This window comes from Sinohyriopsis cumingii, chromosome 4, assembly GCF_028554795.1.
Source record: "Sinohyriopsis cumingii isolate HCF-2022 chromosome 4, ASM2855479v2, whole genome shotgun sequence".
Taxonomy (NCBI): domain Eukaryota; kingdom Metazoa; phylum Mollusca; class Bivalvia; order Unionida; family Unionidae; genus Sinohyriopsis; species Sinohyriopsis cumingii.
Window position 1 is genome coordinate 36,172,231 of NC_142964.1, and position 144,179 is coordinate 36,316,409.

Consider the following 144,179-nt stretch of genomic DNA (forward strand, 5'->3'; position numbering starts at 1 on the left):
ATACTCAAATCGTTGTTCAAAAATTCAAATCAACATACAATTTCATTTGCTGTACGATACTGCCAGAAAGTCATGGTTTATAACTTTCAAGTTAAAGAATTAAAATTCCATATATATATATATATATATATATATATATATATATATATATATATATATATATATATATATATATATATATATATATATATATATATATATATATATATATATATATATATATATATATATATATATATATAATAATCGGTTGCACTATATATATTTAAATCTCAGAAATATAAAATTCAAACTACGGAAACAAGGTTTCAGACACATTTTATTAGTATGCTTAAAGCGGACCAGAAAGGAACTAAAAATCAACAAAGGTCAAAGAGGAAACATCTATAATTTACAAACGATTAAGATACCTTTATACTTGTAACCAAGCGAAAATAAGTTTTAGCACCACAGACACAGCTTTGCGTGGGTCTGCCTCCCAAGAGTTGGTTATAACGAGTTCCTTTCTCAGGAATATGCCGAGCTTTGCTGAAAATGTACGGACAAGATGCTATTAGTACGTAGTACATCCCAGAGTCTAGGAAAAGAGCACTTTATCCCCAGATAGAATTCATATTTCAGATTACGTCACATATGTATGTTATCCGTATTTGACTGTCATAACGTAAAAGGAAGAAATATCGGATCACTGAGAAACAATTGGTATCTGTCCATAACTTACAAAGAGAGAGGGAGGAGGAGAATCAGTTGACTTATATTTATGTTAACAGGTGTTCTTTGTTAACAGGTGTTCTTTGTCTTTAACTTACAAAGAGAAAGGGAAAATAAGCTCAGTTTTACATATTTTTTCACTGAAAGAAGTAATACTTTACAGCAAATCAGTATTCGACTATACGAAAACTTGTTGCAGATTTAATCGTGACACTTGCAGTCTAGTCTAGTTTACTGAAAATGACAAATAAGCCTCCTAAACAAGAATATATATATATATATATATATATATATATATATATATATATATATATATATATATATAGAGAGAGAGAGAGAGAGAGAGAGAGAGAGACAGACAGACAGACAGACAGACAGACAGACAGAGCTATGTTTATGGATCTCATGAACGCACAACGTGATAAAAAGACACAGAATAAGCTGATAGGAAATATCTTTTTTATGCTAAAGCAGGGGTGGAGTGATGCTTTTCATTACAGCCAATGAAGAATCTTTTCTTAAGCAAAATAAATGAAAATAAAACAAAACAATGCAAAACAAAACAAAGCAAGCAAACGACAACAGCAATGACAACAATAAATCAAAGCTTTTGTTATTTACATCGTTAAAAAAAAGATAAAGTGCTTGTCTTCACGACAAATGCCAATGAAGTGCCCGCATACAATTTAGACAAATGTGACCTAACTTGCATGAAGTGCGGTTATTCGATATTTTTCGTTTACTGATACAGTATTGTAGATCAGTTACACTCAGCGAGTAGAGTGGAAACTTTTTATTGTCACGAACGGGCTCTTTTATTAATATATGCAATCAAAAGTTTTTCTTAAAAATGTGTGCTATTTATCTTTGAGTTTAACAGGTATGCGATATCGTGACAAAAAAAAATATCGAATGGCAACAGGTCAGACAAAAGTTGAGGTTCTAAAGAAAAAATATTGTCGAGTTGTAAGTTGACTGAGTCAAAGTTTGATGTATATGTTTCTTAAGGGTTTCTTACATTATTGTTCCATGCATATCGAATTACATTTTGTACTCAGTATCAATTTCTGGCATTTTGAAAAATTCCTGATAGTTTATTGCGGCACTATTTATGTGAAATACAAGGTTTTTTGTATTAGTCAAATGTCATTTTATCAACAGCCAGTACAAAATACCTTTTCAAGGTGGGCTTGAATTCTCTTCATTGTGAACCAGTCTGTTAGAATATTATACTTTTTAAAGTGCCTTGGAGTGACCAGGCATGGGTAGGAAAAGAATAAAGTGACCCAGTCTATCTGAATATTGAACTTCTTATAGTGCATTGAGTGCCAAGGCATGGCAGGAAAAGAACAATGTGAACCAGTCTGTCAGAATACTGGACATCAAGTGTATTGGTGTCGAGGTACTAGCACGAAAAGAACAAATTATTTATAATCAGCACAGCTATACCGAGAACAATATTTAATAAAACAAACATGTCTTGGATGAAAACAATAGAAGTAAGATCAGAGGACTGTTCCCTGTGGAACCAACTCGTTCAATTTATAACCATCTACGTAAGATGATACCATGCATTTGTATGTGCTGCATACGATTTGATCGATAGTTCTATATGGGACCTACCTAACCATCTGACAAACCATGAAGTCCGTACAGACAGCTCGATATGGGACTTATCTAACCATCTGAAATCCAAGAAGTCCGTATAGATGGCTAGGTATGGGACTTACCTAACCATCTGACAAACCACACCGCTCGTATTGATAGCTCGAGATGGGACTTAATCACTTAACAAACCATAAAGTCCGTAACTTGCAAATAAACATATCACAAAGGAGGTAGTTAAAAGCTTTCTAAAACTGTGTCAAAAGCATACTCCAGTTTCACGTAAAGGTTTAACGATGGTCTTGCATCTAAAGTTCTTCAAATTCGAAATTCTTTTCAAGTTCTCTTTCGATAAATATGAAAACCTCATTTTGTATTCTCAAGCAGAACCTGAATGCTACCAATGTACAAGAGAAAAGTACTAAGACCATTTCTTTGGGTCTCTTGACTTACTGTAACTTTGCTGACGACTTCTCCATCAGTTGTAGCACTATGTTCCCTTTCCGAGTGGCTAAGCCATGTCATAATACATTGTATTATGTTTTGGTGTATTTCAACTTGTATATTGTAACCTTTGGAGAACTTTGTCGATGGGCTTCGAGAAGTAGTGAAATAAAAGGACAGTTTACTGCAGTTTGCTCTCAAGGTTTTCTGCCATGTCAGTAGTGAATGGGGATCTTATAGGGTCTATGGGACTTATCATTAAAAATACCCTTGGGAACATATAGGGTCTATGTAAATTTAACATGGAGAAAAATCGTGGGAACATATAGGGTCTATGGGAATTAACATGGCCAAAAACCCTGGGACAATATAGGGTCTATGTAAATTTAACATGGCCAAAAAAAACCCTGGGACTGTATAGGGTCTATGTAAAATTGAAATAGGGAGGGTCTCTATTTTTTTTTTTTAAAAAAAATAAAAAATAAAATAAAAAAAGGGGTAGGCAATTCAAAGGCTATCTCTTTTCGAGAAATATGGGGGCCCTGAAAAGGGCCTTTGGGTTTTCTTCTTCTTCTTCTAATTTCTTCTTTTTCTCCACCAAGTTCTTATTTTATCTCCTACACTCTTCTTCCCTTTCTTTTTTTTCTTCTCCTCCTCTTCTTTCTTCTTCTCTTCCTCCTCTTCTTTCTTCCTCTTTTCATTTTCTTCTTCTTTTTCAATTTTTTCGTTCCATTTGCGTATTCTTATTCTTTCCTCTTCATCCTCCTTCTCCTCCTTTATCTCTTTCATGACACCACTAATCTTGTCCTTTGCTTTTCTTAAGTTATTAATTTCCATCTTTACACGATGGGGACTATAGGAATAATGATCTTCAACGAGTCTTATTAGCATCTGTTCCATTATTCCTAAGTTGTCTAAAACGTCTTGCAAGGTTTGTATTTTGTCCATTTGGTTTGACGCCATCTTCTTTTTATTCTTTGCAGAATGGTTTGAACAACGAACACTGTGGGTTCTTATAGTGAAAGCGCGGACGTGAAGGAAAACATCCCCCTAATAACATAAAATTGATCTTACCTAGATCATGACCTAACATCGCGCGTACGTGAAGGAAAACATCCCCCTACTTTCTCATTTCATATAACCACAACTATACTCTCTACATACGCTAAGAATCAATAAATAAACCCATAATCTACTATTCACACAAACTTACTTCACCATTTACAAACACAAACTTACTTCAACATTTACAAACACAAACACACACACAATCACATACACTTTCACTATTAAAAAAGAGTTAGTGTTTATTTTCACACTACTCTACCTACACACATTGGCAAATCGATCGTTATTTCTTTTCTAGAGTATTGGGTAGCCCTGAAAAGGGCTGTTGGTTTTTTTTAAACTTCAGATGCACCTATCTAATGGTTGCACCTTCCTGGCCTTGCGCCACACACGCATCTTCTTCCCCAGTCTTCTTTCACCTTTCTTCTGGGGAGCGCAGAGGGAGGATGATTCGCTTCAACACCCCAATCCTCTGTCTCGGGAATATTGAACGACATCCTCTCTTCTCTTTTCTTTTCCTCTTCTTCCCTCTCTCTTCTCTCCTCCTCTTCTTTCTTCATTCTTGCTTCTTCTACGATAGCCTCCGCTGATAGTTCGTTTACTATGCGCCTGGCATATTCCAGGTGCATCTGGAGTTCTAACAGTTTCACTATTCTGCTATTCATTCTTGTGTTGATCAATCAACAAGGGTAGCTGGACTGCCGAGCGAGTTTCAATTTATACTGAAAGCGCGGACGTGATGGAAAACATCCCCCTAAAAACATAAAATTCATCTTACCTAGATCATGACCAAAAAAAAAAACAACAACGCGCGGACCTAAAAGAAACACTCACTCACTTTTTATGCTACCCATCACTATTTTAAAATTTTGTATAAATCACTTCAATAGACTATTTACATACGCAAAGCAATCCAATTTAACCCCAAATATACACCTCAAACACCAAAAAAGACATTATTTTAATCTATTATCCATACCAACTTACTTAATCACTTACAAACACAAACACACAAACACATACCCTGACATTTTTTTTATAAAAGAGTTAGTGTTTATTTTCACACTACTCTACCTACACACATTGGCAAATGGATCGTTATTTCTTTTCTAGAGTATTGGGTAGCCCTGAAAAGGGCTGTTTTTTTTGTTTTGCTATGGCATTCTTTTTTAGTTTCTAAGAATGCGATGTCCTCTGAGGATAGACTTTCTGGCGATAGGTCTGCTTCTTCGGAAAGAGAAGAAGAACTCTTTGGTGTCGATACGGCAATCGACAAAGCCTCTGTCAGCTTCAGGTTGCTGCTGTTGTTGCTGCTGTTGCTGCTGTCTCTGAAGTCTGTACTTCTCTGTCCATTCTTCTTTCTCCCTGTTCATTTCTTCTCTGAAGAGCTCTTCTATCAGGTCTTCAGTGATTTTTAACATTCTCACATTCTCTATTTCTTCTGGCTTCGGTATCAGACTGTGTCTGACCCTATGCAAATTCACGTAGGCTTCGTTGAGCTTAGCTAGTTTGGAGCACATCTTCGTAGGAGGATGAGTCGACAATGGATGGTTAGACTGGGAACAAACCGGTTCTTAAAGTCAAAGCGCGGACGTGAAGGAAAACATCCCCCACACGGTTTTTCGAGCCGCAACGTTCATGAGAGGGATAGTAAGAAATGAAAGAGCATCAATCCAACATTCTTATAGCTAAACAAAAGACAAAAGCATTTTTTCAAAACACAAGATTTTTTATTCAAAAATCACTTAACACTAAACAACAACTCTAACATTTTTAACAATAATCCAACACTATAACATCAAACAATTTTTTCAAATCACAAACATTTTTTTCTCATTTTACAACCTACTTTAAACAGGGCTGACAACGTTGTGAATGAAATTGTGATTTCCACTGTTGGAAATCATTAGGCCATTGATGGACACTACGTTTCCTAGCTTGAGACAAAAGATAAGCATAATGGTCACAAAACCATCGATCTACTTTCACATCGTTTCTAGCAGAAGAACGAGGATCGAAATGAGTCACTAAATGTTCTAAGGAATAGCCCAGGCTGCGATGATGCAGAAAATACACACAGTACTGTCCACACACCAAGGAATCTGTGCCTTGTAATTTCACATTATTGAATCGGGTGGTTTGAGCATTTCTTCTCATAAAGTCGATGATATCGTCTTCCAAAGGGGGCAATCCATACGAATCGAAATATTCCACACATCCTTCTTGAGGAAAGTAGACGGCTACCCAGTGGGTTCCTGGGAGATGACTGTCGTCCGTGTTGATCACGTAAGCTTGATGGTCTTTAGGTTTGCGATGAGGGAGTTCATCTTTAGCACAGACGACAGGATTCCAAGAAGCCGTATACGAACTGTGGTTCAAAAGGTAATAAAGTTCCCAGGTATCCATTGTTTTGTGTTTTCCTCTTCACAGGTAATAATAAGTCGTCAATTCGATCCTGACTTTTTGCTTGAAAATGTCTGACGAATAAACGGTTATTCGTTCTGTTTCCTCACTCTGATTCAGGAGAGCTTCGATACGATGGATCTCTTGAGTGGTTAATGGTGGACAAGAATGTTCACGCAAGTCTTTATACCACTGGTGCAACACGTCTTTGTTCGAGATGAGACTCCAAGCTTCGTCCAGATACTCGTCCAATTTTTCTTCTTGACTTAACATTAGGCATTTATCGTGTTGAATTTGACCGGGATGATCGTTTTGACATCCATAGCAATTTTTCTTGATCAATTCCGTCATTTTATCGACCAAGTGTTTGGCAAAACAGGAGACTAAATGGGCTTCTTGTTCTGGCCATCTCGACTTCATTATGATTACTTCTTCTTCTTCCACAGTCTCCTCACATTTCATGTCCAAAGTTTCTCCACTAGGTAAAGAGGGATAACAGTCTTCCATGACTTCTAGTAATCTAGAATGACTTCTCTCAAACTGTTGATTTCTATGGTATTGTCAAATTCTGCATACAGGATGACGTTCACTGTGTGATCTGGAGGTGGATTTGCAAACTGAAGTTCCACACGAATCTGGCCTGATTTTATAGGGTGGAAATGTCCCTCGTCGCTGCCTTGGTCTGGAGTGAAATCAAAACCCCACAAAGCATAGCCTCCTGCATAATCGTCGTACGAAATACCGTGACTGGTGTTGGTTCCTAACTGTCCCGTGGCTTCGTACAGGGACATGTACGATCTCAAATAATTCTTTGCGACACCAAAGTTGGGCTCAAAGGGTCGGGTACACAAGGTCTTGCCGTCGCGACTGACTTCGATCTTGGACACATTGTAATGTTGAAACTCAAAAGGATTTTGATCGTGGGTTCCGTTGAAGGCTGAATTCCTGACGATACCAACAATCAAACGTTTGGGTAACTGTCCTTGGAACAGATGATCTTCGATCATAGATCGCTGTCCAGCAGGAATGGTGAACGTTTTCACTTCTACGCGTCGTATCGGATACTTGGCAGTCGTTCTGCTCAACGTCTGACTGACGTCGTTTCCCACTTTAGGTAAGACTTCCACACGACGCACGTAAAGTCGGGCTTCTTGAATGATAGTTTTGTATTCGTTGGCATGGGCCATCAAATGGAAAGTGGCACTGCTACGATTCAGTCTCAGACGGATATCCACCCCGCTGAGCAAATACTTTTCTTGTAACCACATGTCCAAATGCAAACGATCCATCAGTTCTAAACTTCGCCCTTGCAGAATTTTCTTACGACGGTCGTTAAACCCCACATTGTGAGGATTGTCATCTTCTGTCAGGACTGTGTCGCTAAACGTGCCTACACCTGCTGTGTCAGGTTTCCATACCACGCAAGCATCCAGATGAGTATTCTTGGCTTCTTTTCCGTACGTCAAGAGATTTTCCAAGTAGGCACGATATGGGTAAGTATCCATGCTGCTGCTGACCAGTTTGTTATTCAAGTACAAGTCCACTTCGCTAAATAAGGAATGCATGAAATTGTTGACAGGAGCTACTCTAGCATCGCCTCCTGGATTGGTGTTGTCCGTTTTGATCACTTTCACTTTCAAATACAGGTAACTGCTATTCAGATCGATGTAATCTTCGGGTTGTCCTTTGATTTCAAACTCGATGGGAGCTGATTCCGTCAAAGAGGAGACGGGATGAAATTCCACCCACTGGGATTCTTGCATGGTCATCATGGTGGGGGGCATGGCAAACAGGTCCAGTTCCGTCTTGGAACAAGCGCAAGACTCTCGGTGCATCATTTTTTTCTCTTTCTCAATAATCGAAAACGTCTAAGTCTCGAACGGTTCTTCTTTTCTTGGCCTTTCTCGCTTGAAGTCTGGTGAAAGGGTGTTTTCTTCGTCGTCTCTTTCTGCCTTGTCCTTGCTGAATGCCTGACTCGGTAGCGTGCAGGGCATTTATAGGTGTGTCTCGTCGGCCCAAAATGTCTTTACCCGTTTGCAGCAAGACATTTTTGCCTGCCCTCATGAAGGCTTCTTTAGGGTTTTGTTTGTCGATGATGACATTTTGGAGAAATTCTTTGCCTTGCGTCAGTGCCGCATCTTTCAAGGCGTGCAATCCGCGTGTCACCATCGGTTTCAACACCGGGGCCACCGAACGAAAGGCCGATTTCAGCATGTCTCCTAAACCGTGTCCTCGCTGTCGAGCAACCCCTCGGTACACTGGATACATGACTTACTTACGAATCGTGAGAGAACCGTTTTCGAAAATGGAGTTTCACCGTGACTTTTCCTTTGGTGAATGGAATATTTTGTCCCAAATCTCCTTTTATAGTAATGTTGACCGTGTCCAAATACGACTTGCTGACAGGCAAATAGTGAGGATGGACAAATTCGCGGTGGACGTGGTAAGTGTTTCCACCTTCCTCGTCAGCGTTCGTGGCAGAATCCACTTTGAAAGGAATGACACGCAGTAACGGTACAGAGGTGTGTCCCACCACGTTATACTCCACCACATCGGAGTACACAAACATCAAATTCAGTCCTTGGTTCAGTTCTACCGGGGCACGAAATAACTTGCTAAAAGACTCGTTGTCGTAAACGATGGGTGATTCGTTTTTCTTCATCATGGCCATTCTCATGTCCATGTCTCCGCCCAACATGTCAAACAATTCAGGACAAAATAAAATGGACAGGATTTTACTCCCGTCAAATTTCATCAAGAAGCGACGAGCTGTTTTGTGGTATTCCATGGTGACACTTTTTTTGACACTTTCCAAAGCTTTCAGAAACACGACATTAAACCTGGAGGTAATGGTGCTCACCAAATGTTGACCACTAAAATAATACCCTGGGGGAATGAACAAGTGATAGGTGGTGTACTTTTGATTTTTTGTGCCAGGGGTTTTCTTGTCATATTTGCCATAGGTATCCAAGTACTGTTGCAATTGTTCGTCATGAACTTCCACATCAAAAACATTTTGATTGGGAAGGACATTGAGGACTTGGGTCGGGTGAATCATTTCTACTAAAGCCACTTCCCAATGGGCTTCGTGATCTAACTGGATGGCCTGAGGTAATTTGGCCGTGTAACAGCACAACGTGTTGTGGGGAAACACCTCCATGGAACTGTCACTGGGTAAGGTTAAGTAAAATTGGTTTTGGTGACTCATAATTCCAGAGTTCTGTGGCTGTCCGAGGGGTTATTAATGGACGTCAGAGGCGTGTCTCCGCCCAAAATGGGGTTCTGATTGTGGTTGGAGTGGTGACTGGCACTGGCACTGGACACAACGTTCCCGTTCGAGGAGAATTTCAGGGAGGGATTGGGAAGCAGGTAACCGATGCAACTGCTCAATAAAATGGTCCACAATTGTTTGTCTCCTTGTTGCAAACTCAAATTGGCAATGGCTGCCCCGATGACACAATACACCACGAAGATTTGGCAGAAAAAGACGATTTGCGTTTTAGGCACACGTTCTCCACACCATACCCACAGAAGAACTGGGTGAAGAAGGACTGGTCGACGTAGCTGCGTCTGCTGTGTGAAAGGGCATGATGGTCACTTCTTCTTTTTATAGTCGATGACTTGCGAAGCGTCGATCCAAGAATCGAAACTGGGTGGATATCCTTTCCAACGTACTTTGACTTCTTTGACACGTCGTTTGCCCACTTTACGGGTTCTGCGTTCGAGAATGCTTTCGATGTCGTACACGTCGTCTTCTTTTTTGGTGACACGTTGTAACTCGGGCAAATAAAACGTTCCTTTGAGCACTTCTCCGTTCATGTCTTCCAATTTATAGACGGCAGGATGACGGCCATGTACTCGTCCAGTGACGCGAAACAATTCGGTCGTCCAGTTAGGTAAGTAACCTTTGTCGAAAGTGCGTTTGGTTTTGCCAATGCGCACCCAATCTCCTACGGCCAACACTCCACTTTTCTTGGGGACAGCCCTCGTCGGGGACGTACCAAACAGACGCTCAAACACCAGCACTTCGTTGTCGGGAGTCACGTCTTGCGGGGCACGTCCGATGCTTCGATGGTAAGATTGGTTGTACGCTTGCACCAGGTGCGGTAAGATGTCGATGTACTTCAGAGTGTGGTGATGCGTAAAATATTTCCACATGCGTTCTTTCAAAGTGAGTTGAAAACGTTTCACGATGCTGGCTTTGGTTTCGGGATTCTCGGTGGTAAAAAAATGAATGTCACGTTTCTTTAATTCTTTTTGGAAAGCTTGGTTCAGAAATTCGGTGCCTTTGTCCGTTTGCCATCGAAAAGGGTGACGACCGCTTTGTTTCAACACCCGTTGCAGGGCTCGCACTAACTCGCTGCTCGATTTGGAAGTCAAGGGTACGACCCAGGCAAATTTGGAAAAGACGTCGATGACACAAAACAAATATTTGTAACCACGATTGTAGCTGGCCAAGTGAGAGACATCGGCTAAATCGGCTTGCCATTGATGATCGATGCCTTCCACTCGGGTGCGACTTCTGGCAAACTTGCGTCGAATGGGTTTGTGTAAAGTGTAGGTAGCTTGTTCTTGTAACCATCGTTGTACTTGAGGTAAACGGAGACTTTTCAGTCGAGTTTTGGCAGCACGATACAATTTTTGAACTCCTGCGTAACCTGCAGGATGGGAGGGATCGTAGTAAATGCTGGCTAAGACTTTTTCCATTTTTTGTGTTGGTTGGTGTGTTAATAAGACACCCACTCTTGGAGGATGCTACTTTTTTTCTCTTGGGGTACTTTCTTGGATTGCAATGCTTTGCGTGTGCGGCCAGCAATAGGTGTCGAAGAGGAGAAGGATGTCTGAGCGGGGGATATCGGTTCTTGTTTCACTTCTGTCTTCACTTCTGTCTTCACTTTCTTTTTCTCTTGTGAGGAAGAAGGGGTGGCCATTATCTTTTTAATCCATCCAATTCTGGAGGTAGGTGGTGTTGTTAACTTGCGTACTTTTTCTGGTGGAGTTTGAAACCCTTCCTCTTCTTCTCCTTTTTCTGTCTTGGTCACGGGTACTGGTGGTACTGGTGCTGGTACTGGTGATGGTGCTGGACTTTTCATCAAGGTCTTAAAATCTTTCAAAGTGGGTAGAGCTGTTTCGTCTAAACCTTTCTGGTGAAAGAGTTGCAGTCGTTGCAAGAGTTGACCGTACTTTTGCGATTTTTCTGTTTCGGACAAATCTTGGCGATCCATCAAGGACTGCAATTCGTGTTGTAACTGGGACATCTCGCTCAAATTGGGATTGGGAGGTAAATGCGGGGTGCGTTGTTCTTGCCACCGATGGTATTCCATCCATCGTTTGTAAGGCACTAAAGCTAGTTTTCGTCCTTCCATGGGGTTGTCAGGGGTCGATTCTGAGATCTTGGGACTTTCGAAGGCCTTTTTATCTTGCTCCCACCAGTCCTCCCAACATGGTTCCCAAGACTCCTTTCAGTATGGGGCCTAGCAAGAGAGGCAAAATGCCTCCACGTTGCACTAACATCTTCTTTTTTTGACGAATGGGAATTTTCTTTCGAACCATTTGGCGAAGAACGTGACGATGTTTGCTTAAGCATTGTTTCTGGTGTTTGGACAAAGGGATCGTGCCTTTCAAAACGTTCAAACAACATTCGCACACGGTATCGATGACCTCTTTGGAGGCCGTTTGAATGAGTTTTTTTCGTAGGGGTGGAGAAGCTTTGGACAGGACAGATAACAGGTCCCCATGTTTGGCTAAACGTGGTGGCAGTCCTTTCCTTTTCTTTCCTTGGGGTTTTCTGGAGGGTGACATCTTTGAGTCTTTAGGAGCACCTAAAAAACACTGATACCCTACTCGGTCACAGGCCTTTTTTATACTGGAACGCGTCGCCACTGATTGTCTTTACGGCGTATCAGTTTGAGGACAGGCATGACACGTCGTGCAGGGATACGTAACGGACTAAATCGAGCCAGTTCTTGCTTGGACAAATCCAGTAAACTTTGTAACATGCCCGATCTTTCATGGACTTTGATTTTGGGAGAAGGTACTTTGTGAGCAGCAGCCACTGCCACTAAATTGGAGGGTCCTGCCACTGGGGAAGTTCTTTTGGGGGTCATCAACGGAGAAGTTCTTGGTGTGATCAACGTCTCCAAGTACTCTTCAGTTCCTGGTGACATCAACGGAGAAGTGGATAAACGTGAGGCTGCCGGAGACGCAGTCACCGCTGTGGCAGGTCGTGGTTTGCAAGTGTAAGGTTGCGTCCTGGCCGAAGTGCCTCTCTTGCGACTAGTTTTCTTCTGTGGACTTTTCTTTTTCTGGGGACTTTTTCTCTGTTTCTTCTTCTGGGGGCTTCTTTTCTTTTTCCGGGGTGGTGGTGTCTGGTAAGAGGAGGGTCCTGCCACTGGAGAAGTTATTCTTCTTGGGGACCTGGTCTTTTTCTTTTTCTTCTTGGGGCTTCGTTGGACTTTTGTCTTGGGGATAACTTTGGGGGCATTAGGATCCCATCTTAAGAGTGAGCGAATGATGACCCCTCCTAGAGTACCACTCCCTCCAGGTTTCAAAATGATTTGTTTTTTGGTTTGAGTGTCGATGCGGGGATCAGCCAGTTGGACCAAAGCGACTTTGTTTCGATCGAAAAAGCGTTTGGTTTGATGAGGAATCTGAATGATTCCTTGGAGTAATTGACGTGCCGTCACCGTGAACCATCGTAAGACTTCTTTGAGTCTAGCTTCTAAGACACGAGCTCGTGTTTGTGGATCTTTTTCTCGACTGATGCCATACGAGGCACGAATCAATTTGACGGGAAGATGCGACTGAAGGGACGTCATGTTCACACTGTGTGAGACAGACGAAAAAGGGTCTGAGGTTTTTATAGATTTTTTCATGGGGAGTGAAATGAAGTCGAGGACGGAGACGTGTACAGGACAGGCCCTCCGTCTTGGCACCAGTGGTGAAACAAGTGGGTACGAAATCGCAAATCCTCGGGGGTCGTAGGTTTCAAATCGACGAGTAAATAGGCGTGTGGAGTTTGAGTGGCATCGTCGTACGCCTGAGTCAGCCAAGGCGTTCCTAACTGTTTGGCTAAGACTTGCACTTGCGATTTATCTCGAGGGCTTTTAAACAAGACCACGTAATGAGCATTGAGACTGATGGTGCGATGGGCTTTACTTTGTTGAAACAAATTTTGGGTGATGTAAACGACACTGGCATTACGGTGATGCCCTTTGCGCGTGAACCACAATTTAATTTCTTCTTCGTCTTCTCCTAACATGTCGTCGAAAATGACCAAATGGGTTTGACGGGAGTCAGAGACGATGCCGTCGTCTTCTTTAGGAATGCCTTCCACAAACACGATGGAATCGCCTTGACTTTCTCGCAAGAGGTTGTACGCCGATTGCCACTCTTTGTAACACCACACGATCCGTTGAGGTGGCCGATCGATCAAATGATGTTTATGTTCGATCAAACGTTTGACGAATTCGGTTTTGCCTGAACCGCTAGGTCCAGCAATGAGCATGTTAAAGGGATGGCGAAGATACAAAGCCTCCCAACTGGCACGATCTAAGTGTTCGTCGATGACTTTGACAGTAGAGGAAGAGGGAGCAGAGACAGCAGAGGTTGCCATGGTGTGAGAAATGTCACTTGTGACACAAAAACAAACAAGACAAGAGTTTATATACTTTTTCAGAACACGTTTATTGAATGTTTTTTCAAACATGAATACGAAAGACAAAAATACATAAAAGCCAAAGGCTTAAGTACAAGGATAAAAGGCACATGATAACTATGAACGTGGAATAAACACAAGTGTCTGTACAACATGTTTTGGGTAATGTTCTAACCAGTTCTATAGTAGGGGGTAAGGTCACACAAGTGTCCTCCCGAAAGGGTCTTTCAGGTCTGTCCACGACAGTCCTGTCCTGAGTGACGGGTTCTTCTGGCACCGTCACTAACACGGGTTGAAAAGTAACTTTTTTCCTCGAACAACTCTCGTGCATACTGGGCCACTTCTTGGGTCCAAGCCTCAAAACCCCATTCTTTCCAGGCACGGACATCTGTCCAATGGGGATGTAAGTCACAAGCTACACACACATCGTCATACACGTCTTGGGTAGCTAAAAGTTGACGAATCTTTTTTTCCTGTTGAGGTTGAGAAGTATCCAGATGAAAACGCAAGGCTTTGAGCAAAAGGAGTTTTTCGTGACCATTTAAGGCCATGGAGGTGGTAAGTACTGATCGTAAAGAGTCCACAAAGAATCGGCTGGTAAACAAAATCCCAGAAAACAAGTCACTAAGACACACACCACTTGTCGTCCCAAATTGAATGGATACAGTTCTTGTAATAATTGATGGTAATGATCCACGGTTTGAATATGGTCATTGAGTTCCTTCCACGGAATCTGTTGGATGACATGTGACATAAACCGTGGCATGGCAGCCTGTTTTTATATTCTCTTTTTTTTGGATGCAATACACGTACTTTCTAGCCAGAGATCTTCGTTCTCCAGTAGGGAATCTAAATCTTGCATACTGTAACCGAAACGTCAGAGTTCGTTTAGGTGTTTCCTCTTCCGCTAAGCAGATTCCACGTAAAATATGTTTGTAATCCTTTAACTTGTCTTCCTCAATGCGTTGCACTAGGTGAATCTCGAAGTAACCATAATCATGAACATGTCGATCATTAGCGACCTCAAAGTTTTGAACAATGTCTGACCATTGAAAGAATTTCTGACGAATCAGTTCTCTTATACCATTCAGGTACCAGTGGTTAAAGATCTGGTGACGTATCGGATGCAATTGTTCTTTACGTTTGACTTGTATTTTGACCAGCTCTCGGTAAATGCATTCTCTCAATTCCACAGGCAAGGCACGAATGTTCTCTAGCAAAGTATCCATGAATAGGTCATACTAAATCCTCCTTGGTCTGACACAAGAAATGTACTGTTTGCACAAACATGGTTTTAATTCATTGTCGAATCTAAATCGTTTCACCACTAATTTACACATTACAATTCGTTCAGAAGTTTCCTCTTTCACCAAGTTGACATTGCGTGAAAGATGTTGGTAATTCGTTAACTCTTCCTCTGGAATTCGATGCAGTACGTTTACAATGTAGTAGATAGAATCGTCAATACCAAACCATTCCTTTTTATAACCAGGAGGTCGTTGATCAATGTCTGTCCAATGGAACACTTTCAACTCAATCAGTCCTTGTATAGCCTGAAGGTACCAGTGGTTCAAACACCGGTGACGTAACGGATGCAATTGTTCTTTACGTTTCACTTGTATTTTGACCAGCTCTCGGTAAATGCATTCTCTCAATTCCACAGGCAAGGCACGAATGTTCTCTAGCAAAGTATCCATGAACAGATTATTATGGTAAGAAGTTACTTCAATGTCTCGGTCCCACTAAGGGTAAGTAATGACAATTCGGTGACCATCGAGCATGTTCTACGTAGGCCGAATCTTGCGGTTCCCAGTGGTGAAGTGACACACCGCAACTGAAGCACTTGACTTTATCTCCTTCGCCCAAGTAGAAAAATCCGGCTCTGGCTAATTCTTCGGGGGTCGGTCCTCCCAGATATTTAGGCCATTTTCCTTTGAACGATTGAAGACGATTTTCAAAGTCGCAGTATTCCGACAAACGCACAGGAAACGAATATTCGTTTTTCACAGGTTCGTTTCGATGAGGGTTGGGTGACAGGAACAGGAGTTTGCTCAGGGCTGGATGACATCCGTAGGGGGGTAGACGTGAAGGTGAACATTCCCCTTTAAACCCGGTAAAATGTCTAAGAGGACGAGCGGCATCGCTTTCGCATCCCTCAGGTTTGACACGCACAGCATCACTTTCCATGACAGGGGTAGTGAGAACAAAGTTCCCATGATGCTTTCCGGCATCGCTCAGGTCACAACGTACAGCATTGTACCCATCGCAAGGCTCACAATCGCACTCGTCTGCAAACTCCGTTACGCAATTACAATGGTAACCACATGGACAATCGCAGTTTCCTTCCGGACATTTTCCGTCACAATGCATGGGTCTTATCCATCCAATATTAGTCACACTAGAGGAAGATACAACTTTTTTACAATCCCCAAACTGGAACGATGCCTCTTTCAAAGTATTCATCTTGTTCGCTCGGTCTTGGTAGTCACAATGAACTATCGATCTTGCCTAGGGTTCCTTTTTTATATACAGACCAATACCGACGTGACCGTACGGTAAGGTGAAATGATTGGGAAGTCGCACTCGCTTCTGGTATACAATTTGATAGACTTTTTCCAAGGGTCGACTGACGATGTGGTGAGTGGGTAAACGTACAATCTTGTTCGGTTGATAGGTGGTCACTTTAAAGTTTCCATCCTCTCCCGATTGCAAGGCTTCTTTCAATACCCCAAAGTTGACCACACGACTGGTACGATAATTCAGAGTCAGTCCTTTCACTTTGCACGTCGTGTGCACTTCTCCTTGTTTGTCACGGTATTCGTAGCCGTAATTTTTGGGACCGCGACTGACGAAACTTAGAATCTTGTCGTCGGGATGCTCGTCTGTCCAGGCTCCTAAACGGTCTCCTTCGATGTTAGGGTGATGTTGAATCGGGTGATGGATGTAAATGCAACTGTCCGTGTCAAAGTAGAGGACGCGTTCCCCTAACAGTTCTAAAGCTTCGTACAATTTTAAGCGAGCATGGGCTGTCACGTAAGCCGCAATGATGACATTTCCAAAAGGGTCGTCTTGTACAAAGTCCAGATCTTCTTCGTAATTGACCAAGATCAAATTCTCTCGAACGACGTCCACGTGTTTCATGTATTTGGTTTTGTCGTGAATCATCTGGAAGTAGCGGGAAGGTTCTGTCAAATATTCCGTCTTGGGTAAACACGGTCGTTGTGCCATTTTACCCCACAAGCAATTTAACATCACTTTGGCAAACGATCGCCTGCCTTCGTTTTTCTCGATGTGGTCTAAAGTGATGCCTTCTTGTTCGTAGTATTTCTCTTTGAATTTTATTTGGTCTTCGGGAGTGTGACACCAGGAAGGATAGCCGCTGGCTTCTTGCTTCAGTTTCAAAAAGGCATCCACGTAGTCGGCGAAAATGCCTTTCTGCGTGGGGTCACCCTTGTGGTATTGTTGTGTCTTGGGAAAGTGGCAAATTTCGTACACTTCTAACAGTTGGTATCCCATGTCCAGAGCTTTGACCAATTCTACGCTGACCCAGGTTCCCGTCAAGGCCCGTTCTTCCTGGCTGTGATGGCAAGGTTGGTCTTGGTTGCACGTTTCGGCACAAGTAAGGCACAAGGGAAACATGAGTTTGCCTTGACAATGGTGAGGTAAGACGGGATGGTATAGGTTCGTGGGAGGCAAAACTTTACACTTGATCAAGCCTTCGTATTGTCGAATGTTTTTCAGGTCGATGTGTTCCGTCAGCAATTGCGGGTGCCCTACGGGAAAGCGACAATGTTTGCACACGTAGGGATACAGCGAACACACGTCCAAGTATTTGATTTCTTCTCCTTTCTCTTCGTCGGCTTGGTACAGCAAACAGGTGGCATTGGTCCTTCCTCCATACAAACTATCCCTCGGGTTCAGCGGGTCCATGAACTGGTAACTTTCCACGAGGCGTTTAAACTCGGGATCGGTTTTCATACGGTGATCGTACTCGTGTTCCCACATTTCCACCACTTGGTATCCTTCCTGTTCTAACTTTAGGCGCCGCTGACAAGTGTCCTGGTACAAGTCTTCCATGGTTCGTTGTAAAAACTGATTTTTAGTGCCACGGTCAGGGTAACAGACGGGACATCCGTGAAATAAGCAACCGTTAAACTCGTACACGATCTTGGGGTTTTCTAAGTCCCAGCCATCGACCGAATACGTTCCGATGGTCTTTTCGCCCCCTCCGTTGCGGGCATGCTGAATCCACTTGTCTTCCTTGTCGCACAAGTAATGTAACCAGCGTAGGGCTTTGACCGAGTATTGACGTTTGACAAAGTGGGTCGTTTGAGGACTGATGACAGCCACGGTGTTTTCAGGCATGAATCGTTGTCGATACACTAAGGAACACGCTTTGGCAATGGTGCAAGCTTCTTTCAAAGGATCGACCCCTCCGTGTTCCATGAACAGTTCTCGAAATTTTCCACAGCAACGTCGTAAAATGTCCACGTCGGAACGACAATACTTTAACATTTCTTCCTGAAAGTCGAAAGGGTCCGAGTCGTGAGCCTGGTACCAAGCGTAGAAAGCTTCTCGTTGTTCGGTACGCATGTTGTCGGGGTCGTAATAGTGAGCCTCGGGTAAATGGGGTAGAACGGCGTGTTGATTGGCTTCCGTATTGAAAAAGTGTGGAAAGTACCCTTTAGCCATTTCTGTCATTCCAAACGTTTTAGGCATTCGACTCAAAGGCATGGCCAAATAGCTCATCGAATCTTTAAACTGTACTTGTCCCACTTGCATGAAAATGATTTTGGCTCCGTTCGAAGTCACTTTAGGACGTTCGGTGCCTTGTTCCGTATAGTACCTCAAAAGAAACTGTCCATCGTATCCGGAGAAATTGTGAGCCATCACCGTGGCATGACGATGACAATCTCCGTAACGTTCGATGTCCTCTTGGCTCCACGTCTTGTCGACGGGGTCTAAGACCCATTGGGCAAAATCGGCTAACGTGTTCGGTCCCCGAAAGATTTTTTCACGCCCTCCAGGAATCTTGCTGCAGTGAGGGCAATGACTGAAGATAGGTTCTTGAATGCACTTCTCGCACGCTCGATGAGCCACGCAGAAATTAGGAATGTGAATGCCGGTTTCTTGCATGCATTCGAAATCGAAAAAGATGAAATTGCCTTTCTTCTTGTGACCGTCCTCTTTCTCTGGTGGGGGTTGGTATTTTTGCACGTAACATTGGTGTTCCAAGTCCACGATGTGGTGACAAATGTGACATTTTTTCTTTCCTCGACATACGTGTGCCTTGGTACTATTGGTACGTATGACTTGTTCACACGTAGGGCACAATCTCAGGAGTTGACAAGCGCATTTCTTCTGTGAACCTTGCGTTTTCAGATGTTGTTGGTAACAGGTAGGGCTGACAAACGTGCGCAGACAAGTTGAACAAGGCACTGGTTCTTCGCTCAGACAGGGTGGAGAGGCTAAACATCCTGAGCATTTCAATCCACAATGCTTGTGTTGCTCTCGATTATTATAACCATGGTCACATTTCTCACAGTAATAACCGTATCCCAGGAATCCGGTGATACTGGTAATGGTATCGAAATGGTCATCGTGATGATAAACATGAATGTATTTTCCGTCCTTAAAGTCTTGCCCTCGAAACAACAAAGACCCGCGCACTTCTTGAGGGTGCACTTTCAAGGTGTATCGTGGAGCTAGGGCATCTTGCAATTTTTGCATCTCAGGAATGCCACAGGGTGTGTCTTTGGACAGTCCGGCTTGTCGTAACAGGAGTTCTGCTTCACTTCGTTGTTTGGCTCGGTCCGATTGTCGAATGTTCTCCCAGTCTCTTTTCCATTCTACCGTGTCGTTCTTGTTGGCATAGGTTCGTCCCACCACGATGGCACGGGCTAAGCACATCTGGTCATGAGGATTGTGAATTCGGACAAGGCTACGCTTAATGCTGCGAAGGTCGTTCACCAATAACATCTTTTTGCGTCCGGTCCCTTGAGGAGGAGAGACGTGGGTCATGTCCAATGTGGCTTTTCCATCGGTGATGTCAAACTGGTCATTAGATTGTTGCACGTGTTGAATCTTGTCCATGACTTTGGAAGCGGTCAATTCTGCAGGGGTGCTAAACTCGATCCAAACAGGGGATTTCAAACCGTCGTGTTGTATGGAAAGTCTCAAGCGATCGTCTTCTTTGGGTTGACATTGTCGCTTGAGTGCAGTGAGCAGAGAATCCCACACTCCGGTGATGAACCCTTCTGCTTTCTCTAACGGTACTTCGGACTTGAAATCTTTAAACTTCACCGTGTATTTGTAAGCCGTGGTTCTAAATTTTCTAGAGGAGCGCTTTTCCGTCTCTCGAATGGAATAGTATTTTTCAGGGTTGACTAAGGGTGGTGAACTTGGTTTAGAGGTTTCAAATTCTGGTTCACTCATGTCCTCTTCAAAATCACTGGCATGAATTTGTGCCAAGATTTCAGCCCTGGTTCGAGGCGATAGATCACGTTTCTGCCTCTTACTTTCTTCTTCTTCTTTCTTCTCGAATGAATGGGATCGTTTCATCTTGAAAGCAAAAAGTCAAATGACTCAAGTTCAAACACCATGAGCTACTTTATAGTCATAGCAGACCAGCGTATATAAAAGGGTGTGTGTCTTATCCTTTCACTATTCATTTCACTCTCAACCCGAGTACAACGATGGAAGAGACTAACCAGATGGAACGTTTCGTCAGAGCTTTGCGAGGGGTCATTAGAAAATTCTCTTCAGACCAGCCTACGGACTACTCTCCTTCCTTTCGAGATAAAAGTCAAGATACTTGCTATATCTGTCAGAAGAAAGGGCATTGGTCTTCAGAGTGTCCAGACCGTCAAAAAAGAACAAAAACAGGGGCTAAAAAAGACAAAAGTCAAGATACCTGTTATTATTGTAAAGAAAAAGGACATTGGTCTCCAGATTGTCCAAAAAAGAAACAAGAGGAGTCAGAAGAAAAGAAGGATTCTTCAGAAGAAGAGAGGGATTCTTCGGAAGAAGAGAGGGATTCTTCAGAGGAAGAAGAGGAAGAAAAAAGACAATTCTATTTACAAGAGGCAAAGAAACAGGAGAAGAAGAAAAGAAGAAGGGAAGAAAATGAGGAAAAGACGGTGAAGAAATTCAAAAAACAGAGAGACTAAACAAGGAGAAAGAAGAAGTCAATGAACTTTTTATTAAAGTGTTGTGTTGTGAATTGTGAATTGGATTGTAAAAAATGGATAAAAGAATAAATTAATGATATAAGGTAAGTGTCTTTGAGTTTTGATTTTAAAATAAGAACGTACACTCACGCACTCATACACAGACACGTACTATAAGGGTAAAATGGGTGGGGTTTATTTTTGAGTTATTGGCAAATTGAAATTGTATTTCTTTTCGAGAAATGTGGGTGGCCCTGAAAAGGGCCTTTTTCTCTTTATGATGTAGGGGTGAGTTTAAGCAATCAACTTTAACTGCCTTATGCCTTTGCCACGGCCAAGGCCTACTTCTGGACTGCGTAATGTTGATGATGATGATGATAATGATTGGGTTGAAATCACTAAGGGTGGTACGGTAGGCTTAGTCACAGGGTTGACGTGTTTAGCTCGGGAAGGTCGTATTCTCTTCGGTCGTGATAAAGAAGTCTGATACATTTGTTTCAGACTTCTTAACTCCGCTAAAATATCCAACAGTACCGTGACCGTTTGATTTTCACCCTCTTGTTTCTTTGCTGCTACTTCTTCTTGCTGTTGTTGCTGTTGTTTTTTTCTTACCTCTTCTTCTTGTTGCTGTTGCTGTAGGAGAAAAGCCTGTTCCGCTTCCTTTTGTCGTTGTATAAATTTCTCCAATTCTTCTTTCTGTCTCTGTCTAAAATTCTCCACTTGCGGTAATGAAGAAGGTAACGAAGGTTCCGGAACAAATTCTTGCGAGGAGAGAAAATCCACAAAATCCCAATTCACCTCTTCTGAAAGTAAGTCCGAGTTCCCTTGGGCAGTCTCCCCTGCTGGTGCACCCCAATGGATCGTTTTCTGAGTTTCCGTCATGTTGAATCACTGTCGCATAGATTGACTGCACACAGGCGCTAGCGAATCTATATAGACTACGTGACGTCACAGACTGCTATCTTCGGATTGGATGCGAGCTGACTGAATTCTGTAACGCGTGTTCGGATTGGTAAATGAACTCAATCCGTTTCAATCCTTCCTGTACCTATAAATAAGCGCCGTTCAATGCATTGATTCACCTGTTCTCGTCGCTTCAAGATGTGGACTACAGTTGAGTCATCCACCCTTGTGTCTTCCATGATGTTTCGGACAGAATTGCTCATGTATGTCCGATCCAAGTGGACCGTTGTCCACAGGACAAACACCAGCCTGTGGATACGTAGGATCTACGTCGAAAGACAAGGATGCCTGAAAAGAGTGCTGATGTACGGACCAACAGTAAGACGCAGCCTAAGGACAAGAAGAAGACCAATGCGGTGCCCTTTATGTTTATGAATACATTGACATAAACCCAAAGGCCCTTTTCAGGGCCCCCATATTTCTCGAAAAGAGATAGCCTTTGAATTGCTTACCCCTTTTTTTATTTTATTTTTTTTTTTTTTAAAAAAAAAAATAGAGACCCTCCCTATTTCAATTTTACATAGACCCTATACAGTCCCAGGGGTTTTTTGGCCATGTTAAATTTACATAGACCCTATATTGTCCCAGGGTTTTTGGCCATGTTAATTCCCATAGACCCTATATGTTCCCACGATTTTTCTCCATGTTAAATTTACATAGACCCTATATGTTCCCAAGGGTATTTTTAATGATAAGTCCCATAGACCCTATAAGATCCCCATTCACTACTCATGTCTTTAGTGTGGTTGCTAATACGTGTCTCGCAAGATCTTTCTTTTTACACGGAAGCCAGGTTGTTAATCTACCAGTTCTCGATGTTGCTCCATGTATTTCATGGCATGCAGAAAGATGACATGATCAAAAACTTTCCAATGTCCAAAAACATGGACGATATTTGACTGTTGTGCAACTGTCTCCCTTTTTGTAAATGACAGTTGATATTGGTTGGCAATTTCATCTGGGTTTTTTTTTAAGTATCATGAAATAAACCTTCTTAGGTCCTCTTGCCTTTTCAACATTCCGATTTTTTCAGCAGTCGGCCATGCCAGATGTGGTGATGCTGGGGATCCACATTTGGTGGGATAAGCGAGTTCTCAATGTAAGGCTTCTTACTCGAGTCCTTGTGTGTATATACAGACTTACCTTACACATTTCGAGTTGATACCTCACATGTGTCTCTTCTCTTTGACTTAATATACTGTCAAGACTTTTTGATTATCTTGGGTTTCCTTTCCTCTTTCGAATAGTCTCTACGTATCCTTCTTGACTGGTAAGGCACAACCCCAACAACCCCGACCCCCCCCAAAAAACAACCCCACCCCCACAAAAAACAACACAGAGCAAAAAACGAATGAACAAAAATAACCAGACAAACAAACAAAACACAAAACAATAAAAACCCAAACAAAACTATCAAAACAAACACAACGCAACAACAGCAACAAAATAACTGGAACCATTAAACTAGGAGAGCAAAGGAAATTTGGTGGATTCGCCGTCTCAGAACTCTAACACCAGACGATCTGAATCAGGTAGAATAGAAACCTATATAAATTTTAAAACTTGATTGTTTTCTTTAATCTCATCCATAATTTTAGCAACACTATATCTGCTATACGGGCTCTAACGAAGGATAAGTACCCGATAAAGGTTGGGGTGCTCCGATAAAGTACTAGAAATATAACCAACAACAACAACAACAATGGCAGCGCCCATAAATATCACTCGTGAAATGCATGGATTTTACCGTTGTTCTTATTCGTGCTGAAACCATTATAGCTTTTGGTTTCTTGGGCCAGATTCGACCCCATAAAATAATAAATGCAGTCATCTCTGAGATCAAGGTAATGATTAGGGAAGAGCTGATTTCCAGTATGTTGATCTGATAGTTCAACTTCCATGGTCATTTAGTTTTCATAAAAATAAAACGAAAAGTAGATTGTTCCTCGTATACCAAATTTTATAATTTTTTTAAAAAGCGTTTTGCTTTCACACCATGTGTTAGCTGCTAGTATAAGATTTTGTGTCGTACAGCAATTAAAGAAATTTCATTTTTTTGGTGGTAATTTGTGAGAAATCACCTATATATGTTGCTTAACAAACGGCATTCACACATGACTATTATATTTAATTACTGGATAACAGTAATGGAATAAGAGGGAAAGAAAAATATAAAAAAGGAAGATTTAAATAACTCAGTCTCGACTATCAGGCTAATTTCAAGCTATCAAATTCTAGACTTCATTTGAATCATAAATACTTGCAATTTGACTCAGTGCTGTTAAAAAAAAAACAAAAAACTTCAAAATGGAGAGTTCTGTCTTGAAAGATACCAAACTGAGAGACTTTGCTGCTATAGTTGATGAGGAGTTTCAAAGTGGTGTTGACTTTGGGCATAAAGCTATTATTTAAAGACATGGTAGAGACCTTATAGTGACTAAATTGTAGAGAATGATTTGATCTTGTTATGGAAGATTCAAGGGTGAGGAATTCAGGTACTGGGATGTTGACAAGGTTGTACATGTTTTTGTATGACATTGTAAGCTGTTTGCTTGATTATTCTTGTTTCTGCTGACTCCAGCCAAAGTTTCAATCATCTGTTGCATTATCTGTTGGTCCTGTTTAATGCTACATGACATTGTACCATCGCAACTTTGTACTTATACTGGTTAAAGTATGTACTCTAAACAGTAGCACCAGCTGGTTCTGTGCGGCATCTCAAGCAGATCTCAGTGCTTTCAATAGCAATTCATAGCAGGGGCTCACAAACCCCTTGGTCAAAATGCAGGAAGTCAAATTCTAAATTTGAAGGCTCAATCTTACAATGTTAGAAGTCAAAGACTCTAAGTTTAATAATGACATAGTAGTTTCTTTATCAGTATACAAGAACAAAAGCTGTCACAAAAAGTTTCACTGATTTTGATGTGTGTGATATGGGCATCTTTATACATGTTATTGTATGTGAGAAGTGTGTGTGTGTGTGTGCGTGCGTGTGTATAAAAGTGTAAAAGAAACAGAATGAATCATCTGTAAATAAATGCAGGGTTCTCTGTAAATTTTAAAACTAAGAAGTCAATATGACCCTTGACCCTATAATACTGTAAGTCAAAATGAAAATCTCGTGAGTTAAAACTGAAATTTCATTGGTCATTAGTTTTTGACAGCCATGTTTTCATAGCTGGGATTGTTTGTTGCTTGTTTAGGAACCTGATGTTTAAGATTTCTTGTCTATGGTTGAATAAAGAGAAACTCTTTTACAATATTTTGCAAGAAACAGATGAGCAGAAAGTGAGACAGACATGGCCATTATTGATCTTTGTATACGTGTTTCTCATTCTAATTATGTATACACTAACTGTGTGTATATTTGTACATTAAATAGAAAAAGTGATTATTTTATTCTTTATATTTGAAGATTGGATAATAGCAGTCAGGTTTCATTTTCCAGTGTCCTTACACCAGTCATCATCTCTTTACATCTTTTTTACCCATAGAGAATCATTTTGCCACTCTTCCTTAAATTTTCTTGCAACTTAAGAGACTTATTTTCTTCTCAGAATAGTTACTTTCTGTTTATTTGGAATCAGAGTTTTGTATGATCATCATTGGCAGGTAGTTTCTAATATGCTTTACATATATTATGATTAACCAGTTCAAAATATTTAGTTTTGTATGATAATCATTGGCAGGTAGTTTCTGAGATTGTGACAAAAAAGAAAATGTACTTTATATGTATTATGTCTTCTTGGTCCCTGGAAAGGATTGACAGTATTTTCAGATGGAGAAATACATGTTGATATTAATGTCATCTATATTTTACTGCAGGTTCCTTTACAGACAGCTGCATCTTAATGTGCTCATGTCTGCAGATATCTGTCATTCTCCATCTTAGTAAAATGTATACATCTATGTACTTTTGTCCCATGATGCACTGTTCTGCTGTGAAGTAACCAATTGTTGAAGTTCCATGGAAAGTCTTCAAACTAGCCATTATGGGAATGGCATCACTGTTGTGCAAATGATATCATTAACTAACTAATCAAGAGACACATATTTCACAAGTTGCCTGATATTGGCTTGCCAATTTAGGTAGGATACAGTGTTGCAGATAACTTGTTAACTAGCTTTTTCTGACATCATTTGTTATTTTAATTTTATATTTGTTTTTATCAAAGTTTTTTTCTCCCTTCAGATTGGTATAGATTCTTTTGTGTAGAAAGACTTTACTGTTCCCAGCCACATAAATGTCAGTCATGACCATGATTTTCATACCAATACTGCGGCTATAATATTTTGTTGACTCTTTGATTTTAGAACAAAGAGTAATCTTGATTGTCTTTGTTCATGTGTATTACTTGGTGCATGTTTGTCATTGTTTGCGTGTATTACTTGGTGCATGTTGTCATTGTTCATGTGTATTACATGGTGCATGTTCTTCATTTTTCATGTATATTTCTTTGTGCATGTTCGTCATTCTTCATGTGTATTACTTGGTGCATATTTGTAATTGTTCATGTGTATTACTTGGTGCATGTGTGTCATTGTTAACATGTATTACTTTGTGGATGTTTGTCATTGTTCATGTGTATTACTTTTTTCACGTTTGTCATTGTTCATGTGTATTACTTGGTCAATGTTTGTCACTGTTCATGTGTATTACTTTGTGCATGTTTGTCATTGTTGATGTGTATTACTTGGTGCATGTGTGTCATTGTTAACATGTATTATTTTGTGCATGTTTGCCATTGTTCATGTGTATTACTTGATGCATGTTTGTCATTGTTCATGTGTATTACTTTGTGGATATTTGTAATTGTTCATGTGTATTACTTTGTGCATATGTGTCATTGTTGATGTGTATTACTTGGTGCATGTTTGTCATCGTTGATGTGTATTACTTGGTGCATGTTTGTCATTGTTTTTGTGTATTACTTTGTGGATGTTTGTCATTGTTCATGTATATTTTTGCATGTTTGTCATTGTTCATGTGTATTACTTTGTGGATGTTTGTATTTGTTCATGTGTATTACTTTGTGCATGTATGTCATTGTTCATGTGTATTACTTGGTGCATGTTTGTTATTGTTGATGTGTATTACTTGGAGCATGTTTGTCGTTGTTGATGTGTATTACTTGGTGCATGTTTGTCATTGTTGATGTGTATTACTTGGTGCATGTTTGTCATTGTTTATGTGTTTTACTTTGTGGATGTTTGTCATTGTTCATGTATATTTTTGCATGTTTGTCATTGTTCATGTGTATTACTTTATGGATGTTTGTATTTGTTCATGTGTATTACTTTGTGCATGTATGTCATTGTTGATGTGTATTACTTGGTGCATGTTTGTTATTGTTGATGTGTATTACTTGGAGCATGTTTGTCGTTGTTGATGTGTATTACTTGGTGCATGTTTGTCATTGTTTATGTGTATTACTTGGTGCATGTTTGTCGCTGTTCATGTGTATTACTTTATGCATGTTTGTCATTGTTCATGTGCATTACTCTGTGCATGGCTGTGTGCACTTTGCTTGCATTGTTTAGGATTCAGTTCCAGTTTGATTGGATGGGTTTGTGGGGTTTGAGGAAAGAAAAGTTTTATATAGACTACAAATAAACTTCTAAATTAGGATGAGGGGAGGTATTTTATATTTTGCTAGAAAAAATCTTGTACATTTGGTGTTTTACCACAGTTTTCTGGAGCTTCCTTAAGCAGGATGTATCTTTGAATTAGGATTAATCAGACAGAAGAGTTGTACTTTTTCTTAATTTTTGTTTGTTTTATTTACTACCTTCACATTACTGTTTAAACTTTATTAATATTAACTAATTATTAATAATCATAGGTCTCACTGTAAGTCTCTCCTCCCAACTTTTGGTCCTCAACTTCTTATTTTGAAGGGTGTGTCTGAAGTTTTTATGTCTAGGATTGCAATTTTTTTAAGAATCCTAACTGCTGTACTTATTTCGTGAAATGTTTTTGTTACTTGATTATTAATTTGCATTTTCACTTCATTGCAGCATAATAGCTCTGATTCTATTAAAATGCTCCAGTAAAATACAAACATAGAATCCATAATGGCAGACATTCTTCAGAAATCTAACCGTTTCCTGAGATTTAAGAGCAGTAAGGGAGGTGGAGTGTGTGTTGTCAGGGAGATATATCGCCGAGAAACAGTGCCATGCCAGAGTTCTCTGTGCCTCAATAACTGTCAGGAAAACACAGGTTGGTATTTGTTTTGATCACATGACTATCCTTGTCAAATTACACATGTACAGGGTCTTTGTCACATGGCAAATCAAGCAGAATACTTGCCCTGAAGTCTGTCATTTCACCAAAACATGTCACACATATAAAGTTCACTTTGCCTTGCCTTGATTTCACAACATACTCTCATCCCCATTTTTTCATAAATTGCATTAATAATAAAACTAAAAATGACTTTATGTATGTGTGTGTGTGTGATCTGGACTTTTAACGTAGCTTTTACAGTTTTTCCGTCATATCACTACGATGTCTGCCGTGTGACAGTTTATAGTGATGTCTAGCACTGGGGCATCATGCCGCAGACATGTAGCATGATGTCCCACCCAGTCACATTATCCTGACACCAGGCCGACCAGTCCTAATACTAACCTCATAAAGCTGAGTGCCAAGCGAGGCAGCTGTTTGTACCATTTTTGTAACACTTTGGTATGACTCGGCCGGGAATCGAACCCACAACCTACTGCATCTGAGGCAGACACTCTAACCACTTGGCCACCGGTGCAGTCGACTTTATGTAAATTTTGCCGTTAGTTAGGAAGGTGGAAAGTTAAAAAAGAACTCTTATTTACTATTGCTAGTATGATGCTAATTTGATTATCATAAATGCTAAATAAATTTTATTGCTTTCTGCGGAATTCCTGCTGAACCTTCACACAGGATCCTTGAAGTATTAGGTGAAAAAGTGAAATTATGTTGCCTAAACATAGTGAATTATGATCAGCTAACCTTACATGCTCCTAATAAAATGATTTTTTTAAATGAAATCTTGTATTCCATATACATATGAAAAGATTTCTGCCATGGAAAAGTTGTACATTATTTTACAGTGACCTGTTTTTGAGACTTTTTTAAATACATTCCATGTTATACAAACTGGTGAAGTAAAATAATAAATTTTCAAACATTTTTATACTTTTAATAGTATTTCACTGGTATTTTAATCAAATAGCATGAACATGTTGAAAAAACATAAGTTTAAAGTTTCACCTTTTGTTGACTTTAGCAGTTTCTTTGACAGGATTGTTTTTACCATTATTAAAATTGAATGTAGTGTTTTGAGCAATCAGACTCTACTGTATTTCAAACCATTAGCTCCAAAAATGGTACTTACCATTCATAAATGTTCAATCACAAATGAACCAAATGAAATAAAACATTTCTTTTTGGCATGTAATAAATATTATCACGTCTTGGGAGATTGTTATGACTCTTTGGTCTTAAAGTAAGTAACAGAAATAATTTATTTCCCTAAAATGCAAAGTGAAAATTTAAAAAGAACTTATAGTATTGTGAGTTAAATCCCAAATAGTCCTAAAAGTTCTATCACAGGTCAAAATGTATAGAGTTCTAAATGAATTCCAGTGGTGATCCAAATAAATTCCAATATTGAATGTGCTGATTTACACGTAGTTTCACAAATGCAAATGTGCCAATTGCCCGAAATATGGTGACTTGTTAATGGTCTTGGTATAACACAGTAATATAATCCAAAATGTCCTTAAATGAATTCACAATAATTTCAAAATAACAATTTAGTCCAAGAAGTATTAATGAGCACTTTGTAATTCCAATGAATAATTTAAATAAATTAATCCTTCCAAATTAAAAACTGTACAAAACAATAAGACTTATTCCACTTTGAATTTTAAGGTAGGAATAAATAATTTTGGAGTAAATAACATTAATATAAAAATCTAAGACACAATAATAGAGCCATTCAGAGTTTTCCAAGTGAAAAATTAATGTCATACACTCAGATACAAGTACATGTAGCATGGTTGCCTCTGATTATTTAATTTGTAATCATCGAGAAATATTAGCTGTATATTATGTTTACAAAATAAATGTCACTAATCAGATAGACCCTTAAGTTGATAATGGATAAAGGTCATTTACAAAATATAGATATGCACAACATATAATCATTGAGAAAATCCAGCAAACAATACAAATTGTACATAACAAAATGTGTTAGGGATTTTTTTGCCTCTTACCTTTGATCTTCATTGCAGGTAATTATTATTATTATTATTATTATGGCTATTGTAGATTATTATATACTCTTAGCCTTATTTGAATCTAAGTAATCTTACAAGCAATATATTTCTGTTCATTTTACAGATGAATTGCATCTCCTCCCAAACGAGGCAACCCATTACTTAATGCCAGATCCTGCGGTGGCCAGAGACTATCTTGAGATACTGGAGGAATCCAGTATTACAGGAATAATCTTCACACAAACCACAGTACACAGTGTAAGCCTGGCTGAAATACTGTTTCATAACTGTTGGTGAAATTTTCAAAATAGGACAGTGGAATGGGGCACCATGTTTCTAAGGGTACTCTCAGCAGTAAAGGGGATTTTTTCAAAAAAGGTCACTGATTTGAAGATTACAGTGATTTTTAATATTTCCTTTTTCATTGTAAAATAGAAAGAAAAAAAGAACAAAACAAAATTAAAAATCAAGTTAGTGTCAGATAAATATTCCCACTTTTTCCTGTAATTTGTTCATGGTTTCAATGCTCAGGCAATAGATGTCAGATGTCATCAGTGAAATATATTGCTGCCATAGGCTGTTTGACCCCTGGGTTATAGAAACTTTAGTCCATTGTCTCTGCACATTAGTGTACCAGCACAGTGACTGGAACCAATCTGCCTTTCAAATCACAGATTCATACTCTGTCATAAATGAGGTTTAAATAACCAAAATGTGTAAGCTGTTTGACATTTGCTTTATTGTGATGTTATTGGTATATGATGTCTGCTGCATGCTATTGTATAATGTCATCACCCGTCTGCAAGGAATGAATTTTTGGTGTTTTCTTCCTACACATTTGGCAACATTTTAACATTCTGACCTATAGCCATTGTAGAAAACAGATTGAAAGAAATGAAGTCTAAATTAAGGGTGATGCACACCTTATGTTTTTTGCCAGGTGGCACTTTACACTTTACAACCAAATTAACATCATCATGGCAGTGGTGTTATCCTTCCAAAGGGAGGTAACCCAGTGTGAAGAGTATGGGTCTAACCCTGGGCAGTCGAAGAATGATAGCTTTAAGAAAAGAATGCTGTTGTTTTGGAAGAAAATTGGTTCCAGGCACCTCCTTTTTGAATAATTGCTGTTTTGCATTGCTCCTTACTCAGAGTAAATAAGTACATTAAGCTGATCATCTGGCATAAACCTCTGAGCGATGGCAGGGAGGTAGGTTATTGATAAATTATTCATGACTGACTCTGCAAAGTATGTATCACATTTTTATTGAAGATTCAGTTAACAACTGGCATGAATAACAACTACTGGTAACAGACCTATAGGTTGCCCATAAAAATTGATTTTTTTATGGTAGTAATTAAAGTCATCCAGCTACCTGACAGAGCTGTGACTATGAGAAACTTTCTTTCCTGGAGTGTAAGTTTAGTTGTCCTGAGCTACCAAGGCAGTGGATTTTTCTGCCACTGAGCCACGATCCCAAAAGCGAGGGATTTTATTGGTGTAATAAGTAGTGATGCATTAGAGTCTTTTTTCAAGAACATCTTTCTTTAGTTTTCAAACTAATGATATGTTTCGTTCTTTACATTGATGGCAAAAGGTTATCAACCTGAAACTCCAATATAAAATCAAATACTGGTGAAAGTATGTCTTGTATTTTTGCTGCTATTTTTCCAAGTGAGAGTTTACACTGATGTCTTATCTATTTTTTCAAGGTTCAGCATGAAGGGAGTAGAAAACTTCTCAGCAGATTGAAAAACATTGTGAAGGATAAGAGACGTAGGTCTGTCATTTTCCATAATGAGTTTCAGACATATGCCTATTGTGAGAGGGAACAAGGGGAAAGTCTGGCTGTGTGGCAGAGAAGGTAATTCTCAGATATTGGGTTTACTGACTTGGAGCAGTTAGCTTGTATCTGCAGTTAATATTGTATCACAAAATATTTAGATCTGAAAGGAAAATAATGAACTGAAAGTTGTTTATGCCACTCAGTGGCATAACTCTTGCAACATTACAGTAATATTGTTGAATAACATCAAGTCCTTGCAGCTGTGTAATAAATACAAGTCAAACTTTTGTTCATTTAACTTAAAATTTATCAAACTTATTGAAATAATGCAATATATATCAGGCTTTAAGCAGCTTGTATGACTGGCTTCAAGCAGCTTGTGGTATATACCATATTTATCAAACATTTGGAAGAGTACCATAAATATGACACTAGCTTCAAGCAGCTTGTGGTTTATACCATATTTATCAAACTTATTGAGTAATGCAAAATAGATATACCACAGACTTCAGACAATTTGTGGCATATACCAACAGGGCCACAGACAGGATCTGTGGGCTCATTGGAAAAATTCTCCACTAGGTCTCTACGAATTGCAAATTGTGATGGCAGTGGACCCCCCCATCTGACTAATGTGGGCTCCTGGAATTTTGTTCTCTTTGTTCTATTATGTCCGTGGCTCAGTTACCATATTTATCAAACTTGCTGAATAATACAATAGATGTTAGAACTTGGTACCACAACAAATTTTGTACCATGTGAACATAGCATACCATGAACATGTTAGGAATAAAAAATATAATGTTCTAGCACAGGGATCTGACATTTCTTTTTAAAAAATGTCCACCTTGTCAAGAGCTGGAAAAATATCTTGCTCTGATTTATTGGAAAATAACACTACATTGTTTAAAAAAAGAATTATCTTGAGATAAAATAAAATAGCTCTGCTCAAATGAAAATTGTTGCCCCTCCCCCTGCAAAAATTAAACTGGTAGTACCTTATAGTAAATGATATTGTTATGTGTATTTTGATTATTATGAAAATTGTCATCTAAAAACTGACTTAAGTGGGTTGATATTTTGCTGACATTAGAGAGCATGTTGATAAGAAAAGGAAGTGTTTTGACACTAAAACTTATAATTTACTTTCTTCTTTAAATGTTACCCAATCATAATACCTTAGGAGAACTACTTCTATCTCGCATATCTAGTCCTCCCAGATAACACTTTTAGCTGAAAGAAGCTAACAGTTATCTGCCCACCTATGTGGCAGTCAGGCAATAATGATCTCCCCTTGGTACATGGATTGGCACAAAATCCTGTACATATCTCTGTTATAACTTCCACTTGTGCCAAGCAGAATGCTCTCTAAATCCTTTGCCTAGTTTCTAGGAGTTCTATACTTGCAAGTTGGTGGAGTCTTTACTTAAGAAGGGAAGTACATTGGTCCCCCTCATGACCTGTGGCCACCCACTCTTTATGGCCAGATACCCTTGGCACCAATGAGTTTGTGTTCAAAAGTACCCCTCAAGAAGGGCCACCCTTCTAACGCGACCAGCAGACAACACATTAATGTAGAGGTGTAAAATTTACCCCTCACAAGCAACCATATTTTATTTTAATATGTGTCCAGAACCAGTATTTAATTATGGTAAGGTAAGTAATCCGGTTATCTTTCCCAGTGTCTGTTTCCGGATGTCAGGTTTTCGTTACTGAAAGAATTGTAGCCTAAAGTTCATGTACCACTATGGTTATTACTATGGTTATTACTATACCATTATTGCTGACGTTTACAGGAAGGGGTCAGCAATGTTTTGATAGAGCTTTGAACTTCACACTGTGGATTTTTAAAAAATATTGACGATTATGACCAGACATAATTGTCAAGACCATAACATTGTCAGATAGAAATGGATTCAGCAATGTTTCAAATGTAATTATCAAGATGATAACATGGTCAGGTAAGCTAAATATAGATTTTGTGGATTAACACACACACACACACACACACACGCACACAAGTTAACCTTGAACAAGACAGGGTACCAGACATAGACCCAAAAAATCACACATGACAGTATATGTATCACTTCCTTTAGAACAAGGCATTTTGTTTACAAAAACTTTGTCTGCAAAATTAAATTGCAGTAATGTACAATTAGCAACATAGAAATAAATCGTTGCAAAACTTGAACATGTCATTGCGCAAATGAAGAAATAATACTTCAGAAGAAATAGTATAAGTAATCCACTTCACAACAATGGGTAGAGTTCACTTGCCGAAACATTTTATTAGGAGACTCAAATAAACAAGATTGTTGTTGCTGTTGTAGGGTTTGACACCATTTTTCAGCACATGATAGGCTATACATGGCAGCCAGTATTAATGGTGGAGGAAGAACCCGGGAAAAGCCCGGAATGAACCACCGACCCACGAGAAGACCCTTGCTAAAGTGAAAGTTATCATAGATATTACGGCAGAACAAGACACAATTTGAACTGCTCTCAGAGCTTACTTAGATCATTTATCTTATAAGTTCTGCTTCCTCACTACTTTGGCAATTGTCAGGCAATCAGCAATACATTCCTTACAGGTGGACCCATCTACTTGCAGTTCTGCCATGATGGATCAATATCACTCATGTAACCTCCTGCATTCATTACCAAGATTAGTCTCCTGTTCATGGGTAATTATTCTGAATGCTTCATCTTAAGGTCATCTTAAGGACCCAGTACAGACTCTGAAGTGGTATTTTAGAAATATCGAGCCTTTGCATTGAGCGAAATCATGCCTCATTTTACCTTCAAAGAGGTGAAGGATAATATATCAACATAGGCACTTTCATCCTGAATAAAGTGGGCTATCTGCTAAACCCATGCCAATGAATTTGCTTCACATATTGGCTCCCAAAGTTAAGAATGTCAGCACAATCGTTGCATGTAAAAGAAACTGCTCTCTATCATTATGCATGCAGTGGGATCTCAATACACTGCTCCAGTTCTTATCAGAGATCTCTTCACCTAAAAGGCAGAAGTTGATCTGGAAAAACCTTTACATGTGGCACAAAGGTTGCCATTCCAGATCATTGGACAGCTTCATACAAACACAGCTTCACATCTTTTGCTGGATTTGTGGGAGGGAACATTTTCTCATTTTCCCTTTCAAAGCCACTCTTCGGCAGATGGAGTCTTTTCCAGGAGCCAGAAGCTGTCTCACAAACCTTACCCACAAACAATTCTACCTGCATCAGATTTTGTTGCCCAACAATTAATTCTACTTGCTTCAGTTGTATTTTTCTATTTCATCTTTTTCATACTGGGTACAGTTATCCCAGATAATATCCCCATGCTGCAAAAGAGGTTTTATGAAGGTGAAATAAAAAAGTTCAAATGTTTTTCTGTCAAATTTAAATTTCAGACTATGTAGTATGTCAAACCTTTTCCATACTTTTGTAGTTAATTCTTGTGTATGCCAGGATAAGAATTCATTGTATGTTAGACCCAAGTTTTTATCAGAAGTGACATTCCTAAAAAGTCATTCATTCAAAGTTATGGGTCATACTTATGCTTACTGATTCAGTTTTGATTAAAATAAACTAACCATTGATTAGTCCACAACCAGGGTTGGTTGATTAAAATAAACTAACCATTGATTAGTCCACAACCAGGGTTGGGTCCTCAAAAATAATTGACAATGATGTATCAAACACTCTTATACTGGACTGAATGTCAGTGATGACATAGCTTATGCAAATTAAAATGAATGGGTTTCTCTTTTTCTTCAATGTTAGGGCTACATAACAGTGTGCCCAATGGTTTTTACTTTTTACTCAGTGATAGGATTGTATATAACAGTGCGCTGAATGGTTTTCCCTTTTTATTATGTTAGGACTAAATAACAATGTGCTGAATGATTTTTCTATTTTACTCACTGTTAGGGCCACGTTCCATTGTGCTGAATGGTTTTTCAATCATCTTGCTGGACAAATGCCAATTGTCATGTTGACAGATAATCAGCAGGTAATTAGATTTTTAAAAAATTTTAGCAAGGGATATAACGATCCCCTCAATCCATCCATCTCTTTGTAATTTTGTCTTTTCCAAAACAGTTGATGTAGACTTGGTGCAGAGGTTGCCCTTGTGATGGCAATAATTGAGGCCAGTGGGGTGGGGTAGGGAGGTGTCAAAGGTCAAATGTATAAAAGTTGCAATAACAGTGACATTTTGTTATGTTTTCTGATCAAACTTAATATATGTAGCCATAGATGGAAGACTTGCCATGAATGTGACAAATATATAAAGGATGTGTGTTTTTGTGCGTGTGTGTGTATGTGTGTGCATGCATGTGTTTGTGTGCATGTGTGAGTGTGTGTGTGTTCTGGGAATGGGGTTGTATGTGGAAGTTGCATTAAACAAGCACAGGAATTCTAATGGCAAGCCATTGAATTGTTCTACTGTCTTTGATGTTATGGAAACGTTAAAACTATGTTCCCATCTAGTTCTTGGAAATTGTAAATAAGTCAGTCATATAGCTCCTTAAAATATGTGTTTTCATAAGTATTTTCACATTAAAGATGGTGACCACACATACCTAATATAGAGCATTCATTTTTAGATTATTCTTCCCTGCATCTAATGTCTGCTTATTCAGGGTTGAGTTGGTATATCCTTTCAGATTGCTGAAAAAAATACCTCACTCAGTTAAAATTTATAATTCTTGACATCAAGAAAAGCTCATTTATTTTAAAGTGCATCTTATTGCTCAAAACTGTATATGTTGATTGCTACTTTCTTTGATGTTACAGTTATTAAACCCATACCAAGCCATCATCTTTTCACTATATTGCGGCTGGTTACACCCTTATTTTATCAAGTTAATTTTTTTATGTCATCCCTGAGTTAAGCCTTTGATTTTTATGTCTCAATAAATTTAATTTATTTCTTGATGGGTTTGTTCCATTTTTTTTATTTCATTTATTTGTATATATTTGTTACATAGTTACTGAAAATTGGATCAAAACTGTTAATTCGTACACAGGACAAGAACATATCTTCATAGCGAATTGTGAAATACTTATGCTACATTTGAATTAACTGTGTCATTTATAGATACAGTGTACATAAATTACAGAGTTCTACAGAATAAATAAATACTACCTAAGTTAATTTTGTAATTCATATTCTAATACATATTTAATCTTCAAATTTAAATGTAAATGATTTATAATAAATGTAAATCTTTATTGCTATGTAAATTATTTTGAGACGAAAAATAGATGCATTAATTTAACAAGAACTATGAATAAAGAATAAACTGCATGTGCAGTATTTGTAGGTGTTTTTTTCTTCTTAAGCCCAGTTGAATTTTAAACCTAAAAACTGATCATCTTGCACGAACTGAATTTAGAGACGGTTGTTTGTTGGCAGAAGGTTTTTTCTCTCAAGACATGTTTTTACTGTGCTGTGTTGTACCGTAACTTGCCCATTCCTTATATAAGTGAAAAATATGTTAAATGATAACCTACTATTAGTCATGCTTATTTTACCTTGCACAGATTTACCAACAATAACATGGTGCAACTTGTGTCATTGTCTGCAGCAAGTTACAATTGTAATCTGAATCAAAATCCATTTACAGTAGTCCCCCTCTTGAATGGCCCCCCTGACCAGCAGCCACTTGCTTCTTATGGCCAGAATCCCTTGGCACTGATGAGTTTGTATTTTAAAGTACCCTTCAAGAACGGCTACCCCTCTAACGCGACCAGTGGCCAGCATATTAGTCCAAAAATGGAAAATGTTCCCCTCATGAGCGGCCACTTTTTTCTTCAAATGTATCCAGAACCAATAACTATTTCATATCATGACATAAGTAATCAGATTATCTCTATCGTCGATATGTGTCTCTCAATGTCAAGTTTCCGTTGCTGAAAGAAGTGTTGACTAAAGTACATGTAACACTAAGATTAATATTATATCATTGTCTATAAAAGCCAACATTTACAGGAAATGGGCTCAACAATGTTATGATAGAGTTTTGGGCTTCACACATCTGTCAAGTTCTTCTCTTTGATGATTACAACCAGACGTAATTGTCAAGATCATAACAGGGTCAGCATAGGCTAAAAATAGATTTTGTGCATTAACACACACACACACACACACACACACACACAACTTAACCTTGAACAAAACAGGGTACCAGACAAAGACTGAAAAATCATGTGAAAACACATTTATCGCTTTGTTTTACGAAGAAGGCATTTTTTCCACTGAACAAAAGTTTCGTCTGCATAATTAAATCACATACAGTTAGCAACATCTGAATAAATCATTACCAAACATTAACATGTCATCACATAAATGGAGACATATTATTTTAGAAGAAAGTTGGTTATTCTACTCGATGACATCAGGTGAGGTGGGGAAGGGGGACTTGCTGAACAATTTTATGTAGAAAAGACTCAAATAAAACAATTTTATGTTAAAAGACTAGAATAAACAATGTCGTAACTGATAAGGAGGCTATTCATCAGCAGTGGGAAAATAAAGCAAATGGAAAAAGAATTATGTATGTACCAAGATTTAAATGACGTTTTTGAATGGCTTTGCTATGTGCATGACAACATTACCTGCTTGCATATCATGCTTATGCCAAGACTAAGAACTATTAATGTATATTGAGTTGAAATAAGTCTATTATTATAACAAGAAGAACCTTTTAATATATACTGTTACTTTTAAACAAAGATGTTAAATGAAGATATTAAATGCTTTGAAGTATATAGCTTTCTTACTATGTACATTACATATACTTCTCACAAAAAATTTAGTTACCCTCCGGAAAGGCCACCCATCTTGTAAGGCCACTTTCCTGGTACAGAAGGGGTGTCCTTATAAGAAGGGGACCACTGTACTTGAAATCATTGAGGTATCAAGACATCAAAGTTTGTAATTATCATTTTTAAATTGATTTGGTATTTTTTAAATAAAAATCTTTAAAGATATACCCATTTGACACTGTTGAACTTAGTTGAATATCATTCCTTCACTATAAGACCCTTCATTTTAAGACAGTTCTTGTTTTATGGCTTGTATGGTAATGGATCCCAATTCATTATGTGGTAGTCAAATTTTATGTATAATTTACTTCAGTATACGGTGGTATACTCTGGGCTTCATGGATGGTGTTATAATAAGAAGTCAGTATGTTAATGAATATATGAGTATCAACTGATACTTGCTGGCCATGGTTCATGATTTAAAGGGCAGATACACATGTAAGAAAATAATCAAATTAAAAGAACAGATTAAAATTATGGTATACAGTAATTATAAAATTGCAAACCATACAAAAAAAATATAATTCAGTGACAATCAAAGAAAACAAAACATACAATTTGGCCAGATGGAATTAACTATAAGGTGGATTTTTGTTGTTGTGGGGTTTAACGCCATTTTTCAGCACGATAGGCTATACATGGCGGCCAGTATTAATGGTGGAGGAAGAACCCGGAAAACCCCGGAAAGAACCACCGACCCACGAGAAGCTACTGGCAAGCTTTCTCACATGCCCACATTGGCTGAATCTTAGACTCGAACCGCCGCAGACAGAGGTGAGATGGCAGTGATCCGTAACGAAGAGCGCTTTAGACCACTCGGCCACTCGGGGCCCAACTATAAGGTGGAAGATAAAGGATTGTAAGATAATTACATCTTATTTCATTTTATTTCTCCTACTCCTGAGTTATTTATTAGTGTGGTACCATGGGGTCAAGAAATTCGTGTAGGTTACTTATAAAACTATCATATTTGAAAGCCCCAGCTCCGTCAGAAGATCCTGAAGAAAACAATGTCTTTACAGGTGTCAAGAAAAGAGTTAACCTATCTGTGAAAATGTATAGCAGAAATTATCACAATATATAACATTATCTTATCTCTCCATGTTACATGTATCATCTAAAGTTGGGTTGTCTTTAAAGTGTTGCCTCCCCTGACTAAGTTGTCTTATTATTTTCAGACCTGTGAGGAATATGGTAAGAAGACAGTCAATGTATTTGTCATGACAGTTGAAGATTACCTGAATCGATTTTGGAAGGATATCAGACCAGGATTGATGGATCTCTACTACTCCTTGAAGGCATCAGTAGGCAGCAAATCAAAAGGTTATAATTGACCATCATGTGCCAGCCAATACTTATCCATTGATTAACATACTGACTTCTGAAAGGTTATAATTGATAAGCAAGTATCAGTTGATACTCATCCATTCATTAACATACTGACTTCTAAAAGGTTATAATTGATAAGCAGGTATCAGTCGATACTCACTGTTTCGTTAACATACTGACTTCTAAAAGGTTATAATTGATAAGCAGGTATCAGTCGATACTCACTGTTTCGTTAACATACTGACTTCTAAAAGGTTATAATTGATAAGCAGGTATCAGTCGATACTCACTGTTTCGTTAACATACTGACTTCTAAAAGGTTATAATTGATAAGCAGGTATCAGTTGATACTCATATATTCATTAACATACTGACTTCTAAAAGGTTATAATTGATAAGCAGGTATCAGTTGATACTCGTATATTCATTAACATACTGACTTCTAAAAGGTTATAATTGATAAGCAGGTATCAGTTGATACTCATATATTCATTAACATACTGACTTCTAAAAGGTTATAATTGATAAGCAGGTATCAGTTGATACTCGTATATTCATTAACATACTGACTTCTAAAAGGTTATAATTGATAAGCAGGTATCAGTTGATACTCATATATTCATTAACATACTGACTTCTAAAAGGTTATAATTGATAAGCAGGTATCAGTTGATACTCGTATATTCATTAACATACTGACTTCTAAAAGGTTATAATTGATAAGCAGGTATCAGTTGATACTCATATATTCATTAACATACTGACTTCTAAAAGGTTATAATTGATAAGCAGGTATCAGTTGATACTCGTATATTCATTAACATACTGACTTCTAAAAGGTTATAATTGATAAGCAGGTATCAGTTGATACTCATATATTCATTAACATACTGACTTCTAAAAGGTTATAATTGATAAGCAGGTATCAGTTGATACTCATATATTCATTAACATACTGACTTCTAAAAGGTTATAATTGATAAGCAGGTATCAGTTGATACTCGTATATTCATTAACATACTGACTTCTAAAAGGTTATAATTGATAAGCAGGTATCAGTTGATACTCATATATTCATTAACATACTGACTTCTAAAAGGTTATAATTGATAAGCAAGTATCAGTTGATACTCATCCATTCATTAACATACTGACTTCTAAAAGGTTATAATTGATAAGCAGGTATCAGTTGATACTCATATATTCATTAACATACTGACTTCTAAAAGGTTATAATTGATAAGCAGGTATCAGTTGATACTCGTATATTCATTAACATACTGACTTCTAAAAGGTTATAATTGATAAGCAGGTATCAGTTGATACTCATATATTCATTAACATACTGACTTCTAAAAGGTTATAATTGATAAGCAGGTATCAGTCGATACTCACTGTTTCGTTAACATACTGACTTCTAAAAGGTTTTAATTGATAAGCAAGTATCAGTTGATACTCATATATTCATTAACATACTGACTTCTAAAAGGTTTTAATTGATAAGCAAGTATCAGTTGATACTCATATATTCATTAACATACTGACTTCTAAAAGGTTATAATTGATAAGCAGGTATCAGTTGATACTCATACATTGATTAACATACTGACTTCTAAAAGGTTATAATTGATCAGCACGTATCAGTTGATACTCATACATCCATTAACATACTGACTTCTAAAAGGTTATAATTGACCAGCATGTACCAGTTGATACTCATACATCGATTAACATACTGACTTCTAAAAGGTTATAATTGATAAGCAGGTATCAGTTGATACTCATACATTGATTAACATACTGACTTCTAAAAGGTTATGATTGATAAGCAAGTATCAGTCGATACTCATACATCCATTAACATACTGACTTCTAAAAGGTTATGATTGATCAGCACGTATCAGTTGATACTCATACAACCATTAACATACTGACTTCTAAAAGGTTATAATTGACCAGCATGTACCAGCTGTTATGTATATTTAATTTGTGTTGTTTGTTATCTTTTCTTAATGATAATATGTTGTGTATATCTGTATTTTGTACTTCACCTTGTCCAAAGTCAATGTCATGATGTACCTGACCATTAACATTTATTTTTGCAAACAATATAATACAAAGCTAAAATTTCCCTAACATCATGGATTAGTTATTCAGATCATTATTAGTAAATTACATGTTTACTACAATTTGAGTTAAAGATACAGCCTTAATTCTGATGTTAGAGACTTCTAGAATGGAAAAATCTGTTATGTAAACAGAGAACTAGTAGAAAATGATAAGTGCAACCTAGGTCAAGTAGAGGTATATAATCTTGTTTACCTAGAAATTACTCATCTGAAGTAGAATCATTTTTATTGTTCAGTTTTTAATTTGGGTGGAATTATTTATTCAAATAATTATTCACTGGAATTACAAATTGCTCAATAGTGTACTTGGACTGGAACATTAATTTTGGAATTATAGTGAATCCAGACAGGAGCATTTTGGCTTATATTATTGTGGTATTTCAAAAGATTGTTAGTACGCATCACAATTCAGGCTATTTGCGTATAAGCACATTTGAGACTAGAGGCACATCAACACATTCAGTATTAGAATTTATTTGGAATTCAGTTGGAACTGCATACATTTGGACTTGTGATAGAACTTTTAGGACTATTTGGGATTTAATTCACAATACTATAAGGTATTTTTAAATTTGTCACTTTGTATTCTATTGAAATGAAGTATTTGTTTAATTTTACAAATCTTTGTTGGTTTTTGCTCTTTTCTGTTACTTAGTTTAAGACCATATAGTCATAACTAAGACCATATAGTCATAACTAAGACCATATAGTCATAACTAAGACCATATAGTCATAACTAAGGCCATATAGTCATAACTAAGGCCATATAGTCATAACTAAGACCATATAGTCATAACTAAGGCCATATAGTCATAACTAAGACCATATAGTCATAACTAAGACCATATAGTCATAACTAAGACCATATAGTCATAACTAAGGCCATATAGTCATAACTAAGACCATATAGTCATAACTAAGACCATATAGTCATAACTAAGACCATATAGTCATAACTAAGGCCATATAGTCATAACTAAGACCATATAGTCATAACTAAGGCCATATAGTCATAACTAAGACCATATAGTCATAACTAAGACCATATAGTCATAACTAAGGCCATATAGTCATAACTAAGACCATATAGTCATAACTAAGACCATATAGTCATAACTAAGACCATATAGTCATAACTAAGACCATATAGTCATAACTAAGGCCATATAGTCATAACTAAGACCATATAGTCATAACTAAGGCCATATAGTCATAACTAAGACCATGTAGTCATAACTAAGGCCATATAGTCATAACTAAGACCATGTAGTCATAACTAAGGCCATATAGTCATAACTAAGGCCATATAGTCATAACTAAGACCATGTAGTCATAACTAAGGCCATATAGTCATAACTAAGGCCATATAGTCATAACTAAGACCATATAGTCATAACTAAGACCATATAGTCATAACTAAGGCCATATAGTCATAACACAGCCAATACTCATTCATTCATTAATATACCAATTTCTAAAATTTCCTTATAAAAAGTTTTTTAGATTTTTAATTGGCTGCTAAAAATAAATGTAAAATTTTTAACAATATTGAAATATTGGCATACTAAATATGTAACAGTATGAAATTGTTCATGTTGTGTAGTTAAAACTACCTGTGAGTTTTGAGTCCTCTTGGCCACTGCCCTGACAAACAGTTGAAATGAGAGAGATTCACACGTTGATTCATAGATTGCTCATTATTTAATTGATTTGCAGTCATCATGTGAAATTGCTGCCAGCCTGCTGGTCCTGTGCCAGTATATTTCACAGAGATCTTGGACAAAAGAAAAGTAGCCGGTCTGTCTGACCAAAATGACCATTAGGGTTTTTAGGTATATCAAGTAAATTTAATGTGCAGATTGTATAGTTTATGATATTAAAAGAAATAACAGAAACCAAGTGACACATATTGGGAATTGTTTCTGATGATCACTTGTGAATCTGGTTGCGATGAGAATATAAATAACTCACATTGAGCTGCTTGTGACCCTTGTTAAAAACTCTTTGCATCTGTTTGATGTCTGATGACATTTGCTGCTTCTGATTTCAAAAGTGAACATGTAGAGGTATTTGGATACCTGGAAGACACCAGAGGCTGTAAATGAAACATAACCAAGGAAAAAATAACTATTAAAAAGGAATACAATACTGTCAAATGAAATCTTTAGAGACTGGGTCTGGTTCTGATTCTATAATTGATGACAAGTCAGGATCCTGATTCTTATTCTGACAATGAGTCAGACTGGTCATCAATGGCAGCACCATATTTTGATGCCAAACCTTTAGAATCTTAATGATTTATATTTGCATCGGAATCAGCATTCACAGTAAGTGTCTTTGTCATGGTCAGTAAACAGTGTTCATGTTAGGCAGAATTTTAAAAATTTAATAAATTTGACTATACAATATTTATATTTGATTTTCTGTTTTTCTTTAGGTTCAATGGACCATTACATAAATAACGGTAACCTTAATAAGAACTGATATTCATGCCTACCCACATTTACCATTGCGTCATTTACTACATTTTATCCAGCGTGATGAAATGTAGGACCAGTAGGTAAGGACAGGACCATTAACATTTCCAGGTTACTGATCCAGTGGGCTTGCATGATTTTTTGGTGTGTTTCACACACTGCAGTCAACTATGATCATCAATAAGCAGTAATTGACTAAAGTTGTTGATTGTATTTTATCCATGCATCTATTTTACATATTGTACCAAAATTTCTCTGTCCTTATGTGCATCCTTCATTGCTTGATAATTGTGGGTGAATTATTATCAGATTTCATTTAAGTCCACATTGAATTTTGCAGGTATTAACTTCATTTATTGTTCTAAATTGACAGAATAATGGCCCTCATTTGATGTGTACCTTATTTTTGTCCTTTTCTAATGAGCATCACACCCGGTTTTATGTTTTCTTATATTTTATTTTATTTACCCAGCTGTTTTGAAATTAAAAGGTGAACAGTGTGAGTTTACATGAAAATGTTTATGTGAAAATTAGTGGCTTCCTACTATCATAAAAGTCTTGCATTGGACATAGAAGACTAGGGTTTAGATATTTTTGTAGATGAGCTGAAATCATAGTCACAAAACATTCTGAGAAAAATAATCTCATACTGAAAGCTCTAAAGTTTTGAATCACACCTAAACTTTTGTCCATTGTCTGTGAAAATTTGTGGAGGTATTGTTGAATAAATATTAAAGTGAATTTTAAAATTGCATCTTTGTCCTTAGTAAAATTATTTAAAATTGGTGCTTTTCAGTTTTTAATCATGGATATGTTCAAACTCCTTTGTGATATCTTGTTCCAATCTTCGTCTCTTAGAGGCTTGGTTTGGGAAAAGTTGTGTTGGTAGGATGATGGGATAAAGCATTAGATTGCTGAGAAAGGACAGAGTGTTAACTAGGAGCAGATTTCCAATTACTGTTTTTGAAACAAGATTCATGGCGGCTTTTGTCTGCAGTAAATTTACACAGTAAATTCTGCTTGTAATGATGTATATAATAATGTACATCCAAACCTGATAAAGTGATCACCTGCATGTAAGGATAATCTGTATAAAAAAGCCATGTTCCTTAAGTCCAATTTGCATGTAAATCTGTAAATAATTTTTATATATAAAGACCACCTTCTGATAAGGACCACTTCTGCATGGTCCTGTGTCGTTATAAACAGTTTTGACACTACCGTATTTTCGCGCATTTAAGACGCACCTAATTATAAGACGCACCCATATATAAGACGCGGGTTTTGACGATTTGTGTAAAAAATATTTTACATAAGACGCCCACAAATATAAGACGCACGCAGCCTAGCCATCTGCCGCACTGAGCAATTTATCTCCAGTGGTTTCCTTTCCTTTATCATAAATGAAAATTTGTCCAATGTTTCATCACCCGTCGGATGTAAACAAGGCTTCATTACCATTTTTAGTTGAGATCAAAGAATTGTCTGAGGCAGGACCGCAACGGTTATCATTTATTCTTATCTCCCGCTGGGCCAATAGCAGATGGGTTGAGTACCTGGTATCTAGATTCTAGAACAATAAACGCCAGATGTAAAGGCGGCTTCATTGATCTGCTAGGCCAAGTCTTCAGTGGGTGGGAATAGTACCGTACATAGACCAATAAATGCCCGATGTATGCGGTTAGCATATATACCGGTAAACGTGGGAACAGTCTCTTATTACCAATATATATAAATGAGTGATCAATTTGCTTAGCATTTTTAAAATTTATAAAATTGTCACGATGCCGAAGCGAAAATCATATACGGCCGACTTTAAATTAGACGTCATCAAGTTTGCCAAGGAGTGTGGCAACAGAGCTGCTGGAAGAGAATTTAGCTGCAGCGAGAAGAATGTACATGATTGGAGGTTGGAGGAAGAGGAGATTAAGAAGATGAATCCAAGGAAACGAGCTCGTAGAGGTAGAAAGGCAAGATGGCTGAACTTGGAAGAAAATCTAGCCAACTGGGTGCGTTCGCAACGTGACAGTAACCGTGCCGTTTCAACGATAGCGATCAAACTGAAGGCTCAAATTATTACTACAGAAATGAAGATCACAGACTTTCGTGGTGGCAGTGTCAGCTGGGTGTACAAGTTCATGAAATGGAACAATCTTGCAGTCCGGTCACATACAACTGTTGGACAGAAGCTTCCGGACGATTGGGAGAATAAATTGGATGTTTTCCATACCTTTGTTCAGAAGGAAATAAGTGAACTAAAGTTGGCAGATGATGACGTGGTAATTACTGAACACTTACCCAATTGTTTTTACAACTAGGAATGAAAATTGTGAAACGTGAATATCGACCGCAATAATCGTCCTTCAATATCACACACTGTACCATTCGTTCGTGTTAAAAAATACTTAGATAAGACGCCCATTAATATAAGACGCACCCTGGGTGCGGGGTAAGTAAAATTTTGTATAAGACGCCTCTTATATACGCGAAAATATGGTATATATTTTATGGTGCATTTTGCACTATTCCTTCTAGTCTCTTGTTTAATATAGATTATCTGGTATACTCATATATAGGGCTGAACTGGTTAGTAAATTTCTTAATTAGCTACCTGTAATGCATTAACTGAACCATAACCAGTTAATCACAGTGGAAAACATCTCTTGTACAGAGTGTAATGAACTTGCAAGACTTAGAATGAAATCAAGCTTCCAGTTTCTAAAATCTGATACAAATATATTTCCTGCTTGCTTTTGCGTGAACTCTAGGTTTATGCTCCACCTTTAATTACTGTTGTATGCCATCATTCCATGCAGTGATCATTACCAATCAGGTTCACTCATCAAACACAAATTGTAAAACTTGTGTTTATCACTAGCGTTATAATGACCTAGATGTGAAAATCTTAAGATACCCAAACTGTCAAAGGAAGAAAACAGGGTTCATGTTTTTGTGAGTATATGTATGTGTGCACATGTTTGCTTCAAGTATGAATGAACATGGTATTATTATTATTATTATTATTATTATTATTATATCTTAGAATAGTGAATAACGGTAAATTTATAGCCTTTGGCTGCAACAGGGACAGATATATGAAAGTTTTTTTTTCATATTTAAAGCTTGATTCTGAAGAAAAGGATGGAAGATATTTTATTCATATTTCCACTATGGACTTCAATTTATTTCATTTACCAAATATGCTTGGTGCTACAAGGCAAGATGGGGGGGGGGGGCCTTAGTGGCTGAGTGGTCTAAAACGCTCTCTGTTACGGATCACTGCCATCTCACCTCTGTCTGCATGGGTTCGAGTCTTGGATTCAACCAGTGTGGGTATGTGAGAAAGCTTGCCTGTAGCTTGTCCTGGGTTGGTGGTTCTTTCCGGGTTCTTCCTCCAACATTAATACCGGCCACCATATATAGCCTATCGTGTGCTGAAAAATGGTGTTAAACCCTACAACAACAAAAACAAGCAAGATGAGTATGTGTGACATTTGCTCAGTAACCACATTTTGTAACTGGTTACTGTTAATACTTGAACTGTCAGCAGTTGTTTAGGTAATAATTACATCCCAACTAATATATAAATACAGTGTATAATGATACAGAGTTGACTGCTACAGTATTTAAAATGATATAATATTGTTATGTTTTAGGAAAAGAGTACAGTGGTTACCTGTCCCCAGATATGTTAACAGCAGGAGTGAAGTCAGGGAAGCTAATCCAGGGATTTCTTCAGGTCAATAGGAACAATGCTTCCACAGAGGCTTTTGTCCGAAGATCCAGGTATATGTCCAGATATTGGGTTATTATAAAGACATTGTATTTTACATTTCAAATATGTATATAACAATTGTCATGGGTCCAGATTTTGTATGCATGTTTCATTGTTGTAACCCATTTGTGGAAAGGATCAGTTCTACCATTGGATTCCAAGTAGGAAAGCAAGTCCATGCATAGCCCTGCAAGCCCATGCATATCCCAGTAATGCCTATGCACAGTAGGCACCAGAACCACATATCCACAGATCCAACATCGATGAGGTCGATTACTAATGATTGCATTGGATCAGCTTGGTTGACATGCAGGATTTGAGTAGACATCTGAGTGGAAAGGTTTATTTTCCTTCAGGGATGAAAGGCTGAATACACCGTGACTGTACACTATATAGAATTGATCTCAGTGGTTGTTGTAATGTATGAAGCTGCTTTATATCGGAGAGCACGCAACATATCATTACCAGTATTTCTGTAAGATACATCCATTATGGGCAATACATTTTCCATTATTATGAGCAGCTATTTGTGAATGACTGAAATGTTTTGTGACCAATGTCCCGTAAAAAGCTTTCATCACTCTGTTTGTGAAACATTTACATCCATGTATTGACATGTTCAGTTTAATCAAGCATCGATTTGCTAAGTGAAAGGATTGGTTGCATAAACGTGTGATTGAGAGATTTCTGCCCTGTTAACTACTGTATATACTCGCTTATAAGATGAGTCCAGCTGCAAACTGCACAGACCCAGCTCTGCCAGCTCATAATGTGCCAGCAGTTCTGGGTTTGTGCAGTTTGTTAGGAGTAATCAGTAGAACAAAAAAGACAGACCCTGATCTGCAAGTGCATTATGGTACAGCGTATCAGAACAGAACAGAAAGTTTATTCAGTACTTTAGGGGGTCCCGAGTTGCTAAATGGTCTAAAGCACTCACCATTCCAGATCACTGCCATATCACCACAGTCTGCGTGGGTTCGAGTCTCAGGATCAGTTGGTACATGAGAAAGCCTGCCAGTATCTTATCTTGTGTTAGTGGTTCATCTGGGGTTTTTCCAGGGTTCTTCCTCTACCAGTTATAGCCTATCTTGTGCTGAAAAAATGGCGTTAAACCCTACAGCAACAGTAAGAACAACAGTACTTTAGGCCTCCAGCCCATAATACTTAACATAATAAACAGAGTAAAATACACAGTATGCGATTAACAGTAAAGTAAAAATACACTTGTTTAGGTGTTGATATTGATACTTTTAACGGTTTGTCTCTTAGTTTAAAAGCTAAATATAAAAATTTTGAAACATTTTTTTATTAAGGCTTATTTTCTGAGTGGACATTAAATTTATAAATTTATCTGCTGAAGGATTTATATATAATACATCTCGTAGATTTATTTATGTCTTAAACTGGTAGAAGAAGTACATATACATGCAGAATGATACTCATTTTCTACACACTTGATATTTTCTGTAAGACATAATTTAGCAAACTCTCTCTTTCAGTTTTAGTGTCTCTTCCTTGTTCAATGATTAAATCATGTTTAGAACATCGGAAAGATGCAAATGCTTTTCTGAAAATGAATGGTAGATTTAATGTTAAATATTTCTCAATATCCAATAATGACTTGTAATGACTTTAGTAATCATTTTGTAGAATCGAATATTAAGCAGATTTGTAACAAGGAATAAAAAATACGATGTCTGAACATACCTTGTAACAAGGAATAAAAAATAATTGTCTGTACATACATTGTAACAAGGAATAAAAAATACATTGTCTGAACACAGAGAACTGTTACTGTCACCCAGTTCTAATGGAAGCCATGCATAACCAAAACCCTGAGAAAATAAAACATTTGTGACTCTACAAACCCTTGTGCTTTTGCCGGCATCATCTAGTGTATTTGTTTAATAAAATAGCATTGGAAAGGATCTCTGCTTTATGGCATATGTATAATTTTCATTCCGTACTTTACACATCTGAATATACAAGTTGTACTCGAAGGGCATCATCCACAGTCACCAAGACTGACATAATTATTCACAGTATTTGGTACAATGAGATATCTTTCACAAAATCTGTGTTGAATTGCTTCTATTTCTGGTGAATATTCATACCCCTATATTTCTGAACCGTAACATAACATTGGTTTCACCATAGCGTCAAATAATGTACAGCATATCAGGATGATTGTTGTTTACAGTTTGACTCAACTTATAAGTGAGTATTTACGGTACTCAAGATAAATAGGAAACAATAGGTATGGCCACAAAAATAAACTTGTTTATGAACTGATTTGATGTATGGGGCTTTGGATACATGTATAAATAGATACCGGTCTTCTTAAAGCTTCATGTAATACAAATTGGGATCTCTCAAGATCTGTCACTGAATGGTCATTAAGTCTTAGGCCTAAGTGCAATGTTGTTCAAGTCCATTTGTAGTGTTACTTTTTCTGCAGCCTTCATTTTACTTCACAAAATAAATCTAAATTGGCTCATGTGACTCATAGACTGGGCCATCATTATCATCAAACATTCAGGTACATCAGTCACTAACTGTAACAAAAAGTTCTATATTGTTCTTTGGAATTTGTAATGACAGTATTCTTGTATCTTTATCCTACTCAAAAATTGCCATGGGATCCAAAAATCTGAAATTCATCTTTATTACATTAGATTCTAAAATTCATCCAACATTTTATACCAAATCCATGACTCCGAATTTGGTTCATAAAAATTTTGACTTTTTATATTCTAACCAAAGCTTTGAAAATTTGATTGATTATTTCACAATAGAAAAATAGATAGAACTGAAAATTTAAGGATATTGCTTTTGAACAGTTGGATTTTTTCTTCTGTAATGTCAGATTTAAAAGATTCATAAATTCAAGGCTGGTAATTACTAATATGAATTTCATGTTATCAGGAGTTATTGTATGTTTTTTATGATGAACTGATACTATTTGCTGTATATTATATTGTAAAGTTTTGACATTTTCTTTTATTGGTTTATTCAGACAAGATATGACAGAAGAAAGCACCTCAGATATATTTATCTACGGTTCTGCTGCCCGCAATCGTGCAGTCCATGGTGACCTGGTAATTGTGGAGATATTGCCAAGATCACAGTGGAAGGGGAGATCACTCATCATCAAAGAAGAGGAGGGAGAGGGTTAGTATTATATTGTTTCACTGCATTAGCTATAGTAAGGAATAGCAAAGCCTCTGCTTTCTTGCCAGTTAATAAAAAGAAGCCATTGGTACTGCATTCCATTAGTGCCATTAAATGAAAAAAAAACATTCATGCCAGATTCCATTAGTGGCAATTAATAAAAAGAAGCCATTGGTACTTCAGTCCATTAGTGCCATTTACTAAAAAAAACCATTCATGCCAGATTCCATTAGTAGCAATTAATAAAAAGAAGCTATTGGTACTGAATTCCATTAGCCAGTTAGTAAAAAGAACCCTTTTGGTACTGCATTTTGTTAGTGCCAGTTAATACTAAAACCCCATTCATACCACTTTAATTGGTGCCAATTAATAAGAGTAATCAATAGGTACTGCATTCCATCATTGCCAGTTAATAAAAAGAACCATTGGTACTGCTTTCCATTAGTGTCAGTTAGTAATAACCTGTTAGTACTGCTTTCCATTAGTGTTGGTTAGTAAAAACAACCCATTGGTACTGCTTTCTATTAGTGTCTTTTAGTAAAAACAGCCCATTGGTACTGCTTTCCATTAGTGTCAGATAGATAAAAGAACTCATTGGTACTGCTTTCTATTAGTGTCTTTTAGTAAAAACAGCCCAATGTTACTGCTTTCCATTAGTGTCAGATAGTTAAAAGAACCCATTGGTACTGCTTTCCATTAGTGTCAGATAGTTAAAAGAACCCATTGGTATTGCTTTCCATTAGTGTCAGATAGTTAAAAGTACCCATTGGTACTGCTTTCCATTAGTGTCAGATGGTTAAAAGAACCCATTGGTACTGCTTTCCATTAGTGTCAGATAGTTAAAAGAACCCATTGGTACTGCTTTCCATTAGTGTCAGATAGTTAAAAGTACCCATTGGTACTGCTTTCCATTAGTGTCAGATAGTTAAAAGAACCCATTGGTACTGCTTTCCATTAGTGTCAGATAGTTAAAAGAACCCATTGGTACTGCTTTCCATTAGTGTCAGATGGTTAAAGGAACCCACTGGTACTGCTTTCCATTAGTGTTAGATAGTTAAAAGAACCCATTGGTACTGCTTTCCATTAGTGTCAGATAGTTAAAAGAAAAGAACCCATTGGTACTGCTTTCCATTTGTGTCAGATAGTTAAAAGAACCCATTGGTACTGCTTTCCATTAGTGTCAGATAATTAAAAGAACCCATTGGTACTGCTTTCCATTAGTGTCAGATAGTTAAAAGTACCCATTGGTACTGTTTTCCATTAGTGTCAGATGGTTAAAAGTACCCATTAGTACTGCTTTACATTAGTGTCAGATAGGTAAAAGAACCCATTGGTACTGCTTTCCATTAGTGTCAGATGGTTAAAAGTACCCATTAGTACTGCTTTACATTAGTGTCAGATAGTTAAAAGTACCCATTGGTACTGTTTTCCATTAGTGCTGGTGGAAGTCTCATTATATTCAGTTTGAAGACTTTGCATTTTTGAAACATTATGCAGGGCGTGACAAATTCTATAAAACTCAGCTAGCCCAAGGGTAAGCTTACAGCAATATTCAGCTTGCCCATTGGAAAATTGTGGTTGCCCAAAAATATGACCAAACAATATAACAGTGAAAGTGAAAAAATAGGGTCAAATAAAATGTGGAATATTTTATTGTTTTATTATTCTGAAACAGTTTATTTTGTTCTTTTTAAGTTATTTTTTACACATTAAATACTTGTAGTTGGGACTAACAAACTAGGGTGAATGGAAACTTCACTGAGCTCTCAGATATCACCTGTTCCCTTTTAATCTGCAAATCAGGTTGTCAGTTATTTTATATGAAAGCAGTCCTGAGGGGTACCAAAGCCCGTGAGATAAAATACCCAGGTGTTCTTACCTAGGTTAGGGTTTGTAGTTAGCCATTAAATCTTTGTAATGAAGAAATAAAAGTATACCATCAGCAATTCATTTTATATCAAAATCTGACATGTGAGTTCAATTTATTCCAAAGAAAACAACAGTGCCTCTCCTCCATTCTTACTGGTTTTTATTTAATTTATGATTGATAAAAATGAAGATATCTTAAGTGAATAATGTCTTATTTCTGCATTCATGTAAATTGTAATCTCATAGTTAAAAGTCTAAAATTGTAATAATTTTTTTTATTATTTTTATAATTTGTTTATAAAGACAAAATAGAAAAATGCTTTTTCAATGTGCATAAAGTAAAAAAATATAAGATATTTTATTTTATCACCTATACAAAAGTAGTAATGTGGATTACGAAAAAGTAATTGTATTAATCATGAGAAAATGTAAAATTAAAAAAAATCAACATTTACCTTTTGTTTTTAAAATATATTGCTGAAAACAGTCAATTAAATTATACTTCTGAATTCTCGTATTGTTTTCAAATCAAATGGCGTTTTTATTTTCTCAGTAAATAGTGAAATAGTGAAGCAGTGTGGTTTACCATAAACAAACCTCTCTTGCCGTGGAAAACATTGAAATACCTGTAACCCCTTTAGTTTCAGTGCCAAATACTATCATTTGCATATCATGTGGGAACTAATAATATTTTGTGAGATAGATACAGATTTTCAGTCCCTATGTATGTTAGTTTCAGCTTATCTCAATAATAAAACCTTTTGAAAAAGATATATCTAATCATGCATTTAGATAGAAATGCAGATGATAAAGAAAAGAAGGGTTTGAAATGATGGCTGGAGGAAAGGAATCATTGTTAGAAGAGAGGCAGATAGGTAAATAGTCATCTCTACATTTGCATTAGCAAAAAAGAACACTTGATTAAGAATGATTTGAGAACATTTTTTGTATCCATGTAATTATTGGCCAAACAGTAAATATGATACTGTCAGTCTCCTGTAATTACTACATAAACAATAGATGATATAATTTCCCCTTGCATAATTGCATTTTTTGTAATCCATCCAGGTAGATGTTTTGGTACATTGATTCCACATTTTCCATTTGGCTAATCATCAGATTTATTTCAAACACAACTCTAACAGAAATCTTGAAATATATGTCATCAACAATCATTTCTTAGTCACCTTGTATCAGAACAATTTATTGAGAGTCAACATGATCAGCACATGTAATTTGGAACAGTATGGTGACCAGGAAGTTTCATTTTCCAGCATTGTTTTGAAGGATGAGCCAACTCAACCAATACCTGTGACTTGGTTATCACATGAAAGTCGGTGAATCCTGTATGGTTGCAAATATTAGATTCAAATGTAACTGTTAACATGTTAAAATCAAAATATTTATTCACTGTTTGTCAAAACTTGCTTCAGATAGTAAGCATTCACATTATCATGTCTGTGCAAGAAAATACATGTCTGACCTTGCCATTAACTACAGACATTGACTGCATTACCGTGAGAGAAAGGATAAGAAAAATGAATGAAATAGTTGGCATTTATTTAACAAAGGCATGCAATATATATGTAAACATTAAATTTTAAGAACTGTTATATTTATAGTGACTAATTGGAATATTATAAAACATGTATAACTTAACACATTATGAACTAAACATTACCTCTTTCTCACTCCATCAGCCTGAAATGATGGAGAATATTTTATTGGACATGGTTGGTGAAAACAAGTCTTAGTTTTATTATATCACAGAAAGCTTAACCTGGATGGTTGACAAAATTAGGCGAACATAAAGGATGGCTGAATTGTGCTTTCCTCTTATTAAATTAAAACTTATATGAAAAGATAGCCATAAAAATAAAGGTTGCAAGTATAAGGACACAATAATTATCCATAATTGAAACAAAGAAAATATACTGTAAAACAACAGAGTGAGATCATGGATACAACAAACTTATGTTTAGTCGTAAGTAAAGTCATATGCCCAATGATGAATGAAAAATAGTGTGAGACCCCACAAAACTGAAACTTCACTATAATGGAATCTACTCATGACTGAATGTTTGTTTAGTCCTGAATCTTTCCTTGTTTAATATCATCATTTTTTCCCCAGTAAACCGAAACCCATAACTCTGAACACTGAAACAAATTTTGATCCTAATTTGAATATTTTCCTTAAAAGTATCCTATAAAAACCCAAAACTCAGTAGAAACTTGGAAGTTTATTTAGCTCCCAAATTCCTGACACTTGCTGGAACAGATTAATTATGGTTAACAAGTACTACAGTGGTCTGATCTGTGAAATAAGTACTTGGAAAATTTCTGACGGTACAGGTGGTCAAAACAACACTTGACACGGATTAGCGCTAATGATAGGATAATTTGAAGTCTTTGCATCATACAAAAAAACCAGCTTTTCAGGCCAATTACATGTATTAATAACTAAATTTTTGTAGGTAAGCCATTTAAGAAAGGCTATGTTTATCGGCTGGTTATCTAATTGTGATTGACACTATTCATTTGTATACATGATTAATAGAATACTGCTTGGTTTTTAAAATAAACTTTCAAGGCTTTGCAGGCTGTACTATGGGTAAAAAACTGAAACTATGTATATACCAAAGACTTATAAAAATGGTACTAGAAGCTGTCTCGCTAGGCGCTCAGTTTTAGGAGGCTAGTGTTAGGACTGGTTGGCCTGGTGTCAGGACAATGTGACTGGGTGGGACATCATGTTACATATCTGTGGCATGATGTCCCAGCACTAGACATCACTATAAACTGCCACACTGCAGATGTTGTAGCGGCATGACTGAAAAATTGTTTAAACTACATTAAAAATCCAAATCAGACACACACACACACACACACACACACACACACACACCTACCCCACATTGGCAAGACTCAGAAACTCACTGCTTTAAGGACATTAATTTTACAACTTGCCAGTGACATGTAGCTAACAGGAAATCAATGACGACTACACAGATAAGTCAGCATGATTGACAAATCATTATGTTCTTCATTAGTGGTACCTTACACAGATCTGAGTCATGTGACTTTGAATTTATGTATCAGTTTCATGAAAGCAATCAGGCTGATGATGAAAGTAATAAATATCATGAGAATGTATGATCCGAGCCACCTGGCAGTGGTATAACATTTTAGAGCTTATAAAAGAGATTAAAAAATGTCATGATTGCTGTGATGGCTATTGCACAAGAAATGACACAAGCCACATTATTTAAAAAATAATGTAAGAAACAACAGAAAATGCTCCGTGCCTTCTTCAAGCCATTCTCTTGAACTTTGAACTTTATGAATTATACGGAGTATCGTTCATAATGCCAGTGGACTTATAGTAAAGTTATAAAAGTACAGTATTTCATTTCTCAGATGATTTTTGTGTCGAGGACAATGTTTCTGTGGAGCAACTGTATTTATTCATGGACAGGGCACGACTTTTGGTAGGAATGTATATTGTTCAGCAACTTCTTAATTAATTGCATATATTTAAAATAAAACATAAAATATAAAAACTTTTTTATTTTTGGGCACTTTAACACAAACATATGATGCCCTCATAACTGCTTTCTCTCTTATCAGAAAGAGACTTTTTTCAAATTTGCAAACTGCTCTAATGGCCTAGTGGTTAGAACATCTGCCTCAGATGCGGGAGGTCGTGGGTTCGATCCCCGGCCAAGACATACCAAAGACATAAAAATTGTACTAACAGCTGCATTGCTTGGCGCTCAGCATTAAGAGGTTAGTTTTAGGACTGGTCAGCATGGTGTCAGGATAATGTGACTGGGTGGGACATGATGCTACATGTCTGCGGCATGATGCCCCAGTGCTTAACATCACTATAAACTGCCACACTGCAGACTTCGTAGCGATATGACAAAAAATGTTGTTAAAGCTACGTTAAAAATCCAAATCACACACACACACACATTCTTGCATTCGGTGGATAGCGAGGACAAGCATATGGAACTGCGTACCGAGGACATTTGTTCTGGCTATGTAAGAGCGAAAAGAAATGCTATTTGAGGCAGTACATTAATAGCAAATGGTGATGGATCAAGGAGGGAACTGTATTATCAGTTCTAAGGAATATGAAACGTTGTAATGCAAGTGAGTGCGCACAGGTTTACACAAATATTCTGTATAATCCTTACAAACTAAGGACACACACTATTTGACAAAATCACTGAGACTGTGGAACTTGGTACATTATGACCAACAAGGATATATTTTCACGTCTAATCCAGTCTTAACAATCAGTATGACCACTCAGGTGGCCTTGTGGATAGAGCGTCTGCCTCAGATGCGAGAGGTTGCGAGTTTGAACCAAGGCAGAGTCATAAAAAAGACACGACAATGGTACTAACAGCTGCCTCGCTAGGCGCTCAGCATTAGGAGGTTAGTGTTATGACTAGTTGGCCTGGTGTAAAAATAATGTGACTGTGTGGGACATCATGCTACATGTCTGCGGCTTAATGCCCAATGCTTGACATCACTATAAACTGCCACACTGCAGACACAGTAGCGATATGACTGAAAGATTGTTAAAGCTACGTTAAAATCAAATCTAAATCACATACTAGTACTAAATAACTGTAACCTCCATAAGGGTTTCATCTACAACTGATCTTTAGGGCAATTACATTATTTTGTTGAATATATATCTTGTTGTTATTGACTGACTGATGATTTTTGTTGTTGTTGTTGTAGGGTTTAACACCATTTTTCAGCACACGATAGGCCATATATGGTGGCCAGTATTAATGATGGAGGAGGAACCCGGGAGAACTTCGGAAAGAACCACTGACCCACGAGAAGCTACTGGCATGCTTTCTCACATACCCACATTGGTTGAATCCGAGACTCGAACCCATGCAGACAGAGGTGAGATGGCAGTGGTTTGTAATGGAGAGCGCTTTAGACCACTCGGCCACTCGGGGGCCCCTGACTGACTGATGAATTTATTGATTGACTGATTGTCCTGCAATTAAACTTTAGTACGACATAACACACTTCGGACTAATCCACCGCTTTGGAGATCATATCGTAATAAATTTGGAGTATGCGCATTTGGTTATAGCGCCTTGTTTTTGTGATTACTTGTTTGATTATGGGAGCTCGATGCAATGGAAATATTCCTTAGCCCGAAATAATTTGCCATTTAGTAGGAGCAAACGCCACAGAGTGAAGTGTTAGTGAGTTTCCATGATGCCATGGTTGACTTTTAGTGAATTCAGGTCAAAACCTCATGGGTGTCCCTCTCGTAATATAGTCCCTATTAAAACCTAATGGTGTACTTTGGTTGTGTGACTGCAGTGGCAGTATTTACAGTAGGAGACCTGTAAATTACACAAAGGAATAAATAAGAAGGGACTCAGCAGATACCTTTCATGTCGCCATGGTGGCAGATGTGATGCACTTGTACTGGCAAAATGTGCCTTGAAACCAAGAATTGACTGGTCTAAGGTGGCGCAGTAAAAATAGTTCCCTGTGTTAGAGGATAATTGTATAGTTTCTACTGCGTAAACTGCTGACGGTATGGAAAGTTGATGAAGAGAAACCATCCAGATGTGTGGTTGATAGATATTTGGCAAATTTATGTATAGAATGGACATGTCAGGCTTTCTAATTTATAACAGTTACTGAAGTTGTATAGAAGTTTTTGGAAATTTCGGGTAAACTTATGACTTCTAGTTGAATTGTGCCAGGGTTTGACACCGCTCGGTCAAGCAAATACCCCTGGCTTATAGCAATACTATTTGGCTGGATTTGAGCATTTATGGCAGGAAACTTGCCTTATCAGCATTGACTATTTGCTTTTTGACAAAATAGAGTAATATCTTCGTTGCATAATATGCGTACAAATCTTCTCTTGCTCTCTCTTGCTCACTCAGGCATGTGAAAATAAGAATGAATGTTTGTGTTACCCATGTTGTGTATTTCACAGATACTTTGTATTTTTCAAGTCACTTTGGCTGAATCAATCTATGATGCATACAACATTATTTCTGTTGTAATCTGTATAGTGTTTTATCTCAACCTCAACACAAAGAATAATGATAGACTAAAACATTGATAACAACAACAACAACTTCTCTATGTTAACTGAATTGAAACCTCCTAAATAGCTTTAAACTTATCTATGTTAACTGAATTGAAACCTCCTAAATAGCTTTAAAGTTCAGTAATTGCAGAAGTTAGGAACAGAGTTCTATGAGAGTAGATGTATGCATAGATATAGTGGATGGGGATAATTGTCTTATACCTTTTTACAAACAGTTTATCCTGTTTCATTGTTTAGAAGCCATGAATGAACAATAATATACTTTAATGGTACAACACTCTCTTGGTTCACCTTCCAACTCAGTTTATACATTTGCTAATTCAAGGTACTACATAAATGTGTTTTGTTTCACTGATTGGAAGTTTTAAACAGTTTTTTCCCCACTTCACCTTCTGTATAAAACATACTGAAAAAAGACTAAATGAGTAAGAATATTACAGTCTAATGCAGCTCTAAATAAATGTTCTTTTAAGTTATAAACACAAGTTGGTCCAGTAGAACATCCTGAGCATTTTGGCTATTGTTAAAACCTCTTTAATTTTGGAAAGCAATATAGATTGACGTGTTGTTTTTACATGTTGTGTGTTGTTTTAATAAGACTTTGTTTACAACAGAACTATCGATACAAATATAATTCATGATATGTTCAGCAAAGTCATCAAATCACCAACTGAAGTAAGTATATATATTTAAAAGAACATTGAATGCATTCAACAGTTTATGATTCTTTGCACGTTTAGTAGCGTTTCTTAAGAGCGTGATAATTAAAAAAATATTGCTGTAATTAAATGTTTAATTTTGGGACTGATCATCTTGATGATAAATGTTTGACCTCTGTATAATATATTTATCTTTCTATATATTTACTGATGTTCTGTGCATGTAACTTCCAAATTCGGTTAGTGTCAATCTAATCTCACCTTAACGGGAGTTTTCACTTGGTTCACATCTGTTCTTTCCTGTTTGAATACTAAATAGGCAAATGATGAAATAGGGGCGGATATGGCTCATTTAATAATCATAAAATACATTTTGCATATCAAGGATGTCTTTTCAATATCTTTACATGTGCAAAATGTCGCTGCAAACAAGACGTTTTAACTTACAGATGGGTCAGATAATTAGCAATTTCAGTACAAATCTATAATGAATTCATGCGTATTTCCAATAGCATTAAAATGTACTTCTTTCGTACATGTCGTAGATTTATTTGCCTGTATTGGACATGTATGGTATGAATGTATCGTGAGTTTCCCAACACTATCGTCTCACATGCATGCAATATTAATTAAAAAAATGCCAAGGATTGTTATATGCACCAGCTTAGCTTATAGTTTTGCTTAGTAGTTGGTATTTGATACTTGGATCTAAAGGGAGATAATACCTTTTTGCAATGTGTAATTTGATAGTGGAGATCTCTCTACAAGTTTTCCACTGGGCAATCGAGGACATGGTTTCAGGCATGTGTATCACCAGCTTTAGAAGAAAGATACACTCCAAAATCACAAACAAATGCCAAGCGTCTAAATGGAGACCTTCCTACAAATTATTCTTGGCTAAAATAATTGGGAGAAGCAAGATTTTACCATTTTTCCAACTGAGGACGTCCTCGGTTGGAGGTGTGTCCTTGGTACATTGGTGTGTAATCTCATGAATGTCATTGGTTTACACCAGATACAAACGTGCACACACACACACACACACACACACATACACACACACACACACACACACACACACACACACACACATGCACACACACAGACACAGACACACACATCAGCAAAAACCTCAGTAAACTGAAAACTTCTCAAAATTGACAAAAATTGTGAGTCCCAAGGGTTATCAGCTTTGAGGGGTTTCATCATATTATTACTTCAAAGAACTGTTTTGATTGGCTTAACAGGTCACATGTGTTAAACAGTGCTATGACACATTGGTTTGCTTAAAGTGATTTCAGCTCCAGAAAGCAATATATTGTTCTAGCATGGGGATATTTTTAGATGACAGTATGAAAGTAATAAAACAGTGACAGACTAATATATTGTTTTGTTGAGTAGTGAACTATTGATGTAAGCCTCCACTTTGCATCAGCCAATAGCTGTAAGCCTCCACTTGGCACCAGCCAGTAGATGTAAGCCTCCACTTTGCATCAGCCAATAGATGTAAGCCTCCACTTTGCATCAGCCAATAGCTGTAAGCCTCCACTTGGCACCAGCCAATAGATGTAAGCCTCCACTTTGCATCAGCCAATAGATGTAAGCCTCTACTTTGCATCAGCCGATAGGCGTAAGCCTCCACTTTGCATCAGCCAATGTTATATTTCACAGCTCAGTAAAACACTGCATTGAACTCAGATTTTCTTGTCTCCATTTTCTCATAAGTGGCCTGATTCAGTATTATTTATTTTAAAAAATTCCATTAGGGTTTATTCTTGGTCTGAAAATTTGTAGGCGAAATTTCCCTACAAAGGCGGGAATTGCAAAATTAAGCATAATTGTCACATATACTATGTTTTTGATTGGATGTTAGTATTGTTGTTGTTATAGGGTTTAACGCCATTTTTCAGCACATGATAGGCTATACATGGTGGTCAGTATTAAAGGTGGAGGAAGAAACCGGGAAAACCCAGGACAGAACCACCGGCCCACGAGAAGTTACTGGCAAGCTTTCTCACATACCCACATTAGCCAAATCCGAGACTCAAACCCATGCAGACAGAGGTGAGATGGCAGTGATCCATAATGGAGAGCGCTTTAGACCACTTGGCCACTTGGGGCCCCTGTTTTTGATTGGCATGTGTTTGTTAGAAATTTGCTTCCTGAAATAAACCCTCTCCGAGTGTGACAAATATAGGAACATCTTTGAGAGTTAATTAGATATAGAACTTATTACATTAGTTGAATAATGCAACATCTCATGGAACACTAAATTTATTCATTTTTGCGGGTAGCAATATAGGGATAATACACTTTTTGCGTCATGAAACATTTGTGTCACATCATGATTAAAGTTTTTGAACCAGAGGGATTAGAGTCTTTTCTGAGTGATCTGGCAATTGTTTCCACATGAAAAATCATGCATTAGCATTATTCTTGTATGGACATTCACTTAATAAGAAATTACATACCGAATACCCACAAAGGTGAGGTTTTAGATGAAAATATATTATGTACTCCAGCAGCATATGAAATTGAGATGTTTGAGTACAGCTGCCATTGCAGAAGTACATGATGTCAAGCCAGCTGAAACAAGTCTCATCATGTAAGAATTTTTGTTCTTTTTCAAAACCTGACATTTAATCAGGTCTTAAATTTGGGGTTTTATTGTTTTAACCCAAAGATTATTATTCATTTTGTTCGATAAATTTGTGATTTGTGGCAACCATGAAATGCACAAAATTTGGTACACTATGAAAAATAGTGAATTGACCGTATGGTATGATTTTAAGTTATAGATTTCAGAGCTAATGATTGCTAGTACGAGATTCTATTTGTCACTTACTTTTGGCTTTATGGTATTTTATAGCCTTATTCTCTTTACTTGACCAGCTGTTACATCACCATTAGACATGTGACACAAAATATCTATAACAAGTTGCTGTATCATTAAGCAATGTGTTCATAATATGATAAAATGAAAAACATTGTAATATTTTGCCTGTACTGTTTCAGGTGAGGATTCAGCAGCCTGTAAAGATGATGGGGAAGATTCAACACCAGCCCTACCCACGGGTCAGGTTGTCGGCATAGTTCAGAGAAACTGGAAGGAATATGTAGCCACCTTTGCTGAAGATGAAGTATACATTATTTCCAAATTCTTAAATTATACTGCTTGTTTACTGTTCTAGAATTCAACATTTTGACAACTCATTCTTTAAAAATAAATAACTTAGGGTCCAAAAAATCTAAAATCACCTTAAAATGTATAGGTTGTTGTGTATTTTCTTGTGCTATTATTGGTTGAGTATCAATCTTTAAGTAAGGATATTATGCTGAAGAGTCTAGGAATAATTGCAAATGTAAGGATAATTACATAGAAGAGTCTAGGAATAATTGCTAATGTAAGGATAATTATATAGAAGAGTCTAGGATGAAGTACTCTGTCCATAATTGTTAATGTAAGGATAATTACATAGAGGAGTGTAGGATGAAGTACTGTGTTAATAATTGCTAATGTAGGGATAATTATGTATAAGAATCTAGGATGAAGTACTGTGTCAATAATTGCTAATGTAAGAATAATTACATAGAAGAGGCTAGGATAAAGTACCTGTCCATAATTGCTAATGTAAAGATAATTACACAGATAAATGTGGGATAAAGTATTCTGTCTATAATTGCTAATGTAAGTATAATTACATAGAAGAGTCCAAGATAAATTACTCTGTAAATAATTGCTAATGTAAGGATAATTACACAGATAAGTGTGGGATAATGTACTCTGTCTATAACTGCTAATACAATAATAGGCAAATGAGTGTTTAAAAATTCATTGAATTTGCATGGGTAAAGATCATTGACTCATTTTATCAATTACACAGAGAAAAGTGTAGACTGATCAGTGAATTTGTTAAAGTGGGGCACAGTTATTTAAATCAGATCAGTTTTCTGCAACAGGAGGTCTGCACTGCCAATTTATTGCAGATTGTAAATCACTAAAGATTTCCAACGGTCTTGTATACTTTTTGCTGACTTTGTTGTCATCTCTATTTGGATTACTATTTTGATTGAGGAACTTGGTGGCTGAGTGGTTTAAGCTCTTGGCCTTACATATCACTGACATCTCACCTCTGCAAGGGTCGTAAATTAGACTTGACGAGCTTGGGTATGTGAGAAAGCTTGCCATTAGTTTCCCATGGTTCATGCTTCTTCCTGGCTATTGTCCTGGATTCTTCCTACACCAGATTTACTGGCTGCCATGTATAGTCTGTCATATGTTTAAAAATGGCATTAAGTCCTTAATAACACTAACAACAACAGCTATTGTGGTTATTAAAATTGTGTATCAGTTTATCATGTTATTTAAGAAGAGACAAGTCACAACCATGTCATTCTATATGCAGTCTCTCCCAGAGTCCATAGTGCTGCTATACACCTTGATAACAAATATTTTATTGATGATGTCATAATGATGATATAACATAATTATGTCATTTTAATGATATCATGTCATGATCATGTCAGGTTGGTGATGATATATTGTTATGATCACATCATTTCCAGCTGTGCAGTAAGCATTGATTTGACAAAAGTGGACTGACTTGAGTTGATCCAACAAAGTAGACACCAATGAGGCTGTTATTTATTATGAAGCATGTTGACTATTTCTCTTATATTACAACAGGGTTTCAGCCTCATAAATCTGTCCAAATGTAAAAGAAGGGTTTGATATTAGATATTCTTAGTATATGACAATCATCAAAATGTTATCTAGTTGTAGAACTTAGAATGTGACCTCTGGGTTAATAAAAGGTGAAGACCCACCAGAGTGCGCTTCTTGCAATGAACCATTCACTGTCAAGCACTTTATGATAGAGTGCTTTGACCTACAACCTACGCGCGATCGTTATTATATTGTGCATGACATGAAAGAACTTTTTGATACTGTAAACATCACTCGTATTATAGAGTTCCTGAAAGCCGTAAATATTTACTCTAAACTCTGACTTTTATGCTATCACCTTGTGCAGTTTTATGCAATGTATATACCGTCCCATTTTAATACCTATTCATCTTTTTTACATCTCCCGTTGATCGGGAAGCTTTATTTTGCACCGTTACCATCTTACCGTTTTTAATTTCAACCATTTGTTCTTTTATATCGCTGGTCGATATAGGACCTTTTATAAGTTTTAAAAGATTATACAAATAACACTTTGTTTGGCGCTAAATAGCCTAACAGTGCTGATGTACCATTAAAAATCAATCAATCAATCAATCAATCAATCAATCATAATAACTTGGAACCTACCGAGTTCCTCAGCCAGTACAAAATATATTATTTTGCATGATGGGATAAATTAGATTTATAACCCCTGTTGCCCACTGGGTCATTCGTTACATCCACTGTTCTCATTTGTCCTTGCTTAAAAATATTTTCAATTAAGTGTAGTTGCATTGATCTTTGCTGACGTTTTTAATATTAATATTTATTTAGGACACTGGCAGTGGAGACAAGAAGGCTGGAAGGGTACTTGTCATTCCCTATAACTTCAGAATTCCTAAAATACGCATCAGCACACGCCAAGTGAATGCTCTCAGAGATCACAGGTAAATGAAAATAAAGACTCTTATCTAGTAATACAGTGTAGCTCCTACTTTATATAAAAATAAATGTTATGTATTTTAATTTATAACCGATGGAAAGATGAAACTCTTAACACATAGCCAACCATTCTTAGGTGGGATATTGGTGTCTTTTTCTGATGGTATTGTTGTTGATGTTATCTTCATTGAAAATGGAGGAATAAGTTTCTCTGTATTCCATTTGCATGACATGGCCTTGCTAAGGAAACTGAAGTAAATCTCATCAGACTTGTGGTAGCTGTACACCCTATTAATGAAAGCACAAACTGAGACCCAGGCATGAATTTGCCACTTTTGCTGGAATTGCCTGGGAAATTTTTTATGGTAAGACAATAATCAAGGGATCTCCCTCGCATGTCTATAAACAAATTGTTTCTTGTTGTGCTGAAATAATATTAGGACAGTTTCATCCATATTTGAGCATGCTTCTGAATGTGATACAAGTAGAGGTAGGATCCTCAGCATGTACTTGTCTTACCTGTTCTCCAAATGTAATGTGATCAGGTAATGTATTTGGAGGAGAAAGCAAATTTTTTGTAATCATGTTTTTTCTGTAACACTTACCAGATCACATTACTAAAAGTCCCTCCCACCCTTCCCCATTATATGAATTCCAATTATAGGTTTTGCGGAAGTGAAAAGTGGTCACGTGTATAGCCACCCAGCAGGTAGAAAGGGGAGTTAACCTGTAAGAGTTGCTTCCCTTTGTTTATATTCTATTTGAGTGTGTGTGTGATTTGGATTTTTAACATAGCTTAAACAAATTTTCAGTAATATCGCTTTGATGTCTGCAGTGTGACAATTTACAGTGATGTCTAGCACTGGGGCATCATGTCACAGACACGTAGCACGATGTCCCACCCAGTCACATTATCCTGACACTAGGCTGACCAGTCCTAACACTAACCTCTTAATGCTGAGCACCAAGCGAGGCAGCTGTTAGTACCATTTATGTAAGTCTTTGGTATGACTCAGTCAGGGATTGAACCCACGACCTCCCTTGTCCAAGGCAGATGCTCTAACCACTAGGATACTGGAGTGGTGCTATTCTATATGATATTGTGATGTATCCAATTTCATGTTATATTAATGCATGTTATTATGAAGTTTTGGTTCTTTTGTTTCTTGCCTTCAAGGAAGTTTACTGAAGGTAATGCATTAGAGTGAGATATTTTATTGCTTAGCATGTCTGTCTTTTCAGTATCGGTTTTTGGAGAATTGCCATGAAACTTTACACACACACACACGCACGCATGCATGCACGCATGCACGCACGCGCACACACACACACACACACACACACACACACACACACACACACACACACACATACACACACACACACACACACACACACACACACCCCTCATGGTCTACATGGGCATAAATGAAAATGCTGCCACCTGGACATCCAATATGGCCACCACATTGGCCATCTTGAAAAGCTTATTATCGGTACTCCTCCTGACTGGATGGTTGTATTAACATGGGGTTTTCATTAAAAGACTTCTTATGATATCTAGTTGGTACTATATGAAATGGGGCTGATGTGGTATCTAATATGGTCACCAGGGCATCTTGTAAACCTTGTTATCTTGTGATTGCTTCTTCTGAATAGAAATTCATATTGACATAGGCTTTTCACCAGAAGACTTAGTATGATGTCTAGTTGGTCCTAAGTGTAAATGGTGCCAATCTGATATCCAGTATGGCAGCCACAATGGCCATCTTGAAAATATTGTTATTGATACTTCTTATGAACAAATGGTCATATCAACATGGGTTTTTCATTAATAGACTTATTGTGATTTAGTGTTGGTCATAAATGAAAATGGTACTAATCTAATATGCAGTATGTCTGCTACAGTGGCCATGTTGCAAATCTTATTGTTACTCCCACTAAATGGAAAGTTATATTGCAATGAGTTTTTCACCAGAAGACTTTTATGATGTCTAGTTAGTTTTAAATGAAAACGAAAGCCGTTATGGCCACCACAGCAGCCATCTTGAAAATCTTGTTATCACTACTTCTATTGGAACACTTCCTTACATGGCTAATTAAAAGAAAATGAAAATGGTGCTGATTGGATATTCAATATTGACACCACAGTTGCCATCTTGAAAGTCTTGTTATTGCTAATCCTCCTTAATGAAAAGTATTATTGCCATGGGATTTTGATTAGATGACTTATGTATATTCAGAATGGAAATGGTGTTGATATGATGTCTGATATGGCCATCACAGTAGCCATCTTAAAAATTGTTATGACTTCTACTCCTGAGTGGATGGTTGCATCAACATGGGCTTTTTACTAAAAAGATTCTTATGATGTCTTGTTGGTCCTAAGGGTTGGTACTAAAGGTCAGTACTAATGGTTGGTACTAATGGTTGGTACTAAAGGTTGGTCCTAATGGTTGATCCTAATGGTTGGTACTAAAGGTTGGTACTAATGGTTGGTACTAATGGTTGGTCCTAATGGTTGCTACTAATGGTTGGTACTAAAGGTTGGTCCTAATGGTTGGTCCTAAAAGTTGGTACTAATGGTTGGTACTAATGGTTGGTCCTAATGGTTGGTACTAAAGGTTGGTACTAATGGTTGGTCCTAATGGTTGGTACTAAAAGTTGGTACTAATGGTTGATACTAATGGTTGGTCCTAATGGTTGGTACCAAAGGTTGGTACTAATGGTTGGTTCTAATGGTTGGTACTAATGGTTGGTACTAATGGTTGGTCCTAATGGTTGGTACCAAAGGTTGGTACTAATGGTTGGTACTAAAGGTTGGTACCAATGGTTGGTCTTAAAGGTTGGTACTAATGGTTGGTACTAATGGTGCCATTCAGATATTCAGTAAGCTTCAAAATCTTATAATCACTTTTTCCCCTCAATGAATGGTCATATCAGCATGTGGTTTTTGCTGAAAGACTTTTTTTGATGTCTCGTTGGGCATAAATGAAAATGATGCTGATCCAACATCTACCACAATAGCCACCTTTAAAACATTTTGTTATCACTACTTCTTCTAGATGACTGGTCATATTGACATTGTGCTTTCACCAAGAGACTTCTTGTGATGTCTGGTTGAAACTAAAAAGAAATGGTGCCAGTCTGAAATCAATTATGGCTAACATGGCGTCCAGCTTGACAATTCTGTTTTCATTATTCCTCCAAAATGGACAGTCATAAGAAATGGTCTTCTCTTAAATTACTGGAAATTCTTTTCAATCAGTAGAGCATGAATCCATTTGAGGGACTCTTGTTTGTTAAATATTTTGATCAAGATTAAACTTCTTGCAGTGCCAAGAAATATACTCTATTGTGTGCATGATGTACAGTCATATTCATTTATTAATAAGAAAAGGTTATACTATCTACAAATGAATTAACTCATTGCATTCAGTTTCAAATATATAGACTAATTAATACTTAAAAATTTATGGTAAGAAATGAAGAGAAAAGCAGGATAGAGAATAGAAGGGATGAAATTGGCTGGGTCTTTCAGTATGTTAGACTGTGAGAATAATTGATTTAACTTCATATGACTGGAGGGAGGGTGTGTTACTCTTATGTATGTGATTAGAATCTGACCATTGTACACCCTGGTCTTTAAACCTGATCTACAACAGAATGATACATTTTGTTGGTGTTGTTTCTTCATAAATGAATATCTAATCAACATCAGTCTGGACAAGTTTCAGTGTACATAAAAATTTTAAAAGTACGAAAAGAAAAGAACACAGAGGACAGAATTATACTGTGCCTGGAGTTTCTTTTACACATAGGTTTCCTAAATTTTCCCTGATTTTGGACGTAATTGTTTTTTTTAATGTGTATCTATATGATTTATTATTTTTCATTTCTTTGTACATGGTGGTGGATGATTGGTGCAGATTTTAAATATGTTACTTTTTAAACTCTTGCTATTAAACAAGACATAAAAGACTTTGCTTGCAAGAGTTTCAATTTATTGGGTTTTTTCCGGTAAAAATCTTCTTTTTTATACTGACATTGCTAGAAAAATACAAGATACTGATAATAACGTTAATTTGGTTTTTGCGTTTTATGGCACAGAAACAAAAGTAGGTTATTTAGGGCAATTGGTATAAAGTGTTATGTTCAAGCATACACCATAGCTTCATCCAGTGGGGGGATTCAAACCTGTAAAAGGTTTGGTTGTGAATCTGGCATGCGTACCACTGAGTTTTTGCAGGTGCTAATAATAACATCAGAGTTATGACTATGTATCCCTTGTGTTATATGCAAATCCTATATGTCTTTCTGACATGGAATAAATATTTCTCACATACACTGGAATGAGAGAAAAAAAATAAATGTCTATTGCAGGATTGTCGTCAGGATTGACTCTTGGGATATAGACTCACAGTATCCTAATGGTCACTTTGTACGCAGCCTTGGCAAAATGGGAGACCTGGAGACTGAGATAGCAGCCATTTTAATCGAGAACTCAATCTCAGTCAATCCATTTTCAGATGCCCAGGTAAGACTAAAACTATGCAGCAGCAATAAAAAATCAACTGCAATTATAAAATACATTGTTTAGGTGCTGTGGAATGTAATTTTGTGTTTGTAAAATTTAACTCAAGAGTGTAGATTAGAGTGCAGATGACATCATTTATATGGCCAAGATAAATGCCAAGATACATTAATAGAGATTAATGACCTCTTTAAAAATCAATTAGAAATTTGTTTTCATATATTCCAGCATTACTTTCATCAGAAAATAAACATAAGTTTTAAGTGTTAATTCAGTTGTCTCCTTGAACATGTAATATGGCATCTTAAGTTTGTCCCCCAGTACTAATTGTCATTTTAGAGGCAGCATGTTGTCATCATTTTAGAGGGGGCTTATGCTCATCATTTTTAGAGGGGACCTATGGTCATCAATTGAGAGGGGGCTTATGGCCATCAATTGAGAGGGGGCTTATGGTCATCAATTGAGAGGGGCTTATGGTCATCAATTAAGAGGGGCTTATAGTCATCATTTTTAGAGGGGACCTATAGTCATCAATTGAGAGGGGGCTTATGGTCATCAGTTGAGAGGGGCTTATGGTCATCAATTAAGAGGGGCTTATAGTCATCATTTTTAGAGGGGACCTATAGTCATCAATTGAGAGGGGGCCTATGGTCATCAATTGAGAGGGGGCTTATGGTCATCATTTGAGGGGGGCTTATGGTCATCATTTTAGAGGGGTCATATGGTCATCAATTGAGAGGGGGCCTATGGTCATCATTTAAGAGGGGGCATATGGTCATCATTTGAGGAGGGCTTATGGTCATCATTTTAGAGGGGTCATATGGTCATCATTTGAGAGTGGGCCTATGGATATCATTTGAGAGGGGGCATATGGTCATCAATTTAGAGGAGGCCATATGGTCATCATTTCAGAGGGGCCATATGGTCATCATTTCAGAGGGGGCCATATGGTCATCATTTTAGAGGGGGCCATATGGTTATCATTTCAGAGGGGGTCATATGGTCATCATTTTAGAGGGGGCCTATGGTCATCATTTAAGAGGGGGCATATGGTCATCATTTGAGGAGGGCTTATGGTCATCATTTTAGAGGGGGCCACATGGTCATCATTTCAGAGGGGGCCATATCATCATCATTTTAGAGGGGGCCATATGGTCATCATCTCAGAGGGGGCCATATGGTCATCATTTTAGAGGGGCCATATGGTCATCATTTTAGAGGGTGCATATGGTCATCATTTTAGAGGGCCATATGGTCATCATTTTAGAGGGGGCCATATGGTCATCATTTTAGAGGGAGCCATATGGTCATCATTTTAGAGGGGGCCATATGGTCATCATTTTAGAGGGAGCCATATGGGCATCATTTTAGAGGGGGCCATATGGTCATCATTTTAGAGGGTGCATATGGTCATCATTTTAGAGGGCCATATGGTCATCATTTTAGAGGGGGCCATATGATCATCATTTTAGAGGGGGCCCTATGGTCATCATTTTAGAGGGTGCATTTGGTCATTATTTGCAGTAATTTTAAATTACTGTAGTGTTTACCATGAGATTTTTAAAGACAATTTTAGAAAATCATGGCTTGTTTAATTTTTATTTGTTTGCAGATGAAAGAGTTGCCAGCAGATACCCCTGAAAGACCCTGGCACATGGATGAGTCTGAAGTCAAGAAGAGGAGGGACCTTAGGGATACCCACCTTGTCTTCAGTATTGACCCTAAAGGGTGTGAGGATGTTGATGACACTCTGTCTGTCAGGTAACAAAATTGCATCACATATACAGTGCTGTATCTATCACATGATGTTGCTTATGTAATAACTAGAAATCAATATTATCTATCACATGATGTTGCTTAAGTAATAACCAGAAATCAATATTATCTATCACATGATGTCATTTGTGTAATAACCCAGAAATCAATATTATCTATCACATGATGTCACTTGTATAATAACCCAGAAATCAATATTATCTATCACATGATGTCACTTGTGTAATAACCCAGAAATCAGTATTATCTATCACATGATGTCACTTGTGTAATAACCCAGATATCAATATTATCTATAACATGATGTCACTTGTGTAATAACCCAGAAATCAGTATTATCTATCACATGATGTCACTTGTGTAATAACCCAGAAATCAATCATGCATTTTTATCATTATATGTTTTCGATATGAGTTTGTGATGTCTGACATGGTACATGAGGGATTTCTCATCTTTAGTACTGATCCTAAAGACATTGAAGTGCTGAATAGTAGTCACATTCTTCATTAATTATTTCTTTTCTAACCCCTAAAAAATGTCTGTTTGACTACTTGTCCTGAACAGCTTGTTTTTATATCACTAAAACACTATTATAGCAATATTTAGTTGACCTGCGACATGGTACCATAGTGGCATACATGCCAACCATTACACTTTTGGCTCATTATGCTTTTTTACCACTAAATTACACCTTTTGCATAAACGTATTCGGATTATGCATTTTCGGTATGTCCCCCTCCCAAAAAATATTAATGATTTGTTTTCTTATTTTTATTAACATCCGATTAATCTTTCAGACAATATTCTAGAAAAAATGGCTTCAACGTAACTACAACATAACATTACACATGTCTGTCTTGCATGCACTTTCCTAACAGTATTGTGTTCTATTTATAGCATCTGCCCTATTTCCAAGAAACATGCTGGTTTTACTTTCAAACTTTTGATCTCAGTTTCTATTTATAGCAGCTTTATGGCTTAGTTAGGAGAGGACAGACTGGTTTTCTAATTGTTAATCTTTGCTTGCAGATTTTTTTGTGCTAATTCATATCTGATACAGAACCAGTCTGTAGATATTTGGCACTAACAGTCAAATCAGATTTATTCTAGTAGATGCGTGTGTTAGAGCAAAAATGTTTATCAGATAATTTCATACATGGATTAGAAAAAGAAAAAAAAAACGATTCAAAGATGAATACATGAATTACACAATACAGCATTCCATTCTAGGGTAGCTTCACATCCACTGCAGGGTGTGTGGAAAGGATTTTAATATTGGTAATGATGGTAAAACAAAGAAACCATGAATTAGCAAGTTTTACAAACTCCAATACTAAGGTAACTTGTAACTTCTTTTTTAAAGTAAAACTAATAAATGCAGAGGCATTATTTGCCGAGTTCTTAATAGAACATGGAGTACCCCTAGCAGTAAAAGACTTTGTTGGTCCTTTGTTCAAATGGATGTTTTCTGATTCCAAAAAAGCAGAAAATATGCATCCACAAGAACAAAATCATCTAATATTGTTAGGTGTTTAGCAGAAGATAATTTGCTTAAAATTGCAGAAGCCATGAAAATTGGGCCATTTAGTACTGCAATAGACAGGAGCATTGATTATGATGACAAAAAGTTGTACCCAGTCTGTGTAAGAGACTTTGACAATGAAAAGGGCAAAGTCACAGTGCTGTTCTTCCATTACCAGAATTAACAGTAGATTCCACTGAAGAAAACATTTTTTTATTTGCTTGATAATGCTTTGAATAAACATAAGTTGGCAGAACTGTATAGGGTTTTCAGCTGATAATGCATCCGTGATGACTGAAATTCATAAAGGAGTTGCATACTATATTTTGAAAAATGTCTCCATCAGTGTACATATCAGGTTATCCCTGTCATATGATGCACCATGCTGCAGGAAAGACTGCTGATAAATTAAAAGGAGAACCCCTGAAAAATCAAGTTGGTCTTCTACCTGATAATGTATTTCATGTAGACAGAGTCGATGTGCTATGGCACCTTATTTCCCAACTAAAAGATCCAATAACTGGAAGATATATATTTCCTCTTCTTTGTCAGGTTATGAAAGGAATATTGGTTCTTTACCATTCTAATGCTGACTGTGAGAGATTGTTCAGTATTGTTAACAAACATAAAACTAAATTCAGCTCCAGGCTCTGTAACCCAGCACTACTGGTGTGCAAAACATTCATAGTCTCAGCTGGTACAAAGTGTTTTGAAATGCAATATGAGAGACTGTTGCTTTTTAAAGCCCAAATTGTGATATATGAAAATTTGAAGCAGTAATTGATGTTAAAAGTTCAGAGGGATAAATAAATCATTTTTTATATATGCTTATTGAATTTGTATCATGTTATATGTGGATTACTCCTTTCCTGCTCATATTACTATTTTTTTCCACTTGGATTACACCAGGAGTTGGCATGTGTGTAGTGGCCATTTTGAAAATCATGTTATCATTACTTCCCTTGGATAAATGGGGGCATTGACATGGGGTTTTCATTAAAACACTTCCTGCAATATTTAATTGGTTCTGAATGAAAATGTTGCAGATCTGACCACCAGGATATCTGCACTTTTTCCTGACTGAGTTTGTTGTCAAGTAAAAGGACATTGCTTGTGTTTTTATACATCTGACAGCGAGTTTACGAACACAGTGTTTAGTACATATACCTGTGAATTTCATCATTAAATACATTACCCAATCATAATACCTTAGGAGAACTACTACTACCTTTCAAAACTGGCCCTTTCAGGTAAAACTTTTAGCTAAAAGAAGCTAAAGGTTATCTGCCCACATCATTGGTGGTTGGGCAGTGATCTCCCCTTTGTATTGGGGTTGGCACTAAATCCCCTGACTATCCCAGTTACAAATTGTGTCAAGCAGCATGCTCTCATCAAAAATCCTCAGCCAAGTTTCTGGAAGTTCTACACTTACAAGTTCAAGGAATCTTTACTTCTGTGTTTCAAACATTTCTTTCTTTTTATGACAACAAAGTTCAGCTTCTACAGTTATGACTTTGCCATCACTTAATAGCATTTACTTACTTGCACAGGCAGCCTATGCAACTTCGTAATAGTTTTGGCCATGGTTTTAAATAGATGTTTTACAAGTCTGTAGAGGCTATAGTAAATTCTTAACATATATCTACAACCAGATACATACAGAACAGCATTGGGCCTTTCTCCACAGATAAAATTGTCTCATAGTGGATTCTATAGCTACTACTTCATAAGTCCCTTTAATGGTGCTTCAGTTCAATTTTTGTTTGCAGGTTTTTGTTTTTTTTAATATAGAAAACTTGTTTATCTTGATGTATAACTTCCACTCTGGTTGAATAAATACAGGTTAGTCTTCTATTCACAGTTGACTAAGTATAGTCCAGCTCATGCATGTTACGATAAGCAATACTTGAGTGATTTTTTATCAACTGTTGGCCTTCCAACAGGTAAGCTTCTACTAGTATTGATTATTAGAGATGTCAGAATTTTAGAAAAAGTCAACTGGGTACCAGATGATACTAATGATCGGTTACCCGGGTACCCGATCAAAGGGAAATTATATTAAATGTGAACCTGAACTGCTTTTTTGTTAGTTCATACATGCCAACCCACTGAGAGGTATAAGCATAATTATCACTAATATAAGTGACAAAAAAGCGCAATCTTAGCATTAAAGGAATGATCTATATATTATATGCCATAATTACAGAAAAACATGAAAAACTTACATTTATTTCAGCTACTTACTTATTTCTTTTACTTAAAACTATTGTCATAAATCGGCTAAATCCATGTGAATTATTTCAAGAATACAGATATAAAACAAAATGATTAATTAATAATACACAACATTTACATTAATTAGTCTACATCACATGTTTAACTTTCGCTCACTGGTCGTAAAATCAAGTCCACAAATTCTGAATGCTATATTGCATCACTGTAGAATTCCTTTCAAAATTTGTAAAGTGCTGTTGATGTGTCCTTCTCCTGATGCAGTATGTTCTTCTTTTTAACAAAATCCCTCCCCTCTGACATTTTTCAGTCGTAAACATCCATGAGTCACATTGATAAAGACCGTTTCACTTGATAATATTTGGTGCCATGTTTTTTTCAATATTGACTGTTCCACTACATAAGTGTTGATCAATCTATAAATAATCTGTGACAAAAGGTTTTATATTCAAGAAACCTGTTTTCTTTGAAACATGTTATGTACAGTTACTATTACTATAAAGAGAACATAAAGAAATACATCAATGATATGAAGATCAGTAGACAGAGGTCTCTGATGGATCAATGTCACATGACATGAACCTCAAACTGTACTGTTATTTTGTGTCTAGATCACTCCTGATGTAGCCAGATATAATCTTTTATCTGAACAGACATGAATTTAAAAAAACAACTTTTAAACATGAACTGAACGGTTTCCACATAGCTAATTTTATTACTCAGATAATTATGAATGGGCGGGTACCTGTTGACACCGTTACTGATTATATGCCTTCCATTTCTACATATATGTAATATAAGTGATGCTTCAGTTATTCTACTTGTACCAGCAGTCAGCCTTATATTGAGGGAGCTCAGTACAGAGGGAGTTATCACCATACCTATGTTATTTCAGGGACTGTGCTATTTTGAGTTTCTTTACAGTGAGGGACTAATGTATATTTTTGAATAGATGAAAATACTATTACCAATCTTATTAGGGCCTAACTGCTTATTCCGTGATCATACAAATTTGCTGTTTCATGTAATCTGCCTGTATTTTGCAAGGATTCTGTCAAACTTCATCCATACTGTAGTTTATGCTTCATGTTCTTTTCAAAATAGTCTGCTCCGGTTACCTAAGTAGTTAGAGTATCCACCTCATATGTGGGAGGTAATGGGTTTGAATCCCAGCCAAGTCATACTGTTGACTTACAAAACTAGTACTAGCAGTCACCTTGCTTGGTGCTTAGCATTAAGAGGTTAGTGTTAGGACTGGTTGGCCAGATATCAGAATAATTTGACTGGTTGGTATGTAATGCTACATGTCTGCAGCATTATGCCCCAGTCCTAGGCATCACTATAAACTGCCACACTGTAGACTTCGTAGCAATATGACTGAAAATTGTTAAAGCTACATTAAAAATCCAAATCACACATACAAACTTCTTTTCAGAATAAGTTGCTGCATCTGTCAGTGAAAACATAAGAACCATCAAGGTCTAGACTTGAGCTAATGATGCATAACTTTGTCTTCAGAGCATGGCTTTATGTGGCATTTTAAGAAAGATTTCAAAATAGAATTGAAATCTATGTGTTAGTCATTGTTTACATGCTACAAATGATTGTTTACTTGAACAATTATTTGTTTACATGCTTCAGAAGTTTCTATAACATATGCAAAGGGAAGTTAATATCAATGGCTTTTTGAAGACTAAATAATCGTTCTGCTGGTGTTTTATTGTGTTCATTGTATTTACTTATTTTTTAGATCTAGCAGGCTGTTTTTTCTTGTTTAATTGTTTTCTTTAAGAAAAAGTTCCTGCAAGTCCATTAGTATCACTCATAAAAGTGATGTTGAAATCTTTTAATTCAATATTTGTAAACTACATTCAAGACATTTAATATCTCTCTGGTTCTCATAAGACTTTTCATATATATGCTTATAAATTGAGTCCAACCATTAACTGCACAAACGCATATCTGCCATTTCATAATGCACCAGCAGATTAAGAATTCAGATCTGTGCGTTTTTAGGAGTAATCAGTTGAACAGACAACATAGACCCTTATCTGCTTGCCTAGTAAGCAATGGCAGATCTACATCACTGTTACTTGCATTTTGACCTGACCTATAGGAAAGTATATACTTACCATTAATTATCCACATTCTTATAGGACAGTACTGAAAATTAATTTAACTGGGTATCAAGTCAGATAATCTTTCAAATTAAGATACTAATTGCTGATCCACTTCCATAATGACAATAATCCCATCTCAGTGCAAGCACAAACAATTTTCACTTTGGTGGTTATATATCTATCCATAGATATGTTCTTTCACACCATACATTACATTCAATGTCAGTTTTCTTTTTAACTTTCCTTTTATGTATGTGTTTTCAGCTCAACAAATAGTAGGTTTGAGTAAAAGGGTGTCACATGACTCTTTCAGACTTTTAGAGACTGGTAACGTCGAGCTGGGTGTTCACATAGCAGATGTGTCCTACTTTGTACAGCCAGATAGCCTGACTGATATGGAGGCCCGTGAGAGATCAACGACTGTTTACCTAGCTGATAGGAGATATGACATGTTACCTGCCATTCTCAGTGCCAACCTGTGTTCCCTTGTTAGCGGTGTGGACAGGTGAGATCTTAATTAGGATTGACAGGAGTAATTTTCATAAGGTTGATCGTTAACAGTGGGCTTTTTATATCGAATTTTCTTGACTCTTAGCCTTCAAAAGAGTTGTGGGATCCAGATGTAAAATCTTTCTTAAATTTGTATAAAAAATAATGCATCTTTGAGAAAACTGGATCATGTTAACTTGAGATAAATCATTAAATCTTTTGCTTCAGTAACAATTTATTGTGCCTCAATGTTATATTTATTTATGTTTCCATTTCTTCGATGATTTATTTACAGTTCTTTATATTTAATTTTTAGAACTTTACTTTTAAATGACATCGTATAGCCACTATTGTGCTGATGTGTTGGTAAATTTTAATTATGTACCTTACTGTTAATCCATTGTTACACCACATTCACAACTGGTGTAATTTAGGACCTTAAACTCAATTTAAATAATTTTAAAACTTTTGTTAGGTGTATTGTTTATAACAGATGACTATCAACAGTTAGTTTAAATGGAGATTGTGATATCCTGTTTAGCTGTGTTAAATGGAGATTGTGATATCCTGATTGGCTGGTTTAAATGGAGATCATGATATCCTGATTAGCTAGTTTAAATGGAGATTGTGATATCCTGATCGGCTGGCTTAAATGGAGATTGTGATATCCTGATTAGCTGGTTTAAATGGAGATTGTGATATCCTGATTAGCCGGCTTAAATGGAGATTGTAATATCCTGATTAGCTGGTTTAAATGGAGATCATGATATCATGATTAGCTAGTTTAAATGGAGATTGTGATATCCGGATTAGCTGGTTTAAATGTAGATTGTGATATCCTGATTAGCTGGCTTAAAAGGAGATTGTTATATCCTGATTAGCTGGCTTAAATGGAGATTGTTATATCCTGATTAGCTGGTTTAAATGGAGCATGTTATATCCTGATTGGCTGGTTTAAATGTAGATTGTGATATCCTGATTAGCTGGCTTAAATGGAGATTGTTATATCCTGATTAGCTGGCTTAAATGGAGATTGTTATATCCTGATTAGCTGGTTTAAATGTAGATTGTGATATCCTGATTAGCTGGCTTAAATGGAGATTGTGATATCTTGATTGGCTGGCTTAAATGGAGATTGTTATATCCTGATTAGCTGGCTTAAATGGAGATTGTGATATCCTGATTGGCTGGTTTAAATGGAGATTGTTATATCCTGATTAGCTGGCTTAAATGGAGATTGTTAATATCCTGATTAGCTGGCTTAAATGGAGATTGTGATATCCTGATTAGCTGGCTTAAATGTAGATTGTGATATCCTGATTAGCTGGCTTAAATGGAGATTGTGATATCCTGATTGGCTGGCTTAAATGGAGATTGTGATATCCTGATTGGCTGGTTTAAATGGAGATTGTTATATCCTGATTAGCTGGCTTAAATGGAGATTGTGATATCCTGATTAGCTGGTTTAAATGTAGATTGTGATATCCTGATTAGCTGGCTTAAATGGAGATTGTTATATCCTGATTAGCTGGCTTAAATGGAGATTGTGATATCCTGATTAGCTGGCTTAAATGTAGATTGTGATATCCTGATTAGCTGGCTTAAATGGAGATTGTGATATCCTGATTGGCTGGCTTAAATGGAGATTGTTATATACTGATTAGCTGGCTTAAATGGAGATTGTGATATCCTGATTGGCTGGTTTAAATGGAGATTGTTATATCCCGATTAGCTGGCTTAAATGGAGATTGTGATATCCTGATTAGCTGGTTTAAATGTAGATTGTGGTATCCTGATTAGCTGGCTTAAATGGAGATTGTTATATCCTGATTAGCTGGCTTAAATGGAGATTGTGATATCCTGATTAGCTGGCTTAAATGGAGATTGTGATATCCTGATTAGCTGGTTTAAATGTAGATTGTGATATCCTGATTAGCTGTATTAGTGGATCCTTGAATGGGCTGATGAAATATATTTTGTTATGTCAGTTTTGGAATATGTGTTTCTCTGTTAATTGCCTTTTTCAAATACAGAAATTTCATTATAAAAATAAACTTTCAATAATAATAATAATAATAATAATATAAAAAATTATCCATAATAATAATAAATTATCATTGATAATACTAATAATAATAATAATAAAATAAACTATCAGTAATAATAATAATAATAATAATAAACTATCAATAATAATAAACTAACCTACTAGTAATAATTATATAAACTATCAGTAATAGGTATAAAATGAACTGTCAGTAATAAGCATGATAATAAAATAAGCTAACAGTAATAATAATAATAATAATAATAATATAAAAAAAATAAGCTATCATGTCTGGCTCCATTTTCTCAACACATTCTGAGTAAGACACTTAAATTCAGGTTTAAAATCCCCAAATTAGATATATTTTGGGTACAAATACATGATTGAAATTTGGCAGTACAGTAGAGGGACGCAAGCATGGAAAATCTAAAAGTTCTTCAGTTCTAGCTTTTTACTGTCAAAGTTTTGGGACTTTTAGACTGAACTAGAGTTTCTTCTTCAGATATACAAGGATATATGGTGTGGTCAGGCTGATACAAATTTATTCAACTCTGTTGGTGTTTTTGATGCTTATCTCTACACATAAAACTGTTGTTGGGTTTGACACTATTTTGTAAGCTTATGATAGGTTATATATGGTGGCCAGTATAAATGGTTGAGAAAAAACCTGGGAAAATGTATGGAAGCACCACTGACCCACAATAAACTACTGGCAGGTTTTCTCACCTACTCATATTGAACTTACAAAGACTTAAGTGAGATTTGTGAGCAATCTGTAAAGGCAAGTGCCTTTGACCTTTGACCTTTCTGCTGCCCAGAGCCCCCAAAGAGAACTGAATACTACAGATAAAATGTCACGATGAAGGGCATTTAAATATACTCAAATATTTTGACAGGTAAATAGATTCAAGCTAACTGATACTCAGGTGCTGACTGGGTTCCACTGCCATGAAAAAACGCTGGAGAGAAACAATCAAACATGAATTTGGAACATGTACATGTTGTTGTTGTTGTGGGGTTTGACGCCATTTTTCAGCACATGATAGGCTATACATGGCTGCCAATATTAATGGTGGAGGAAGAATCTGGGAAGAACCACCAACCCACGAGAAGCTACTGGCAAGCTTTCTCACATACCCACATTGGCCGAATCCGAGACTCGAACCCATGCATACAGCGGTGAGATGGCAGTGATCCGTAATGGAGAGCACTTTAGACCACTCGGCTACTCAGGGCCCTGAACATGTACATGTAAAGTTTCAAATGTATGCATTTAATCAAAGATGAAATAAATGTGGAATAATTACAATTCAGCTAAAGCTTATTTAAATCTGTCTGCAATTAAAAACAAAATTATGGAATACTGATTTTAACTACAATCTTTTTGCTAGTTATAAGTTTTTGTTTTTACTGCTCCTGTGGCCTAGTGGTAAGAGTGTTGGCCTTGGATGCAGGAGGTTGTGGGTTCAAATCCTGGCCGAGTCATACCAAAGACTTATAAAAAAAATGGTACTTACAGCTGCATTGCTTGGAATTCAGCATGAAGAGGTTAGTGTTAGGATTGGTTGGCTTGGTGTCAGGATAATGTGGCTGGGTGGGACATCATGCTACATGTCTGCAGCATGATGCCCCAGTGCTAGACATCACTATAAACTGCCACACTGCATATATCATAGTGATAAATCTGAAAAATTGTTAAAGCTAGATGAAAAATCAAATGACACACACATATATGCACATATGTTGTTTTCTGACATGGAGGCCATAACTTTTAAGCAGATATAGTAATATTTTTCAAGATTTGGTCAAAATATCATATTACTGGGTTTTGATTTTGCATTGTTAGTTTTGGTTTAAAGCTTATCTCCATTGATTTCTGGATATACTGAAAAATATCTCCTTTGAGCAATTAACTGTAAGTTGAAAGTAACAAGTTATATTTATTTTCAGGTATGCTGTCAGTGTAATATGGGAACTGAGTCCCACCTATGATGTTTTGGATGTGTGGTATGGTAGAACTATTATTAGGTCCAGATACAAGCTGTTTTATGAGGTAATTACAGTAGTCCCCCACTTGGATCCCCCTCCCACCGACCAGTGGCTATCCGCTTCTTATGGCCAGAATCCTTTGGCACCGATGAGTTTTATATTCAGAAGTACCCCTCAAGAAAGGCCACCCCTTTATCGTAACCAGCGGCCAGTATATTAGTACAAAAATGGAAACTTTTCCCCTCATTAGCGCCCACTTTTAAAAAATATGTATCCAGAACCAATAATTAATTCATATCATGATGTAAGGTAAGTAATCAGATTATCTCTGTCATCGATACATGTATCCCAATGTCAAGTTTCCATTACTGAAAGAATTGTTGGCTAAAGTAACACTAAGATTAATATTATATCATTGTCTATAAAAGCCGACATTTACAGGAAATGGACTCAACAATGTTTGGATTCACACATCAGTTGAATTCTTCTCTTTGATGGTTAGGCCTACAAACAGATGTAATTGTCCAAGATCATAACATGGTCATCATAGGCTAAAAATAGATTTTGTGCATTAACACACACACACAGAAATTAACCTTGAACAAATTAGGGTACCAGACAAAGACCAAAAAATTACATGACAACACATTTATTGCTTCCTTTATGTAGAAGGCATTTCGTCCACATGACAAAAGTTTCGCCTGCATAATTAAATCACATACAGCTAGCAACATCTAAATAAATCATTACCGAAGATTAACATGTCATAATGTAAATGGAGACATTATTTTAGATGAAAGCTGCTGAAAAAGATTGCCCACAAAATCAATACTCAGAACAATAGTCCATATTTGTCTTAAATACTTTTGCTACAATGAAATCTACTTGACAACATCGGGTGAGCTGGGGAAGGAGTATTTGCCAAACAATTTTATGTTGAAAAGACTCAAATAAACATCATAACTGATAAATAGGTTATTCAGCAGCAGTGGGAAAATGGAGCAGATGGAAAGAAAATTTTGTATGTACCAAGATTTAAACATTTTTGAATGGTTTTGCAATGTGCATGACAACAATACCCGCTCACATATCATGCTTATGCCAAGAATAAGAACTAATAATGTATATTCAGTTGAAATATGTCTATTATTATAACAAGAAGAACCATTTAATAATTAATGTTACTTTTAAACAAAGATATTAAATGAAGATGTTAAATGCTTTGAAGTATGTAGCTTTCTCACTACGTACATTACATATACTTCTCATAAACAATTTAGTCCCGTCAGGTGAAAGAAGGAAGGAAGGAACAGCCAAACGAATGAGTAAATGAATGAAGAATGAATGAAAGAATGAATGTTTTATAGGCAAGTATAAATAGAGCTTTCATCCGAATACTTCAGCTTGCCCAAGCAATAAGTGAAGGGTTGTCTTCAGAAGAGGTGGTGCGTAATATTCCAGAACTGCAGGGAATCACAGCGCAAGAGCTTGTAGAAAGGTCAGGTTCATTTTACAAACTTTTACCTTGCGATATGTATCAAAATAAGGCTCTATCAGCTACAGTCATGACAGTCAAATCTCCATTACTATGAACTATTAATAGATATCCCAATATTGAATTCCACTTTGCACACATGTGGCTTTTGTCAAAATGTTTTAGGTTCTTTGAAGTAATGAATGTGTTGCATTCACAAACTATTACGTTGATAATGATTGCAGATCATGTCCTTTTCATAAAACTATAAGAAATTCTTTATTCTTTTTATCACGTACCTACATGTACATAAAAAGTATTGTAGCAATTATTTACTTCTATCTCTCTGCCACAGTATTGTCTTTGCAGGAAAGCAAAATTTTGAGTAAAATTAGTTTCTTCAAGAATATTTACCCAAACACATTAACATTAGGGATTATATTAGTCTGCTAACTTGTGAATCATCTTTTTCTATATCATATGTACAAAGGGCAATAACTCATTCCTGTTACCTCCCTTGCCACTGCCAGATGTCACTAGGTTTTAAGCTGAGTGATATACTAATGAGGTTGTGGGGTTTGGTTGCTAGGATAACCATGAACACACATCAGTTTCACTGACATTTTCGATGTTAACTTAGCAATCTGCATGCATAAATGCATCACTTTTGACAGTTTCTCATCAATCTGACTATACATACTGGTTTTGAAGTAGTTTGAATGGATTTGGCTCAGAAGGTCTGTAAGGTTATGAAACAATTTGGTATGCATAGATGGGGCAGTTAGAAACACATCAACATTGGTAACCAGGCCAGGCAAAACCAATGAAGAATTATCAGGGTTAAGTCTGATATAAAATTTCCCATGATTTAACTAATTCACAGCTGAATATCTTATTACAGGATACAAGAACTACGCACAGCTATAGGTTACCTTATGGCCATTTCACGACACCTAAAGGCCCATAGAGTCCAAGGGGGAGCACTGGAATTGGAAAGTGTAGAAGTCCAAGTACAGCTCAGTGAGACAAAGAGCATTGAGGATCTTACACCAAAAGAGGTAAGAATGTTCTTGAGATAGATGGAAATATGTTTCCTCCATGAGCAGTTTTTGGTAGTTAACATGCTTGAAGGCATTTAACTCCAAATGCCTTGGCACAAAATACAGATGATGCTTGATTTATGTCATAGGTGCCTTCTTTAGGTTACAGCATAAATCAAAATTGGCATAAATAAAACTGTTTTAAACACTAAAATAATGAGAGCAGAGCGAGCAATGTTAGCAGTGACAAGCAAGACACCACTGTGCTCTCTGCGTATACGTGAGCTGTGTGCGAGTCACATCACATGGTGCCAGGAATGGCCTAAGTGAGCACAGTAGTGCAAATTGAATGTTATTTCTTCATTATTATTGGTGTTAAAATGAAAGTGTGTAAATCATATCACTGTATAGCGAGCATCACCTGCAAGTTACTTTGTTGCTGTACCATTCTTTTCATCATAAGCTGTTATTTTTTTCTTGCCTACAGTAGAAAATAAAGTACCACTTTTCAGCCATAAAGTCATAAAATACCATCAGTTATAAAAGCTTGTGTTCAGTTTGGTGTGAATATTTTTTTAAATATATGTGTATTGAGGCTACATTGAGGCCACTCAGCGATTAAACTTTGCTCAACAATTTGTGAAATATGTGTTGCTCAGATCTGTCAGTCGTAATTGAATTGTACAAAATGCATCGTTGTGATTAGTTAGAATATCTTGTACATTATGCAGTATTTTGATTGGTCAGAATATTTTGTACAAAATGCGGCATTTAGATTGGTAAGAATATCTTCTTATACAAAGTGCAGCATTTAATTGATCTGAATATCTTTTTGGACAGATTAGAGTTGAATAAAGTTTTATGACAAATGGGAAGGACCACTATTTACATGATAAATAAAGTATTTGGAGGAAATTGTTTTCCTATTTGCATTTAGCATACAGCAGGTTGTCACTTTATAATGACTGATGTTGCAATTCAAAATTTAGGTTTGGAAATTTCAAAGTAACTTCTATCCAAACAAGTTTTTGTTTAAGTATAGAGATTTCATGCCATGTAATTGTTGGCTATCATTTAGAACAGCTTATTTTATGCTCTAGGTTTATGGGCCTTAATTTAGTTCTCCAAAAATACAGCAAGAGAGATAGATTAGTACCACTTTTGGAAATTGGAGGAATGGCTTACTTCTCACCAGAAATAAATTCAGATATTGGTAATTTATCTAATAATGAGTTTGAGTGCTTCACATGTTAAATTGTATTTCCTAATATGCGTGCATTTTCGTATTGACTGAATAAGATTAAACTAACAAAGTAATGGATGTTTTCATTAATTAATGTTCATGTTAGAGTGTGAGTAATTTGTACAGTGACACAACGGCATAACTAGATATTTTATGCATGGAGCTAGTTGCTTCAGACTTGCCATTGTTCATTCATTGTTAGTTTTTGGACACTGAATGAAATATTGTATGTCTTCAGACAGCAACAAAATTAAATATTTTTTTGTCATTTGAAAACAAACAGAAAATGAGTAAACAAGATCATTGGTTAGGTTTAGAGTTACTGATCTGTTATCAATTTATTGTTAACTGTTTTAGAATTTGATAATTAGTATATATACTTTTAATATCCCTGCTTTAAGATGGATTGTATTATGTGGGGATCCATCTGTAAGTCCATCTATTTTTCTGATCTCTATTTTGTTTCCTCTTCATATATTAGAAAAACATCCACTACCTCAAAAATCCTGCCCTCCCAAATTTGTTTGTGCAAAATCAGTACTAAAAGTTGTCTGCCCACCTTGATGGAAGTCAGACAGGAGTGATCTCCCCATGGATAGAGGGATTGCACCAAGGGAGATCTAGGCTATAGCTAGGAAAGAAAAATATCTCAGCTTAAGCTCTATCATCCTAATTATGATGAGTTATTTTTTCTGCATATAAAGACTGACCCAAGATCAAAGTGTTTCTTGTGCAGTCTCCATTAGGCCCATATAAAAAAATATGCGTTTCTGGTTGGCCATTGCTGACCCCCAATGTAAAATAACAAATTACAAAAAATCACAATAAATATGTATAATGTTTAAAAGAAACACGTGCCTACCCTAATTTTAAAACCACTGCAGAAACATATTTTTTGTGGGTGCTTAGTACATAATTCATTCAACCGCTCATGGCGGGTGGCCTAGTGGTTAGAACATATGCCTTGAGAGGTTGTGGGCTCGAAGCCCGGCCAAGTCATACCAAAGACATGAATATGGTACTAACAGCTGCCTTGCTTGGCGCTCAGCATTAAGAGGTTAGAGTTTGGACTGGTTGGCCTGGTGTCAGGATAATGTGACTAGGTGGGACATCATGATACATGTCTGTGGCATGATGCCCCAGTGCTAGGCATCACTATAAACTGTCACACTGCAGACATCATAGTGATATAACTGGAAGATTGTTAAAGCTACGTTCTCCAGCTAATACCTCAGAGACCTTACATTCCAGACGGCTCAGTTTGACCTCTCTGACCTATAGCAGCAGAACAACAGACTACCTTCCAGATTTGTTCAGCAGTGATGCAGCCACTTCACTTCCATGGGATTTGCAGGTGAAAACATTCCCTAAAAGCCGCTTTGAGGCATATCTGTATGTTAACTCTAGCCCATATCTCTCATGAGAATTGAAGCTGTTTCACATACATTAAGGGATCCAAGATGGGACCTTCTCCATTGTAAGGGAATGTAGCTCCCTCCCCTTTTATATATTCTCTTAAGGTATCATGATTGGTTAATGTAGTTAAGATTTCAGTTTTTTGAGAAATGCTACGCTTCTAATACTTATACTGTACATGCACCACCTCCCAGCCTCTCTGTAGTTACATTTAAAAACCTGACAGATCGTCCATATCCACTGCAGAAGTAATTCAAGTATGGATGGGATTTGGGGTCTGTCCCACTTTCAAAGAGGAGATTACTCTTGATGACTTCATCCTAGTTGTTTAGATCAATTTTACCATTTTTGTTGTTAAAATGAGCTTGTGAGGGATGGATTTGCAAGTTGGCATATGTATTTCTAATGCATTGCAATCGGGTAACTTATTTGAAAAAGAAATAAAAATTATATATATATATATATATATATATATATATATATATATATATATATATATATATATATATATATATATATATATATATATATATATATATATATATATATATATATATATTGGAAGACCTGTGTGTTGTGTGTTCTGTATGTGTTACATATGCTGCAAATACATTTAATTTTGATTGTATTATATTTTTAGACTCTCTGCCATGAATATGATATATATTTATTATGTTAGATAATATGATGTATATTTATCATGTAGGATAATATGAAGTATGTTTATTATATGAGATAATATGAAGCTTGTTTATTTTATAGGATAATATGAACTATGTTTATTATGTAAGATAATATTAAGTATATTTATCATGTAAGATAATATTAAGTATGTTTATTATGTGAGATAATATGAATTTTGTTTATTTTTTTAGGATAATATGAAATATATTTATCATGTATGATAATATGAAGTATGTTTATTATGTATGATATAAAGTATGTTTATTGTGTAGTATAATATGAAGTATATTTATCATGTAAGATAATATGAAGTATATTTATTATGTGAGATAATATGAAGTATATTTATCATTTAGGATAGTATGAAGTATGTTTATCATGTAGGATAATATGAAGTATGTTTATTATGTAGGATATTTATTATGTAGGATAATATGAAGTATGTTTATTATGTAGGATATTTATTATGTAGGATAATATGAAATATGTTTATTATGTAGGATATTTATTATGTAGGATAATATGAAGTATGTTTATCATTTAGGATAATATGAAATATATTTATCATGTATGATAATATGAAGTATGTTTATTGTGTAGTATAATATGAAGGATATTTATCATGTAAGATAATATGAAGTATATTTATTATGTGAGATAATATGAATTTGGTTTATTTTTTAGGATAATATGAAGTATGTTTATTATGTGGGATAATATGAAGTATATTTATCATTTAGGATAGTATGAAGTATGTTTATCATGTAGGATAATATGAAGTATGTTTATCGTGTAAGATAATATGAAGTATTTTTATTATGTAGGATAATATGATGTATATTTATCATTTAGGATACTATGAAATATGTTTATTATGTAAGATAATATGAAGTATATTCATCATGTAGGATAATATGAAGTATGTTTATTATGTTGGACAATATGAAGTATGTTTGTTATGTTGGACAATATGAAGTATGTTTATTGTGTAGGATAATATGAAGTATGTTTATTGTGTAAGATAATATGAAGTATATTTATTGTGTAGGATAATATAAAGTATGTTTATTATGTAGGATAATATGAAGTATGTTTATTGTGTAGGATAATATAAAGTATGTTTATTATGTAGGATAATATGAAGTATGTTTATTGTGTAGGATAATATAAAGTATGTTTATTGTGTAAGATAATATGAAGTATATTTATTGTGTAGGATAATATAAAGTATGTTTATTATGTAGGATAATATGAAGTATGTTTATTGTGTAGGATAATATAAAGTATGTTTATTATGTAGGATAATATGAAGTATGTTTATTGTGTAGGATAATATAAAGTATGTTTATTGTGTAAGATAATATGAAGTATATTTATTGTGTAGGATAATATGAAGTATGTTTATTTTGTAGGATAATATGAAGGATGTTTATTTTGTAGGATAATATGAAGTATGTTTATTTTGTAGGATAATATGAAGTATATTCATCATGTAAGATAATATGACGTATGTTTATTATGTAAGATAGCTCCTGTGCAAAACTCGTCATACAGCATCTGATGAATTGCCTGAAATCAGGCATGCAGTTCTGTTGTCACAATCCAATGAGATTTTACAAAATAATTTCTCTCTACTTTCTTTTTCCTTTTGGTGGTTTATACTGTATATGATACTGCTTGTATACACACATAGCTTTTGATAAATGGCCAGAAACTAGAGAGGCATTATTGAGCTGAATATGTGGATATTGTTCAGCTGTTTTTCATCCATAGTGAATATTCCCTTACATGTTTATTTATGCAGACATACATTTTGCCAATGTTATTGCACATTTCTGCTTGCACAACTCAGCATCTGTGTCCAATGGGACACCTTTATGGTGGAACCAGTGAGTTCAATAATGAACTAATACATAACAAAACCATCATTGCTAAAACACTTTAATTTTATTTATTACCCTAAAGCAATGATTTTGTCCAAGATAAAAAAGCTTTGATAATAATTGATAATTTTTAATTTTATGGAAGCCTTAAAATCTGGAATTTTATTTAATATTCTTGGCAAAAGTTATGAAAGAAATTTTAGTCCATATTCGTCTTTCCCATTTCTTCAAAAAGGTGGGTACTGTTCCAAAATTATAGCTTCGGAATATTTTGTAGAAAAATCTTTTCTTTCAAAGTTCCAGTTGTGATTATTTTGGTGTAAAAAAAGCACAATATCATAAAGAGGCATGTTGTCAGGTTGCACAGGTAGGTAATATTCTGAAATATGCCAGGTCATTAATAGTTTGTGTAGGTTATGGAATGGTCCTGAAAAAAATTATGTAATATTGGACTCAAGAAAGTGAGATTTCAACAAATCAGAATTTCCATTCTATTTACCATTCTTGGCACAGATTATCAAAAATTCATGACGATCTAACAGATAATAAGTTTAAAAACTTGAATTTTAGATGTGAAAGTTATTTGGATAAATGCTTCCTCAGAATTTTATGTTTATTGACTTCCACATTTTGTCTAATTGTAGCATTTGGAAATACATGATACTGTTGCTGATTGTATGATTTTTGCCAACCATTGGGTTGCCAAGAAGATCGCAGAATCTTTTCCCAATCAAGCTTTGGTAAGAAATCTATACATTTTTCTTTCATTTTGTAGGATATATTTTCTAATCACTTAACATGAGAATTCACACACTGCATCTTTTAAAATAATTCTTGAATATAGGTAAATAAGGCTTAAATAGATTTTCATTGTATTAGAACCTTGATATCATGGTGGAAAAGCACTTACTAACACCTGTGAATCAGCGAATTTGAATCGTGCATCTTTTACAGGAGGTATGGGTTATTCATATATAGTTCATTTGCTTATAGTTCCATGTTTTTTCTTTCCATCTGTAAGACCACGGACCACACCTTGCTCTAATTAGCCAGTAATGCAACTTAAGAAATCTTTCAAAGATTTAAAAAAATAAAATGATGAAATAACAAATATTGAATCGAAAGAAACAGGTATATAATCTTTGCTAGTAACTCTGAAAACATTGAAACTGAATTACCATATATACTCGCTTGTAAGATGAATCAAATACAAACTGCCAAGACCCAGATCTGCCATCACATAATGCACTGGCATCTGGATCTGCACAGTTTGATAGGAGTAATTAGTAAAACATACAACATATACACTGATCTGCAGGCACATTATGCTATGGCAGATCAGGATCTCAGTTGTTTGCAGTTTTATTGGACTTGTAAGGGAGTATATCCGCTTGTGCGTGACGGATATCAATGGTATGCATCATATCACTGGATTTATAAACTTGTGTTACAGTCCAAATACAAGTTTTTATGAAATCTAGCCAGGTCATTTTTAAGGTATGATAGTACACAATGATTTATACATGATATGACAGCCCATATCAAATTGATATACAGGTGCATTACATACCTTGAATTATTGCTTTTTTCATGTCTATGATGCTAAAAAGTATAAAAGTACTGCCAACTGTGACTTATGTTTGACCATTTACAATGCTTTGGATAATAGAAATACCAAATATTTATATGATTTATTGAGATATACTGAAGTCTTTGTGTTCAGATCTTGCCATCTTTATTTGTCATGTTGATATGACCATATATGCCCAAATGTGAGATTGATATTACTACAGAATATTAATTTACCAGCGCTAAAATTGAATGCAGATTAGACGTGAAGTACTCAACACCAAGCTTGTACTCTACTGTTATAGAGTGATACATCAAACTCATTTTTCTTTAGCTCAGGATCGACCATTTAGAACATACTCATCTCTTTCTGATATGAATCAAATACTGTATATACTCGCTTATAAGTTGAGTCAAACTGCAAACAACAAAGATCTTGGTATGATATAGCATAATGTTCCTGCAGATCATGGTTTATTTTGTTTGTTACTGATTACACCAAGTACCGCTCCGATGGCCTAGTGGTTAGAGCGTCCGCCTCGGATGCGGGAGGTCGTGGGTTCGATCCCTGGCCGAGTCATACCAGAGACTTAAAAAATGGTACTAACAGCTGCCTCGCTTGGCGTTCAGCATTAAGAGGTTAGTGTTAGGACTGGTCGGCCTGGTGTCAGGATAATGTGACTGGGTGGGACATCATGCTACATGTCTGCGGCATGATGCCCCAGTGCTAGACATCACTATAAACTGCCACATTGCAGACATCGTAGCGATATGACTGAAAAATTGTTAAAGCTACGTTAAAAATCAAAATCACATCACATCACATCACTGATTACACCAAACAGACCCAGATCTGCCAGCACATTATGTGATGGTAGATCTGGGTCTGTACAGTTTGCAGTTGGACTGGTGTTTTAAATGAGTATATACGGTAAGTTTGGCTCTCTGAATCGACTCTGATGTGATCATACTGATACTTCCCTTGGCTATCATATGTTTACTACAGGTAGCACAGTGGGTTAGAAGAGTGCTGGGCCTTGGCTATCAAATGTTTACTACAGGTAGCACAGTGGGGTAGAAGAGTGCTGGGCCTTGGCTATCATATGTTTATGACAGGTAGCACAGTGGAGTAGAAGAGTGCTGGGCCTTGGCTATCATATGTTTACTACAGGTAGCACAGTGGGATAGAAGAGTGCTGGGCCTTGGCTATCATATGGTTACTACAACTAGCACAGTGGAGTAGAAGAGTGCTGGTCCTTGGCTATCATGTGTAAAACAGGTAGCACAGTGGGGTAGTAGAGTTCTGGGTTTGGGGTGCCATATTTTGAATACAGGTAGCATGGTGGGGTGGCAGAGTACTGGGTTTGGGATGCCATATTTTGAATACATGTAGCATAGAGGTGCTATATTTTGAATAGTGATAGCACAGTGGGGTACCAGAGTGCATAGTCCTGGCTACCATATGTTGAATACATATAGCACAGTGGGGTACCAGAGTGCATAGTCCTGGCTACCATATGTTGAATACATATAGCACAGTGGGGTACCAGAGTGCATAGTCCTGGCTACCATATATTGAATACATATAGCACAGTGGGATACCAGAGTGCATAGTCCTGGCTACCATATGTTGAATACATATAGCACAGTGGGGTACCAGAGTGCTTAGTCCTGGCTGTAATATGTTGAATACAGATAGCACAGTGGCGTACCAGACTACTTAGTCCTAGCTATAATATGTTGAATACAGATAGCACAGTGGGGTACCAGAATGCTTAGTCCTGGCTACCATATGTTGAATACAGATAGCACATGGGGTACCAGAGTGTTGTTTCTTCGATGTCAAATGTTCAATAGAGGAAGGACAGGGGGTTAGTAGAGTGCTTTGTCTTGGCTGCCATATGTTGAATATAGGTAGTGTAATGGGGTAGTAGAGTGCTGTGTCTGGGGTGTCATATGTTGAATACAGGGAGACAGTGTGGTAGCTGTGTGCTTTGTCTTGGCTGCCATATGTTGCATACAGGTAGTATAGTGGGGTAGTAGAGTGTTGTGTCTGGGGTGTCATATGTTGAATACAGGGAGACAGTGTGGTAGCTGTGTGCTTTGTCTTGGCTGCCATATGTTGCATACAGGTAGCCTAGTGGGGTAGTAGAGTGTTGTGTCTGGGGTGTCATATGTTGAATACAGGGAGACAGTGGGGTAGCTGTGTGCTGTGTCTGGGGTACCATATGTTGAATACAGGTAGCATAGTTGGGTAGTAGAGTGCTGTGTCTGGGATGTCATATGTTGCATACAGGTAGCCTAGTGGGGTAGTAGAGTGTTGTGTCTGGGGTGTCATATGTTGAATACAGGGAGACAGTGGGGTAGCTGTTTGCTTTGTCATGGCTGCCATATGTTGAGCATAGGTAGCATAGTGGGGCAGTAGAGAGCTGTGTCTGGGGTGTCATATGTTGAATACAGGGAGACAATGGGGTAGTAGAGTGTTATGTCTGGGGTGTCATATGTTGAATACAGAGAGACAGTGGGGTAGCTGTGTGCTTTGTCTTGGCTGCCATATGTTGAATACAGGTGGCATAGTGGGGTTGTAGAGTGCTGGGTCTTGGGTGTCATATGTTGAATAGAGCGAGACAGTGGGGTAGCTGAGTGCTGTGTCTTGGGTGCCGTATGTTGAATATAGGTTAGCATAGTGGGGTAGTAGAGTGCTGGGTCTGGTGTGTCTTTTGTTGAATACAGGTAGCATAGTGAACTACTATATGATATCTTGGCATATTCTACTTTCTATTTCAGACGCAAAAATCATTATTACTAATTTATAAAAATGTGAAAAAGAGAAGTCTTACATAGCTTGCAGTTTCATATTAAGTTTTTTCTCAGAAGTTAACTTGGCCTGCAAACTGACCCAAAGTCTGAACTCAAACTTAAGTCTAAAATCCAGTGATCTGATTGGACAGATTTAAGTCTGACTTAAAATCCAGTGAATTGATGTGCCATATTTAGATATGACTTAGAATCCAGTGATTTGATTAGCCAAATTTAGGTCTGAAAGCTGATTGGCCAAAATTTAGTCCTGACTTAAATTCTAATGATTTGATTGGCCAAAATTTAGGTCTTACCTAATATCGACCATTAGTATATGTCTTAGGTTCAGATGAAATTAGGACTACGTCTTTGTTTAGTAGCCCAATGATCTGCCATCTGTTTTTAAAAAATTGTTGGACCTTGTGACATCATCCTTAAGAGCTATAGTATTTGTATGTACTTCACATGTATTACAGGAATTTGGATTAGTAGCCAAGAATAGATAAAGTTCATAATAAATGTGTTTCAATCTCAAAAGAGGCATTTATTTAGAAAATATGATAAAATCTTGAAAAAGGAAGCTCATTTCAGAAGGTATCATTGTGACATTTGTTAGTTTACTGAAGGATAAAAGTATTTGTGAGGTCACTTGTTTTCCATTTTGCTCATTTCAGTTGAGACATCACCCTCTTCCCAGAGAGGAACAGTTCAGCAATTTGAAGAATTGTGCTGCGACTCATGGCTTTGAGATCAAAACTAAATCTAACAAAGAGCTCGCAGAATCATTGGACAAATGTGTAGATCCACAGGACCCAGTTGTTAACAAGGTACTTCAGAAGTACCTTCATATTTTGTGAGATATAATCTGGCTTTTGTAATCCAGCACTTATACATGCTGCTGTGGGTGAAAATAATCTTTGATTGTTTCCATTCAGCTGATATATATTATGATGGTCTTAAAATTTATATTGATTTCTAGGAAAGATGTAAAATAATCAGCAAGCAAATTAGCAGTACTATTTGTTTATTGCTGGAATTTTCATTTTGAAAATCTTTGTTAGTAACACAAGAATATGTTCAGATTAAGATTTCATGAAAATTGAACAAATATGGAGGTTATTTTGATTTTAAATTGAATACATATTTATGTGGATAAATTTACATATTAACCCACTGGGCTTCTAAATTTGTTTAACTGCTCATCCCGAACACTCAGTCAGTATGCAGATAATATGCTTGGATTGGTCAGCACTCTGTTTGAATGACTGTTATGCACTAGTTGGTTCATGACTGCATATTATCAGACAGATAATGATGAAAATGATCATTTTATAGCACAGGAATTAATTATTAAAATGTTAGTCTTCATTGTCATGCTTTTTAGGATGTTTTAATTTAGTTTTGATGTATATTCGGGGGTTGGTTGGAATGGTAAAAAAGTTACTTCTGATAATCACTTTTAGAATTTGCAGATCCTGTGAAATCCTCACAGACCTTCACCATTCCAGTTTACTATCATAATTACCAATTTATCACTTTACCCTCTGCACTTAGTTCTTTTTAAGTTTGAGTGATTCTTCAAAATGTTTTGAAATCAGTGTTGTATATTCCATCTATTTTCTTCTAGATCTCACTCATTTGTGATCACAGATGATTTTTTTGCACTGTTCTAACTGATTCAGATTGGTTCCTTCTTTATTGCCTTCACTATGGTCCATTGTTCTTTCAGTTCATCTCAGCACTTGACCTATTTTGTAAGATTTATCAGATGGTCTTTCCAAGTAATATGTTGTAATTTTGATTGCATTTATCTTAAAAGTCGTAGTGTTCATTTCACAGTTAGCTCAGCACAATACTTGACTCATTTCAAGTGCATGTTGTTGTTTTGCTCTCTTTAATTAAAGGTGTCAATAACAATAGGCAAGATTACAAATGGGATGTTTAAGAGATAATTTCCCCACTAGTAGTAATTGTATGGAGCATCATTTGAGCCAAACAGGAGTTTTTTTGCTATCACTGGTTTCAAGAGAGATGGGTAATAGTCACAGATAAGCAGTTGACCTGGGCTAATGAGATGGCCTGTAAGTGCTCACGTAAGGATGCATACATCAACAGCACCAACTTCTAATGATTGAGTCATTAAGAAAAAGATTGAGCAATCTATACCATTATGGGCTACAACACAATTGAAATTCACCACTGCCCACAGTGCCACAACCAGAGCTTACCAGAACTGAACAGACTTCTGGACCAGCACTGACATAATACAGTCACCCACTTGGACCATTTCTGGACAACCCAGCACCACTAGCTGACCTTCCCAGTATGTTCAGTCATGGACCCTAGATGCAGACCTGAGGTCTCTTGACCAAGACATTCAGGAACCAAGGTTCAGAATGGAGATGTTGACTTTGGTTCTCAGTGTCAGTCAGTTTAGACCTCAAAGATGCATATCTTGTATTCTCATTCAAAGTTTTTCCAAGAAATTTCTGAGGTTCATATACAGGAACACAACCAGTTCATGATGTTCACTTTTGGTCCAAATCTCAGTTCCTGCATCTTAATGAGAAATCATGGAAAGAATCATATCTTTTGAACCATCTCCCCATTTATAACATCAAATCATCTGGATGACATCAATTAAAAAATGTCAGGTGAACAATTTTTGTACCAAGATAGAAAATCCCTTGCTTTCCTCTTTCTTCACTATGAATTCCTTGTTAACAAGGATAAATTGAATTTCATTCCTTCATAGTATTTCATTAACCCAGGCATGTAATTCTAAATCTCATGGATTCAGCTTTGTCTCCCTCAAGATTATGCCTTGAAAGTCATCTTGGTGGTATCATCCATATGCTCAGAGATTCTGAACCTGGCATTGGAATTTCATTGCCTCTTTGGTTTTCTCATTGCAAAACTGAATCTTCTTATTTTGAGTAACTTGTGAGATCCCTGCAGATGATCCTCCCCCTCCATTGGTTTATGAAACTTTGACATCTGATCCAAATGATCCAAGTTTTGAGCTATGTAACGTCTTTTCCCAGCAAATGAGAAGATCTCTTTGCTTACATTGTGTATCTTGCTGTAGGAAGTCACAGATGCCAGCATGACTGGTTGGGTTTCCCATTTCTTGCTGTCCTTTCAATAAATCAGTTGGGTTTGACCACTTTAAGAGTGTTCCATGTACATCATTCTTGTGGAGGTGAATACCTTTTAGTTGTGGCAGAAGTTAAATAGTGTTCTCATTCCATCCAATAATTCAGATATCATCAACTACATCAGAAGACAAGGGAGAACCAAGTTCCCAAGCCCCTGCCTTCTGGTTTGGAATTTTCTCAGACAGTGTCAGTGTCAACTAATGCACTTTAAAATCTGCAACATCTCAGCCATTCCTAATGGCAAAGTAGAATCACTGTCTCGGTGAATCAGGTAATCCACGCTGAATGGTCCAGTTACCCCTTTGTGAAGAGAAGTCAGAATATGTCAGATCCATACCTAATTAGTCGACAAGATATATGTGTAGTTCAGTTTCTTTCATGATAGCCTCAGCTTTCATTGGGAAGAACTTGGTCCTGTGTCTTGAAACCACTTTCTTCTTTGGACCCTCCTTCCCAATATATGTCTTCAAGGCCCTTCAGGGCATTGAAGCAGAACCTGAAGTGGACTGCAGAGCCATTTAGAAGGGATCTGACTTGTTCTTGCTGCTCAGTGAATTATGGTGCAGTATTTCTGCTCATGCTTTGTTATCCAGTTGGATTTTCTGCTTGCCATACATGGTTAGGTGGTCATTTTACACCAGCTTAGCATTTGAGAACAACTCTTCCCAAGATGACATCATTCAAACCATACAATGCGCTTGGGTCTCAATCTGACTAGGTGGGGACCTTTATCATTGGCATAACAAGGTCAGGACCTTTATCTGTGGCATAGCAAGGTGGGGACTTTTATCAGTGGCATAACAAGGTGAGGACCTTTATCAGTGGCATAACAAGGTGAGGATCTTTATCAGTGGCATAACAAGGTGGGGACCTTTATCAGTGGCATAACAAGGTGAGGACCTTTATCAGTGGCATAACAAGGTGGGGACCTTTTTCAGTGGCATAACAAGGTGAGGACCTTTATCAGTGGCATAACAAGGTGGGGACCTTTATCAGTGGCATAACAAACTACCTTTCCAGTTTCATCAGCAGCTTAGTTCCATTGGATTTGCTGGTGCAAACATTGTGCTATAACTGCATTCATTCATTGTCCCTCTGCTAACCCTAGATATGTCTCACAACCAAGTTGAAGTTGTTTTCAACAAGTTAGAAGACTGGAGCCAGGGTCAACTCAGTGGCAAGGATTACGTAACTGTCTTATCTGTTCTCCTAGCATAACTTGTTTGGGTAATGTATCTGAAGAAATTTTTGGAGTTCAGTGTTTCTTTAATAATACTTAACCTGATTGTAATAAGCGCATAGCCTCTCAAAGGTTACATACCCGTAAGAGCTTGCACATCTGCATGAGTTGCAAATGATTGTTGACAAGATTTGGTACCAGTATTATCCAAAAGGATACCAGTTTTCTCTGATGATTTTTGTTGTTGTGCTAAACCAGTCAAAATACAGGGTGAACATCAGTTTTAGCCATATATTATCAAAAGAAACATTGTACTACCCCATAAACCATTTCAGGATGATTCTGCAGAAAACAGATAACAAATATCATTGAAATTTATAAACATTTTTAACCTCATAAAGTAGACAATATGCTTATACTTTATACCATGTGCAGTATGTTCAGTTGAGCTTTGGAACATTAATGAAGTCTTGTGATGATGATGATGATGATGATGATGATGATGATATGATGATGATGATGATCACATAAAAATAATACATAACCATTTCTTGCCTTTTACAGCTGTTGAGGATGCTTGCAACCCAGGCAATGACCAATGCTGAGTATTTCTCCTCAGGTTCTCTGTCCAGGAATCAATTCTTCCATTATGGCCTAGCTCTGGACCTCTACACTCACTTCACATCTCCAATCAGGAGATACGCAGATATTTTGGTGTGTATCTTGGGTAAAAAGTAGTTAGTAAGCCAAGTAAATTTAATTCCCTTAACACTGATTGTGCAAAATAAGTACTCTCAATATGTCTTATGCATAGTCTGTTTGCTGTCCCATGAATGGCAGTAAATTTTGGTTTTCTCAAAATCTTGAATCTCCGATGGATTCGAAGCGGATATAACTTTTAAATTATTGATGTACTTACCCATGTATTTTTGGCCCTCAAACAAGTAAATTGGAGCAATTATTACACAAGTGTTAGTCAGCAAATTTAACAGCTTAAGGACTTGCTATGATTGCCTTCCACCTAATGTTACCTTGTCATGATGTGCATGGAGGGGGGATTGTAGTGCTGACCCCATCCATTGCATCAGCTTATCCACAGAAAGATCATCATTACTATTATTAGTTGGGGTGATCCATGTCATTTTCTGTCCATTCCATATAGACAATAGTAGTGTTAGATGCATATAAAAATGAACATAATAAAGAACAAAACTTTTTAAAAGTTGAAATTTAAAAGTCATAAAATGCTTATGCCTTTGTTTGTACATATGATTCAGGTCAATTTGGGTTTCAAAGTTTTAGATTTGCCTCGAACTTTTCACACATTTTAAATTTGGTAGGGGATTAAGGTGGAGCATAATGTAGTCTTGAGGGTGGAGGAAAGCGAAGTCTTGGAGATAATAAAACTCTGAGCCTGAATTTGAGATTGAGTTTTTACTTTTTAAGTCAATTAAAAGTGATGTTACAAAAATTAAAGCCCTTTGTGATTGGTGGATACAAAATCTCAACCTTTGTGATTGGTGGATACAAAATCCCAAGATTAAGTTCCTGATGAATTTCATGCCTTGCAAAACATGTAAACTTTAACTTGGGTGTGCTCTTACACTGACACATCTTGGAACCAGAATCCAATCCTTGATGGCAGAGGTGGAAGTTTCCATTTTACCAATATGCAATCTAGGTCCATCACTCGACAGTTTTACGTTACATTGTGTTATAAAATTTCATCCCAGAATAGCTTAATACTTTTGAACAAGGCAGCATTAGTTTGTTTCCGACACTTCATGACAATAAGATTGTTTCCGACACTTCATGACAATAAGATTGTTTCCGACACTTCATGACAATAAGATTGTTCTAATATTATCTCATGAAAATTAACATGATGTCGTACTAAAAGAAATGTTTATTAACTGTTCACCTTGTAACCTAGCTAGTAGCTTTCTCTTCAGAAATGCAGTGATGGTGCTTTAATGTAATATACCAATGTCTTTCACATATGGACTAGAGAGTTGTTTTTGTTGATGGGGAAGACATTTGCTTTTCGTTGCTTTACTATTTATCTAACTTTACAAGATCAAATTACATGACAGATGAGTTTGAACTCTTGGTTTTGTATCCTTTTCCAAATGCTTCAGGAAATCTTGAGACTTAACAAACCATATATGATCTACAACAAAATAAATACATATTTTGAAATGCACTACAGAACGTTGTATCAAAGGAAAATAATCTTTACTGAAACAGCACATGCACTGCAGTGTTTTAGTGAAGGTTACATCATAAAAATGAAAAGAGTAATATTAATATTCTAAATATCCAGATATTTAAAAAAATTATGCTTATCTTGCTGTATAAAAGATTACTGTGCGAATAAAAACTAAAAAAATTCCCAGGTATCTTATCTTGCTATTATGTACTGATGTTCCTCACAAGTTTAGTGCCAGTTGGAAGTGGGCCAGGTAAACAGAGAAGCATTATATCAATGCATGCAAATAAAGAACACTTAAATTATAATGTTTTGGTGTTTTCTTTGACAGATAATGAATACTGGTTACGTTTCTGGGTTCTTTTCTTTTTGTGTAAATTTAATGCCATCAGTCTAGTTGTATGTGTGCACAGTGATCTAGTTGTATGTGTGCACAGTGGTCTAGTTGTTTGTGTGCACAGTGGTCTAATTGTTTGTGTGCACAGTGGTCTAGTTGTTTGTGTGCACAGTGGTCTAATTGTTTGTGTGCTCAGTGGTCTAGTTGTTTTTGTGCACAGTGGTCTAGTTGTTTGTGTGCACAGTGGTCTAATTGTTTGTGTGCACAATGGTCTAGCTGTTTGTGTGCACATTGGTCTAGTTGTTTGTGTGCACATTGTTCTAGTTGTATGTGTGCACATCAATCTAGTTATATGTGTGCACATACTTCTGGTTGTATGTGCACATATTGGTCTAGTTGTGTGTGTGCACATTGGTCTAGTTGTATGTGTGCAAATGGGTCTAGTTGTGTGTGCACACATCTGTCTAGTTGTATGTGTGCTCAGTGGTCTAGTTGTTTTTGTGCACAGTGGTCTAGTTGTTTGTGTGCACATTGGTCTAGTTGTTTGTGTGCAAATGGGTCTAGTTGTGTGTGCACACATCTGTCTAGTTGTATGTGTGCTCAGTGGTCTAGTTGTTTTTGTGCACAGTGGTCTAGTTGTTTGTGTGCTCAGTGGTCTAGTTGTTTTTGTGCACAGTGGTCTAGTTGTTTGTGTGCACATTGGTCTAGTTGTTTGTGTGCACATTGTTCTAGTTGTATGTGTGCACATCAATCTAGTTATATGTGTGCACATACTTCTGGTTGTATGTGCACATATTGGTCTAGTTGTGTGTGTGCACATTGGTCTAGTTGTATGTGTGCAGATGGGTCTAGTTGTGTGTGCACACATCTGCCTAGTTGTATGTGCACACATTGGTTGTATGTGCACACATCAGTCTAGTTTTATGTGCACACATTGGTCAAATTGTATGTGCACACATCAGTCTAGTTGTATGTGTGCAAATGGGTCTAGTTGTGTGTGCACACACTGGTATAGTTGTATGTGCACACATTGGTATAGTTGTTTGTGCACACATTGGTCTAGTTGTATGTGCACACATTGGTATAGTTGTATGTGCACACATTGGTCTAGTTGTATGTGCACACATCAGTCTAGTTGTATGTGCACACATTGGTTTAGTTGTATGTGCACACATTGGTCTAGTTGTATGTGCACACATTGGTTTAGTTGTATGTGTACACATTGGTCTAGTTGTATGTGCACACATTGGTTTAGTTGTATGTGCACACATCAGTCTAGTTGTATGTGCACACATTGGTTTAGTTGTATGTGCACACATTGGTCTAGTTGTATGTGCACACACTGGTTTAATTGTATGTGCACACATTGGTTTAATTGTATGTGCACACATTGGTTTAGTTGTATGTGCACACATCAGTCTAGTTGTATGTGCACACATTGGTCTAGTTGTATGTGCACACATCGGTCTAGTTGTATGTGCACACATTAGTCTAGTTGTATGTGCACACATTGGTCTAGTTGTATGTGCACACATTGGTCTAGTTGTATGTGCACACATTGGTTTAGTTGTATGTGCACACATTGGTCTAGTTGTATGTGCACACATCGGTCTAGTTGTATGTGCATACATTGGTTTAGTTGTATGTGCACACATTGGTCTAGTTGTATGTGCACACATCGGTCTAGTTGTATGTGCACACATTGGTTTAATTGTATGTGTACACATCAGTCTAGTTGTATGTGCACACATTGGTCTAGTTGTATGTGCACACATTGGTCTAGTTCTATGTGTACAGATCGGTCTAGTTGTATTTGCATTTCCAACTGATTCATCATTTTAGGTAACAGTGACATCCATTTTTTGTACATGTGCCTGTTGAGTCAAAAACAACAGCAACAGTAAACAAAACTGATGGACCACCATCCATAAAAATTGATAACTTTTACATATTAAAGATGTTTAGTTAGATTCCTGTGTATGTATTAAAAGTACATTTCACTTTACTTTGGTCCTCTCTGCATACTAGTTAATAAAAAGAAATTGTCTAAATATGGTAACTTATTGCTGAGAATATGCTGGTTCCTCCGAGAATTAAAAATTTCTAGATTTTTGTTTATATGCCAGTCTCTATCCCAGTAAGACTGTAGACAGATAAAAATAGCTAGGAGGGACAGAGAAATTTGGGCTTTAACTAAGGTAATCAAAACAATTTCATGGTTTGATAGTCATCTGTTGAGGCATCTGTTTTGAATATGGGTAAAACATTACTTTGTTTAGATTCCAACCTGAACTTAGGGGCCCCAGGTGGCCTTGAGGTTTTAGGCACTTGCCTTTACAGATCACTGATATCTCAACTCTGTCCATGTGGATTCAAGTCTTGTGCTTGGCCATTGTGGATATGTGAGAACGTTTGCCGGTAGCTTTCTGTGGGTTGGTGGTTCTTCCTCCATTGGCTGCTATAAAAAGCCTATCATATGCTGAAAAATTTATCCAGCCGACAACAACCGACTTGAATTTTGTTTTCCGTCTGCTTATGAAATGTACTTTAAGCCTCAGTATTTTGTTAACTATAAAATTTATTATAATTTTGGAAAATATGGTGTCCAGAAAATTGGACATTCTGTTCTGGATATTTAGGTTAATGATGTGAACTAATTTGAATGTTTTCATGTTTGTATTTGCAGGTTCACAGACAATTACTGTCAGCTGTCGGTGAAGATAATGTGAAGTTGCCAAGCAATACAGAACTTGATGACATGAGTAAACACATCAATCAAAAGCACAGGGTAAATCTTAATTTTTAATTTTTTGAAAAACATAAATACCATATATACCAGCCAAGTTAAAGTGCAAACTGCACAGACCCTGATCTGCCAGTACTTAATGTACAGGCATATCTGGGTCTCTGCAGTATTTTAAGAGCAATCAGAAAAACAAACATATTCCCTGATCTGCAGTGGCAGATCAAGGTCTTCATTGATTGCAGTTGGATTGGACTTATCCACAGATATATATGGTATATAAATTTGCCTTAAAATTTTTAAAAAAAAACATTTTTGAGGAGTAGCTGAAGGAAGAGAGTAAAACCATTGTTGATTTTGATGAAATTAACAGTATATAGGACTGAGTTTACCTGCATAAAATGCCAAGAACATAATGGGAATAAAGGTGAGAAAGTTGTCTTTTTGATACACATAGATTAAGAGCTGTATTTTATAGTCATAAGTTGCTTTATTGCTTTCTTGTATCCTACATTAATGGAAAGTTTATTCTGTGATCTTCAGATTGCACAAGAAAATGCACACCTACCTATTCATTTTTTGTAATATGGGGCAAGACACATTCTGTCACATGGAAACCTGCCCTTTTTTGCAATGCTGTCCAAGTACTAAATGCTGGAAATAATTTATTAGCTGGCTTTTATGTCCTTTATTAAACTTTGACCATATTAGCAGTGGAATACTGTTATTTATGACTGGATTTAAAGCTATGTTGGCTCCACAGGAAGCAGCACATATTACAAGTGGAATACTGTTACTTATCACTGGACTTAAAGCTCTGTTGGCTCCACAGGAAGCAGCACATATTGCAAGTGGAATACTGTTATTTATCACTGGATTTGAAGCTATGTTGGCTCCACAGGAAGCAGCACATCTAGCAAGTGGAATACTGTTATTTATCACTGGACTTAAAGCTATGTTGGCTCCACAGGAAGCAGCACATATTGCAAGTGGAATACTGTTATTTATCACTGGACTTAAAGCTATGTTGGCTCCACAGGAAGCAGCACATATTGCAAGTGGAATACTGTTATTTATCACTGGACTTAAAGCTATGTTGGCTCCACAGGAAGCAGCACATATTGCAAGTGGAATACTGTTATTTATCACTGGACTTAAAACTCTGTTGGCTCCACAGGAAGCAGCACATCTAGCAAGTGGAATACTGTTATTTATTACTGGACTTAAAACTCTGTTGGCTCCACAGGAAGCAGAACATATTTCAAGTTGAATACTGTTATTTAATCATTAGTCAATAAGCTCTATGGTCACCATAGAAAGCAGCACATATTGCAAGTGAAATACTGTTATTTATCACTGGACATAAAAGCTCTGTTGGCTCCATACGAAGCAGCACATCTAGCAAGTGGAATACTGTTATCACTGGACTTAAAACTCTGTTGGCTCCACAGGAAGCAGCACATATTGCAAGTTGAATACTGTTATTTATCACTGGACTTAAAGCTCTGTTGGCTCCATAGGAAGCAGCACATCTAGCAAGTGGAATACTGTTATTTATCACTGGACTTAAAGCTCTGTTGGCTCCACAGGAAGCAGCACATATTGCAAGTGGAATACTGTTATTTATCACTGGACTTAAAACTCTGTTGGCTCCACAGGAAGCAGCACATATTGCAAGTTGAATACTGTTATTTATCACTGGACTTAAAGCTCTGTTGGCTCCACAGGATGCAGCACATATTGCAAGTGGAATACTGTTATTTATCACTGGACTTAAAGCTCTTTGGCTCCATAGGAAGCAGCACATCTAGCAAGTGGAATACTGTTATTTATCACTGGACTTAAAGCTCTGTTGGCTCCACAGGAAGCAGCACATATTGCAAGTGGAATACTGTTATTTATCACTGGACTTAAAGCTCTGTTGGCTCCACAGGAAGCAGCACATCTAGCAAGTGGAATACTGTTATTTATCACTGGACTTAAAGCTCTGTTGGCTCCACAGGAAGCAGCACATATTGCAAGTGGAATACTGTTATTTATCACTGGACTTAAAGCTATGTTGGCTCCATAGGAAGCAGCACATCTAGCAAGTGGAATACTGTTATTTATCACTGGACTTAAAACTCTGTTGGCTCCACAGAAAGCAGCACATATTGCAAGTGGAATACTGTTATTTATCACTGGACTTAAAGCTATGTTGGTTCCATAGGAAGCAGCACATCTAGCAAGTGGGATACTGTTATTTATCACTAAACCTTAAGCTTATTGGTCACCACAGGAAGCACCACATCTTGCAGGTGGAATACTGTTATGTATCACTGGTATTTATCATTAGACTTTAAGCTCTTTGATCACCACAGGAAGAAGCTCATCTTGTAAATGGATAACTGACTTCATTTATGTTTGTGAGTATCATTTTTCATGGTTTGACAAAAAGTGACAATTTTGTAGGTACATAATTCTAAGGATTAGGAAAAGGAACTTATTGTTTCTTTCGGAAACTCACTTTTTGTTTGCTTTAAAAGTTTTCATGTGTATCCACCATCATTGCCACAATGATTGGTGCACCATGAAATTTTTTAAAATTCATATTTAAGTATTTTCTATTCCAGGCAGCTCAGTATGCCCAGAGAGAATCTCAGGAACTCTTTCAGTGTTTGTTTTTCAAGGGCCGTGGTGGTAGTGATGATGATGAGCACTGTATAGTTGATGCTGTCATTTACCAGATCAGGGCTAATGGCCTTTTTGTGTATGTTCCAAGGTAGGTAAAATAGCATGTTAACCAAATACAGTGTATAAAATTTTATCATGAATCAAACTGAAAACTGTGATGCTGTGGGTTTTTCTTTATTGTACAGTATATTGGAAACTAATCAGATCATTTGATATGTTTCAAATAGGTATCCTCATAACTGTTTTCTTGTTCTGTTTTTCTGTGTTTGTTGGATAGGATTTAGGCAAGCCACACAGGCAGAATTCTCATGCCATAAATTTAGCAGCATTATATTTTTTAAACCTCACTTTGTTTTCCATTAAATTAGTTTAGTTTGTGATCATTATTTCAATTTTTTTTTTACTGCTTATATGAAAACCCTGGATAGCTTAGGTTTTATTATAAACTGCAGATACCTCAGGTGTTATTATAAACTCTGGAAAGGCCATGTGTTATTATAAACTATGGACTGTTCCATTGTTATTATAAACTCTGGAATGTCCAGGTGGTATTATAAACTCTGTAAAGGCCAGGTGTTATTATAAACTATGGATTGTTCCATTGTAATTATAAACTCTGGAATGTCCAGGTGGTATTATAAACTCTGTAAAGGCCAGGTGTTATTATAAACTCTGGAATGTCCAGGTGGTATTATAAACTCTGGAAAATCCAGGTGTTATTATAAACTATGGATTGTTCCATTGTAATTATAAACTCTGGAAAGTCCAGGTGGTATTATAAACTCTGTAAAGGCCAGGTGTTATTATAAACTCTGGATAGCCTAGGTTTTATTTTAAACTCTGGTTTGCTCAGGTGTTATTATGAACTGTGGATAGCTCATGTGTTATTATAAAGTTAAACATCCTATGTTATTTTGTCACATGCTTGAAAAAAATCCTCAGATGTAATTTGTGGCCGTTTCAAACTGCATTCATGCATGTTGTTGTTACTGTGTCATAATAAAATGTCATGTCATTGCTAATAGCAATGTTGGCAGCATTAAAGGATGTTAGAAAACTGATTTTTTTTCTTCAATCATGTGTTGTAGAAATATCATTAAAAAGATGATGTGCAGATATTTCAGTATGACTGAATTATATTTTCAGTGCCTGTTATATTGTTGGATATTCTTCTGCCCAAAGCATTAATCTCAGATGATCCACCACTAATCTATGCATTGGTATTAACCAGGAATTGATCCTGATACTTAAGTAGCGCAAAGTCCAAATATTAGCATGTGGCTATCCACCTGTTGATTTCATTTCATGATTATGCACAAGCACAATCATGTACATGCAGATTCACCTGATGTGCATATATTCCAGGTATGGCATCAAAGGACCAGTTTACCTTAGAAGCAAGGAAGGTCAGGTATTGTACATAGAGACAAATGGCTCACCTGAGTGGACAGGTGGGGAGATAAGCAGAACTGACCAGTCCATCACAGTGACCTGTCTTTATGGTCAGAAAACCTACAGACTCTTGGATCATGTAACTGTAAGCCCTTGTCTACACTATTTGTGTAATATCATCCTTTTGTAATTGTATTAAACTATACTTTTAAAAGCTTGTTTACATATATGTTTATCATTATTTATAGCTAATTTGGTTATGAAAAATGTAGAAATTTTATAAAGTTTTTTTAAAAAATATAAAGGAATGATGTATAATTAATTTGTATGTACTACATGAAATGTGAATCAAGATGCAAATGTAAGATGGCTTTCTGTTGTGAAAAGGTTTAATCTGTATGACTATTCCAAAGGATTTAGTACAATCAGAATGCTTGTTAAAAGAATTTGTAATTATTTCATAATATAGTAAAAAGTTTGAAAAAGCATTTTTACCATTGACAAAAGATGAAAGAAAGTGACAGCATGCTGCAAAACTGAATAATTTAAAGAACTGTCCAAAACATTGATTAATAGTGTCTTAAATTTCATGGATAGTAATTCTTTCTGTTCTGTAGGTGAAATTGACTTTGCTGGAATCCTGGGCACATTCGTCAGCTCTGAAGCTACAGTTGATGTCAAATTCCCCCCACAGATCTAGACATCAGGAGGTGACAAATTTGGCAAAACAGCAAAAGGCTGAAATTATCAAAGTAATGAGATATTATCTCACAAAATATTATTTTGAAAATTGGAATTGATAAATCACCATGCTACACCTACTTACCTACCTGCCTACCTACTACCAGCTTTCAGTCATGTGTTGTTCATTTGCCATTTCAGGGACGTGCTGCCCACCCTTACACCAGGCTGTATTTGATTTATTACGTAATAATGTCCAGGGTGTTAAGCGCTTAATTGATAGTCTGTCCGTTAAGTAACTTGTTTAATTGATAGTATGTCTGTTAAGTGGCCTGGTTAGATGATGGTCTGTCTGTTAAGTAGCCTTGTTGATTGATGGTCTGACTATTAAGTAGCCTGTTTAATTGATGGTCTGTCTATAAAGTGGCCTGGTTAATTGATGGTCTGTTATTAAGTGACCTGGTTAATTGATGGTCTGTTATTAAGTGGCCTGGTTAATTGATGGTCTGACTGTTAAGCAGCCTAGTCAATTTATGGTCTGACTATAAAGTGGCCTGGTTAATTTATGGTCTGTCTATAAAGTGGCCTGGTTAATTGATGGTCTGTCTATAAAATGGCCTGGTTAATTTATGGTCTGACTATAAAGTGGCCTGGTTAATTGATCATCTGTCTATAAAGTGGCCATGTTAATTGATCATCTGTTGTTAAGTGGCCTGGTTAATTGATGGTCTAACTATTAAGCAGCGTAGTTGATTGATGGTCTGATTGTTAAGCAGCCTAGGTAATTTATGGTCTGACTATTAAACAGCCTGGTTAATTGATGGTCTGACTATTAACCAGCCACTATATATAAAGTGGCCTGGTTAATTTATGGTCTGTCTATTAAGTGGCCTGGTTAATTGATGGTCTGTCTATTAAGTGGACTGGTTAATTGATGGTCTGTCTATTAAGTGGCCTGGTTAATTGATGGTCTGACTTTTAATTGATGGTCTGTGTGTTAAGTGGACTGGTTAATTGATGGTCTGTCTATTAAGTGGCCTGGTTAATTGATGGTCTGACTATTAAACAGCCTAGTTAATTGATGGTCTGTCTATTAAGTGGCCTGGTTAATTGATGGTCTGTCTTTTAAGTGGCCCGGTTAATTGATGGTCTGTCTATTAATCAGACTGGTTAATTGTTGATCTGTCACACTGGTCAGATCTACAGTAGAACTCATACAAATTCATTGTTATTACTTTTGACCAATTTTCATGAAACTTTCATAATCCCAAGCTAACTTTATTATTCAAAAGAAAATATTTGATTTCAAAGAATATTCACAACTAATTGGTTTGGGTGGTTATCTGTAATTTGGCAATTCATCAGTTTAAAGTCTTGAAAAACAGGGATTAAGTCCTAATGAAGCATAATTTAAATTCTATGATTTAGCATAAGGTACAAGATGAAATATTTGCAATTATTGTTGTATTCTATATGCCATAATATATGCTATATGCATTAATATGTGATATATACCATAAAATATGCTATATGCCATAGTATGTGCTATATGCCATAATATATGCTATATGCCATAATGTGTGATATATGCCATGTGTGATATATGCCATAATATATGGTATATGCCATAATATATGCTATTTGCCATAATGTATGATATATGCCATAATATATGCTATATGCCATAGTATATGCTATATGCCATAATATATGATATATGCCATAATATATGCTATATGCCATAATATATGAAGTTTGATGGTAGCAGAGAAAGTTACAGTAATGCAAATTACATAATGTTTGAATTTGTGTTACTTTTACTCAGTAAAATGTTTTTCATTAGCCTTTGAAACAAATCATGCACCAAAATTTCAGGATTCATTGTAATTAGGAGTGCTTTGATATATATATATTATGCAGTTAAAATACCATGTAAATTAAAACTGTGGCTGGTGTCAAAAATGAGACTACATTTGTTCCCATCCTATGAGGCCATCCCTTGTGTACTGAAAAGCCAGCCATATGAAAGGAAGAGGACAAAAGGGTAAAGATGTCTTGGTGTCCATTATGGTGGTTTTTGATCATGAGTGGTTTCTCTTGAATAAGGGGACCATTATGTCATAAATATTATAATACGATTTTGCAGGCAAAAATAAGCTCACATTTAAACTAGGCTGTGTGTAAATATGACAAAGAATGAGAAAGAAGAAGAAAAATATAAGGCAGATGTTTACAAGTGTTGTGATTCAGTATAACGTAACATCTTGAAACTAGAAAATTATTTTGAAAATAAATTAATTGAACTTGAAATTCTTGATTATACTTCATTTCAAAACCCTGCTTTAATAAAGCAGATGTGTTTGTTTGTTTGTACTGGGTTTTTTAAAATTTATATTTAAATTTTTTTTCTTCAGGAGGTGTCTTCAGCAGCCGAGGACAAAAGATGTATGCAAATGTCACATGATCTTGGTCCAAATTTCTCAGAGTTGAAAAAGCAATACGGCCAGACTCCAGAAGAGCAGAGTCTTTATAGTTTGTTTGAATCTTTTCGAGAGACGGCTCTCTTTTCAGCAAGGTGACTTATTGTTAATCATACTGTTTGATGCTGCAGAGATTGTTGGAACTAAACAATTACACTCTATTTAAAAGATCAATCGGTGGATGCAGAATATAATTTTGCTTGTTCATGAAACATATTCCTTTAAAGAAAGTCATGTTTTACTATGCAAGGGAGGACCATACTGTGTGCTCGCACTGAATAAATGTATCTCCAATGGGCACAAAAGTCAGTTTGCAAATAATTGTGATATATGGGGGATTCATCTTTCAATTGTTTATTCAGCCATACTGTTGGCATTGTTTAATGTCAGTTTTTGAACAAGGAGGAATCTTATATATATATATGTATGTATATATATATATATATATATATATATATATATATATATATATATATATATATATGTGTGTATATATATATATATATATATATATATATATATATATATATATATATATATATATATATATATATATATATATATATATATAAAATTGCATTTCAATCTAAATAAGTACACTCACACCATGAATGGTCTGCATGGTTCACAAAGCTTTGTTTACTTTTTGAGAGAGTCCCCAGTTGGAGAGAGGCCCTATTATGGATTTAATGGTAAACCGAGAGTCCCCAATATGAATTTTGCAGTAAACTGAAGAGTCCCCATTATGAATTTTATGGTAAACTGAGAGAGTCCCCATTATGAATTTTGTTGCATTGTCATTGTGATGAATTCATGAGAGCAATCAGGGAGAGTGATGATTATTCATGAAAGAAGTGCACAGAATGAAAAGGTTGATTTTAATAGCACATTAATAAATTATTGGCTGTGTAATGTCAGGGGAATGGGAGGTAGGTACCTTTCCCAAGGACACACTAAGGCAGCTGGCTTTAGTTAGCTTACATGAATATCGAATCCACAACTGTTGAATTATGAATCTGACTTTACAAACTAAGCCACCTCAGAATGAACAGGGAAAATTTACAAGCGCATATGACAGGATTTCTAATTATTGCATAATTTTACTCAACCTGTGATGATGAAACTATAGCTTGTGATAATGTTTGTTGAGAGAAATTTTACATTGGTGCTTATTCTTTGAGGGCTGTTTTGATAAGGAGGTAAGTTTTGTGAATGAACTGTGGGAGACAACTCCTAAATTCTGTATATGCAGACATCAAAGATATTTAATTCCTGTTGTATGCTTTTGTTTCTATCCAAGGTGAGGGAAAAGGGACACGGAAAATCAGAGAATAAAATATGTGCTGACAAAGGGATTCCACTAGAATCGCTAATAAATAATGAACAAATTAATTTCTTTCTTTCTCTGTTGTCTGTATTGTAATGGTAAATACCACAGATAATCAAAGATTAAGAATGTGGAATGAATACATAAAATACTCACTCTTTTGTTTTCAGTTCATTGGGATTACTTATTTGCTTCTAGCCAAACATCTGCACACTTGTTGTTTCATCCTGACTTCCATACATAGTTGTTACCTCCCTCCCTCTCCCTCCTCTCTCTCTCATATTTATTATCAGGATCAGACAACAGGCCATGCCAATAAATCATCCCTCCTTCTCCAAACCATGCTGCCCTGTTGACTTATTAGGCAACTAAACCAATTTTTATTTATGCTTGTATACTGACTTGTAGAGGACACAATGAAAACTGCATTTTCCTCTGACAACTGAAATTAAAATTTAATATTGAAGTAATAAGCATGCTTTATGCATTGCACAGTAATTGTACTATGGAAATCAGCTAAGACTATCTTATCTGGTCTTCTCTCACATTGGAAATATTAATAATTTGTGGTCTTTGCTCATTCTTCAATCCAAAATTTATTAATTTCTCTTGACTCGTGTTCATAACAATTCTCTCATTCAAGTGTCTCTGGACACTCATTTCATATTTGGTGACTGACTCTTAATATTTGGTGATGGATTGTGTGACTGACTGTTAATATTTGGTGACTCACTGTTTGGTGACTTCAGCCTGTGCAATCTTTTAATCAGCCATCAACAAATGTGGGAACCATCTTGTACAAACCTTTCTGAGAATGGGTCTTAAGTACATGAAACACAGCTGATGAATTAACACTCATGATAATTGAAATGTCTTCCACTGTTTATTGAGCATCATCTTCTTTTTTACCCTTCACAGTAGCCACTTCCTACCCACCAGTCACAAACAATGGCCTTCCACTATGTGGATCATCTTCAATCTGTGGATTTGTGACCATCTTTAAAATTACGAAATCACCTCAGAATTGTAGGAGAATTGCATCTTTAAACTTTATCTAAGTCAACTTGATAGCAATAGGAGGGTTGAATAAGAATGCCTGGATTTTACATTTTATACAATTTGCTCAATAGCAGATTTGTTTCCCTTTGATATTTTTATGTCATTTACCTATGCTATATACAGACATTTATCTTATCTGCAGGTGTCTGGTATGCTGTACATGTAGCTGCATTTCATTTTATAGAAGATTATTTTGTCTACCAATCAGTGTTAGATTTATTGACATGTTCAAAGAAATAAAAAAGTTGTACTGAACTATTCTGAACTGTAAAAATGCCATTTGTATAACTAGATTGTGGTGTGTGTGTGATTTGTATTTTTAACGTAGCTTAAACAATGTTTCAGTCATATTGTTACGATGTCTGTAGTGTGGCAGTTTATAGTGATGTCTAGCACTGAGGCATTATGCCGCAGACATGTAGCATGATGTTCCACCCAGTCAGATTTTAAACTGACACTAGGCTGACCATTCCTAACACTCACCTCTTAATCCTGAGCACCTAGCAAAGCAGCTGTTAGTATCATTTTTAGAAGTCTTTGGTATGACTCGGCCAGGGTTTGTACCTGCCAAAATGCAGGACATTGAATGCTAGTGGAGTATAAAACAAATGTTCCATTCCTCTACATGAAGTGGCTGTAGATATATTGTAAAGGAAATGAAAAGGTAATGTTGACTTTACCTTGAATTACATGTAAAATGTAGGATGGGAAACATGGCAAGATAAAATACCCTCTAGTAGTCATTCCAGTGTGAATCAAGTTTCGTTTACCACACAAAATGGTTGTAGAATTGTAGAGGAGAAATAACAATAATAATAGTTTCCCTTTTAAATTGACCATTGACATGTTATTCTGAATGTGGTACTGAACACATACATGGTACCTTGATAAAGTTGTGTACCTAGTTTCATCCCTCTATTTGAAATAGCTGTAGAGTTAGAAAATAGGAATGAAAAAAAATTATGTTGACTTGTTGATACTGACATTGAAAATATTGCCCAGAATGAGATACAAAATAATTCTCATGTATCAATGTACAAAGCTTGATCAGTTTACCTCAATGTAAATAGAGTAGATGGGGAAAAAGTGAGCAACATTAATGAAAGACACAATCTAGATCATGTTATTTTATGAACCATCTGGCTGAGATACAGATGTCTACCAAGTTTTAACCTTCTACATACAAAAGCTTTTGAGTTTGAAAGTAAAAACAAAAAGTACTCAAAATATGGATGACTACCCTTGACCTTCAAGACAGGTATTCAGCATGTGTTGTATGAATATGTACAAGTATAAGGCAATGAAAAAGTCGATGAGGTATCGTTTCTCCTTTGAATATGTTCCCCAATCACATTACCAGTATGTTAAGAATATTAGCCTGCTACTTCGTGAATCCAGCCCTACTAAAGACAAAAAGCGTCTTATACCGGCTAGTCTTAGATAAACAATGGACAGTAACTCTTGCCAATTACCTCCCTCAAGATACCACCAGGTTTCGCCAGTTTTTAGCTGAGCAAGACACCAACGTAGACGCTCGCATAACGGGGAGATTGAGAGTGTTTTTAAGTACTGTGATTGGGTAAGTATTCTCGGAGAAACGTAATTTACTTTGAATACGGGCTCCAATCACATTACGTTAGAAAAATAAGTAATAGGAGGAGGGGATTCTCAGCATCTGACCTCTACCTCAGGTATCCTTCTGGGGAGAAGTGGTTAGATTCCCCATATGAAGGATAACCCATTATCTGCATAGCACAAGCAACACATTCTGGGATTCCTTGATCTAGGACTCTTATATTGTTGAGAAGATGAAGTTGAAATCTCACTTACAAAATGTTTCCCTGGCAAATCCAGCAAAGCTAAACAGGCTGTGTTGATTGATCTAGCTGAGTCTGGGAGAAGGGAGATGAAATCACTATACACGAAACATACTTATATACTGTCACACACAAGGATTGGAAGTGTAAGGAGAGAAAAGGGGCAGGAATATTCACACAGTATACAAAATGTTCAATATGGCAGCCGTGACTGCCATACTGGATGCAGGGCCGTCTTAACAACATTGTAGGCTCTGGGCAAAGCAATGCACTGAGGCCCCCTACCCACCCACAGGAATTCCGCTAGATGTCACTATTTTTTTAAAATTGGGAAACGTGCTTTCCACTGCACTTTTAAAGCAAATTAAATTTCCAAAATATCTTTCAATATTCATTAACAATATGGGCAGCATGATGCCCCTAGAAGAGTGAGGCCCTGGGCAACTGCCCAGTGTGCCCATGCCTTAAGACAGCACAGACTGGATGCATGAACCTTCAAGATCAACTTCACATCATAAAATGTTTTGAGAAAACTGTCAAAATAACCGTCTTCAGATGGAGTAGCGATAACACTATTTCAAGATGGATACTGTGTCGGGCATTTTGGATATCTAACAAGCACGAGTTTCATTAGGACCAACTAGACCTTGTGATGAATGTATGTAAAGGTCATGGTAATCCTTCCAGTAGTTTAGAATGACAAGCAACAGCAATCTTCTGCAATTGGAAAGTAGACACTGGACACCAGAAGATCGGCAATCATAGAAGTTGTTCCTGTCTATAACAAGTAGAGGTAAAATATGTCCCATATCCTTTACCATATTGTTAGATCATTTTATATTTATTTTAAAATGACCCAAGAACTTAGACTGGTTGAAGGACAATGTTATAAATATGAACATGCATGTTTTTACGCATGCATATATGTGTTCGGACCGCAAAATTGGATGTGCAGAGAGAATTCTTTATTACGTCGACGCAGCAAAACATAAAAAGAATAAAAATATAATACATGTACATGCATATATTTTATCTTCCTTAATATGGTGTCGCTTTCTTTGTTTTGTAGCTGTTATTTTCTTGCTTGGGGCGTTCTTGTCCATAAAACATCCCAAAGTGCATGTCTGTTATGGTATGAAAATGGTGTTATATTTATATAGGATGGCACGATTTACCCAAATACTGTCCAAATATACCAAAATACTCGCAAATACTGTCCAGAAACAAGCATGTGATACATTTACTACGAAATAAATTTTCAAATTCATTGCAAAGTTAATTTCTGGGTCAAAATGAAATACGTTAAATTACTAAAGCAATTAGAAATTCCTTGTACGAAACGTAACGAACGTCTCCAATGACCATTTACTAGGAAATTATTATTATTACCTATTTGCACCGATCATTGTAATGATTAAATATTCAATAAAGCAGTTTGTCAAAACAATGGAATATCATCATTATTTGTAACGTTTTTTTATGACATTTAAAACATCTGCAGAACGTTCCTTGTGAGTATATATTTTATATGTACATATGGTAAGTACTAGAACAACTAAATGTGCAAAGGCGACGCAGAGACGTAATATATTTACAATACTGGAAAATATTTACAGTTGATAAAAAATTAAGACTTAGAAATGTTTGATTTGTCTAAATGTTGATCGTTGTAGTTCTTTTCTTTACTGATAAATATTTGCAAATGGGGAAATTACTTCTCTCTCCTTTTTTATTATTGACCATGAAATGTCCATGTGTAACATTCTAAACATCTAATTAAATGTTGACATCAATAAAAACTCTTTACTGTTGATACATTTAAGGTATAGGGTAGTGAAGTGCTAATGTAGTCAGATTGACACGTGTTATCGCGTGTTAGTCACAAGTAGCCATGCACATGCGCGCTACGTCAGTCAACATTGCGGTGCTACAAAGACAGTTCAAATGATTTTCAATAACAAATATGTTCCATACTGTTTGTTTGGCAAAATCGTCTTGCGAGAAAGCCTAACCAATTTACTCGTTGAAAAGCCACGATGTTGACTCTAAAACTCTCGGGACGGGGCAGCGCACATTTTGTAGACTGATTTGTATATACATTGTATATGTATCATATTTAGATGCAAAGAAAAGAAAATTAAACTAAGTCTATTATATCTTTTATCTCTTTATATTTTTTCCATGTTATATTTGTAAATGTTAAAAGAAAAGAATTAAAGAGATTTTAATCTCTTTTTTTTCTTCACTTTGTTTATATGTAAACAAAAAAGAGTTTTGATATTCTGTATCAATTTATTCATTTGTCAATAATTTATACTTACACATCTTAAATTGTGGATTCATGTATTAATAGCTAAATAATATGCATTGGGAAATCGAAAGTACTTTCATGCATGTAAAACAGCTATTAAATTCAAATTTGTTGGACTTAAAATGCAGGGTCCACGTACCTAGTCTTGGGTAGACAAATGTGTAGCACATTCTTAACAAGCTATACTAAAGAAAATAGTCCAATACAATACTATCCAATAACCTTTGTGAATTTTCTATTTTACTTTGCGTGTCTTTGTATGTGTTTATTTTTATGACCGATATTGCTCTAATTGATCATATCTTTCTTTCAGATTTAGATTCAATTTTATGTATTTTATATATATATATATATATATATATATATATATATATATATATATATATATATATATATATATATATATCTATATATATATATATATATATATATATATATATATATATATATATATATATATATATATATATGTATGTATGTATGTATGTATGTATGTATGTATGTATGTATGTGTGTGTGTGTGTGTGTGTGTGGATCGTCAGAGTCTAAATCTTTCCTAGGAGAAATAAGCATCAAATAACTAAAAGCAAAAATATGACCACACAAAGGCCAGTCAAGACACAGTAACTATATAGCAGACATGACAATATAGCATATACATAGCAAACATGGAAGATCATTGGCCACGATCACTGGATATATGAATCATCTAATGTAATTGTGCACAGACAAATATGTCAGTGGGTGATAATACAAAACATATAACAAGTTATTAATTTTACAGAATAAAGCTATCAAGTATTGGAAGAGGAGGAAAAAAGGGGCCTGTATATACAGGAACCTCGGAGAACGACTCATCCATGAAAGTAGCAAATTAAGAGAAACCATCGCAACAAAAACACGATTATATAAATACATTTTATTTTCAATATTCCTTTTGATTTTTTACTGAAAAAAAACCAACAACACATAAATATCAGAGGATGGGAACACAAACACATAAAAGCATTTGAATGTTTCGAATAAAGAACCAGGGAGGGGGATACACTCGAGGCCAATAGCTAATTATATCTAAATGTCGAAGGTGTGCCCACAAATAAAAACTAACATCATTCTAGAATATAGATATCTGTAATTAAGTATGCAATTTAGGGACATATGTGTTGTCCCGTACTTTGTCGATAATTTCCGAGCAAATGGAAATTAGAGATGTTCGTTACGTTTCGTACAAAGAATTTATTTATATGTTAAAGACGGTTCTTTTCCCTGAAAGTATGAATACCATATCACACTTCATAAAGGGTCGTCACGTTTATATTTGCATTCTTTTTATTCTTTGTTGAAAAGCGTACACGTTAGCTGGAACTAATGTTTAAGTCAATTATATGATACTCTTCTTTTATTGAGAATGGAAAACATGTACTTAGAAATGTAGTTCTTTTTATTGAGAATGGAAAACATGTGCTTAGAAATGTAGTTTTTTTTTAATTGAGAATGGAAAACGTGCTTAGAAATGTATTTTTTTTTATTGAGAATGGAAAACATGTGCTTAGAAATGTAGGGTTTTTTTTATTGAGAATGGAAAACGTGTGCTTAGAAATATAGTTTTTTTTAAATTGAGAATGGAAAAAGTGCTTAGAAAGGTGTTTTTTATATTGACAATGGAAAGCATGTGCTTAGAAATGTATTTTCTAAAATTGAGAATGGAAAACATGTGCTTAGAAATGTAGTTTGAAAGGCAAATGCTATCTTAATGAAATTTGTCTGGTGTCGAATTTTTTCTATAGCAAAATGAAATGTCCAGTTCTAATACTTACCTTCTAAAGCGTTGAATACACTCGAACAACAATTACAAATGTCAGTTTTAATATAGAATCTGTCGAATTTGCATTAGTATCTCATGCAGGAACTGGGGTGGTTGTGGGCTAATCACTTCATTTTTTTAGCTCTAAGACGGCAGTAAAGCGAACTTGATTTGTTGGTTTCTTGATTTTAAATGGCACTTTTAACACATGAATTATTCCTCAGTTTCCAAACTATCAATTATGTCCATTATTTCTTTTTACTTTTGGTTACAGTTATTCACAATGCTACTTTTAGGCGATGTGATGATATAGATTTTGATTTTGAGATTGAGGGTTTTGTTAGCTTAGCCACAAATGTTTTGAAAATATGCTGGAAAATTTCTGAGAACATAAAAGTTACTTTAGGAGCAAAATGAAATAAATCTTTTAAAGCCCACACTACCCATCCATTGATAATTGTTAAGTTTTGAAACAATTGTATTATCTACTAGCTGTTTTTTGAAATCTACAAAGCAGATACAGAGATGCTTCCAGGGCATCAATCATGCAAAATTTGTTTGAATTTGCCAACTGTTGATGCACAAGAACTCCCACAATTTAGTTTAAAGTCATGCATATGAAAATGTACTCTGCACTGTAAAAAAAAATTATTTACCCGTAAAGTGCTTTAGTTAAGTCACACCAGTAGAGTATCATCGTGTTTTTTTTGCAACATAAGTCTTTTTTATGTAGGCAACTGTTTACATCTGGACTCTTCAACTTGACATCAATGGTTCTTAAACTAGATTTGATTGGCACATTGGGCCCTGTAGCAAGCATTATAGCATAGTTTAAGCCATGTAACAAGGAAGATTTACAACTGCATGTTTAAAATACAGCCAGCATAGAAAAACAAAAATGGCTAATTCCCTGCTTGGTTCATCTTCTTATGTTCCGCAAATACTGGCCGCTGATACGGATGAAGACAATGATTTTTGTTATTATGAAGTATATCTGATTTATTGGAGCTGGGAAAGTGTCAATGGAGATACCAGTGACTGATTTTGAGGCCCAAAATGGTGTTCAATATGAGTCCAATGTACATGCTGAATGGTAAAAATAGTATTTCCGGTCTCCCCAACTTCAGCGGTATTTCAAAATTTAATGTAAAGCAGACATGATACCAAGTCTAATTAAATTACAGACAATTTAAAATTAAAGGACATTTTCATTTCTTTTCTCAAACAATTTAACCCAGCTGGATCATGTGCTTCAAAACTGTAAAGCCTTTAAGGGTTAAGATCAGTTGAATAAATAAGAATACAAATGATATTAAGAAGTACAATCATTTATTTAGTCAAAATACCTCTGTCAAAGCAAGCAAGCTATGGCATTTATGGACCTAAAACCCCAATACAGCATTATGGAACAGATAAGAAATCTGTAAGTAGTGTGTGTATGTGTGTGTGTGATTTGGATTTTTAATGTAGCTTTAAAAAAAAATTGAGTCAAATTGCTATGATGCCTGCAGTGTGGCAGTTTATAGTGATGACAAGCAATTGGGCATCATGCTGCAGACATGTAGCATGATGTCCCAGCCAGTCACATTATCCTGACACCAGGCTGACCAGTCCTAAAAATAATATCTTAATGCTAAGCGCCAAGCGGGGCAGCTGTTACTACCATTTTTGTAAGAATTTGGTATGACTCGGCCAAGGTTCGAACCTGCGACCTCCCGCATCCAAGATAATGCTCTAACTATTAGGCCAACCGGAGCAGTCTAATCATAATAGTCAGTAAAGTACTAATTTAAGAAAGTAAAACTTGGCACAGCTTATGTTTGTTAAAAGTTCAGTTTTGGAGCAGAAGTATCCAAAATATAAAATATAATACATACCGGTATGAGCACTAGAAAATTGTACTTAACAATCATAAAGAACCATAGGCTATCTATATGTTTCTTTAGATATCATACTATGAAAGGACTGTTCTCAGAGAGGAGTTTTAAAACACAAGTTATATGGCTAAAATAAGGAGTTAATCAATTGGTAATTAAATATAAAGCATAATCATTGTCGAAAATGGAAAATAACATTGACAGCTGCATAAAAAAATGGAATATGCGTTATTTTGAATTTTTTTATCTTTGTTCTTTTAAGTATTTATTATTTTAACAGACGAATTTCCCTAAAATTATATAATCAATGTACCATTGTTGTGAATAATTAGATATTTACTGGGTGGAGTAACTTAGTCTTTAAAAATGCCACATTTTGTATTCAACATTTTTCAGCGTCTTTATTTCTAATAAATCAAACATTGATAAAATTTATATAGTGTTGGGTTGCTTTTTACTACATATTCAAATGTAAATGTCATGATTGCTTGAATATATGTTATGTACAAAGACTGTCATTCTCATTTTTTGTACTAATAGACTAACTGATAAACTAATGAATGGTTAGTTTTATTGAAGAGATTATAGAATATAAATTGTTTTTGTGCATTATCAGATTTGATATGAGGACTTTTAATTTTTATTTGTGATCCCAGAAACTTGTTGTGCTTCCTGTACAAATATAAGTTATATTATGATGAAGTAAACAATATTTTACAAAATCTAAGTTAAGAATATGTGATCATGATTTTAAATAAGAAATAAAACTGTCAACATTGTGTAGAGATTTTTTACTTATTGATTATGGAATTTTATATTGTTACAGATTTATTTAGAGATCTTAAAAATAATTTTGGTTTAAGACTATCAGGGTATTATTTTCTTTATTGTTAAGACAGTCTTTTTCTTTGTTAATGGGTTTATTGATTTGATATTAAATCCATACTTGTATGCTCTTACTGAATTGTATACTGGTATGGTTTTAACAGCTATTTAACACATTCCATATTATATAGACCATGTTGCATGAGAGGATAAGGAGGAATCTGGGACTTCCCTATTTAGTATAAACATTTTGTATATAAAATGAAGTTAATAACAGTAAATTTTTATATATATTAAGTTGGAATTAAAGTTTGAACAGAAAGTATATTAAGATATACTGTTTTTATTAGCTTGAAAGAAGAAGCCAAATTTAATGCCTTATAGGCTCATGTAGTATATCTTTTGATTCACCTCAAGTTAATATCAGACACTACTTGTTTTCACTGATATTTGTGTTTTGAATCTTGCATGCTGTGGGCTAATACAAGATGTAATATTTGTTCTAGCAAACCATAATACCTGCAGAAGGAACCCATATTGGGACTTTGTATTTTTCTCCACCTATTGAAATGATAACTTGCTACAATTACTTGAACTTGATTTCCCTAGCCACTGACAAGTCTTCGTATTTCTGAAGAAACAAAAAAAAAAAACAAATGCCAGAACATGTAACTATATTTTGACTAAGCTGACCTTTATTCATCTTCATTGTAACTTAAACTAGGATCACAACAATCTTACCTTGCATAAATTCAAATATTTAAAAGTCATTTTCACCCATTAAGCACGCCAACTTGATAACAACAAAATAGGCGTAACTTATTTTAGTTTATTATGTAATGTAGGATAATCAAATACATCATTTCAAGCAATTTTGGCAAGATGCAGCAATTTTTATTTCATTCTAGAGAGAGCTATTGTTTGCCAATACTATCCTACACGTTATGTTTTTAAACTTGTAATAGTGTGAAATTTATAATTTTATTGGTGAACTTAAAGCAGGGTTTGACAATTCTCCAATGAATAAAGAAAAACAACATTCACTCAGCGAGGCAAGTACCAAATGTTTTATTCGACCAGAATAAACTTTTACTATACCAGTTATGATAAAAATATCAAAATTGACGTTACTGACCTGAAATCAGTCATATGAAAGATTGTTGCTGGATTCTATGACCCTAATGCAACACTTGGTCAGCACTGACCCTGCACTCATCACAGAGTGGTTTGACAATCCACTTGACACAGATATTTTAAATTGCCATTTCAAAAAAGTTGGATTGTTTAATTTTAGGCCCCCAAAAGGTAATAATAAAAACCAATAGGTCCATCAAACCACCCAATGTGAACAGCCTGGACCAAAAAATTATCAATCGCATCGTAACCGGAAAAACAAAATTAGCAGGAAGTTTTGGCAAACATCTAGTACCCAAGCCTGCTAATATCAATTGATATCACTGTAAAACCACTGAAGACTTGCCACATATATTCAATAGCTGCTCAAACTATCAGGTAGTTAGAATGGAATTTCAAAAAGCCCCCCCCAAAAAAAAAAAAAAAAAAAATGGACCCCCTACCTCTTACCCAGTTTTTCTTAAAAATAACAACCCCAACATAAATCTGACCTTCCAAAACATACTTAAATTCCAAGACACATCCAAGCTAAAGAAAAAATAAAAACACCATAAAAACACAAAATAAACAATGGGACCACTAATTCATTTCCCTAGAACTTAATGTTGATATGTTACAAAATAAACCAAAAATATTTTCTGCAAACAACTCATGCTTCGATTCAGTGAAGGGGAAAAAAGGAAAAAGCAACAACAAAACAACCCAAACTGCTGCGAAAAATTTGCATTTCAACGCTGATTTTTTTTCTCTTAACTTCGGTACCCTGATCTGCAACTAGTAGCATAGCGCACTTAGAATCCATGTTATTTTGTTAGTAGGAAAACAAACACAGAATATAGGAAAAGTTACATATTTTGTTGTCAACGATAGTACATAGATTAAAGTTTATGAAATATATCACGGGGGAAAAATACATTTACAGACAAATGTGTGCATCTCAAAATATTTCGTAGTCTATTTTTTCTCTCCCCACTAGTAGACTATTTCTAAAATTGTAAAATAGTTAATGCCCCAATACCTAGACACGTTACGTTACGCTTTGTGATGCAATATTGTGCAAGATGTCATTTGAGCACACTCCTGATTCAAGCATACAACATATTATATGTGACACATGTGGCTTTGTAACCTTAAAGAACAGAAATAGTCCATTTAGAAGGTGTAGGATTAGTAATCTAAGAGTTGCGGTTTCGATATCCGTCCAGGCCAGTATGAGTCAGATGCTTCCGTGTGTCCTTGGGAAAGGCACTTAGCTCCCATTCACTCGGCATGATATAGCCAAGTTGGTGTTTAAAGAGTTATAAAACAATGGTTCCACACGACAGTTAGTATGTCCTTCTGAGACAGGAACATGAAGATGTTTGCATTGGCGACATGCACAATGGAGAGAATGTTGACATACCTGAGTGCTCATGTGTTATAATTGAAATTTCTTTACATGCCATAATTATACAAGCAAATACAGTTTGCGCCATGGTGTACATAAATGAAAAATGGTGTCCTACATGCGTATACATGCACACTTTCTTATCAACAACCCGACCTCACTTAAAAATAAATTTCCACTAGCAGATGGACACCCTTGACATGTCCTGGGGGACCTGAGTACTCAGGCAAGGATGTCCCTCTAGCTAAAAAAAAAAAACAACCTGTAAAACATACATAACCCACCTAAACACTCTCTAAAACCAGATTAATATACACCGAAAGACGGGCGCTTTTGATATGTCCCTTGGGACCTGAATACTCAGCAAAGGTTCTCGTCTTCATAAATCCAAAAAATATCCTTAAAAATTAACAAAAATAATATTTAAATTTTTTTTTATAAAACAAAAACGGTTAAAAAAACAAATTTAATTTTTTTTTTTAAAAAAAAACAACCTCTTCTTATCTGCTCTCTACATAGCCCAAACATGCAAGACTGACAAGGTAATACTGCAGCCTACTTCTGTGATACAGACCATACTAACACTAAAGCAGCACCGAGTTTTCCATCCAATCCAACCTAGCTCATCTTTAGAACAATTTCGGACACAAGAACTAAAACTCAAAATTCGTGCAAGTACATTCATTTAGATCAGTACCATGGAATGATCGGACCCCTGCCTGCAGATGATTGCCTGCCTTCCTGGTCACTTTCTCCCTTGCCTCAGTCGGACACAAATAAGCGTGCAACGCACGCATGAAACACCTAACATAAATAAAAGCAAAAATAAATGAGTAGCGAGTGGAACTATGGTGTCAGAATCCTCACACAATTCTATCAAGAGGCCTACAAGAACTACCCAGTCCAACAGCTATTAGAAGCAGCTAACTACATATCTATGCTAAACAGCTACCATTTCCCCAAAATTACCTGAGAGGAAAAAGGACTGCAGAGAAATGTAAAGAAGCAGAAGAAAAACGGGGAACTTTTGCTTAAAAAGCCCTTCTAAGGGCTCACCAATACTGCCTCTTATCCAGGGAACCATTTTGGCTTGGTATCCCGTTTCGATAAAACTATTAAGTACACTAACTAAATCCTTCAATCCACCGCTTCAAAATTCAGACCTTTTATGACCTAACAGTGATCAAATTTTTTATATGTCGCTCAGACATATTAGTCATTAAAATTTGTAGGGCATCTACAATGTACACTATGCACTAGAATTTTTCGGGTTGTTAGGACGCAGGAAAATTTTACAACTTGTTTTGATTTGACCCAATTGTACAGGTGGCTGACACATTATTGGCATTTTTTATGGTCCATTAGTACAACTAAACTAAATTTGACTAAGTACGGGCTGGCGTTCTTGGGAGTGAAAGACATCCATCGGTGGCTTGCCGAGTTTACTGCCCTTTTGCCGCTCTCAGACATCGTATAACGGCGGCAGGGTTTCCAGATACTTTTTTCAATTCCCGCACGTGTACCTTTAAAAAGCAGCCCCAAAACCGCCCAATTTATATATTAAAATCTGAAGAGTAAATAAGAACCAAATACCATAAATTAAGTATCACTACAAACATTTATTCATCTGTAACTTCAAAGTATTCCTCAGGTAGAACGTCCTCGTCGTGATCAGCAGATTCAGTCGTCGCATACATTTTCGAATTGAAAGTACTCAGCATTGCTGTAGATGGGACAAATCCGTTGCAACAGATCCCGTTGCGCTTCATATAGCTTCGGATGCGTAACAAAGCTTCCATCATGCCTTGCCCCATCCTGTTTCTTACTTTCGTTTTAATCAGATTCATTTGAGAGAAAGTTCTTTCGACGGCTGCATTACTGTAAGGCAACGCCAACACACTTAAGGCGAAATGTCACAGTTGTAGAAAGTCAAAAAGTTCGCAAGCATCCGTATGATTTGCTACAGCTATCCAAAACTGCTCAACTTCATTATCACTATAGTGTGGCCAAGAGATTAAACTTATTCGCATCCACTGCTGCTCCAGGTCTCCCAAATTTCACTTGTACAGAGGTAAAAAGGACAACTTTGACAAATGCGGCTTCTGTTCTCCATGGACGACAGAAGGTGAGAGATCAGCCACAGATTCAAGCTGCTCAACATTTGCCTGCAATCTCTGACGCAGTTCCCTTAGTAGTTCCAACAGATAATGACGACAGCGCTCTTTTATTTGGTCTGCCAAAGAACCCTCAATTTTGGATTCGTGCAGCAGCAAGTTGAATTCAGTGACAAAGCTGATTGCTGCTAAAGTTAAATGGTTAGACCTGTTCTCTAGATTAAACGCTATTATTGCTCCCCACGACGGAAATGTGGTTGGTCTTACAATTCGGAGAATCACGTTTTGATACAACGTTAACAGTTAAGTCATCAACTTTGCAGGACTTGCTTTGTCTGATTCGAATAATTTGTTCACTCTGTTCAATTCCTGGAGTATTGACCGTAAAAACATCAAGTTAAGTTTATTTTCCAGTGAGCTGAACATCTGATACATTAGCTCAGCGGTGTAGTCGCGCAGCTTGTCTTTGACTATCTGAAAATGAAGTTTCAGTTCATCGTATTGATCAAGGACCCGCTGAACGCAGGCGGTGAGAGACAGCCAACGAGTGTCTGACAATTTCAGAATTTTAAGTGGTTGTTCACCAACATTAATGCATTCGAATAACCGTTATACTTCAGTCGGCGAATGGTACTCAGAGCAAACCAGTTGTATGTCTCTGATATCATGAATTCAACATTTCTTTGTATAGTCTTCAGTGCATGTGATGAACTTAGCTGAATAGAATGACATATGCACTTTATATGCACAAGATCTGGACAAACTTCACGAAATCGTGTCATTACTGAATTGTTTTTACCACACATAGTGTTACAGCCATCAGTTGCTAAGCCCAAACATTTGTTAATTGGTACTTTATAACGTTAAGAAATTCGGTAATTGCAGTAAATATTCCTTCTGCTGTTCCAGATTCAACTGATATTATTCCAAGAAATGTTGTGACAATAGATTTCTGTGAAGAACTGTAGTATCGTACCATGACACATAGTTGTTTTTGTAAGCCAATGTCAGTGCTTTCATCAATTATTAAGGAGTATGCCGTCTCCTTACCACTGTCTGACTGGACTAAGTCGGAGATTAATTCTTCATGCACTGCTCTGCCGATAACGTTCTTGATTAGTGCTGAACATTTTGTTCGATAGAGTGCTATGTCTTTACCGGAAATGTGATTAACAATCTCTCCAATGTGATCTACTGTTGCAATACTGGAATGGCAGGCCACACGTGCAGCCAGTTTCAACTCAGCTACCTTAACGGAGTTGTCGACAATTTTTACATCACAACCGACATCATGTAAAAGTTGGGGTATTTGAAAATGGCGCAGCGTTGCGTTTATGTTTCGTCGTTTCAGCATGATTTACCAAATCGCCACGATGGGCGCGAATCGTACATTTGCAGTAACGACAGAATGCTTTGGTATTATCATCAGGCACACTGCGTATCCAGTCCTTTAATGCGGCATCTCTTTCAAAATGTTTGGTGTATCGTTTCTCGTACTATGACCACTTACCCGTATTAAACTATAACTGAAAGTGATATTTAGCAAATAAAGAATGAACTACTACGATTTCAACTGATTAAATTTAACAATATTATAACACTGATAAAGTGATAATAGAGCCTCCGCCCTACAGACTACAGTTACCAGCATAGATATGCTAATTGAAATTTGGAATCAGAAGCGCGCTTCGTTCTTCCGGTTCCGGAATTTTAATTTTCTTTTTAAGTATGTGAGATAACATCTATGGAGATACATACAGAATAATGGATTCATTAAGATTTTTAGATATTATCGTCACTAGTGCCAATTTGAAATTGTATGCGGAGAATTTAATAGCAATTTGATGCAACCCAAATTACGGCGACACAAATCAGAAACCAGCCCAAAAAACCGTAACCCGCAATCTCAAAATTTTTCACGCAACCAAATTTCGAAAGGAGCCCAATTGCGTGAAAAAACCGCGTATCTGGCAACTCTGAACGGCGGAGATGTGGAACAATTTCCACCCGCCTAAAGCTAGGTGCCCCGATGTGACGTCATCGTTACGACCAATAGCAACGGGCGTTACATAGTGCTTGGGTCGACACCTTGTACAGTCAATAACGGACTGAAATCAACTCTTTGTTAACATCAGTGTGTGTGTTGGGCCCATTCCCACTCATGAAAGCCCTTCATTCAGGTCGTTAGGGACATATATTCATTATGATGATGAAACTTTTGTGGACGAAATGCCTTGTTTATAAAGGAAGTGATGCATGAGTTGCCTCGTGATTTTTCGGACTTTGTCCGGTACTCGGTGTTTTTCAAGGTTAATTTCTTTCTGTGTGCTAATCCACAAAATCTGTTTTATGCAATGAAGACCATTTTGTGATCTTGACAATTTACGTTCGATCGTACTCATCAAAGAGAAGAATTCGACAGGTGTGTGAAGCCCAAAATTCTATCACATAAATTTGGAGCCCATTTCCTGCAAACGTCCACATTTATAAATAATGATATAATATTAACCTTAGTGGTAATTTAGCAAAACGCTTCTTTCAGTAACGAAAACCTGACATTGGGAAATAGACATCTGTAGAGATAACCATATTATTTACTGTATCATTTAAATATTGGTTTTGGACAAATATTAAAATAAAATGTAGCTACCTGTGAAGGGAAAATCTTACAATTTTGCACAATTATAATTGCTGCTGGTCGCATTTGAGGGGCGAACTTTCTTGAGGAATACTTTTGAACAGAAACTCGTCAGTGTCATGGGATTCTGGCCATAAAAAGCAGAAAAACAGGTGGACACTGGTCAATGAGCCATTCAAGAGGGGGACCACTGTATATAAGGGCTTCCAACAGTTTTTGGAGACCCCAATTGTTTTAACTGGGCCAGGGAAGTATAAATGCATGAAAAAGACAATATTACTTGTCATAAATAATACAAAATATTGATATTTGTATTTCATGAGCTATTGTGTGAGAATATATGTAGGTTCCATTCTGGATGTGCTGTTGAATGGTTCTTACCATTATCCAGTTATCATGTATTTCCCTTTCAACTATTTTATTGTAAAAAGTATATTTTCTTACATTAACATTTATTTTGGAATATTAAACTGAAATAGTAGTTTCTGCTTTTCTTGTGATTTAAGCAAAATAAAATTTAATATTAGTTGACAGGCTCAAGTCCATGAAAATGTATAATGCTTACATAGCAGACTGATTTGGTCAAGTGTGATGGTGAAACTAGCTCAAAAAATAGTATTCTGTTAGGGATAGTAAAGGTTATTTCTGTTGCTTAATTCTTATCAGGTAGTTTAATCTAATTAATGCAGGCCATAAAGGTTAACAACCCTGACAGTCTGTTTTAAAACACATTATGATTTGTGGTGAGACAAATAAATGTGAGGATAATGGATGGATGGACAAGGACATGGAAAAATTATTTTACAAATATTCATGAAGAAAAATTTTGAATAGCAAAAGGCACATATGGACCAACAGCTTAATGTCAAACAAGTTTTATAAAAATATTTTGAATTGTTTGGGATTGATGCTCTTAAACTGAAAATGTGTTTGACAGACTAATGCACAGACAGCTAGATGGAATTCATTTATACATCTTTTGTCAACTTTGTTATGATGGGGGTGAAAACAAAATGTCACCAAAGTACTGTTGTGATATAATCAATTTATAACAGGCCTGCACAGAGTTAAACTAATGTTATTAAACAACTAAGATTCTAACGAATTGGAAAGTTTTGACTACAAAACACTGCTTTGGCATAATTTTTTTTTAAATCAGTCAGAGCTCCTTAAATGAACACATTTATTATCACAACAATATGTCATATCCTCTCAATTTTTGGTTTTCAATATGAGTTTCCAGTGTTTCACTGAATGTTTCTTATCCATTCTTAACTTTCAAATTGTTTAAAACCCTGGAGATTTTTGAAGGATAGATCCTTGCCCACCAATTCTAGGTTAGTTTATATAAACATACAAGAATCTAACATTTATATTAATTTTAGAAACATTTTCTTGGACACTGTATGCATTGATGGACATTTCATCAAAGTAACAATTCATTTACCTATCCACTTTGAACAATATTGGAAGTGTCTTTTGTGAAGATACAACAGAAGAAACAAAACTATTTCATCCTTTACCAGGCAAGAAACACAAACCTAATGAAATCACTATATGTATGAGAACTGTTATCGAGAACAATCTGCAAATATAGTTACTTAGTAATTTAAAACTTTTCTGTTAGTTATATGGAAATGGATAACAAATGCATATTTAGAGAACTACCTTTGTTTTGTTGCATTGTTGCTGTATATATACCATGTTCTGGATGGTCTGATGGAACACCCATGACAAGCACCTGCAAGAAAATGTTGTTGTTGTTGGGTTTAACGCCATTTTTCAGCACACGATAGGCTATGCATGGCGGCCAGTATTAATAGTGGAGGAAGAACCCGGGAAAATCCCGAGAAGAACCACCAACCCACGAGAAGCTACTGGCAAGCCTTCTCACATACCTACATTGGCCGAATCGGAGACTCGAACCCACGCAGACAGAGGTGAGATGGCAGTGATCCGTAACGGAGAGCGCTTTAGACCACTCGGCCACTTCATAAAGTGGAGTTGGAAGTTTACATGTAGTGATTTAACCTAACCAATTAAAAAAAAAACACAACAGTATGGCCATATGTAAATGACACTGTATATGGGTGTTTTTTTTTAAAAAAAAAAACAACATAGCTTTTACAATTTTTCAGTCATATCACTACTATGTCTAACACCAGGCCGACCAGTCCTAACACTAACCTCTTAATGCTGAGCACCAAGCGAAGCAGCTGTTAGTACCATTTTTATAAGTCTTTCGTATGACTCGACCGGGGTTAGGACCTGCGACTTCCTGCATCCAAGGCAGATGCTCTAACCACTAGGCTGTTGACACTGCATACAGTCTTTGAGCAATTGTATGTATGTATGTATGTATGTATGTATGTATGTATGTATGTATGTATGTATGTATGCATGCATGCATGGATATATATATATATATATATATATATATATATATCTCTCTCTCTCTCTCTCTCTCTCTCTCTCTATATATATATATATATATATATATATATATATATATATATATATATATATATATATATATATATATATATATATATATATATAACCAATTTCGTATCCCCACTTGTACTATGGAAGCTGATGCTAAATTCAACTCAAACAAGATGAAGAAGATGCAACAAGCATATTGACTCTTGTCTTTGATATAAATATGACATTCAAAATGATATGTCTCATTATTTCCTAGGTATGGTGAGTGGTTGCCAGAGTTCAGTATACAAGTTAAATGAAATAATGTATGACTATTTATCTTGGATTATCAATTTAAATAAGGAAATGTTATCAAAGCTACTCATTGATCTTGGTGCAAAAATTAGTTTACCTTCTTTTATTGAGAACTAATGCGACTACTATCAGTGGAAAAGATCATAAAACAGGGCTATATAGTAACATTTTCATATACTGGTCTGAGCATGTTATTCCTTTTCTTAGATTTATATAGAATTTACCTTTATACCATATATTGTATTATACACCGCTTATACTAAATAAAGCTTATAAAATAAACTGTGAAGTTGGAGTCTTGTTTAATTCGTTAATTTAATTTGATGTCATACAACTACCTGAGTTAATTTTTGAAAAAAATTATTGGGCGACAATACTGAGCTTTCCACCAATGAGATTCACTCAATATTCGTTCAAACATTTGTATTTCTACCAGAGGTGGAATGGTGTAGCCTTGTAAAAGTTTTAACAACAATGACTTGCAAATTTCGAAATAAGGGTAATCAGTTGCAAAGTGAGTATATTACGTATATGATGTATGCGGCAGCCATACGAATAGCTTTACGTAAATAATACATACAGTGGCAGTGCTTAGGGGGCGCTCACCAGTTATCATGTACTTTTCAGAGAGTGACGTATGTAAGGTGAAGTTATTTGGAATTAAACCATGCACAGTGTAGAGAATGTTGTCATACCTCTATGATACTTTAATGTAATGTGGCTGACATTTCTTTGGATATTGTACTTTTGGAAATCGTAAATGATCTAAGCACACTGCTAACTAAAATGACTGCTTCCTTGTGCTCCAAAAATCAGCTTGAATTTGTCTAAAGTACACTATCCTTAGCAGCTATTAAAATAAGTAAAATGAATTTTTCCAGACCAGACAATACCAGCTTCTAAAAGTTCAATGAATGAATTACCAAATATATATAAAATGTAAAAAAAAAGAAAGTTATCGGCTCTTTTTTTTTACAATTTACCTCTGAAGTTCAGGAAGTGGAAATGACCAAGTGGAGCTAGGACTTTTTTGAAAGATGCACATATGGAGTAAGGCCAAGCTGTATATTCTATAACCCATATTACACCTGTCAATCATACACCAACGTAAAGGGAATTAAAGGTTCTTTGAACTATACCTAAGATATACATGGTCTTTTTTTTAAATAGCCAGTATAACCAGTGAGGAAAGCCGGGGAAATTCTTTTACTTTAAAATTCTAACCCTATGTAAAATATGAAACTGTTGAGCGCCACCTGATAGTCTTTCCAGATGCGGTAAACGGTAGCCGTGCGATGTTTTAAAGGATAGTTCAATTGTTAATATGAGTTTTGTTATATACATTTTAGACTAGAACAATATAATCCATGAGCAAAGAGTTACTTACTAGAATTCTAACACATTTCCTCTTCCAAACAGCTATGAATAGAATCTCATTCTTATTTCTTTAATAGACCCTCCGTTTCGAGTGGATACGGATGCAATGATAATGTATAATTGGCAACTGTTTAGTACATCTACACTACACAAATTGTTGTAATTTTTTCAAGAAATTGAAATACATACCTGTTTATTGCTATCGCTGCGTAATTTCTGATAATGTGTACTTCTGAAGTACTGGGCACGTCAGTGTTCATTCTTGATGGTCAGATTTCATCTTTTGACGCCATATTTACAGTTGCCGAGTCTGGTGTTGTGTGTGATGTCACGACCACGTGACACACTTTTTGGAAGAAATTACACGATTGGTACCAACGATTTTGCACGTTCATAGTCTGTTACACAACAACAACATTATTACTGCGAACATAACTCCGCCCAGATCGCGCGCTAGACATAAGTTTCGAAAGAAAATGGCGTTTTTTTCTACTTAAAATTGAAATTTGGAGTCATATTGTGTATGAATGCGCATTGCAACAAGTTTTCCATTTGATCTGGAATGAATAGATTTTGCTATTTTTGTCGATTCTTCGAAATTTCGTGATTATGGACTGGATTCATCTGTGCAAATTGTACATGAAATACATCGGATTGAAGCAACGCGGGAAAAGAGTGCTTACATCTGCTAGTGTGTTTGTTCTGTCATCGACTATTTTAAATCATAATGGGAAAAATATGAAGCGCTTCAATTGCAATTATCATAAAGACACTATTGAATTTCATGTTTATTTCATATTGAGTGCAGTAAGGAGGATGTAATTGCACTTGGAATATAGTCAAAATTACAGTACAATTTCGAAATGTGTAATCAAGCTTGAGAACCCACGACATAGCTCATGTAATTCGGATTTGCAGAACTAAGAAAGAACATTTTGAGGAAATTCAGAATGTAAAACTGTAAGTATATTTTTGCCACTCTTAATACCACCTAAAGGAGTCAGTTTGTGCCTTTATAGCTTGCATATTATTTGTAGGTACCAAGCAGTTTTATGAAATCTGGCGTCTATCGCCAAAATCCGAAACATTGAATCAAAAAAGTTAACGCGGAATGCAGAAAAGCAGCTGGCATGTGCAGTCTACGAAACATCTGCGTTAGTTCATTCAGAAAAAATTTAATTCACCAAAACGTAAAGCTACACGAGAGTACATTTGTTTACAAAGTAGTTCCTAATACACTATTGGGCACACGTGTCCTGCACGTGAGTGCAATATGAAATTGTGCAATATCATAAAATACTGAACGATTCTGACAATGTAAAGTTAACGGAGAAACAATGAGCATATAATAAGGAACAATACTGGATAATACAACTGAAAACGCTTGGGGAGTTCAGCATAAATGAAAACATCTAACCTTCCCGTTGCAGTCTTTCTACAATTACAACCAGTCATCAGTTTTTCTACAGTACGAAATGTTTGCGATAATATGTATCCAAATAATTACATTTATTATTATTATTATTATTATTATTATTATTATTATTATTATTATTATTATTATTGGCCATTATTCCACTGCAGCATTCTCTTGTCATATATCCTTTAGACCTCCATGCATAACTCTGACGGAATATACTTTTTTAAAGCAAATTTTGTAGCACAAACTCAATGTTGAGAAGGGCGAACAAACACAAGAAGACATGGATGTACCTCAGATCTTGCCAGTAGCACTTAATTGACTATGTAATAGTCCGCCAGCGCGACGTCTTCATCACCAAGGCCGTGCGAGGACCGGAATGCTTTCCCGACCACAGAATAGTCCAAACTACCATAAAGCTGAGCATCGTCCCAGATCATCCATGACGTCTTAAGCTTGTGAGCACAGCCTTCAACATTGTCAAACTTCAGCAGCCTTCCACCCAGCCCAATTTCCAGAAGAGCCTAGATGACAAGCTGTCAACCAACAGACCTATACGTGGAAATGCCTCCGAGAAATGGAACAAGCTCGGGGACATGATAAGGAACACAGCTACGGCGACTTTGGGCCCAAAGAAACGAACCAATCAAGACTGGTTCAATGATAACAACGGTGCCGTTGAAGATCTGCTTGCCAGAAAGAACAAAACATTCATGGACTGGCAGAATGACCCAAACTTTATGCCCCCAAAAGACCGCTTCAAATCCGATCATGTTGAGGCCAGAAAGAAATACGCAAGATGCAAGACCAATGGTGGGAAAGGAAAGCTGACGAAGTGCAACGCTGTGCCGACACTAAGACTCCAAAGAGTTCTTCAACGCCATCAAATCAATATTCGGCCCTTCAAATCTGGTACTCCCCCCTTGCTTGCTGCAGATGGAAGTACACCAATCAAGGACAAGGCTGGCATTAAAGACAGTTGGAAAAAGCACTTGAGTCAGCTCCTAAACCTGACCTCATCGGTCAACCAATATGTTCTTTACCAAACACCTCGACAGCCAACGCGCGACCAACTGGATGTTCCGTCAACGATGAGGTGTTGAGGACGGCCATGAAAAAAATTATCTGTGGTATGGTACCTGCAAAGGATGGTATTTCAGCAGAGGTGTACAAGGTTCTCAGTGAACAGACTCTGGAGGCATTCCACGATGTGCTGAACATCATCTGGACGGAAGAGGATATGTCAGGCGATCTCCTCGACGCATCATTTGTGACACTGTATAAGAATACAGACATGTGCGGACTGCAGTAACTACAGAATAGAGGCATCTCTTTGCTCTCCATAGTTGGCAACATACTTGCTCGCATCATTCTCAACAGAATTATTGCGGCAGTGTCAGAAGATAACCTTCCCGAATATCAGTGTGGTTTTCGCCCAGACCGCAGCACCGTTGACATGATCTTCGCAGTGAGTCAAGTCCAAGAGAAGTGTCTTGAGCAGAACATGAATCTGTATGCCGTCTTCGTGGACATGACAAAGGCTTTCGATAAAGTCAACAGATACGCACTGTGGGTAGTACTCAAGAAGCTTAGGTGTTCTCAGATGTTTACCAACCTCATCCGACTCTTTCATGTTGACATGACTTGAGAGATTCTCTCAGACTGTGAACCCACTCAGAAATTCCCCATATCTAACGGTGTCAAACAGGGCCGTGTACCCGCTCCATTACTCTTCAAATTCTTTTTCACACAGGTACTGCTCCATGCTAACCGTGACGTTGGCCTTGGTATTTACATTAGATATCGCCTGGATGGATCATTATTTGATCTCCGTCGCCTAGCTGAATAAACCAAGACGCTAGAAAGACTCATTACGGAAGCACTCTTTGCAGATGATTCTGCCCTCATGGCCCATAAAGAGACTCTCCAACAGGCAATCGTGGACATGTTCTCTCCCACCTCCAATCTATTTTAACTCACAATTAGCCGATGAAAGACAGAAGTCATCTTCCAGCACGCCACAAACATTGTCCCTTCACAACCTTGCACCACCATTGGTGAAACGCAGCTGAAGAACGTAAACAGTTTCAAATATCTACCCATCAGAATATCCAGTGATGGCTCCCTGGACAAAGAGAACACTGCTAGGATCCAAAAAGCCAGTCAAGCACTCGGACGAATCTGAACCAAGGTCTTGCAGCACAAGGACATACGTCTGTTAACAAAGATGAAGGTGTGCAATGCAGTTGTCCTCACCTCTTTCTTGTATGGCTGTGAAACGTGGACTGTCTACGGAAGGCATATCAGTCAGTTAGAACAATTCCACCAGCGCCATCTGAGGTTCATCATGCGGATCAAGTGGCTGGACCGAATACCCAACCAGGAAGTCCTTGATAGAGCCAACACAACAAGCTTCGAAGCCAAACTAATCCACGCCCAGCTTCTTTGCACTGTCCATGTCATCCGCATGGATCAAAACAGAATCCCAAGCAGCTGCTCTTTGGCGAGCTAGCCCAGGGCAACATAAACCAAAGCCGCCCTCGCAAGAGGTACAAAGACAGTCTCAAGATGCACATAAAATGGGCAGACCTTCAACCCCATCAGCTTGAGCTCGCTGCCTCAGACAGAGGTCACTGTCGCACCCTGAGCAGAAAAGCCAGTTCCAATTTCGTGGCTGACCGCCAGCAGCGTCTTGCTGCAGCTCGTGAGAAACGTCACATAGCTGTATCTCAGCAACCCCCAACCACCGATGTCCCAAGCCCCACCTGCAACTGCCTGTTATATTTTTGTGTGTGTATGTGTGCGTGCGTGTGTGATTCTAAGGATTGTATTGATTCAGTTTATGATTTTATTGACGTGCCCGAACCAATACAGAATTAAACATATTTTTCATTTCATGCTTGCCAGTCTTCACTTAATCAGGTCGATGAACTCCATAATGCATAATCTGAAACATAATGTCATATTACTAAATGCATTCGAGGTGTTATATTCCAGAAATAATAATTACCGTTCACAAATGACTTTAAGTATTCATTTTATGTTAATTGCTTTGTCATTATGAATGATAGATTTAATTCAGTTTATCTACATTATGATCAAAAGATTTATCTACCATTTGTAGCTCTGTTGAAACACGTGTAACACACAAGACACTTTCATCTTGTGCATGATGGCATGGTATGGTGTCTTGCGCTAACAAAGACGGTTTGTTGCAGTCTAACAAATACATTCCGTTCCATCCCCACTGAGTGTGAAATCTATAATCTATTACTGAGTATGAGTGGTTTTTCTTTGAAGAAAATGGTGTTTATAATGACGTAATTTAAAAAAGTAAAACGTTACGAATATTCTTCTGCAATTATCATACATTGACAAATTAACATTTTAGATGACTTAATTATATTCAACTGAAGAAACGTTTAATAGTCGGATTTTAAGTAGGACTAACATTTCGTGGGGCCAGCAAACATATAAAAGACTAAAGATAATAGGAATTAGCATACAAGAAAATTCCTATTTTCTCTCCATGGTCTTTGCATATGTTTTAAGGACTTATTAGAGAGCGCCAAATCGTCCGCAAAAATGAGCACATTCTTGCTATAATGTCCGTTTAAGATTTTATGTCATAAAGGTTCACTTCAATAGCAGAGGTGCACCGTGCACTCGCGATGCAAAGAGAAAAGTGTATCCGATAAGAACAAAATTAGTGAATGGGGGCCACCCTAGGGACAATGGGAATTACCATTAAAAACACCCCTGTGCCACTCTGGGGACTGGGAATTACCATTAAAAACACCCCTGGGCCACTCTGGGGACTATGTAAATTTAACATGGGGAAACTTGCTGGGCCACTCTAGGGACAAGGGAAATTGAACATGGGGAATAGATTTTGGGCTTGTCTAGGGACAATGGGAATTTAACATGGGGAATAGAGTTTGGGCCTGTCTAGGGACTATGTAAATTTAACATGGGCGATATTGTCGTGCCACTCTAGGGACAAGGGGAATTGAACAGGGGAATAGAGTTTGGGCTTGTCTAGGGACAAGGGGAATTTAACATGGGAGAAAAAAAACTACTTTAGGGACAAGGGGAATTTAACATGGGATTTGTTTTTTTTTTAAAAAAAAATAGGCTAGGCAATTGAAAGTCAAGATCTTTTCGAGACCTATGAGTGGCCCTGTAAAGGGCCTTTGGGTTTTATGTTAATATTAAGATATATTAACATAAAGGGCACCGCATTGGTCTTCTTCTTGTCCATAGGCTGCGCCTGACTGCAGGACCGTAAATCAGGACAATTTTGAGGCATCCTTGACGCTCCACATATACTCTTCGCATCCACAGACTGGTGTCTGTCCTGTGGCCAAATGTCCACTTGGATCGGACATACATCGGTATGTCCGTCCTGAACATCATCGAAGATACAAGGGTTGAAGATTGAACGTCGGTCCACATGTTGAGGCGCCGAGAACAGGTGAATCAATACAGTGAACTGTGCTTATTTATAGGTAGAGGAAGGATTGAAACGGATTGAGTTCATTGACCAATCCAAACACGCGTTACAAAATTCAGTCAGCCCACGTCCAATCGGAAGAGAGCAGTCTGTGACGTCACGTGGTCTATATAGATTCGCTAGCGCCTGTGTGTAGTCAATCCATGTGACAGTTTTTAAACATGACGGAAACTCAGAAAACGATAAATTGGGGTGCACCAGCATTGGAGACCGCACAAGGGAACCCGGACTTACTTTCAGAAGAGGTGAATTGGGATTTTGTGGATTTTCTTACCTCGCAAGAATTTGTTCCGGAACTTTCGTCTCCTTCATTACCGCACGTGGAGAATTTTAGACAGAGACAGAAAGAAGAATTGGAGAAATTTATACAACAGCAAAAGGAAGCGGAACAAGCTTTTCTCCTACAGCAACAACAGCAAGAAGAAGAGGTAAGAAAAAAACAAGAAGAAGAAGCAGCAGCAAATAAACAAGGGTGTGAAAATCAAACGGTCACGGTACTGTTAGACATTTTAGCGGAGTTAAGAAGTCTGAAACAAATGTATCAGACTTCTTTATTACGACCTAAGAGAATACGACCTTCCCGAGTTAAACACTCCAACCCTGTGACTAAGCCTACCGTGTCACCCTTAGTGATTTCAACCAAATCATCATCATCATCATCAACAGTACGCAGTCCAGAAGTAGGCCTTAGCCGTGGCAAAGGCTTAAGACAGTTAAAGTTGATTGCTTAAACTCATCCCTACACCAAAAAAGGCCCTTTTCAGGGCCACTCACGTCTCTCGAAAAGAGATAGACTTTAAATTGCCAACATCCATTCAAACTAAAAAAAAACAACCCATTTTACCCCTATAGTACTTGTGTATGAGAGTGTGAGTGTACGTTCTTATTTTAAAATCAAAACCCAAAGACACTTACCTTTTTATACCTAATTTATTCTTTTATAAATATTTACAATCCAATTCACAATTCACAACAGAGCACTTTAAAAAGGTCATAGACTTCTTCTGTCTCATTGTTTAGTCTCTCTGTTTTTTGAATTTCTTCACCCTCACAGTCTTTTCCTCCTCTTCATCCTCACTTTCTTCCCTTCTTCTTTTCTTCTCCTATTTCTTTTTCTTCACCTGTCTGCTTTCTTCCTCCTTTTCTTCTTCCTCTTCTTCCTCTGAAGAATCCCTCTCTTCTTCTGACTGCTCTTGTTTCTTTTTTGGGCAATCTGGAGACCAATGTCCTTTTTCTTGACAATAATAACAGGTATCTTGACTTTTGTCTTTTCTAACCCCTTTTTTTCTTTTTTGACGGTCTGGACACTCTGAAGACCAATGCCCTTTCTTCTGACAGATATAGCAAGTATCTTGACTTTTATCTCGCAAGGAAGGAGAGTAGTCTGTCGGCTGGTCTGAAGAGAATTTTCTAATGACCCCTCGCAAAGCTCTGACGAAACGTTCGATTTGTGTAGTCTCTTCCATCGTTGTGCTCGGTTTGAGAGTGAAATGAATAGTGAAAGGACAAGACACACACCCTTTTATATACGCTGGTCTGCCATGACTATAAATTAGTCCATGGTGTTTAAATTTTAGTCATTTGACGTTTTGCACTCAAGATGAAACGATCCAAGTCATTTGAGAAGAAAGAAGAAGAAAGTAAGAGGCAGAAACGTGATCTATCGCCTCCTACCAGGGCTGAAGTCTTGGCACAAATTCATGCCAGTGATTTTGAAGAGGACATGAGTGAACCAGAATCCAAACCCTCTAAACAAAGTTCACCACCCTTAGTCAACCCTGAAAACTACTATTCCATTCAAGAGAAGGAAAAGCGACCCTCTAGAAAATTTAGAACCACGGCTTACAAATATACGGTGAAGTTTAAAGATTTCAAGTCCGATGTACCGTTAGAGAAAGCAGAAAGGTTCATCGCCGACATGTGGGATTCTTTGCTCACCACACTCAAGCGACAATGTCAACCCAAAGAAGACGATCGCTTGAGACTTTCCATACAACACGACGGTTTGAAATCCCCTGTTTGGATCGAGTTTAGTGGCCCTGCAGAATTGACCGCTTCCAAAGTCATGGACAAGATTCAACACGTGCAACAATCCAATGACCAGTTTGACATCACCGATGGAAAAGCCACACTGGACATGACCCACGTCTCTCCTCCTCAAGAGACTGGATGCAAAAAGATGTTATTGGTGGACGAGCTTCGCAGCACCAAAACAAGTCTCGTCCGAATTAACAACCCTCAAGACAAGATGTGTTTAGCCAGGGCTATCGTGGTGGGACGAACCTATGTCGACAAAAACGAACGGTAGAATGGAAAAGAGCCTGGGAGAACATTCGAAAATCGGACCGAGCCAAACAACGAAACGAAGCAGAACTCCTGTTGCAACAAGCCGACTTGCCCAAAGACAAACCCTGTGGCATTCCTGAGATGCAAAAATTGCAAGATGCCCTAGCTCCACGCTACACCTTGAAAGTGTACCCTCAAGAAGTGCGCGGACCTCTGTTGTTTCGAGGCCAAGACTTTAAGGACGGAAAATACATTCATGTCTATTATCATTTCACCTTACCGTATGGACACGTCGGTATTGGTCTGTATATAAAAAGGAACCCTAGGCAAGATCGATAGTTCATTGTGACTACCAAGACCAAGCGAACAAGATGAATACTTTCAGAGAAACACAAAACAAGTTCAGAAAGGCACAATTCAAGTTTGGGGCTTCTGAAGTGGAATGCGATTGTGAGCCTTGCGATGGGAACGATGATGTACGTTGTGACCTTAGCGATGCCGTAAAGCATCATGGGAACTTTGTTCTCACTACCCCTATCATGGAAAGTGATGCTGTGCGTGTCAAACCTGAGGGATGCGAAAGCGATGCCGCTCGTCCTCTTGGACACTGTAGTGGGTTTCGTTTTAAAGGTGAATGTCTACCTTCACGTCTACCCCCCCTACGAATGTCATCCAGCCCTGAGCAAACTCCTGTCCATGTCACCCAACCCTCATCGAAACGAACCTGTGAAGGACGAATATTCGTTTCCTGTGCGTTTGTCGGAATACTGCGACTTTGAAAATCGTCTTCAATCGTTCAAAGGAAAATGGCCTAAGTATCTGGGAGGATCTGGCTCCTGAAGAATTAGCCAGAGCCGGATTTTTCTACTTGGGAGAAGGGGATAAAGTCAAGTGCTTCAATTGCGGTGTGTCACTTCACCACTGGGAACCGCAAGATTTGGCCTACCTAGAACATGCTCGTTGGTCACCGAATTGTCATTACTTACCCTTAGTGGGACCGAGACATTGAAGTAACTTACCATGTCGTCGAAGAAGAAGAAACCAGATTGGCTAGGAGTCAAATATTGGACATCACCGAGACCAGTATTTAACCTCCATTTGAAAAAGGATATTGAATCATTACCTAAAGAACTGCAAGAGAAGATTTACAAGGAAGTTTGGCAGGGGCTTGCCAGAGTGAAATCTCAATGGGTGACTGTAGAACTTTTGTGCCGAGAAATTCACAAGAGGAAAGTGAAAAAAGTCAATCAATGTGTTAGATTTCTCTGGGTCAAGGGTGCATTCATCCTATTATATTACCCTAAACCGTTTACATCAAAAGAGTTCAATGAGATTCTTGGACGTTACCCTGAATGGCAGTGGTCAGAAATTACTCACTATGTGGATTACTTTTGCTCTAGGAGAAGATTGTGAATTGTACGGACTGACCTATTCATGGATGCTTTTCAAGAGAACATTCGTGCTTTGCCTGTGGAGTTGAGAGAACGCATTTACCGAGTCAAAATACAAGTCAAACGTAAAGAACAATTTCATCCGTTACGTCACCAGATCTTTAACCACTGGTATCTGAATGGTATGAGAGGAATGATTCGTCAGAAATTGTTTCAGTGGTCAGACCTTGTTCAACACTTTCAGTTAGTGAATGAACTAAATGTTCATCATTTTGGTTACTTCGAGATTCACCTAGAGCAACGCATTGAAGAAGACGAGTTAAAGGATTACCAACATATTTTACATGGAATATGCTTAGCGGAAGACAAAACATCTAAACAAACTCTGAAGTGAAGGTTACAGTATGCAAGATTTAGATTCCCCACTGGAGAACGAAGATGTCTAGTTATCGCTT

The 144,179-nt window shown here is 36.6% G+C and overlaps 1 protein-coding gene across 1 annotated transcript; it reads left to right on the forward strand.

Annotated features, from left to right (window-relative positions):
• Positions 1-23,703: 23,703 nt before the first annotated feature.
• Positions 23,704-113,097, forward strand: LOC149800935 (DIS3-like exonuclease 1). Its single transcript, XM_089955002.1, has 24 exons — positions 23,704-23,864; positions 28,039-28,243; positions 30,407-30,540; positions 31,996-32,147; positions 36,008-36,089; positions 40,087-40,231; positions 48,500-48,629; positions 51,635-51,789; positions 63,442-63,566; positions 65,927-66,039; positions 70,418-70,571; positions 72,181-72,329; positions 78,533-78,724; positions 82,706-82,808; positions 84,148-84,242; positions 85,120-85,276; positions 91,129-91,224; positions 95,527-95,679; positions 99,755-99,904; positions 104,423-104,524; positions 107,092-107,240; positions 108,518-108,689; positions 109,162-109,296; positions 111,640-113,097. The coding sequence occupies exons 2-24, from the start codon at positions 28,096-28,098 to the stop codon at positions 111,802-111,804; spliced, it is 3,156 nt and encodes a 1,051-aa protein (XP_089811128.1). The 5' UTR covers positions 23,704-23,864; positions 28,039-28,095; the 3' UTR covers positions 111,805-113,097.
• The last annotated feature ends 31,082 nt before the right edge of the window (positions 113,098-144,179 follow it).

Coding starts and splice junctions, on each gene's coding strand:
- LOC149800935 (XM_089955002.1), top strand. CDS start 28,096: ATGGCAGACATTCTTCAGAAATCTAACCGTTTCCTGAGATTTAAGAGC. Junction 36,090..40,086: donor TGTTGACAGATAATCAGCAG/GTAATTAGATTT, acceptor TATTATTTTCAG/ACCTGTGAGGAATATGGTAA. Junction 85,277..91,128: donor AGGATCTTACACCAAAAGAG/GTAAGAATGTTC, acceptor GTCTAATTGTAG/CATTTGGAAATACATGATAC.